General features: G+C 42.7%; 1 protein-coding gene across 1 annotated transcript; it reads left to right on the top strand.

Moving 5' to 3' along the window:
• Positions 1 to 44209: 44209 nt before the first annotated feature.
• Positions 44210 to 47030, top strand: NKX2-1 (NK2 homeobox 1). The gene is made up of 3 exons (XM_059680860.1): positions 44210 to 44301; positions 45003 to 45388; positions 46300 to 47030. The coding sequence occupies exons 1-3, from the start codon at positions 44225 to 44227 to the stop codon at positions 47028 to 47030; spliced, it is 1194 nt and encodes a 397-aa protein (XP_059536843.1). The 5' UTR covers positions 44210 to 44224.
• The last annotated feature ends 97149 nt before the right edge of the window (positions 47031 to 144179 follow it).

Below are 144179 nucleotides of genomic sequence, written 5' to 3'. Positions count from 1 at the left end.
CAGTTGCCTCCATAAAATTTAGGTAACCCACTATTTTTATATTAGCTTAAAAGGGAAATTTTGAGGCTTTTAACCTCTCTTAAATTGTGTCCCCTAAAGTGGAGTTCGCTGATATATTTGGTTCCTTTCTGATCTCATTGCTTCTATATTTGTCTTCCTCTTTAGCCATCAAAATCCCTAATTACCCAAATGACAGCCCTTGTATGTTCACTCTCCAGAGAATCAAGGGCTCCCTCCCCTTTCTCTGACCATTCTCATCTGTTCACGAATTCCATCTTTGCTTGGCTTCAGCCCTACAACTTCTTGAAGGAAAACTCCCAAAAAGCCTATGACAATGACAGCTAGCTGACCCCAGTAATTGTCAAAAGCCATACAACCAACTTGTAACTAGCATATACTGAGCACTTTCTAAATATAAACTTCTTAAAACAATGCTAGGTGTATGCTAGTTATTATTATATAGAGGTTTAAAAATATGTAGCTAAGCCCATCATTTCTATGACTTGAGTTTTCTAACTTATGTAGCCAGTTCTCTCCCCACCTCAAAGTTATCCAGATATCTTCTTAAATACCTGTAGGTCATTTCACTATATGCCTAGAAAATCAATGAGACTATTAAACATAAGAATTAATAAAAATAATTTGGTAAAGTGGCTAGACATAAATTTTTAAAGAAAATATAGTAATAACTAATTAAAATTAGATCCAAATTTTAAATTTTATTTAATAATTAAATTTTGATCACCGTGTGTGGCTGGTGGCTATTGTATTAGACAGCACAGATTTAATATATGCCATGGAGGAGTTAGATTCTGACAATGAAAGAGAGTTAGACGGTGAGCTAAAACATACCCAAACATAAATTGAACAAGAAGGAACCTATAGAGAAAAATCATAACATTTTATTGAAGGACATAAAAGAGACATTAATCAATGTGTATGTCATGATTGAGAGGATAACATGATTTAAAATTACTTTTTTTAGGAGAACCAAGATGGCAGCATAGGGAGTAGACCTGTGCGTGCTGCCTCCCACAACAACATCGAAACTACCAACTATAGGACAAACAGCTATCATATGGAACCATGGGAAAGCTGGCCCAGTGGAGGCTCTACAACTGGAAGGAAAGAAAGAAGAGCATTGAGACTGAGTAGGCTGTGCAGAGGTACCAAGTACAGAGCCCAACCCAGCAGGCTGCAGATTTCGGCTCCTCGCATCCAGGAGGGACGCGCTTGGGGGGCGGAGTCGGGTTCAGAGCAGGCCGGGGCCGGGCCTGGCTGGGCCGGCGATGTGGAACCGCTGTACCAGCAGGTGCACAAGCACGCCCACCGGTTCCAGTCTCGTGTGGGACGCTGGGGGACAGCAGACGGGCAGTCTGTGCACTTGGTGGAGGGCAAAGTCCGAGCAGGCGTGCTGGATGTTCAGCCACCAGGAACGCCTGGAGATTTTGTCTGGCGGGGAGCCGCCCAGCAGGGGACAGAGTGCCAAACTTCGTGTAGCCCCGGTGAGGCCAATACAGCCACGGTGAGGTCTGGACGGCCCTAGTGAGGTCGGGACAGCCCCAGGGAGGCTGGAATGGCCCCGGGGAGGTTGAGATGGCCCCAGTGAGGTTGGGACAGCATCCGGAGCCGGAATGGCCCCGGCAAGGTCGAGACGGCCCTGGTGAGGTCGAGACGGCCCCAGTGAGGTCGAGACGGCCCCGGTGAGGCCGAAACGGCCCCGGTGAGGTCAGGACGGCCCCAGTGAGGTTGAAACAGCCCCGGTGAGGTTGAGACGGCCCCAGTGAGGTCGAGACGGCCCCGGTGAGGTCAGGACGGCCCCAGTGAGGTTGAAACAGCCCCGGTGAGGCCAAGACGGCCCTGGTGAGGTTGGGACGGCACCGGTGAGGTTTAAACGGCCCTGGTGAGGCCAAAATGGCCCCGGTGAGATTGGGACGACCCCGGTGAGGTCGAGACAGCCCCGGGGAAGTTGAAACAGCCCCGGTGAGGCCGAGACGTCTCCGGTGAGGTTGAAATGGCCCTGGTGAGGCCAAAATGGCCCCGGTGAGGTCGGGACAGCCCTGGTGAGGTTGGGACAGCCCCGGTGAGGCTGAAACGGCCCTGGCGAGGTACAGCACCAGCAAGGTCGAGATGGCCCTGGTGAGGTCGGGACGGCCCCGATGAGGTTGAAACGGCCCCGGTGAGGTAGGGATAGCCCCGGTGAGGTAGGGATGGACCCAGTGACATCAAGACGGCCCTGGTAAGGACAAAACGCCCTGATGAGGTTGAGATGGCTCCAGTGAGGTTGGGACAGATAATGGGGACCAGTATAGACTGATGAACAGGGGTAGATGCAGAGGCAGAGCAGCATTGAACAGACTGTCAAACTACAGTGGGAAGCCTGGGGAGGGTTTGGGAGGGGGCTAAGAGATCAACCGAAGGACTTATATGCATGCATGTAAGAATAACCAATGGACACAAGACACTAGGGGGTAGGGGAGGCCGGGGGAATGTCAAGGGGGGGGGGATAAGGAGACATATGTAATACTCTTTGTAATACTTCAAGAAATAAAAATTATTTTAAAAAATAAAATAAAATTACTTTTTTCCAATTTAATATATACATTTAATTCAAGTCCAATCAAAATACCAATAGTATTTTCTCAGAAATAATACATATATTTTCTTGGAATTGAAATGTATATATGAAATATATAAATTTTTTTATTGATTTCAGAGAGGAAGGGAGAGAGAGAGAGATAGAAGCATCAATGATGGGTGAGAATTATCGATTGGCTGCCTCCTGCAGAACCCCCACTGGGGATCGAACCCACAACCCGAGTACGTGCCCTGACTGGGAATTGAAGCATGACCTCCTAGGTCAATTCTCAACCACTGAGCAACACTATTCATGTGAAATAATAAATACATCAGAATTGCTACAGAATATTTTTGAAAAAGGAAAAATGTGTCCCATATAAAACCTATGAAGATATTGTGGTCAAAATAATATGATAATGACACATAACTAGAATAGACCAAGAACCTATTAGAAAGTTCAACCATAGATCCAAGTTCATATGCTAAATGTGTTATTTCAATTCAGTAAGAAAATAATAGTTTACTAACAACTGTCCTGGCAAAAATCTCAGTAAATCATGCAGAATCCCTAAATTCAATGTTTCACTTTTTAATGTATAGAGCAGCTGTGGGCAAACTACGGCCCGCGGCGCTGTTCTATCCGGCCCGCGGAGCCAAAAGAGCGGAGGGTTCTCTTGCTCTCCTCTCCGCTCCTTCACCAGCAGCAGTGTTAACATGGCGAGGTCGGAAACACGGCCGCAACTCCTTCTTCTGAGTCCAGTTTAAAACTCACTGTGGCCCTCGAGTCAAAAAGTTTGCCCACCCCTGGTATAAGAGAGCCAAACTAAGAGAATCTTTTGTATAAGGTTGCTCATTGAAACTACTTTTTTGCTTAAAAAATATAAGATATATTTATTTATCTTATAAAAATATATAAAATGGACACTGATATTCTCACTTTTTGGATAAAATGTTAAATTATCTTGGATGCAGGATATAGGGGGCCGAAGGGGGAAAGAAGAGGACATTGTAATACTTTGAATAGCAAATATAAATTTTTAAAATTTTTATAAAATATTTTTCAACTTAAAAAATGTTATTTTATCTTATTTTAAAGAGCATGGATGATTGAAAATAAAAATATTAGAGTCTTAGATTCTAAAAATTCTGATGCACAGTTCTGTGGTACCTCCCTGTTTAAAATCTTCTTCCTGTTCTGGTCTCAGAGCTGCAAGTCCTGCACGCCAGGGAGGTCCCCAGTCCAAGGGAAATGGACAGGTGGGCCTCCTACAAAAGGCCAGACACATTAGAACAGTGACAGAAAAAAAAGGATGAAATTAATGAGCCATAACTTTGATGAGACTTCTAATATGAAGAATCATTATCAGCTTGAGGAATTTTACTTTTAATTATAGGCAGCACTATATGAAATACTGAGTATGGGTCCCTGCAGAGAAAATAGTAAAGTATATACATGAAATTACCATCATAACTGACAGGAATCTATAACAAATGAAGCTATCAAAGAAATAAATGATAAATATTTATAAATAACCAAGTTTAGCCAATTTGCTCATTACTTTTTCTATCTCTGAACACATTAGTTGCCAAATTGCTAAAAGCTGGCTAGCTGACTATTTAGATGAGTGAGATCAATCTAGGACAAATCTTCAACCTTGAATTTCAAAAAAAAATCATTTCATTTTCTTTCTCTATTGTTTTTATTTACATAATTTGTATCGTCTACATTCAGTTAGTATTCATGTAAGTAAAAATTACAATGACAAAGATTGATTCTTAAAAATCTGTAAAATTCATATACATTATCATAAACTTGAAACAGATTCCTTTTTCCTTGGAATCATCAGATCCAAGCTAGCTCTGTATTGAAGCTCAGATATGGTGGAGCAGGAAGAGTTCACACTTTGGAGTTAAACAGTTTTAAGGGTTGTGTGATTGGAGGCAAGTTACATAGCCTTTATAATTTTAGTTTCTTCCTTTATAAAATGAGTATAATACCAACCATCTCAGAAAACTGTGTGGAAGTCAATGGCCTTGTATATAAACTGCGGAGCAAGTAGAAGACCCTCGGGAACGAGTAACGGCACATGCCATGATTAACAGTAAAAATGGATGATACTAAGGTGCAGCTAGAAATACCACAAATCTGGCCGAAACCGGTTTGGCTCAGTGGATAGAGCGTCGGCTTGCGGACTGAAAGGTCCCAGGTTCGATTCCGGTCAAGGGCATGTACCTGGGTTGCGGGCACATCTCCAGTAGGAGATGTGCAGGAGGCAGCTGATCGATGTTTCTCTCTCATCGATGTTTCTGACTCTCTATCTCTCTCCCTTCCTCTCTGTAAAATATTAATAAAATATATTTAAAAAAAAAAAAGAAATACCACAAATCTGGCAAGTTTAAGGTCAAACTTGTCAATAGAAACAGACTCCTCAAAGATCAGACTGATGCTTGCCAGAGGGGAAAGGGTTGGGGGTCTGAGTGAAAAAAGGTGAGAGGATTAAGAAGTACAGTTTGGCAGTCACAAAACCATCACGGGGATGTAAAGTACAGCATAGGGAATATAGTGAGTAACATTGTAATCGCTATGCATGGTGCCAGGTGGGCACTGGAAATACCCGGGGGATCACTTCGTAAGAAATATATGATTATCTAACCACTATGCTGTATACCTCAAACTAATACAAATTAATGTTGAATATAAACTGTAATTGAAAATTTTTAAAAAATACATTGTGTAAAAAAAAAGGATCAAATTTTTCACTTACTAACCTGACTTTGAAATATACACTTAACAGTTTTGACTTTCAGTTTCCTCATCTGTAAAGTGGGAACTGTTTGTCCCTGTGTACCACAAAGGATTTTAGAGCTCATTTTGAAGCTCAAATGAGATAATATTCCTCAAAGTGTGTCGGAGTTTGAAGTACCAAACCTCAGTTGACAATTTTAAAGAAATATAAAAAAGACTCTGATTTACAACAGGGGTTTTATTCCTGATTTGTTTCAACAGTTTAAAGTTAACAATGACTTGAAATCATGAGAAGACCCTTCAGCTTAAAAAGTGATATTTTGGGTTGAAGCATCTTGTACAATGTTTTACTACTTGCACTTGTCTGGAGAAGAGTATAATGAGAAGAAAATATTTATTTCCATGAATGAATGACAACAGTAAATGAACAAAAGTGAATATAGTGCTTATTTCACATTGTTCTTCTGAAACTGGATGTATGTTGGACTCTCTTTTTATTTTTAATTTTTTTATTGATTTTAGAGAGAGAGAAAGGAAGGGGGGGAGAGAGAGAGAGAGAGAGAGAGAGAGAGAGAGAGAGAGAGAGAGAGAAACTTCGGTCAGTTGCTTCCTGTATGCACACTGACCAGGGAACAAACCTGCAACCTGGCAGGTGCCCAACCAGGAACCGAACCAATGACCTTTTCATGCTTGGGATGACACTCAGCCAATTGAGTCACACCGGTTAGAGCTTGGCCTCTCTTTGCTTTTAAATTTGTTTTTATTGATTTTAGAGAGAGAGGAAAGAAGAGAGGAATAGAAACAGAAACATCAATGAGAGAGAAACATCAACATCAGTAGGCTGCCTCTTGCACGCCCCTGCTGGGGATCAAGGCTGCAACCAGGCATGTACCCTGACCAGGAAACCAACTAGCGACCTCCTGGGGCATAGGTTGATGCTCAACCACTGAGCCATGCCAGCTGCGCTGGGATCTCTTTTTAAACAGAGCAAATAAGATAGAGCAGGGGTCAGCAAATTTTTCCTGTAAAAGGCCAGGAAGTAAATATTTTCAGCTTTGCAAGCCATATATGATCTCTCTCTCTCTCTAGGATTCAACTTTATTGTTGTAATGTAAAAGCAGACATAGACAACAAATAGACTAATGGGTGTAATTGTGTTTCAACAAAAGTATGTTTACAATGTTCTCGCTCTCCCTCTTCCTTTCTCTCTCTCTAAAATCAAAGCAGGTAGCAGAGGTTGGCCTATGGGCCATTGTTTTCAACCTAACATTAGAGACTCATTTGTTGGCCATTTGTACTCCACCCCCCCAGGACTATTGAGTCAGAATAATAGAGTAAGGCCACTAAGCAAGGTTGTTAAAGCAAGAGAGATCAGTAAAGAACTAAAATCTTAGTAGCAGAGCATCATTCCCTTTTATATCAATCTAGAGGCTTGGTGCACGAAATTCATGCACGGGGGTGGGGGGGTGTTCTCAGCCCAGCCTGCACCCTCTCCAATCCGGGACCCCTTAGGGGATGTCCAACTGCTGGTTTGGGCCTGATCCCAGAAATCAGGCTTAAACTGGCAGTCAGGCATCCCTCTCACAATCCGGGACCAGTGGCTCCTAACTGCTCACATGCCTATCTGCCTAATCGCCCCTAACTTCCCCCGCCCCTGCCAGCCTGATCACACCTAACCACCTCTGCCTGCCGGCCTGATGGCCCCTAACTTCCCCCCCTGCCGGCCTGGTCATCCCCAACTGCCCCCCCTGCTGTTCAGTCATTTGGTCAACCCTCACTAACCCCCTGCTGGCCTGGTCACCCCATGCAGCCTGCTGTTTGGTGGTTACTGTTACTGTGACAGCATCCCAAACAATTTGCATATTCTTCTATTATTAGTATAGATAAGGCCTTAAATATTTAGAAATATTGAAATGTGGCATGATATCTATATATTCCTCAATTTTCCTGAAAGTTTAATGACCTTAACTTAATATCATATTTTATATCATATCATATTTTCTCTGATCCAAAAATGGCTGTAGGGAGAGGAAAAATGTAGTTTTTTAGGATTTTATTTTTATTGAGAAATAATTTATGTATAAATTATATTAATTTCAAGTGAACAGCATGAATCAATATTTGTAATGTTATGAATGATCACCACAATAAATCTTTGTAACATCCATCACCAGACATAGTTACAAATTTTTTTTTGTGGTAAGAATTTTTAAGATCTGCTCTTTTAGCAACTCTCAAATATATAATACAGTATTTATTAGTTATAATCACTATGCTATACAATACAGCTCCATGACATTTATTTTATAACTGGAAGTTTGTATCTTTGGACCATTTTTACCCATTTAACCATTCCCGGCAACTGCCAATCTGTTCTCTATATTTCTGAGCTTAGTTTTTTTGTTTTTTGGGATTCCACATGTAAGTGAGACTATACAGGATTTACCTTTCTCTGACTTATTTCACTTAGCATAATGCCCTCAAGGTCCGTCCATGTTGTTGCAAATGGCAAGATATCCTTCTTTTTTTTTAGCTGAATATATATATATATTAGTACATATCATATTCTCTTTATCCATTCATCCATGATGAGTGGACACTTAGGTTGCTTCCATGTCTTGTCTATTATAAATAACTAGAGGCCCGGTGCACAAAAATTTGTGCACTCGGGGGGGGGGGGGACTGTCCCTCAGCCCCACTTGTGCCCTCTCACAGTCTGGGACCCCTCGGGAGATAACGACCTGCTGACTTAGGCCCACCCCCGGGTAGCAGAGGGCAGGCCCAATCCCTAGGTGCCTGCCCCACAGCTCCTGGTCGGGCTCAGAGCAGGGCCGATTGGGGAGTTGGGGCGCCACCCCCTGTCATGCACAGAGCAGGGCCAATCAGGGGGTTGGGGCACTCCCTCCTGTCACACTCAGTGCAGGGCCGATGGGGAGGTTGCAGCCCCACCCCGTCACACACAGAGCAGGGCCCATGGGGGTGTTGGGGTGCCGCACCCTGTCACACACAGAGCAGGGCCGATCAGGGGGTTGGGGCGCCTTCCCCTTTCACGGATAGGGAGGTTTTGGCCCCGCCCCCTGTCACACACAGAGCCACAGGGCAATCAGGGGGTTTGGATGCTGCCCCCTGTCACACTGCTCCAGGAGCCAGGAGGCCTCGTGGCTCCGCTGATCCCAGTGCTAGGAGGCCTCGCTGCTCTGCTGATCCCGGTGCTGGGAGGCCTCGCGGCTCCGCTTGACACAGGGGCAGTGAGGCCTCACTACTCCGCTGATCCCGGTGCCAGGAGGCCTCGCAGCTCCGCTGATCCTGGCGCTGAGAGGCATATTACCATTTTACTATATAGGATAGAGGCCTGGTTCACGGGTGGGGGCTGGCTGGTTTGCCCTAAAGGGTGTCCTGGATAAGGGAGGGGGTCCCACTTGGGTGCCTGGCCAGCTTGGGTGAGGGGCTGAGGGCCGTTTTCAGGCTGGCGGGTGACTGAAGCTCCCAGCCTCTCCTTTTTTCCTTTTTTTTAAATTCTGGGATTTATTTACTTCTATGGCTGTCACTGGAGCTGAGAGTCGGCTTTAGCTCAGACCTCGGCTGCTGAAAGCAGGTTTCTGGACTTTGTTTACCTTCTGTATTTGAAACTTTGTTGCGACTCCAGCTCTGAGATCCCAGCTGACTGAAAACAGGTTTCTGGGGTTTTGTTTAGCTTCTATATTTGTAACAATGTTTCTTAGAGAGCAGCTCAGAGCCCAGCAGCAGCAGGTGGGGAACGTTGGCTTCCTCCGTCACTGGAGCAAGCAAGCCTCCTGTTTGCATCAGTTGCCTGGCTGCCGGCCGCCATCTTGGTTGGCAGTTAATTTGCATATCTCCCTGATTAGCCAATGGGAAGGGTAGTGAAGTTATGGCTAATTACCATGTTTCTCTTTTATCAGATAGGATGCTGCAATGAACCTGGGGGTACATATCCTTAGAGTTAGTGTTTTCATTGGAATTGCTGAATTATACTACTTTATAATTTTTATTTATTTATTTTTAATATATTTTTATTGATTTCAGAGAGGAAGGGAGAGGGAAGAGAGATAGAAACACCAATGAGAGAGGATCATTGATCGGCTGCCTCCTGCATGCTCCCTATTGGGAATCAAGCCAGCAACCCAGGCATGTGCCTTAAGCAGAATTGAACCTGGGAGCCTTCAGGCCTCAGGCTGTTGCTCTATCCACTGAGCTAAACCAGCTATGGCTACTTTCCAATTTTTAAAGGAAACTTCATAGTAAATGCACCAATTTACATTCACACCAACAGTGCACTAGGGTTCCCTTTTCTCCACATCCTCACCAACACTTACTCCTTGTCTTTTTTTATAATCACCATTCTAATAGATCTGAGGTTTTTTTATTTACATTTCTCTGATGATTAGTGATGTTGAGCTCCTTTTTATGTACCTGTTGTCCATCAGTATGTTATCAGATCCTCTTCCGTTTTTCAATTGGTTGTTTTATTTTGTGGGGACTTTTTTTTTCTATTGAGTTGTATGGGTTCTTTATCTACATATTGGATATTAACCCCTTATCAGATATATGACTTGTAAATATTTTCTCTCATTTAGTAGGTTGCCTTTTCATTTTAATGATGATTTGCTTTGCTGTACAGAAGCTTTTTAGTTTGATGTAGTCCCACTTGTTTATTTGCTTTTGTTGCCTTTGCTTTGGTGTTAATTTTTTAAAAAATCATTGTTGCCCTAGACAATTTGGTTCAGTGGATAGAGCATTGGCCTGCGGACCAAAGGGTCCCAGGTTTAATTCTGGTCAAGGGCATATACCTTGGTTGCTGGATCCTCCCTGGCATGGGCCCTGGTTGGGGCTCGTGCAGGCGGCAACCAATCAATGTGTTTCTCTCACATTGATGTTTTGCTCTGTCTTTCCCTTTCTCTTCTATTCTCCCTAAAAAATCAATGGAAAAATATCCTCAGGTGAGGATTAACAACAACAACAAAAATCATTGTTAAGACCAATGTTAAGGGGAAAAATGCATTTTCTAACATGGCTGTTTTCATATTATTTATGCCATGCTAACTAAGATGAGGATTGGAACTCAAATTCTCAACACAAACTGAAGGGTGATTTCTTCATAGCCAAAAAAAATCAGGAATATTTTCATTGCAATATTCTAAGAGTTAAATGTGTAAATTCCTCTGTATCAGGGGAATACATCACAAGGCACCTTGAACTGTTAAGAAAAGAAAATTCAGAGTGCAGATTAAGAATTTCATCCTTAACTTTCTGAGGTGAACTGGAGTTTGCCAGTATGCTACCACAGAAGGAAGCAAAATGCAAGCACTCTAAAATACTATAACTCAACATTGGAATGCAACAAGTTGGACTCTGAATGGATTTTAAGGCTTTATTTGGGATTAACATGCCCTTGATAATAAACATTTTAAATATCCTATATAATAAAAGGCCAGCGACCATAAGGGTGTAACGACCAGAACCACCAATCAATCAGTCGCTATGAGGTGCATTGACCACCTCTCGGTCCCTCCCCACAGCCTGCAGGCTCTGATCACTGGATGGCCAATGGGGAACCACAGGGAACCGGGGTGGGTGTCCGCGGCAGGGCGGGACTGGCACTTGGGCGGAATGGCTGACCTCTTGGTTCCTCCCCCAAGCCGGCAGGCTCCAATAGATCACCAGATGGCGAATGGGGAACTGGGGTGTGTGGGAAACTGATATAGGGTTAAGCCTCGACTGACCTGCTGGCAAAGTCACAAACAAGTCCTAGCTTAGAGGACACAGTCCTCTTAGCATAATTAGGCTTGACCTTATAACACTCCCTAGATCTTATCTGGGAAGCTAATGGGCTGAGGAAGTGCAGGAAGTATAACCATGGTGTAAACAAGTGAAACTCACAAGAACTGTGTAACTTTGGTAACCACTACCTTGTTTACCGCTCACTATAAAAAGCTTGGTGAGGCCTGAGCACAGTGGAAGTCCTTCCTCTTGAGTTGGACTTGCCACCTGGTCCCCCAATATTCCCAAATTACCTTGTGTCTTTTCTTTTTCATTTGTTGTGCGGCTCCTCTTCCAGACCCGAACCCTGAACCACGCAGGACGTGGAGGGAAACACTTACGACAGGGTGGGTGTCGGCGGCAGGGCGGGACTGGGGACTGGTGAGCAGGCAGAAGATGGCCCTGATCGCAGGCTAGGTCTAGGGATCCTATCCATGCACAATTTTGTGCACTAGGCATCTAGTTATACCTATAAAGAGAACTTCTCAACTTTTATAGTTATTTGTGTACTGAATTAAGGATCATTCAAACTTGCAATACCATTTGGTTCTATTACTTGTACCACAAAAAATAAGTTGTTTTTATAACCAAGTAATATTAATAGTCCACTAACTGTGCTGCTATTTCATGATGTTTTCTGAATAAAAAGGACAAATGCATGTAGGAAAAATTTATGTGGGGCTAGAAAAACATGTACACATTCTGGACCTCTTGAAAAACATTTCAAAAACCCTTTGTTAATTTTTTTTCTTTATCTTTTAATTGCAGAAAAGTAAAATGAAATAAAATGTATTTTCAAAATCTCCCACAACTCCCACTCATGTGATGGTGGGTTTCCTGGCAATAATTACCTTCCCACATATTCATGTCCATACATCAGCTTATGTCCCACAAGTTTTCCTCCCATGCCCATCTTTTAGGCCCCCATGACCTCCAAGGTTGGCCCATAGTTGGCTATTTTGTCCCTTCTCAACCAAGACAGGGCTCCTACCTCTAGCACAATTTCTTGCCCCTTAAATGGGGTCCTGGCATGGTCAGCTACATAATTTGCAGAGCCCAGTGCAAAATGAAAATACCAGTAAAACAGTGCCACCAAACTTAATAAATACAAAATGTAATAGTCTTACCATGTGACCCAGCAATTGAACTCCTTGGTATTTACCCAAAGGAGATGAAAACTTATGCCACACAAAAATCTGCACATCATAATTGCCAAAACTTGGAGGCAACCAAGCTATCCTTCAGTAGGTTACTGCATAAACAAACCATGGTATATCCATAGAGTGAAATATTATTCAACAATAAAAATAAGTGAGCTATCAAGTCATGGAAAGACATGGAGAAAACTTATTAAGTGAAAGAAGCTAATCTGAAAAGGCTACATGGCATTCTAGAAAAAGGCAAAACAATGATGATAATAAAAAGATGAATGGTTTCCAGAGATTAGTGGGGTGGGAGGGCACAGAGAATTTTTTAAGAAATTTTTATGATTCTATAATGGTGAATACATGTCATTATTAATTTGTCCAAACCCATAGAATGTACAAGAGTGAACCCTAATATAAACTATGGACTCTAGGTGATACTATGTCAATGTAGGTTTATCAAACATAAAACTCTTGTGGGGGATATTGATAATAGGGAAGGCTATGCCTGTGTAGGGGCAGCAGATATATGGGAAATCTCTGTACCTTCCCCTCAATTTTACTGTGAACCTAAAACTGCTCCAAAAATTAAAGTCTATTTAAAAATGGAAGGTGTGGCCCTGACCGGTTTTGCTCAGTGGATAGAGCGTCGGCCTGCGGACTGAGGGGTCCCAGGATCAATTCCGGTCAAGGGCATGTACCTTGGTTGCGGGCACATCCCCAGCGGAGGGTGTGCAGGAGGCAGCTGATCGATGTTTCTCTCTCATCGATGTTTCTGACTCTCTATCCCTCTCCTTTCCTTTCTGTGGAAAATCAATAAAATATATTTTTTTTAAAAAAATGGAAGGTGTGGTTGTGCTTTTGATAAATTTTGCCCACTATTCTTCCTTGGATAGATTGTAACTACATCTTATATTAGTTATTTATTCATCACATTTTCCCAAGAGTCCATGGAAACTTTCAGCACTATGATTTCACTATCTAGCACCCACAAGAGGCCTTCATTACCCAAAGTTCTGCTATAATTGTCCAAGGAGAGATTCTCTGTCCTCCACCTTTTCCAATACCTATATCCAGAGTATTTTTTTTCTCAACTACTGTTAGTATCAAGCAACTCTAACCTTTAATAATCAGTTTTACTGTCTGATTGAAACTATTTCTTCTTTTTATTCAAGTCACTATGGCTTGATTGAAATACACTAGTGTGTTCAGATTTTTTGAGTTATTCTTTTATAAATAACTATAACTCATGTCTTACATTTCTCAGTAGAGACTTAATATCAGGCATTTTCACCTGAATATTAAAGTAAAATTATAAAACATTCTTTAAGAATCAATGAAAGGAATAAAGATACATGATCCAACATGGTCAAATATCAAAAACATTATGGTAAGAGAAATAAACCAGACACAAAAGACTACATATTATATTATTTGATTCTATGAAATGTGTAGAATAGAATATATAGAGACATAAGTAGATTACTTATTAATTAAGACTGCAGGTGATGGGGAGTGACTATTAATGGGCATGAGATTTCTTTTTGAGTTGATGAAAATATTCTAAAATTGCATTGCTGTGTTGGCTACACAACTCTGTAAATATACTAAAATCATTGAATTATACATTTACAACAGGAAATTTTTATGGTGTGAAAATTTTTTCTCAGTAAAGTGATTTAAAAAAAGAAAATCAATGGAAAGACATGTACCATATGATTTCACCATATGTGGAATCTAATGAACAAAATAAACCAACAAAATAGAAACAGACTCAGAGAGAACAGACTGAGAGCTATTAGAGGGAAGGAGGATTGCAGGGCTGGATGAAAAGGTGAAGGAATTAAGAAAAAAACAAATTCACGGACATAGAAAACACTATGGTGATTACCAGAGGGAAAAGGGATGGAAGGAGGTAGAAGAGAGTAGAGGGGGGATTAATGGTGATGGATGGAAACTTGACTTGTGATAGTGAATACACAATACAATATACAGTTGATGTATTATAGAATGGTACATCTGAACACTATATAATTTTATTTACCAATGTCATTTCAATAAACTCAATAAAAAATAAAATCAATGGATATGAGCCTCTGTTGGACATATCTAATTCTAGCTCCCTTTCTTCTTTGCCTCCCCTTTTCTCTTTCTTTTAGTAATTTTCTAGTTTTCTAGCTTTCTAAAACTCATTCTGTCATTTTAGAACTGAGAACATCCCAAATTTTCTTTAAAATGCAATAAATACATGAAAAGTGTGAACAGAGACACAATAACAAAGTATAAAATTATTATTTGTTTTATGAAATCTTTCCTAGTTCCTTTAAATTAGCAAATTTGCCTAACAAGTTTTGAACATACCCATATGTTTGAAAGGTTTATTTAAGCACTTGAGACATTTCACTTGTTTTATGAAAATCATCTGAGCAGAGTTGGAGAAGGGAGCTGGCCCAAACCAGGGCTGCGGCTATGAACTGAATGTTTTTGTCCTCCCCAAGCTCCGATGTTAAAGTCTATCCCTGATGCCACAGTGTTAAGATGTGGGGCCTTTGGAAGGCCATTGGGTCATGCAGGTGGGACTCTCATGAATGGGGTTAGTGGCCTTACAACAAGAGCCATGTAAAGCTTGCTTCTTCTCTCTATGTTCTCAACCAAGTGAGGACACAATACAAAGATGACCATCTGCAAACCAGGAAGCAGGCCTCACCAGAAACTGGTGCTGTCAGCACCTTCATCTTGGGCTTTTCAGCCTCCAGAATGGTTAGAAATAAATGTTTGTTGTTTACAACACCCAGGCTGTGATATATTTGTTATAGCAGCCCCAAATAACGATAGCTGCTGAGTGGGAGTACTAGGGTCAGCAAAGCCAGAGTCCCCCAGGCTTCACAACCACAAAGACAAAGTTGCTGCCAATATCAAAACTTGGGCTACATAAAACAGTCCCTAAACATATATTAGTTGTCTAGCTGTAGGAACTGAGGTGAAAAAACAAGCAGAAAAAAAGCTAAATATAAATTAATGACAACTGACACTATTGTCCACCACTATGGACAAGGCACTGTGCATATTCAGTTAATCCAAACAACAATTATATGGGGTATTATTATCTCTAAAATATAAATAGAGAAACTGAGGCCCAGAGAAGTTAAATAACCTGTGCAAAGCCTTACAGCTAGTAAACTAAACTCCATACGTGTAATATTAAGAAGATACCAGACCTCTCATTCAGTGATGAACCCCAAAAAATTTCTTGTCCGTCCTAAATCCCAGAGATTAGGTGGGACCTGCAGTTCCATTTTGAAACTCACTAGTTGCATCATATAGAATTAAAAATGATGTTATCATCAATGAGGTAGTTGTTGCCCTAACTGGTTTGGCTCAGTTGATAGAGCTTCGGCCTACAGACTGAAGGGTCCCAGGTTCAATTCTGGTCAAGGGCATGTACCTTGGTTGCGGGCACATCCCTGGTAGGGGGTGTGCAGGAGGCAGCTGATCGATGTTTCTAACTCTCTGTCCCTCTCCCTTCCTCTCTGTAAAAAATCAATAAAATATATTTTTTTAAAAAATGAGGTAGTTGTTTTCTTCATATTTGCCTCTTCTGTTCCAGATTGCCAAATATCTTCCCCAAGTGTATAAAAATGCCCTTTATGTCTTTAACTCATAACAAAGGGAATGATGGCATGTTACTTATTTTAAACTAACCCCTAGAGTGCTGTGACCTGTACATCTTTGATCAAATATTCTTCCCAAGCAGTCTGATTTTGTGAATTTTCCTGGACTGTGTTAAATGGCATCCCATTAGCATCAACATGAATGAGGAGCAAGGGGTGGGCTCAGCACAAAAGCATGACCTCTTATTAGTTGCTATTCTGATACTTTATTTGTCAGCACTGATTCAATGGCAGGGAGAGAAGACTCGTAGGAGATTATGTAGAAAGACGATGCTATATTTTACAGCTTCTCCCAAGCCATCAGGGTAAAGAATTGACTGCTACTTACATTCATAATTATATGTGGCATTTTGACTCTATAATTAAATTCAAAATAAATCTCATGCAGCAATTTGTTAAATTTAAATAATGTTACAAATATAAAAAGATCAGTGAATGAAATGAGCTTTTGGACTTAGGGATACGATTTGAGGAAAGACTGTCATTCATGCAAACTATCAGTGTCTGTGGTTGTAAAAATAAACTCAGTAACACTTAACTCTTATGAATATAGGATGTGATGAGGCCATCAGAATCTGTGCTACTGGACTGGATTATACAGGAAACAAGTGTAATAAACCCTCACGTACAGGAAATTCTAAACTGTAAGTTCAAAATAAGTAATGTTAATAGACTGGTTTAAATTTATTTTCCAAATGATATAAAGTCCCTTAAGAATTACACATAATATTTATTAAAATCTAATGGAACCTTCCCAGTCTTTCAGAAGAAGCCGAGGTACAAAGAAGAGATTTATCCAACTCAGTATCAGGACTAGAATAAATCAAAGTAACTATATATAACAGCAACAATACTTCATGCTTGCCCAATATTTTTTGGTTAAAAAGCAATCTCATATACATTTAATAGGTACAGGTATCCTGAGAGAATCTAGAAAAAGACTTTTGATTTGTGGTCACTTTAAACTGCTCATTGTGAGTTGGGGAGAACAGACAGAGCAGAACAGGGTGAATGGGGTAGCCCAGGGCTAGATTTGCCCAGTACGTGTGATGGGCAGAGGGACAGGGGATTTCCCCAGTGTTGTTATTTTCCCCAGTGGTGGCAGGAACAGGCACCAGGTGTCTGACCGGTAGGGTCAGACCAAACCTGTGTTCAGCAACCTCAGTACTTGGATCCTGGCTAGGAAAGCATTCAGAGTCAAGACCCAAACTGTAAAAGAACATTTATCTGGTAAATCACAGAGGTAGAAGAAGTAATTCCTAGAAAAAAAAATGGGCTTAGGAAACGAGTTATAGAGGTAAAGGAAGAGTCCTTGGAGTTTGTGAATAAGGAAGCTAAAGGTAACTGGTAACGTGCCTGGGGCAGGGAGAGGGAGGGGAAGGGAAAGGGAAAGGCACCGCTGTGCTCCTGGAAGGAAGAGCATGCTGGTTCCTCCTTCCTAAGGGTTTTAATGGTGGAGATTTTAGGGGAGGTCCCAGGGGAAGATCTCAATAGACTATTCAGTAGGTTTCCAGGTGTGTCCATTCAGAGGTTGTGGCCTCTCCTGAATGATTGGCCGGCAACAGGGCAGGGGGTTACTATTCATTGCAGCTGGTCCTGACATCATCCGTGTCTGGTTTTGTTGCTTATCTGGGCCTGGAGCTAAAATACAAATGAGGCCTAAATGTTATCTCTAGGGAGGAAAGGTCAGGGGGTCCAAACCACATGACCAGTGACATGCCTGGGAAGGAAAGTCACTCTGGGGGCGAGGTCCCACCCTACAGTTGATTGTCCATTGCTAGGCACCTGGAGCTTTTCGCCCTGATGACATTCTGCACCTGGCCCATTGTCCTTGCTCCGCTCATGTCTGTCCAACTGCCTACAACATTGTCATAGAAATGTGGACAAAAAGGGGCCACATGCTGACCTGACAAGCTCAGAGAAGGCCTGCGTGGCTGGCCTTGCAAACTCTGAGACTGAAGGTAACCACAAAGGATGGTCTGAAAATAAAACTTTTTAACTGAAAGCAATTTATGGCAGGTAGTCATGTCTTAGGTTAGAATCTTCCCTGACAAAAGTCAGTCTTTACCTTAACTACCCCTGCCTATTATCTCTTGCATTTAAGAAAACATACTTTTGGGATGTCAGAGCAAATTTCCTTTTTCTGGCCCCCCAGGCACAACCAATGCACCAGAGTAGAGACTACAAATCCTCTCATTGTTATTGTTACCATGTTAATAGTTGACTATTAACTATCCTGTACCCACATATATAAACGATATACATGTCTGTCATTTTACTTTTTATCCAATCCCAGAGGTTACCACCCCCCCACTTTACTTTCTCCCATCTCCCTAATCTATCACCAGTGACTTTCTTGTAACCCACTGTTTTCCCTTTTGATTGTAATGTATAAAATAAGGTGCGAAACTTCCCTTCTCTGGAGCATTTTCTCAGTTGGTTAAGATTTTGCTTCCCAGCAGTTGTGGACAGTTTGATTCAAATAAACTCACAAGAATTCTCTGCAGGTCTGAATGTTTCTTACATTGACAGAGAGAACGTCAAGGCCTAGAACCTGGGCAGTAGGCATGAATGATGTGGATGAGTTATCATTTGAGAACATAGTGTGCTGGTGTGGCTATAGATAGAAAGGTTTCTGCTTCTCCATTGGGTGGAATGCCAACCAAAATATTTTTCCCATTAGACATCCCTATAAGAAAAGGGATGTTAATCTTTTGAAGATTAACATAAGGAAAAAAATAAAAATTTAATAACATGTATACCTCCTGTAGAGACCCAGGCGAACTGAGTAATTCTCCAAAATGGCTGAAGCCACCACCTTAAATATCACTTCAGCTGAAGGAAGAAAAAAAAAGATGGGGGGTGTGGTACAGGGGAGTCAGTTATGGGAGGTTAAGAGTTTCTAGAGATAAAGTCATCTCCCTACCCCTTCCTGGTACAGAGAGGGAAAACTCTTACAAATGGAGATTTCCCTTACAATTGTAAGTCTTTTACAAAGGTTAACTCTACTTGTTTTTCAGAGCTTTTCTATGTCAGTTATTCCTAAAATTGACTAGCCTAGAGAGTGACATCAGAGGAATGGCAGCATGAGGGAATCTCTTGGCCTTTCCTCCTGAAATTTCAACAAGTCAACCAACTATACTAGTAATTCAACAAAGAATTCCCTACCCGATAGAGAGACATGCCTGAGAGACCTGTGCATTGAAACATCAAAAGGTGGACAACCAGAAATAAACGGGGAGATTAGAAGGGAGGAAAGCTCAGATGGTCGGCCACAGATGCAGCCCTGCAGCTGGGAGCTTGCAGCTCAGTCTGGAGAGGGGAGGAAGCCACCAGTAGCCGTTGCTTCCTTCCACCAGGAGGAACAAAGAGCTGGGGTGGGCAGTCCAGCAGGGCAAGCAGAGAAAACAGTGACTGAGCCAGCAGACACTTGACAGAGCACGGGGTTCTGCCTCACAGCTTTGGTGGTGTTTCAGACAGAGATGGAACCACAGAGCCCTGCTGCCCTTTGGACTCCCAAAACTTGCCTCCTGTTGCCCTTGGTGTTGCTCCTTAGGTCAAGGAGCACATTATTGGTAAAACAAGAGCTGTTGCAGTAGGACCGCTGTTCCCCTCTGTGACTGATCCCCAGTTGGGGTGCTTGGGGCAGGGCCCCATGGAGGTCCCATTAGAGTGAGGGCAAACACCCCCCCACCCCAAGCAGCACAGCGCACTGTCCTACGGAAGCTGTGGAGGCCAGTCTAGGGATCACAGAGGTAAAAAATAATCTTCTGATTCAGCACCATCAACTGGAAAGTAGTAGAAAGACCTCTCCAGAAAAAGCTGCTACAGGAAGGTCATTAATATAGACATATATACATGCCTAGACAAAGAAGGGCAGCAACTACCATGAATAACCATGGTAACAAGGATGATCAGAAAGAAAATGAAAGATCCCCAGAAAGCAAGCTGGAACACATGGAAATGTGTGATATAAGTGACATAGATTTCAAGACTGCAGTTCTGAAAATACTCAAGTTGTGTGAAAATACGGACTGGTAATTCAATACACTCAGAAAACAAATCAATGAACAAAACAAGTACTTTACCAAAGAAATTAAAACTTTAAAAAAGAACCAACCAGATATCCTAGAAATGGTCCAACAGGTGTGGCTAAGTGATTCAGTGTTGACCCATGAACCAGGAGGTCAAGGTTCAATTCCCAGGCAGGGCATATGCCCAGGTTACAGGCTTAATTCTCAGTGGGGGGAGTGAAGGAGGCTGCCCATATACCAGACAATATAGCTCTTCCCTGTATGTATCTGGATCCCTGACACTCAGAAGAAGCATTACTGTGTGAGTTTGTGTGTGGCCCTTTAAAAGGAACAGCTGGATCTCCAGCAGCCTCTGTGTCACTCAGCCACAATCCTGGCTGGTTTTTATAGCCCATAGTTGCCAGGACTTCTCTTCTCAGTTCTGGAACCCTGGTCTGGGGGCTGGTGTGGGGCTGATACCCCTTGCTCCTCATGGGCAGCCTCCACAGAGACAATCTCCTTCCCAATTAAAAAGTGGAACACATGGGTATTGGACCAGCTCATGCTATGCCTCTGCCCCTCCTAGCAGTCTCGTTGTGCTGTATTCTTTACTTCTCTAGTTGTAGAACTTCCATTCAGACAGATTTCAGGTGATTCTGAATGATGGCTGTTCTGTATTTTAGTTGTAATTTTGATGTGGTATGGTAGGTGGCAAGTACAGGTGTTTACCTACACCACCATTTTGCCCATCTTCTTATCATTGTTGTTTCTATCTCTCTCTCCCTCTTCCTTCCTCTTTCTGAAATCAATAAAAACATAGGGAAAAAAATGAAATCCTGGAAACAAAGCATGCAATTAAGGGGATTAGGAGTGAACTACTGAGTATAGAAAGCAGAGCCAACCAGATGAAGGAAAGAATTAGTGATATCAAAGATAGCAATCTAGAAATGGCACAGAAGGAAGAAGAGAAAGACCTGAGTATAAAGAAAAATGAAAGAGCTCTATAAGAACTATCTGATTCCATCAGAATAAAAAATTCAGGCACTCCAAAAGAAGAAGGGATTGGGGGGGGGGGGAAGGAAAATCTATTCAAACAAATAGTGGATGGAAACTTTCTAAATCCATGGAAAGAATTAGATCCTTGAATCCAAGAAGCAAACAGAGCACCCAGTTATCTCAATCCAAAGAGGCCTTCTCTGAAACACATTGTATTGACAGTCAAAAATTAATGCCAATGAAAAAATTCTCAAAGCAGCCTGGAAAACAAGGAAGTGACCTACAAAGGAAAACCCAGCAGAATATCATCTAACTTCTTGGCAGAAACTCTACAAGCCAGAAGAGAGTGGAACCAAATATCCAAATGTCTGAAAGAGCCCTAACCGGTTTGGCTCAGTGGATAGAGTGTTGGCCTGCGGTCTGAAAGGTCCCAGGTTTGACTCTGGTCAAGGGCATGTACCTTGGTTGAGGGCACATCCCCAGTAGGAAGTGTGCAGGAGGCAGCTGATCAATGTTTCTCTCTCATCTATGTTTCTAACTCTCTATCCCTTCTCCCTTCCTCTCTGTAAAAAGTCAATAAAATATATACTTTTTAAAATGTCTGAAAGATAGAAATTACCAGCCACGAACAATATATCCAGCAAAATTATCCTTTAAATATGAAGGAGAAATAAAGATGTTCCCAATCATACAAAAGCTGAGGAATTTTATCACCAGAAAAACTCTATTTCAGGAAATACTCAAGGGAGTTATTCTTTCTGAAGCAAAGAACATGAGGTCACAACCTCATGAGTAAGATCACCAAAAGACTTACAGCAAAAACAGGGGTAATTTGTGACAGCAAAACATAAAAGGAGGAAAAGGTAAAGATCTGAACTGGCAAAGGAGGATGAAGATCAGATGCATTCCAAAGGAAAAAATACTGTATATATGCAAGCTTATTTTTCATAAACCTAATTTTAACAGCACACAAAAATCCCCAAACCAGGACACATAGCTTGAAAAAGAGGAAGCATCCCTAACTCTGTTCCATGCTTCCATCTCTGGATCCACTTCGTTCATCATTTTATTTTGGAATCTCAGAGGGAAGGCATGAGAGGGTGGGTGGGTGGGAGGTAATCAACCAGAGACCTTGTATGCATATATGCATAACCCGTAGACACAGACAATAGGGTGCTGAAGGCCTGGGGCGGGAGGCAGCAGTAGGCTGAACGGGGTCAATGGGGGGAAAAAGTGGACATATGTAGTACTTTCAACAATAAAGATTTTTAAAAATTAAAAAATAATAAATAAATAACAAAAAGTAAAAAAGGAGGAAAGAGCCCTGGCCAGTTTGGCTTAATGGATAAAGCATCGGCTTGAGGACTGAAGGGTCCCAAGTTCGATTCCGGTCAAGGGCACATGCCCCGGTTGTGGGCTCGATCCCCAGTAGGGCGCACGCAGGAGGCAGCCGATCAATGATTCACTCTCATTCATTGATGTTTCTAACTCTCTCTCCCTCTCTCTTCCTCTCTGAAATCAATAAAAATATATAGAAAAAAAAAAGGAGGAAAGAAGTATGTAATACCACCAAACAAAAACAACAGACAGAAACACAAAGAAAAGAACCAATGGAGACATAGAACTTACCAGAAAACAAAAGATAAAATGGGTATAGAAATTTTTTATACATCATTAATTACCCTAAATGTAAATGGTCTGAATTCACCAATAAAGAAGCACAGAGTAGCAGGTGTATTAAAACAAAACAAAACAAAACAAAACAAAACAAAACAAAACAAAACAAAACCTAACCATATGCTGCCTACAAGAGACACATCTAAGCAGCAAAGACAAAGGTAGATTCAAAGTAAAAGAGTGGAAAATGATTCTCCAAGCAAATAACATCCATAGAAAAGCAAAAGCAGGTATAGCCAAACTTATATCTGACAAAATAGATTTCACTATAACAAAGATTACAAGGGGCAAAGATGGGCATTTTATAATGATAAATGGGACACTACATCAAGAAAACATAACACTTCTTAATATATATGCACCCAACCAGGGAGCACAAAAATATATAAAGCAACTACTCACAGAACTACAGGGAGAAACAGATCAAAACACAATCATGGTTGGGACCTTAATATTCCATTGACAGCTCTAGAACAGAAAATCAATAAAGAAATACAGGCCTTAAATGGCACACTAGACTGAATGGACATAATTGATATTTACAGAGCCTTTCATTCCAAAACATTATATTATACATTCTTCTCCAGTGCACATGGGACATTCTCAATGATAGACCATATGTTTGGTCACATAATTAGCATCAACAAATTCAAGATAGAAATTATACCAAGCATATTCTCTAACCACAATATCTTAAAATTAGAAATCAACTGCAATAAAGCAGTGAAGAAACACATAAATACGTGGAGATTGAACAAAATACTACTAAAAAGTGACTGTGTCAAAAAAGCAATAAAGGATGGAACCAAAAGTTATATAGACATATGAGAATTACAATACAACATATCAAAACTTCTGGGATGCAGTGAAAGCAGTAATAAGATGGAAGTTTATATCATTAAAAGTCTATCTCAAGAAGCAAGAGAAATCCCAAGTAAACAACCTAACATCACATCTTAAAGAATTAGAAAAAGAAAAAAAGCAACCCAAAGTCAGCACAAGAAAGAAAATAACAAAAATTAGAGTAGAATTGAATGAAATAGAGAACAAAAATACTATACAAAAATTTAATAAAATAAAGAGCTGGTTCTTTGAAAAGATTAATAAAATTGACAACCCCCTGGCTAGTCTCACTAAGGAAAAAAGGGAAAAGATCCATATGAACAAAATCAGAAAAGAGAGCGAAGTCACCACAGACATCACAGATATACAAAGGATCATGCTAGAATATTATGAAAGACTTTATGCCACCAAATTCAATAACCTAGAAGAAATGGATACATTCCTAGAAATACATAACATTCCTAGACTAAATCATGAAGAATTGGAAAATCTAAATAGACAAATAATAAGCAGTGAAGAAGTTGAAACAACCATAAATAACCTCATCCTCTCCACCGCCGCCCCCCTCCCCCACCACACCTAAAAAAAAGTCCAGGACCAGATGGCTAGAGAAGTGCTAATCTACAATCAAAACTACAATGAGATACCACCTCCCACCAGTGAATTCTACCAAATAGTAAAAGATGATTTAAAACCTATCCTTCTCAAACTCTTCCAAAAATTGAAGATGAGGCAATACTTGCTAACAAATTTTATGAGGCCAATATAACCCTGATACAAAAACCTGGAAAGGACAACACACACAAAAAAAGAAAACTACAGACTAATCTCTGATAAATACAGATACAAAACTCCTAATCAAAATACTAGCAAATTGAATACAACAATACTAGTACATGAAAAAACTAATACATTATGATCAAGTGGGGTTTATTCCAGGGGCATAAGGAGGGTTCAACATATGTAAATCAATCAATGTAATACACCACATTAACACAAGGAAGGATAAAAATAACAATCTTCTCAATAGATGCAGAAAAGTATTTTAAAAGATGCAATATCACCCTGACCGGTTTGGCTCGGTGGATAGAGCGTCGGCCTGTGGACTCGGGGGTCCCAGGTTCAATTCTGGTCAAGGGCGTGTGCCTTGGTTGCGGGCACATCCCCGGTGGGGAGTGTGCGGGAGGCGACTGGTCAATGTTTCTCTCTCATCGCTGTTTCTAGCTCTCTGGCCCTCTCCTTTCCTCTCTGTGAAAAATCAATAAAATATATTAAAAAAATAAAAAATAAAAAGATGCACTATCCATTTATGATCAAATCAATAAAATATAATTGGTAGGAAAGTACATCAACATAATAAAGGCCAAATATGATAAACCCTCAGCTAATACCATACTCAGTGGTGAAAAACTGAAAGCTTTTCCTCTAAGATCAAGAACAAGACAAAGATGTCCACATCCACCACTCTTATTCAACATAATGCTGGAAGTCCTAGCCAGAGCAATAAGACAAGAAAAAGAAAAAAAAAAAAAAGAAATAAATAGGGAAAGAAGAAGTAAAACTGTTACTTTTTGAGAATGTGTTTTTGAATACAGAAAACCCTAAAGACTCCACCAGAAAACTATTAGAAACAATAAATAAATATAGTCAAGTTGTAGGATACAAAATCAATGTGCAAAAATCCATTGCTTTCCTGTATGCTAACAACAAACTTCAGAATAAAATGAAAGAAAAAATTTTCTTTTGCAATTGCAACCAAAATTTAAATATCTGGGAATAAACTTAACAAAGAACATGAAAGACCTGTATACTAGAAATTACAAAGCATATCAAAAGAGATTGACACAACAAAAAGACACAACAAAATGGAAAAATATGTGCTTGTGGATTGGAAGAATCAACATAGTTAAAATGGCCATATTACCCAAAGCAATATACAGATTTAATGCAATCTCCAATGTCGTTTTTTGAAGAAATAGAACAAGAAATCATCAGATTTGTATGAAATCACAAAAGACCCCAAAGCAATCCTGAGAAAAAAGAATGAAACTGGAGGATCACACTACTTAACTTCAAATTACATCACAGAGCTATGATAATCAAAGCAGCATATTGGCAGAGAAACAAACACATATATCAGTTGAACAGAATAGAGAGCCCAGGTACAAAATCATATGTATATGGGCAGATAATTTTCTACAACAGAGCCAAAAACACAATGAGTAAAGATAGTCTCTTCAATATGTTGGGAAAACATTCGAAAAAATGAAACTGGATTACCATTTGTCCCAGTGTACAAAAATTAATTTAAAATGGATAGAAGACCTAACTGTAAGACCCAAAACAATAAGTTACATAGAAGAAAATATAGGTACCAAATTTATAGACCTTGGTCATAGAGAACATTCTATGAACTTGACCCCAAAGTCAATAGAAGTAAAGGAAAAATAAATGAATGGGACTATATCAAACTAAAAAAGCTCTGCACAGAAAGAGAAACTGACAACAAAACAAAGAGGCAGCCAACCAGATGGGAGTTGATGTTTGCAAACAGTAGCTCTGACAAAGGTTTGATTTCCAAAATACATAAAGAACTCAACACCAGACAACCCAATCAACAAGTGTGCAGAGGACCTGAACAGACATGTCTCCCAAGAAGATATGCAAACACTAGATATATGAAAAGATGTTCAACCTCACTAACAATGAGAGAAATGCTAATCTACAATCAAAACTTCAATGAGATACCACCTCACACCTGTTAGAGTGGCCATTATCAACAAGACAAATAATAACAAATGTTCGAGAGGTTGTAGAGAAAAATAAATCCTCATTCATTGCTGGTGGGAATGTAGACTGGTACAACCACTATGGAAAACAGTCTGGCAAAGCCTCAAAAAATTAATAATAGAGCTGCCATACAACCTGGCTATCCCTCTCCTGGGAAAACCCTGAAAAACTCGAAAACATGTGTTCGCAAAGATATATGCACCCCTATGTTCATTGCAGCATTATTCATGGTTGCCAAGACATGGAAGCAAACCAAGTGTCCTGCAATAGAGGACTTGATAAAGTAGATGTGGTACATACACACAATGGAAAACAACTCAGCCATAAGAAAGGACGTAGAGCAGGGGTTGGAATTTTTTTCCTGCCAAGGCCTTCTGGATATTTATAACATCATTCACAGGCCATACAAAATTATCAATTTAAAAATTATCCTGTTATATTTGGTCAAACATTTAATTATCTCACCCCTAATGCCTTGGCAGGGCCAGATCAAATGAGGAATTCTGCTTTCAGCTACAGTTTTGCAAAGTCAGCCCCTTACCAAAAGATGCCCAAGGAGATAAGGGAAATATGTGTAAAAATAATGATTGTTTATCAAAGATTTTCAGGAAGCTCATGACTGGACTCACATCAACTAGTCAGCAGACTAAGGACAAAGAAGTTTCACAGTGTTCCTTGGACCCCTGCTTGTGCCCAGATGCCTGTGGCTGCCAATTACCTCTTGCCCCTCTCATTCCTCCTTCCCTTGACATGAAACATTTAGCTTGAATTCTGTACTTTCTTAAGATGGATTTGAGGTACCACTAAGTCTCTCATCTTCTTAGTTAGCACTCCATCAATAAACCTTGCCTTACACCAGGCTCAGATGTTTTGAGTTTGGGACTTTTGAAACATCAGGCAGAAGACTTTGGACTGCTGACACATTATTGACCAAAATGTTGTTATGCGGCACATGACTGTAAAAGAAAAATTGGTAGTTGGAAGTGAGGTGCTGTTGAAACGAAACCATGTGGTATTGGGTAATGTTGACACAAGAATGTCCAAACCTGTAGAAATTTTTTATAAGTGTTTGTTTGAGCCAAAACTGATGACAATGCTGGGAAGCAAGATCTCAAATGTTCTGGAGAATGATAGTTTTGCAGTTTCTTTTATACATTTGGAGTTAAGGAGGAAACATAAGTGAGATTACATGAAAGTGGGAGAAAATTGGATTACAGCATCGATTTTCAACGTTTTTCATCTCATGGCACACAAAAATTAATTACTAAAACTCTGTGGCACACCAAAAAAATATAATTTTTGCCAAGCTGACAAACAAAATAGGTATAATTTTGATTCATTCACACTGGTGACTGTTGTTGGGTTGGCTGTTGTCATTTTTTTATTTGACAATCTTAGGGAAAAGAGGTCAGTGGCCCTGACTTAAATAGTCAGGTATTGCATGTTTTAAAAATTCTTGCAGCACACTGATTGAAAATCGCTGGATTACAGGATAGTGAACAAGATTTTGTGCTCTTTTGAGGGTAGTTATGCTTCCATGGGTTCTGAAAAGAGGCAGTTCAAAGGTGGGTTAACCTCAATGCACAAAAACAATAGACTGGGCTTGCTTAAGACAAAATAAACCTTTTACTAGTAGTAAGGAAGTTATATGCCTGAGGCATAACTACCCATCATGATCTGCCCAGTTAGGAATTTATGATCAGATCACTCTGTGAGGTTACTTTTGGTGAAATCTATTACTGGGCTCCTTTGTCACCTTCAGTAAAAAGTAACTATATGCACATTTTCCTGGGGAGAAGATCAATAACTTTATTAAAATCTTTACAGGTATCTAAGACCTACAAAAAAGATTAAGAACCTTTGATCTTAGGACTTGTATGCATGCATATAAGCATAACCAATGGACATAAGACACCGGGGGATAGGGGAGGCTAGGGGACTGTCTAGGGCGGGGGGAAAAAATGGACACATATGTAATACCCTTTGTAATACTTTAAGCAATAAAAAAAAGAACCTTTGATCTTGATATATCTCTATAAAAAACTTAATGTCAAGATGTGGAAGATTAAATATGATCATACTTTTTTTCCTCTAATTTAAAATTGTCATTAATACCTGGAAACTCATCCATGGAGAACCTCAAGTTAAAAATAGGGCTTGCAAAACAGGAATCCTTGCCTCAAATATTGATGTATTTTCATTAATTTCAGTTAATCCTTTCCATCTGCATAGTTTTTTATTTAGCTTATTATTTTTTCATTGTTATATCTTTATTGCTTCTGTTTCAAGTCCTCATGATTTATCTTTATAAGCACCAATTGTCTATTTATAGGCTCTGTCTTTTGTTACCACTCGCTTCTTGTCATTTTCATCTCTATCTTTTCCATTGTAATTTTGCAAACTTCTCATGTATTTTTTCCATATTACTAATTGTTTCCTTTAGTGTCAGTTTTGTTCTTTATTGACATACCACTTAAAGGCAATGTGTGTTACAGTGATGTATGCTAATTATATTTCAATAAAACTGGGGGAAAGGCAATGTGTGGATCTGATTTGAATTCTAAGAAGACAAGTCACAGACTTGAAGAAATAATTGTTGAAACAACTAAGAAAATATGAACATGGTCTGGGTATTAGTTGTACAAAGGAAGTTTTACTAGGTGTGATGATGGAATTGTGGTTATGTTGTGTGTGTTTTTTAAAAGAAAGACTATGTATTTGAGATAAATTACTTAAATATTTACAGGTGAAATTATATTAAGTTTGGGATTTGATTTAAAATATTTTAGTCAAAAAAAAGAGTTGGGGAAAGGCAGATTTTTAAAGTGATTCACAAAATATTGGTAACTATCTAAGATGAATGATAAATAAATGCTGATTATTATTTTAATCTTTCTACTCTTGTATATCTTTTAAACATCCCACAATATAAAGTATCAAAATTATGAAAAAAATATGAATTTTACTGCTTTTATTCCAGATTTAATATATGCTAGCTATTTCATTGTTTAATGTCTTTCCTTAAATCATCCCAGTTCCTTCAAATTTCTGCCTGCCTCTCAATCAACAGAAGTTATATAATCTTTTATGTCTGATTTCATAGAATTTGTTTTAAGTTTTTTTTAGAACACTTAGCAGATGTTCTGTTCATACAGAACATATATTTTAAAAGTATGTTCTTCTTGCCCTTATCTGGTGGTTCAGTTGGTTGGAGCATCATCCCATATACCAGAAATTTTAGGGTTTGATTCCTGATCAGGGCACATACTTAGGTTGGGAGTTCAATCCCTAGTTGTGCTGCATATGGGAGGCAATTGATCAATGTTGCTCTCTCACATGGATGTTTCTCTCTCTCTCTCTCTCTCTCTCTCTCTCTCTCTCTCTCTCTCTCTCAAATCAGTAAATATATCCTTGGGTGAAGATTTTTTTTAAAAAAAAAAAAAAAGTATGGCCCTGGCCAGTTTGGCTCAGTGGATAGAGTGTCGGCCCACGAACTGAAGGGTCCCAGTTTGTCCTTTCTCTCCTGCACTTTAAATCCTTCTTCCCTTTCCAACTACCTACCCTATAAACTCCAAGCTCCAATATCAGGTGTGAAATTAACAGCTCTACAGAGACTTCTAGACCAGCTCCCACAATTGAAGTCGAATTTCTATAACAAAGCACGTGCACTCTCTTGCTTCCTCTCCCTCTCTGAAATATATCTCAATGTGGCTATATGTGTATATCTTATCTATCTATCTGTCTACTATCTATCTATCATATATCTGTATCCTGGTGATTCTACTTCTTTAATTGAATCTTTTTAAAAATATATTTTAATTTATTTTAGAGAAAGAGAAAGGAAGAGGGAGAGAAACATCAGTGATGAGAGAAAAACTTCAATTGGCTACCTCCTGCACACCCTCTATTGGGGATCGAACCCCAAACCAGGGCATGTGCCCTAACCAGGAATCAATCAACCGGTGACCTCATGGTGCATGGGATGATTCTCAACCAACTGAGCCACACCAGCCAGGACTTTAATTGAATCTTGATTGGTAAAGCTCCCCATCTAATCCATGACCCATGTTACTTCCTGTTATTTCATTTCAAAGTTTGGAAATACTGGTTGGTTTCTCCCACCTCTCTTCAACTTGTGGTTATTTTGTTGTTTCTCATGAGGGACTTCTTTCAATCCAGTTGAATGTGCACTTTATTTAACAGAAATGCCTTTACTTTGCTGGCACATGATATTATCTTTACCTAGTAAATAAGAAGCAATGATCAAGCCATGAGGATTTTGTTGCTAGGACTTATGTAACATTTTCTTCAGCTGCCTCCTGAGAGGAAAAAGATTATTTGCCCAAATTGAATTCTATATATTCTATGTCCATACAAATGTCCAAAAAATTATTTGAAGACCAAAATTTTTCTAATTTGATGAAAACTATAACCCCACATATCCAATAAATTTAAGAAATTTCAGTCATAATAATCACAAAGAAAATCACACCAAGATGCATAATGAACAAATTGCCAGAACAGTAACAAGGAGAAAAATTAAAAGCAACCAGAAAACCAAAGATAAGAATGATAGGAGAATTCTCATTAAAATAATAGAAGGCAGAAGACAATGGAACAGCATCTCTAAAATGCTGGAAGGAAAGAAATTGTCTCATTAAATTGTGTATGCTAAATATGTACAGCTTTTTGTAATGTCAATTATAACTCAATAAAGTGCTTTGTAAAGAAAAAGATTGTCAACCTAGAATTTTATATCCAAAAATAAAATCTTCAAAAAGAGGCAAAATATTTTCTGACTAATAAAAATTGACAAATTTTATTGCCACTGCTTGCACTACAAAAAAGGTTAAAGGAAGTTCTTTAGACTGATGGAAAATGATACCAAATGGAAAATAGAACCTACATAAGAAAAGAGAGTACCAGACATGGTAAATATATGAGTATATATAGTAGACCATTGCTTTGTTTTTTAATTTTAAATAATAGAGTGTGTATGACATATATAGAAGTAAAATGTATGACAATAGCAAAAATAATGTGAAGAAAAAATTGAATTATATCATTGTAAGGTCTTTATATTATATATGAAATGTTATAATATTTTAAACTATGGTAATTTAAAGATGCATATTATAACCCCCAGAGAAACCACTTTTAAAAAGAGTTAAACCGAATTCTTAGGTTAGGTTAAAGTGAAATATTAAAAAATACTCAACTACCAAAAGAAGGCTGAAAACGAGGGGTGGGGGAGAGAACAAAGAGCAATGAGAACAAATACTAGGTAAATAACAGTAGGGAAGAATTAAACCAACCATATTAAAAATTACTTTAAACATATATGGTCTACGACCAAAGTTGTCGTTTCCACCAAAACTTCAGTGGTCGAGGTGGCTTTGGTGGCAGCCGTGGTGGCGGTGGATATGGTGGCAGTGGGAATGGCTATAATGGATTTGGTAATGATGGAAGCAGTTTTGGAGGCGGTGGAAGCTACAATGATTTTGGCAATTACAACAATCAATCTTCAGGTTTTGGGCCTATGAGAGGAGGAAACTTTTGAGGCAGAAGCTCTGGCCCTTATGGTGGTGGAGGTCAATACGTTGCCAAACCACGAAACCAAGGTGGCTATGGCGGTTCCAGCAGCAGCAGTAGCTAGGGCAGTGGCAGAAGGTTTTAATTACTGCCAGGAAACAAAGCTTAGCAGGAGAGGAGAGCCAGAGAAGTGACAGGGAAGCTACAGGTCACAGCAGATTTGTGAACTCAGCCAAGCACAGTGGTGGCAGGGCCTAGCTGCTACAAAGAAGACATGTGTTAGACAATACTCATGTGAATGGGCAAAAAACTCGAGGACTGTATTTATGACTAATTGTATAACAGGTTATTTTAGTTTCTGTTCTGTGGAAAGTGTAAAGCATTCCAACCAAGGATTTTAATGTAGCTTTTTTTTTTTTTTTGCACCCATGCTGTTGATTGCTAAATGTAATAGTCTGATCATGACGCTGGATAAATGTGTCTTTTTAAAAAATATATATGGTCTAAATACCCTAATTAAAAGGCAGAAACCATCAGTCTGGATAAAAAAAAAAAAAAAACGAAGACCCAACTATATGCTGTGTACAAGAAAAAAATTAATATAAAGTAAAAAATACATCAAAAGTAAAAAGATGGGCCCAACCAGCATGGCTCAGTGGTTGAGCATCGACCTATGAACCAATAGGTCACGGTTCGAGTCCCGGTCAGGACACATAACCAGGTCGCGAGCTTGATCCTTAGTGTGGGGCATGCAGGAGGCAGCCGATCAATGATTCTCTTTCATCATTGATGTTTCTATCTCTCTCACTCCCTCTCCCTTCTTCTCTGAAATCAATTTTTAAAAAGTAAAAAAATGGGGTTTGCTTCTTATAATGGCCAACTAGCTCCTATTTAACCAAATCTTTCACTGGTAACTATACATTCTAAACAAAATGTTAAAAAAAACAAAAACAAACTACTTGAAAACCTCAGAGAGTAACCCAAAGCAGGCAAAAACTAGAAGGGAGCAGCACTGAAGGAATTTCTGACTTTTATGGCTTTTTTTTTTTTTTTTTTTTTTTACTAAAGAGAGGGCACAGTTGAAATAAAAACTCAGAAACCCATAGAGCCTCTACAATGAATCATTCAAAATGGATGAAATCCAATATTACTAGAAGAAAAAAAAAGAAAATAAGGAACATACACAAAAGATAATCAATGGAGCCCTAGCCGGTTTTACTCAGTGGATAGAGTGTTGGCCTGTGGACTGAAGGGTCCCAGGTTCGATTCCAGCCAAGGGCATATGCCCAGGTTGCGGGCTGGATCCCTAGTAGGGGTCGTGCAGGAGGCAGCTGATCAATGACTCTCTCTTACCATTGATGTTTCTATCTCTCTCTCCCTCTTCCTTCCTCTCTGAAATCAATAAAGAAATTTTTAAAAAAGATAATCAATGGATATCAACCTGAGGATGACTGAATTATTGAAATGATCAGACGAGGATTTCTAAGCAATTATTATAACAATGCTCAAGGACATAGAGGAAAATATGCTTGTAATAAGAACAAATGGAAACTACAAATAAGAACCAAATGTCAAGACAGCACCTGAGCACATGGTAAGGTTGTAGAGCTCATGGCCGAACTGAGCTGGAAGAACCCAGGCCAAGGATTAAGTTTAGCTAGTGATGCTTGCAATCAGAATCAGCAATTTGAAATTGCAAGTTTACCTGAGACAGTAATGTCCTCTTTATTCAATTTCATAACGTCTCTCTCAGTTTAAGAACCTTTTAAAAGCATTAACCTTCCAAGACTTGATAATTAAACTCTGTGGGATAAATTGGACCGCTGTTACAGAATTGTCAAGTTAACATTGCTGGTGTGCCAAAGTCCAACAGGTGTCTTCTCCACTAAAACATGTGATGATGACCAGAACACCAAGATCCAGTACAACCCATACTGTGCTTCTGGGGCTTGGGTTTTAACTTTGCATATAGTCACATGGACTGTGACAAGAAAAGAACCCATGAACTTAGCTATAAAATGTTTGAGCGGTATTCTCTACCACTACATGGATCAGGAGGATATGATAAAGCCCAGCAGTTTAAGCAGGACCTAGCCTAATGCCTAGTGAAATTAGCAACTCCTGCTGGATCATTTGCAGCCTCAATAGCATGAATGTTGACTGAACAAGCATCAAATCAAGGAGTCTTTGAATAGAACTTCCCTTGGGTTCTCTAACCATGCATGCCAGATCCTGCAAAAAAAAAAAACAAAAACAAAAAACACTCAATGCTATTGTTGTACCTGGGAAGCATTTACTATACCAACCAACTTGACAGCTTTGATAATATATGACAGAAAATTCTTTCTCTTTGAACACATGTGGGAAAATACCAACAACCTAAAGGACAGATAGATCATTGTGAAGTTATTTATGGTTATACTCATTGTACTGGAAAGAAATCTTCAACTGGTCATCTTCACTGCAAAAAATAATAATAATAATTTAAACTCTTTAGGTACATCAATCACACTGCTTTAACGGTAAAAATAAAGTCCTACAAACACAATAACTATATTCTTCCCCACAGTGTGTTCCTTATTATGGGACTGGAATTTGTTTGTTGGAAATCAGATAAACATTGTAATAGAGTGGAAAGCATACAGTGTGGTAATGCCTAAGGCAAAAATTTAATAATATCAAAATTATTAAAGAAAATCCTATAAAATTGTGACAAAATGTTGTGTATATAATTTGATACATTATTTTTATGCATATTAAAATTGAGAACTCCTGGGCTGGACAAAAGGATTATATACTAAGAAATTCTCTAAGCAGGTGAGTGAATATTCAAACTATGTTGCTGCCAAAAGTAGCAACATAATTAGGAGGTGTAGAATGGAGGGTAGGTAGAGAATTCTTAAAAGTTCCCATTTGTAGGGCCAGGGGTGGGCAAACTTTTTGACTCGAGGGCCACAATGGGTTCTTAAACTGGACCGGAGGGCCGGAACAAAAGCATGGATGGAGTGTTTGTGTGAACTAATATAAATTCAAAGTAAACATCATTACATAAAAGGGTACGGTCTTTTTTTTCAATAGTTTTATTCATTTCAAACGGGCCGGATCCGGCCCGCGGGCCGTAGTTTGCCCACGGCTGGCCCTAGACTCTAGGCTATGACTTCTCTTGTGTTTTGGAATATAACACACTGACAATCAAAACTTAGCTCTATTACTACTAGCTATGTTATCTTCAGCAATTTACTTAACCATTCTGAGCCTTGGTTTCTTATCAATAAAAATTAGGAAAATACTACCCCTCTCTGACAATGCAAATGCCAAAATGCCTGGAACATTTCCTGGCCAAGTCAGAAGGAAAGGTCCTGGACTTTCCCTTTGTCTAAGCTTGTTTGCAAGCTTTGTTTTCAAAAAGCCCAGGCAAGTAAGTGCACTTCTTACAACTGGTTTGGAATTCAGTCTTATGTTCTGCTAATACTTTGTTTTTAAAGGGGGCAAGATTTCAGTGAACAGCTTCAACTTCAACACAAAGTAAGCTTTTGAAACTTATATTGTAGTTGCTCTTCACTTTCCCAAAAGAATGCACCTTGGTAGATAATTCATAAGAAGAGAATTGGGCAAGAGAAGGACAGCCATGATAATAGCAATTTCATCCTGGAAAGGCTTCAAGTAATGGTTATAGAATGTCTGATTCTACATAGCAACATACTGACTGTTGCAGTGACAATCCATAATTTCCACATAGGATGCGGTGTCAGGTGACAATCCTGTGTGCCTTTGGGGCAGATGGGACGCAAGGCCATGAAACTGTACTTACACAGGCAATAGAAATAAAACTTTCCATATCAGAGGCTGGAGGGAGTTTATAGAGATTGTTGGAAGAGGGCTAAAGCCCTCCCAATGCTTCTTTTGTGCTGCTCCTAGAAACAATGTAAGCCAGAAGACAGCGGAGCAACATCTTTAAAATTGCAAGGAAAAAATACTGTCCAACTATAATTCTCTGTCTAATGAAAATATCTTTGAAAAATGAAGATAAAGACATTTTTGGATATGCAAAAGCTGGAAGAATTCATCAGACTTTTACTACAATAAATATTTTAAAGAAATTCTTCAGACAGAAGGAAAATAATACCATATGGAAATATGGGTCTACTGAAGAGCACCAGAAATAGTAACCATGTATAAAATATAAAAGACTCTTTTCCCTGGTATTTACATCTCATTAAAAGATAACTGTGTAATGTAGAGTTTATAATATATTTAGAGGTAAAATATGCGACACCAGTAGCACAAAGGCCAGAATTGATATGACTTATGACGAGTTGGATGAGGTAGAAAAAAAGGTTGATATTCAGGTTTCTAGCTTGAGAGTTGCTTCAGACTAATTTTTTTAAGTGTGTTTTTATTGATTTTAAGAGAGAGAGGAACATCATCAATTGGCTGCCTCCTGCACATCCCCTACTGGGGATGGAGCCTGCAACCCACCCAGGCATGTGCCCTGATCAGGAACTGAACTGGTGACCACTTGGTTTTTGGTTCGATGCCCAACTGCTGAGCCACACAGGCCAGGCCAGATTAATTTTATCCGCCCCCACCCCAAAGTCATACGCTGAAGCCTCTAATCTTCAATGTGACTACAGCTGAAGATAAGGTATTTAGTTGGTAATTAATATTAAATGTGTTAAATGAGATCATAAGCTGATAGGACTGTGGCTGCATAGGATGGGGAAGAGAGAGAGAAATCTTTTTCCATCATATGAGAACACCATGAGAAGGCGCCTTATGCAGGCCAGGAAGAATCTTCACCGGAAAACTGAAACTTGTGGGACCTTGATCTTTGACTTCCCAAGCTTCCGGAGCTGTGAGAAAATCAAGTTCTATTGCTTAAGCTACCAGTCTGTGGTATGTAGTTGTGGCAGGCCAAGCAGACCAATACAGAGTTAATGGGGGTTGTGAGGTATTCGAGAAGGGGAGATGTTCATGCCATTCACCTCGCTCAAGAACAGAATAAGAGGCAAGTTGGGGCAGGGTAATGAGTTCAGATTAGGGTATGTTACATTTGGTGGACTTCACAGGAGGAGATAAACAACTGGAAAGATAAGTCTGAAGCGCTGGAGAGAGTTTGGCTAGAGGTACGTATTTGGGAACCATCAGCAATAGGTGGCAATTGAAGCTATGGAGATTGTGTATACAGTGGAGGAGGAAAGCCCTCCAGCAATGGAGAGGAAATGGCCAGAGACAGAGGAGAAGAACTATGACTGAGTGGTGATTTTGAAGCCCATGAGGGAATTTTGAAAAGAGGGGATTAACAATGTCAAATGCCACAGCATAGTAAGCACATTTCTGGGGACATGTCTAAGGATTCGACATCGTTCTTAAAATTAAAAATCAACAAAAATAGGAAACAATTAGGAAACAATTCAGTTAGGGTGAATTGCCTCATTAATGTAACAGAGAAGTGCAATAAGGATTCATCCATTTCTTTTGCATGTTGAGCTCCCACTATGTGTCAGACATTTAGTTGTTGGAAGTGGCAATTGAACTTTTAAAAAGGAAGAGTATGACTTAGTTATGGGATGGGGATAATGATATTCTGGCTAAGTGGAAAAGAACAAGCACAGAATAGTTTAGGCATAAGAGGTGGGAGGTGGAGAGAATTCAGTCTTGACAAAAGCACAAGGAGGGGGAATAATTGAGGAGGAAGCCTGGCTGGGTGAGTTGATGCCAGAGATCAGAGGACTGGAGGGCACCCTCCCTAGAGTAGCTAGTCCCAGAAGTAGTCTTGCCCCGACATGTTTTAGGCTTTGCACCTACTATTGCAACAGCAGAGCCCCCTTGTGTTGAGCAAGTAGAGCCATTGCTTTCTGGGGGCTTTACACATGAAGAAAGTGCAAGCTATTTCACTGGCCATGAAATGTGTGTTCAATTGCAGATCAGATATGGAGAGGAAATTCTCATAATGAGATTCCAAGGCAAAGCCTACTTAGCAGAGGGCTCTAAGTATCACAGCAGCTACCATGGCCCTGTCTACACACCAGATCTTTCCAATAGCAGGTGCAGGAGGCTGGGTGAGCCCAAGAGTCCATCATAACCTATATTGTAGTGCAGTGGTTCTCAACTTTCTGGCCCTTTAAATACAGTCCCTCATGTTGTGGCCCAACCATAAAATTATTTTCGTTGCTACTTCATAACTGTAATGTTGCTACTGTTATGAATCGTCATGTAAATATCTGATATGCAGGATGGTCTTAGGCGACCCCTGTGGAAGGGTCGTTCGACCGCCAAAGGGGTCGCAAGCCACATGTTGAGAACCGCTGTTGTAGTGGCTTTGGGTAGACTGATTGGCAGGTGGAAATATGGTCAGGTGGATAATATGGTGAATAGTTAGATAGGCAAGGTCATGGCAGATGAACCACTATCAGTCTCAACAGGAACAGTCTTTTTTTTTTTTAATCCTCACTGGAGAACGTGTGTTGTTGTTTTTATTTATTTATTTATTTACTTACTTACTTACTTACTTATTTTTATGAGGGAGGGAGGGAGGGAGAGAGAGAGAGAGAGAGGGAGAGAGAGAGAGAAACATTCGTCGTTTGCCTTCCATAGGCCCCTGACCAGGGATCAACCCGCAACCTTTACCTTTTGGTATATGGGACGACGCTCCGACCAATTGAGCCACCCGGCCAAGGTACCAACAGGGCCAGCCTTGCCCAGAGGACCTAGTAGCAAAGCTGCCCCAGGACCACCCTGAGGATGCAGTTTCCCCAGTGGCCGGAAGAGGGCGCTGTGGATCTCCTCGGTCTGCAACTGTCAGAGACAGAGTCCTGCGCCTTAGTCACTCCCAGAAAACCCACAGCCACCGAGATACCGCCGAGAGCTCCTGGGGTTGCTACTAAAGCTACCTAAAATCGCCCCCCTCCCCCCCAAAAAATGTTGGGGGCCGGGAGAAGGAAGGATGGGAGGTTGGAGAGTAGAAAGGATCAGAGGAAGAAACGCAGCGGTGCTAGCGACTTGGCGGGAAACGCGAACACTGAAGCCCAGGGACGCACTGCTGGGCTGCGGTTTGATGGGAGATGGAAATCAGAAAGAACTGCAGGCTTCCGACATCTAAAGTCTTTATGGCTGTACAGGTCCTGGGGCGAACCAGCCTCGCTGTCCTGAGGATCCTTGCAGCGCCGATCCTTTCTGTCTCAGCAGCTCCTGCAAAGCTTTCCTTCGAGCTCAAGCGCCCCAGGTTGCCTCCCTGGTGGCCCTGCTTCTAAGGATGGGGGCTCCCCTCTGTCCAGAGTACATGGTGGAATCACCACTATCCGCTCTCCCGCCCGCTGAGAGGCTCTCAATTTAAACAGTAAAGAAGAACCGGGAGGAAACAAGCCGACTGGGTTCGCTGTGGGGCTCGGACTCAGCCCGCGCATCTGTCCGTCCCCCGCGGTGCCTGGCGCTGGCCTTGCGGGGCCCTTGCCTCCTCCCCACTTCCCACCCCTGTCTTGGTTTCTCTACATGTCAAAGGGGTGCTGCTAGTGCTGGGTTCCCAATCTCTCCGCGCGTCACTCAGCCCCACATTCGCTCCGGCCCCAGGCCCCTCCCCGCCAGGGGATGCCCTTGGGGTTAGTGGAGAAGGTGAGGGCGGACTATGCCTTGGGACCAGCTGAACTGTGTGCCGTGACAATAGGCAGGTTTCAAGACCACAGGTTTCGACCTCTTGGAGGGCTTGGCCTGACAGAGGACAGGGTTCTTCGGTCCTGAAGGCCTGAAGGCGAGACTCGCCTCTTCTTCAAGAGGAATCTGGCCTTCAGGGCGGGGCCTCACCTATTCCAACCCCGGAGCAGCTAGTGCAGGGAGGGGGCGGCAGCGGCGCTGCGCTCTGACACCCTCCGGTCTTCTCACTCCCACCCCCAGGGCCTTCCCAGAGTTACGGCTGGGGGACGGCGTCGCCAAAAGACCCTAGGTGGCCGAGCCAAGACGCAGAACACTAGAGGGAGCGCGCTTTTGCGCGAACCTCTGGCTATCTCTTCCTCGCCCTCTCGGGAAAGCTGCCCTCCTGCACACCCACGGGCTGGGGCTGCGAGCGGACCCTTGGGAGCTTCTGGGTCCCGGTGCCTGGGGAAAGGGCCAGCAGGGAGCTGTAAAACCCTTAAGGGGAGGAAGAGTCCTCCAGAGGATCCTCCTTCCGTTCCTGGGACCTCGGGATTGGGGTGCCGGGCTGCGCTCCTGCTCTCAGCTCCCTGGGCGGGCTTGCCTCCAGTGAGCCTGCACTTGGCTGAGGAGACCTGGCCCTCCGTGGGCCTGGGCCTGGGAGTGGACGAAGGAGCCAGGAGCTTCTTGCAGAGAGTTAGAGGCCTGGAGTCACAGTTTCTAGAAACCTCAGTTACAGAACCAGAAGTAATAACCCCTTCCGTTTGCTAGCCATTTCTGTGATTTACAAACTCATGCACATGCTCTCATCCTTAAATGCCTGAGTCCTTAGCACAGCACAGAGCAGGTTATAACCATTTTCACAGCCTAGGAAACAGGTGCTAAGAGGCTTTATTTCCTTAATTCAACCTTTCTTGAGGCACTGAAGGCTTCAAGGAGAAATAAAATAGGGGCTTGCCCTTGAGGAGGGGGAGGATCCGGAAAACAATATCCTCGTTTATGCTGGCTGAGATCGGAGTGGCTCCAGGGTGTGTGGGCTCCATAAGAGCTATATACACCACAGCTGAGGGTGGCAACGCCCGGGGGAATCCCAGGACTTCTGACTTCTACCCCAGAGCTCTGCCCACCACCCCTGAGCACTTGAAGATCAGGAAATGGTGTAGAAACAAACCCACATGCAAACTTTCATTACAACTCTGTCTTTCTCAGTTGGATCCCGGAGTAACACGTGTCACCAAATAACTACATATCACCTGGGTGATTTATTGTTAATTTGTAAGCTCCGTGTGGGTAAGAGACACATCTTGTTTGTCTACGGCTGAATTTTCAGGCCTCGCACAGAGCCTGGCACAGCCACCAGCACTCAAAATTATTTGTGGAATGAATCACGGATTGCAATGAAACCCGGAGCAAAATAACAGCATCATGAAGCAACGTGGTCGATCACCGCCCAAGAGGAGGTGTGAAGTACCAAGAAGGGAATTAGAAAAATGTGAGGGGTGAGGTGGGAGGGCAGAGAACAGACATTCCCTTCTTATCCCCAAAGCGGGGCCTCACCTCCTGTTCCAACCAAGTCTGGGCCTCCGTAGAAGCCCCCAGTTCTAAGTTCTTAAGGAAGTGCCCCGGGAGGGATCAAAGGGCTGTCCCTTGGGACCACTCGGGTGGGTGTGGTGAGCAAAGCGGGGTGGCAATTCCAAGCATCCCTGACCTGGCCTGGGCCCAGGTGTCCTAGGTTCCGAGCGGATCCGGATCCCAGGCAGCAGAGCAGCGCGGCAGGGACTGAGATGGGCGTGTGCGGCCGCGCCCGCCCCGGAAAGCTACTTGAGAGACCAGAGCTGGGACCTGTCCTGCCACCGCCCTACCACATGCATCCACCCCGCCTCAGAACGGGTTAGGTGAGGGGTAAAGGAAGACGCCCCTGGGCCCTCTGGGGTGGACTCAGGGTCCCAAGTCCTCTCCTGCAGCCATGAAGAAATTGCTGGTTGAACCGGGCTGCCTATTGCAGATGACTCTGAGAGGCAGCTGAAAGGAAGCTTTGAACAGGCAGGGGTGTTGGGGCCAGGGGTGGGGCTCTCAAGGTCTTGGACAAGCTCAGAGACATAGATATCAGCTCCCCCCCCCCATAAGACACCTTATTTGGGGGCTTATTCTTGGCAGTGCAGCACGCCTGGGAGAGTGCAGAGCGATGTGTGTGTGTGTGTGTGTGTGTGTGTGTGTGTGTGTGTGTGTGAAGGGATAGGGGTAGGAGAGGCACTGCAAAGGCCCACGCCAGTCGAAATGAAGGCAGGTGCCAGTACACAATGCCTGGGGTGGGACAGAGATGGGACAGAGTGGGAAGTTGTCACACAATCCTGGTTTGGGGGGAAAGGGTGGAGCAGGAGTGGAAGCCCTCCCACCCCACTCCTTGCAGCTTTGGCTGCAGTTCAGTAGCTCAGACACAACTCCTGCTGCGTGGCTCTGGGGCCTGGTGCCCTCAGCCAGCCAGGGGTGAGTGTGTGGGTGGGGAGCTGCGGTCACCTGAGCTGGTGCCTGATGCAGAGCTGGAGATCAGCTGAGGGATGAAGGCCCAGAAGGCACGGCTCAGGGTCTGTGGAAGATACATCCAATTCTTCCCTTCACTCAGATTCAGGGTCTTAAGGGCAGAGGGAGGTATTAATGGTAACAATACAGAAATCTCCAGCGCTGACACTAAGCTTAAAGATTGCCAAAGCTTCCAAAGCACGGATATGTGCCCAATCTTACGTTAACATCACAAAAAAAACCTGTGAAGAATTGCCTCTATTACTAAATTGCATTGAGATTGGGAGAAATGTTCAACATTCTGCACTTGGTGTTCCTTACACTTACCAATAATGTGACACAATGGAGAGGGAGAAAGAAAATAAAAAACTGGATTACTGTGAAACCCACCCCGTCCTCACATTAAGACCTCCCTGGAGACGCAAGCCTGCGGCTGGGGTCCCGCCTGCAGATGAGATTGGTGTTCAGTTTTGCCCGCTCTGACCATTCACTTGAGCCCAGTGTCGTCTTCCCCCCTTGCTCCCTAGGCTTAGGCATGACATTGAGCAAGCACAGTTGATGTGGTCTGAATCCTTCCTGAGAGCGCTCCCTCCCCCACCCCCCACCCCCCAGGAAAGCCCTTTGGAAGGAAGGGCAAGGTACGGGCTTGGCATTTGTCTTCGCAGCACAATCGGAAGCACCTCTCTGCGTGCCAATACACAGGGCTGCTTGCTCCCAAGCCACGAAAGAGGCTGCACAGAAATGTGGGCCAACAGGGTGGCTGGGGGGGGGGGGCGGAGAGGGGGTGCCCTGAGCTTTCTCTTGTTTCTCTTGCCTAGTGAGGGACATAGGTGGCAAGAAAAGCAAATGTTAGTATAGAAGTTGGCTTTGTACTGAGGGAGTACAGAGCAGTCCTCAAGGAGAGGATTGAAATAAAAAGCCAATAAAAAAAACAACTTTCCTACTACAATTGCTATTAATGGAAAAGGCGCCTAAGCTGCCGAATTATATCGTTCAAAGCGCCTGTTCATCATCGGGAGTTCCTCCTCTACAAAGAGGGGAAATGAAATTGGAAAACAAAAACCAAATTCGAGAATCCTCCTTAACCGGCCCCCACAGGGTCTTGGAGGCCGCAGCCACCGGAGAGCTCTCCCCCCTCCCAGCCCCAAGGCCGGAGAGGAAGCTAAAGCAGCCAAAGAGAACACAAAACAAAACAACAAAGCGGTTAGAATCCATGGGCAAAATCAGAGTGGGTCTCAGGTATTGCACCGCGCAGGGCTACGCTGCTCTGTAGTCCGCTCGGCCAGGGGCCGGGGCCTGGCTGGAGCGGGAGGCAGATGCCTCGGGCCTGGCTGGGATCGCAGTCCGCAGCTCCTCCTCTCCAGGCGCCCAAGGACCCTCCAGGCGCCGGGCTCACACTTGAAGCCGGGAACGCGCAGACAGGAAACCCACTTCCTCCTAAGCAGTTCCTTGCTCGCTGGATGAGAGGCGTCCAATTGAAGCAGAATGATCCTCATCTACTAATATCCAGCGTGGCCACAAAGCGACTGGCCATTTACGCTGCCACTTTAAACAAAGATATTTGGTTATTCCCGAGGAAGCAAGTGCACTTTTGCATGGCTGAGCTCCGGGAGGAGGACAGCCTCAGCCCAGCCTCCCGCCCGCGGGGCTGCTCGCGCCTCGGGATTCGCCCCCTCCAGGCCAGCTGGGCCCGCGGGGGTTCAGGCTCAGTTCACCCAGGACGCTCCCTGCCCACACCCTCCCTGAAGCGTCAGAGGGGAGATCAGCGTGACCCTGGGCTCGGGTGCTGGGGCTGTGGTGATGTCCTTGGAAAGTCAGCTCCAGTCCCAGAACCCCGCGCCTCCAGGCGATGGGCGAGGGCTGGGGACACCAGGTTTGTTCGAGGTGGGGCAATTTAAGTGACGGCCCCCAGCGTTACCCCCTCTCCCCCCTGCCTCCCAGCTCCACCGACCAGTGACGTGCTTGCCTTGGCCAGGGGGTGGAGGTGGGGAAAGGGAACCGCGGGTGGAGGGTGGGCGTGCTGGGGGTGGGGGGGGAGCTGGTCTGCGGAGAAGACCCTGAGCTGGAGGGAGGGACGCGGGGATCTGGGCAACCTCCCGTAGGCAGCCGTTCCCCTGCTCAGCGCCCCCTCCGCCCGGAGGGAATCTCTCCTGGGTAGAGAGAAAGGGGGCGGGGAGCAGAGGTGTCCCTCTGACAGGGGCAGAAGAAGACAGACTGACAGACACGCAGCCCACAGTGCGGCTCCGGGGTTCGTCCCGACTCGCAAGCTCCTTGGCTGGCGATTGGGGTTCTGCGCCGCGACGCCCGATGTGGTCCGGAGGCTGTGGGAAGGCGCGGGGCTGGGAGGCCGCGGCGGGAGGGAGGAGCAGCCCCAGCAGGCTCAGGTGAAACCCCCAACCCAGCCCTTGGCCCCCTCCCTCTAAACACCTGCCTCCGCCCGCCCTGGGAACCCCGACCAGACTGGAGTGGTTCACTTTGTAACTCCGAAAGTTGGTTGCAAAGCAGCATTCACCTTCCAGCCTCACCACCATCCATCCCTCCTCCTCGGCTACTCCGTACCCCACCTCCTGCCCTCCCTCTCTCGGTCCCCTCCTCCTTCCCCTCCTCCGCCCCCTCCCCCGTACGCCGCCCGCACCCCACAAAATACGGGGGGAAGGGGGTGGGGGAGGGGGAAAGTAATGCTTCGGGTCGAGTGTCTGTCCCCCCCCTCCCCCTCTCTTTCTCCCTCTTTGAAACCTAAAAATCCTGACAAGTGAAACTTAAAGGTGTTTACCTTGTCATCAGCATGTAAGCTAATTATCTCGGGCAAGATGTAGGCTTCTATTGTCTTGTTGCTTTAGCGCTTACGCCCCGCCTCTGGTAGCTGCCTAAAACCTGGCGCCGGGCTAAAACAAACGCGAGGCAGCCCCCGAGCCTCCACTCAAGCCAATTAAGGCGGACTCGGTCCACTCGGTTACGTGTACATCCAACAAGATCGGCGTTAAGGTAACACCAGAATATTTGGCAGAGGGAGAAAAAAAAAAAAGCTGCGAGTCTTCGCCTTCCCCCTCTCCCTTTTTTTTCCTCCTCTTCCTTCCTCCTCCAGCCGCCGCCGAATCATGTCGATGAGTCCAAAGCACACGACTCCGTTCTCAGTGTCTGACATCTTGAGTCCCCTGGAGGAAAGCTACAAGAAAGTGGGCATGGAGGGCGGCGGCCTCGGCGCTCCGCTGGCGGCTTACAGGCAGGGCCAGGCGGCGCCTCCGGCCGCGGCCATGCAGCAGCACGCGGTGGGGCACCACGGCGCCGTCACCGCCGCCTACCACATGACGGCGGCGGGGGTGCCCCAGCTGTCGCACTCCGCCGTGGGGGGCTACTGCAACGGCAACCTGGGCAACATGAGCGAGCTGCCGCCGTACCAGGACACCATGCGCAACACCGCCTCGGGCCCCGGATGGTACGGCGCCAACCCAGACCCGCGCTTCCCCGCCAGTAAGTGAGGCCGCCCCGCCGCGGGGCCGCGTGCTAACCGCGGGAGGAGCGGGGAGAGCCGCCGGAAAGGCGCGGCGCCCGCGGGCCGTGCGCCGGGAATCGGGGTGGGCGGCCCGGCAGCGGCGCCAGGGAGTCGGGCGCGGGAGCTGGGGATTCTTCCCCTGGCTGGGCTGAGGGTCCAGGAGACTTAGTGGCGGGACTTTCGGGCAGGCGCCGGCATTCGGCGTCTCCCAGAGGAGGCCCCCTAGCAGCTCTGCTCTGCGCTGGAGACCTCGGCGCGCCCGCGGAGGAGCCCCGGAACTCAGGGAGTGGGGGCGAGCGGGGTGCCTACAGGTGCGGCCTGTCCGGGCGGGGAGCTGCGGTGCCGGGACGCGCTCCGGCGCCGGGCGGCCCCTCTCCAGTCTAATCAGGTGGGAGGGCGCGCGGCTCCAGAGCGGGATCTAAATGGTCCGAGCAAGTGCCAGCACTGGGGCTGACAGGAGAGCGCGGCCAAGACGCAGAGCGTCCGGGGGCTCTGGCTTTCTGAATACCTCGATCTCCTAAGTTCCCAAAGTTGGGGTCTTGCCGTCGAGCCCCACCTCCTGGCCTGGGCCCACTTCGTCGCCCCGCCGGGGGCCCGTTAACCCCGCGACTCGGGCCACGGTTGGGTGCGAAAGGAACGACTGTACTTTTTGGGTGGGGTATTGAGGCTGCGGGAGGTAACCGGGGTTGAGGCGGGAACTCTCCAGTCAACCCCTCGACAGCACGGCCAGGGCAGGCGCTGGAGATGCCCGCTGCTGCGCCTCTCGGGGCGGGCGAGGCGGCCTCGGTGAGGAGGGCGCCGTCGGGGCCGGGCCGGCCAAGGGCCCGGACGGGAGAGGTGGCCTGGCCAGGCCTGGCCCCGGCCGACGCTGTGCGTTTGTCGCTTACAGTCTCCCGCTTCATGGGCCCGGCGAGCGGCATGAACATGAGCGGCATGGGCGGCCTGGGCTCACTGGGGGACGTGAGCAAGAACATGGCCCCGCTGCCGAGCGCACCGCGCCGCAAGCGCCGGGTGCTCTTCTCCCAGGCGCAAGTGTACGAGCTGGAGCGACGCTTCAAGCAGCAGAAATACCTGTCGGCGCCGGAGCGCGAGCACCTGGCCAGCATGATCCACCTGACACCCACGCAGGTCAAGATCTGGTTCCAGAACCACCGCTACAAGATGAAGCGCCAGGCCAAGGACAAGGCGGCGCAGCAGCAGCTGCAGCAGGACAGCGGCGGCGGGGGCGCCGGGTGCCCACAGCAGCAGCAAGCGCAGCAGCAGTCGCCGCGCCGCGTGGCGGTGCCGGTCCTCGTGAAAGACGGCAAACCCTGCCAGGCAGGCGCCCCGGCGACGGGCGCGGCCAGCCTGCAAGGCCACGCACAGCAGCAGGCGCAGCAGCAGGCGCAGGCCGCCCAGGCGGCGGCGGCGGCGATCTCAGTGGGCAGCGGCGGCTCCGGCCTGGGTGCGCACCCGGGCCACCAGCCGGGCAGCGCGGGCCAGTCTCCGGACCTGGCGCACCACGCCACCAGCCCCGCGGCGCTGCAGGGCCAGGTCTCCAGCCTGTCCCACCTGAACTCCTCGGGCTCGGACTATGGCACCATGTCCTGCTCCACCTTGCTATATGGTCGGACCTGGTGAGAGGACTCTAGGCCGCGCCTAGCCCAGCACACAGCCTCATTGCTTCCCCTCCTGCCCGCCATACACACCAAGCATCTGGCTCTCCTAGCCTAGCGCTTCGGCTTTTCTAAAGAACCTGTCCGGTTTAGACCAAGGGAAAAAACACAAAGACCAAACTGCTGGATGTCTTCTCTCTCTCTCTCTCTCTCTCTCTCTCTCTCTCTCTCTCTCAAATTTGTGGGATTTTTTTTTAAAAAAGAAAATAAAAATAACCAAGGGAATCCAATCCTTTAAGGAACCTTTAAACAGAGAAGGACATAACAAGAACAACTTTCCAGGTGTCTTTTAGGTGGTTCAAATGGTTTCCCACGCACGGGCGGGGCATCCTCTATGCTGACATGGCTCCGGACTCTAAAGATCACAAACTTCACTCTGGGTTCACTGTGCCAGCCAGCATAGTGGACTCACCTGTAAATACCAAGATTTCTTTGAAGGGGAGATGGGGGCTGGGGAGAGGAAGGACACTTCCACAGAACCCACTTGTCACTGACACAAAGGAAATGCCCCCTCCCGAAACCTTCGGCTGCCGGGCTCAGCCCGCTGGCCCTGGTGAACTGTTTCATGTTTGATGTGAACCTGTAGCTGTAAAATGCTGTCAAAAGTTGGACTAAATGCCTAGTTTTTAGTACTATGTACATTTTATTGTAAAAAAACAAAACTAAACAAAACAGTCCGGGTCCCATCCCCAGCCCATCATTTTTTTTTTATGGGCACTGACAAATCTGTGTATATTATTTGGCAGTTTTGGTATTTGAAGCGTCAGTCTTTTTCTGTTGTAACTTATGTAGATACCTGACTTAAATATAGTTCCTAAGAAGCTTCTAATAAATTATACAAATTAAAAAGGTTCCTTTTCTGATTAAAAACCCACCTTTTGTTTGGTTTTGATTTGGCTTTAAATGGCATTTTTGGTTGGAGGGGGCGGTCATCATTGGCCTGAATGGATTTGAATTGTTTAGGGTCTCAAAGGATCCTGAACCAGCTAAGGAGTCCTGGCCTTCTGCCTCCTAATTGAGTAGAACCAAAACTTGAGCGGTCCTGAGACTTGGCAATAAAGAGGAGAAGAGCTAAACTACTTCCTTCAGGAGGGAAAATGAAGAAGGAAGAGAACTAGACCAAAGGACTAGTTTTCAGAACCAGGCTTCTGTTTTTTGAAAGTATCTACTATGGTCTTATACAGCTAAGTCAATTACCCTGAATGAGCAATTATTTTTACTGAACCGGTTGCCCCTGTAGATTTCTGCATCAATCTTTTATTTCTAACTCGCAGCCTGGTCTCCTTGGAATTAGAATTTGGTGGAAGGTTGTTCTTGAAAGTGGAAAAGTCTGTTACCAGTTCTGCTTCTACTCTGAAATGGCTATCCCCATCCAAGGTTGGCCGAGGATCCCTGCTTTTCCAGGCCTCGGGAGGTGTTCTGGCCCTGGGAGGTGTCCAACTGGGCTGCTGGCTTAGGCACACCCTCCTTCCCTTCCCACAGGACTTTGGGAGCTGGGTTTTCCTCTTTGTTCTACTGGTTTCTATCTCTGGGCTCCTAAATCTTATTTTTCACTTATTCCCAACTCTCTATCTCTCCCTGACCAACCTACCCCCAGCAAAAAAATAAAAAATTAAAAAATGAAATATTTAATGTTCCCTCCTTCCTCTTATTTCCTGGTTTCTTTGGTGCCCAGATGTGGCTATTGGGGAACTCTCAGGGTTACCTGGGGAGAAGAGAAGAAAGTAGTGGTTCTGTATAGAGAGAAATCATTATACCAGGATGGGCTGGTGTCCCTTCCTCTTCAAACCCTGATAAACCTGCAAGGAAACCTGGCGAGTGGGCTGCCTGCAGATGCCCCTCCTAGCACTTTTTCCTAGGCCTGGAAGTGTTTGATTGTGGGGAATTAATTTATAATTATCATGTACTCACTTCTTGTCTAGAATTTCAACTTTTCCCTTTTTGCTCTCCCTTCCCCATCATTTCTTCCTCTCTTCACTTCATTGACTCTTCACTTCTCTTCTTGACTTCCACCCTCACCCCTCAGGAACTTTTGAGTGAAGGCCTCAGGCCTCAGGCCTTTTCCCATTACTGCAGTCCTCTTGGTCGACTTCCTTGGGCTTCTGCTTCTCTCCGGTCGGGCCTTGGGACCGGGACCAGGATGGGCTTCCTCCCCTTGGATTCTGGCTGCTTGAGAACCGCTTCCATATCCCGAAAAGACTTGGGGACTTAGAAAGGATGATCGGTTGGGTCTAGGGAGTGTGCTAGTTGGAGGAAATTTCAGCAGGTCTCACCTTTTGGAAAACAAGCGAACATCCAGGACCGGATGTTTATACACGTGTGTTGGGAGGGGCAGCAGTGTTCCTGGACAGGGTGTGTAAGTGGTCAAGCCACCCAGCTCAGGGCCTGGAGATGTTTGGCACCTAAGGTCCCAATTCCGTGGGTGTGGGAGTTTCTGATCAGCATGGCCAGTGCTCAGCAACAAGCCTGGTGGGGGACAAGATGGGCAGTGCCCGGCCAATGGCCAGAGCTGCTGCCGTCCCCGCCCTATGCTAGCCGAGAGCAGGTTTCTGACAGTCACAATTTTAATGGGCTGTGGCGCTCTCAGCAGTGGATGGAGTTTCTATCGAATGCATTCTTCATCCGTTTGGCTGGAAAGCCAATTTAGTTTGAAGTCTGTTCATTTGTCCCCGGAAAGGGTAAATTCAATGGGTCTGTGGATGGGACGCAGACAATAGGGCCTTGGGTCCACCAGCTCCCGCTCCTGGCCAGGAGATTGTGGCTGCAGAAAGCAGGTTTGGAACGCAATTTGAAGCGTCTTGATAGGGAATAGGTGCAAGCTCAGTGAAGCCAAAAAACGCAACATGGAAACACCCCCTGCCCCCCCCCCCCCACATCAGCCCCTGCAAAGGCCTGGAGGGGACCTCTAGGACTCCAGTACCTCTGGCCTGGGTCAGTTCTGGCCTCCCCCGACGGACGCATCAGCCTTCTGAGGACGCTCCTGGCGCTGACATGCCTGGAAGAGCCCAAGGCTTCCCCAAGCGTGGTGCGGCGCAATTCGCCTCGAGATCCAGGCGACGCTGCTGAGCGCCCCCCTCCCCCCCCCAAGCACCCTAGGCCCTGACGCTTGGGAGAGTGGGGGGATTTTGCAGTCAGCATTCCCCCTTTCCTCCTTTCCCCCACCCCCACCCTGCCCTGTGAACAAGAGGACTTCCTCGAGAGCCCTGGAGAGAGGCTCTAGTGGCTCGGGGCCTGAAGCCCCAGGCTTGGCTTGTTTGATGTTGAGCATCCGGGAGCGGCTTCCCACCCCCGCTCCAGCCTGGGAACCCGGATCTGTTGGTCTGAGAGGCAGGACAGCAGCCCTCTCAGCTGGCAGGGCCCGGGGCTGGGGACCGAGCCGGGTTCTGGGGAAGCCAGAAGAGCGGGGCACAGACGCTCTGAGCGGGTAGAAGAGAGACTGGGCTGCGGCCGCCCGCAACAGGGGCCAGAGCAGGTACAACCGAGTCCTCGAGGCCAGGAAGCGGGTGAGGGGCCGGGAATGCCTCGGCGGCGCGCAGCGGCTCTGGGAGGGGGCTGGCCCGGTGGGAAGTAGCCGGCTTAAGATTCCCCCGAGTGCAGTCAGAGCCAGGCCACAGCCCACGCCGCGGGAAGCGCTCAGGACACGGACTCCTGGAGGCGGGGAGGCCCGCGCGCTCCAGTCCCAGAGCCGCAGGAGGCAGCGCTTCTTCCCACGGCTTAGGGATTGGTCTTTCAAAGAGGACGACCTGCTCGGGAGCCTTCGAAGGGATTGTAAATCCTCCCGGGGCTGGGCGAGGCCTAGGTCTGGCAGCGAGGTCTGCGATTTTGAACCCAGAGAGGAATTCTCAGACTTTAGAGGCCGCGACGCTCTCCCAGCGCGCCCCCCGGCCTGTGCGCGCCGGCGAGGGGCTGTCTCCTGGCTCGAGGGCACCAAAGGTAGCGCGAGTCTCTTCCCAGGCGACCCAAGCGAGATAAGAGGAAATGAGAGCGGGGTGTTCTGACTTCCAACTCATTAGGGATCAGGTAAGGTCAATGCTTTCTCTATTATGTCTTTATCTTAAAAGCGGGTCAATTTAAGATAAAGGAAAAAAAGCCCAGGATCTGTGTGAACTGTACTGATAAAAACTGACCCCTTTTCTGAACTAAAAGCAAGGCAGGCAGACCATTCATTTTCTATAAACAAGAGAGTTGTGAGAAGCTGCTGTGAATTCTGATCGAATGTCTTCTCTCTCCAGACATTGCCCCCCCCTCCCCCCAACTGTTAGCGGGGGAGCAGTGTGCGCAGCGATGTTATTTGTGGAGAACTAGAAAGCCTGCTGGGAAATGTGAATCTGAGATTAAATGGCTCCTAGGCATGGTTTGCTGATTTGTTTGTTTCAAATTCGGCTTTCTTTTAGAATGGAAGGAAAATGACCGACTTGAGTACTGAGAGGCATGAGGCTGAATGTTTTCCATGCTCAGCCAGGAGAGCCTGGCACCGCCTTCCTCTGGCTCTCCCTACCTTCTTGGTTGGTGTGTTTGAGCAATTGTATTTTTGCAGCTTCAGGCCACCCTCTGTGGGGCCATTTTGGGCTCCTGCCTCAACTTAGAGTTCAGAATTTTTTCTGGCGCCTCTTTGGCCAGTAGCTTCTAGAAGGAGTGTCCTTATCCGAGTCACCGTCTGCAGTGAGCTTGTCCACCCCAGGGGCTGGAGGAATTGGGTATGGATGGGAGTAAAGATTGTTTTATTGAAGGGGAGTTCCAGGGTCCGCATGCCTCCTCCCCGGTGTAAATGTGTCTCTGAACTTTTCCCGATGATTCTCAGAGGAACGGAGGAGGAGCAGGCTGTGCCGGAGCCCCCAAAGCCATGGCTGAAGTGGCTGGCTGCACTTCCCACTGACAGTGACCTAATGCCCTACTTGGAGGGTATCTAGGAATGGCCCCAGGCTCCTCATATGATAATGTTTCCCATTTGGCCTCTGCTTCTTAAACATGTCCTGTCTTTGTTATTTATGAATTGTAACAGTTTTGGGAAGCATAAGGTTCAAATCCATTTTCCCATTTTCTTTCTTTTTAGCTACTTGCAGGGCACTGCAATATAATCAATCACTATTTGTGCTCTGCTTGAAATGGGGATACATATTTTAAAAATTGCAGCAATAGGCCTTGCTAAAGACGACCCTTTCCTCCAACACAATGGTGACATCTGATTCTGCCCACTCTGTATGTAAGTATAAGTGCTTGCGTACAGACACCTGCCTGTGTATGTATCATAGGAGTACATGCACACATACATCTTATATGTCTATTTTATAATAGACTTAAAAAGAAAAATTTTAACATAGGATTCTCTTAGTAGGGGATCATAGAGAACTTGTTTCATGCAAGAAAGTTGAACACATTCATCAATTAAAGTGTCATGTGAAACTGAGTTTTCCCGAAAAAAAAAAAACACTAAGTAAACAAAAACTTTCTTTAGTTTTTCCAACTTTGAATTGGACCATTAATTTAGCCTCACGTGAAATGAGAACTAATTACATTATGAGAAAATATTAAAATTGATTATTAAAGAAAATGAACTTGTTGCCTGAGACACACAGCTATAGATGAGACTTCTTGAAGCAATCTATAACAAAAATTGCATTAGTCGCACCTAGATCATCCACTAATAAAAATCATTAATATAAGTTGTTTGTTACTATTGCCAGTTAACAAAAACAATGGAAATGTTTCTGACCCTTGTTAGTAGCAAACGCTCCCCTCTCTGACTCCCACCCTCCATTCATGGAGCAGTGGAAATAAGAGGGCAGGTCTGAGTGTAGTCCGACAAGGAAAAGTATTTCATGCATTTCTGGGAATCCTGTCTTTGACTGCTAGATAGAACTGTCAGTAACAGGTGCAGTGTTAAACATTGCATTTCTAGGGATTTGGGTGATTGTTGATAGTGTCTTTTCTACAAAATAAAAGATCTCAGGCCACATGAAAAGAGTCATTGGATAACCTTCCCCAGTCGAGAAGCCCTTGTAGTCTTTCTTGGGGAAATCAGAGAATGGCAAGGGCTTCTGCATTGCCTAGCACTCTCCCTCCCAATGCTGCTGCATGAAGGTGGCCACAGCTCTAGGAAAACAAGGGTTTATTTGGTCCAAGTGCCACCGATTTACTGATCTCTCCAGAACACACAGGGCTGAGTGCATGCGCTCAGATGTAAACCTGGGAATTACCGTAATGACACGAAGAGGACTGAGAGAGAGGTAGTGCCCCTAAGCTAGCTGCTGGCTCTGTTCTAATTTAGGAGACCAGGTCGGTGTTTTAACACATCTGGCTATGCCTGTGTAGGGAGCGAACCCAGCCAGTGAGGGTCCCTGCAGGCACCCCCCAAAGCACCAGGTTTCTAAACTGACTTGGAGGGGCAGGCTCTTTCAGAGGAGACGCTGAAGCCTTGGAGGATTAAACCTCTCGCCCCACCAGGCCACTCCACCAGGCCTGGAGGTGTGCAAGGGTGGGAACTAAGGGAGGAGGAGTGAGCTGGGCAGGAGGGCTTCATCCTTCCCTTCTGAGTGTGCTTCAGGAAGAATTGCAACCTTTGCAGCACAAGTGTGCACAGAGCACACCACCCCCTCTAGCCAAGGCCAGAAGTTGTAGCTAGTTCATTACTACTCGCCAACCTGTGATATTCACTGAAAAGTTGATTACTGCCCCCTGGCAGGACTGCTGAGGCTGAAGCCTAGGCTGGTGAGCTTTGGAAGTGCTGCAATCCATCCTACCCACAACTCACGCAGCAGATAAAGCTCCGGTATCTGTCTGCACATCCCAGGGCTTCATACAGAAATTAAACAGGAGACCCTCTGAAAATACTGAACAAAGTCAACCCACCCATAGCCATAACCTAGCACTAGATGGAGGCAAAGAGATGTATGATAACATACAAGGACTTCATTGCATCCCTAACAGTTGACATTCACCTCCCTGCATGAACTGTTTTCCAACAACTACAGCACCACACCCACACAAAATTAGTTGTTGAAAAATTTTGACATGGCTGAATACTTAGATTTTGTTGGTTGGGTGTCTATGAAAACTGGGAGTTTGTGTTTATGCTTCTGCCCATTGGTAAGACAAGAGAGGGGCCTGGAAAAGAGGCGAGGGGAGGAGAGAGGGACAACTGTGCCTGGGAAAGTGTGTGGGATTCTGCTGGTGCTTTTTAACATAGCTGTCTTGCTGGTTCTAGCTGGTCTTTGGGTTGAAGTATTGGGGTAGCAGCGGTAGAATGTGTGGTGTGCATGACGTTTCTGGAGTGACGCTAGTGGGGAGGGCAGGGGAGCCTGCTGGGAGGCAGTGTGTGTGCCACGTATTTGCCTCGGGCCAGTAATACAATGGCCACGTAATTATCCAGCTGAAACAGGCCCAAATAGCAAAAAGTTTCAAAATAGATCAACCTCCCTGAGAAGAGAGGGAGCTGGTTACTGAGGTCTGCAGCCATCATCCTTTTTTCAATACATTTTAAACAAGAGGATCTGGGGAGTGATTCCAATTCAATACACATAATCAGTTTGCAAGTCTTATTTCCATTTGAAAACAGGGCCATTTGCAATCATAAGAGCCGGACACGCTGAAAGATACCGAGTGCTTTCTGAGCAGATGATGGGTGACAGAATTTGCAGGCAAGCTCTAAATATTTCTTCCAGCCTCAGACCTGATGCATCAATCTTCAGTCCCGTTGTATTTTGAAGCGAATATTCCTGTTGAATATATAACTTAATTGCTTAGAAAATCTCCACTCGACGCTTGGAGGGGTGGGGGTGGGAGGGACCGACAAAAATGGTGAGAGAAACCACGTTTGTGCTTCTCGGCGCTGGTTAAGAGTCATTCAGAGAAGACTACACAGGTACAAGATTTGATGGAAAATTCAAACTTCTTTCTAAAGTAAGGGCGGCCAGAAGAAGTCCGAGGCTAAAATTCTCGCTGGGAGCAGCAAAGCCCGGCTTGGGTGTGGCGGGGCCGGGGCGCAGAGCTGCGACCGAAGCCCCGGGCGGCCCCGCGGCCTCCCAGTGGCACCGCCCAAGACCTGGGGGCTCCTGGCAGCCCCGCGGTTTCCATTGGCTGTCAGAGGTCTCAGCGGGAAGTGTGGGCACTGAAAACCAGCGGCTATTTTTCTGGTTTTTCTTCGTAGAAAGTTTTGGTTCCCAGGACCTGGAGAAGCAGCTGTCCGGGACCGAACCCTTCTTGACCGCGGACTCCGCGCTCCCCACCGCGCTCGCGCTCCCTCCAAACTCGGCCCAAGGCCCCCCTCCCGGGCCTTGCTTCCAACACTTAGCGCGGTCTCTCAATCTGCTCCCCGCAGCCTCCCCTGCACCTCTTGCCTGGCCAGCGGGCGGTTTCTTCATCCGGTTCCACATCCGGAACCTCTCGGCTCCCGGTCGCCTGCCCAGCGGGCCCCCAGCCCCTTCTGGAGACCAAGAAGCCTGGTGCGCAGATGAGCAGAAATTTCCTGTGAATTTCTACCCCAGAATATATAGATATTAGTTCACTGGGTTCCCAAGGGCACCCAAACCGTAACTTGAAGGAGTTTTTTAAACAATCTTAAAACACAATAGTTCTTTGAAAACAAACAAACAACATCAAATGAACACATGGCTGCTATTTCCCTGATGAGTTATCCTGAGGTAAAGGTTATTGTCTCTGCTCAGTTACCAACATCCAAGGAGAACTTTCTAGTTATCTGGAACTCAGACTAGTAATAGTGTGTGGTCAATACAATTCCATTTTTATTGTGAAAGGGGATAACTTATTAACTCCCAGTTGGCCCCTCTTGGGCAGGCGCTGTGTTTTAGACATTCTTACAAAGCATTTTTGCCCCTGGGAGGATCTCAGGAGACCCAACAGATGGAGGGGTCTGTGGGAGGGTGTGGGGTCTGCACAAGTCCTGCTGGTTTGCTCAATTATCTGCAAACTTTGTCATAAAAGGCCCGGTTCTTTTACACAGATGTCAAATTACGGAGACCACAAAGATCTAAAGACACCTCTCTCTCTCTCTCTCTCTCTCTCTCTCTAGCTGTAAACTCTCTAGATTTTCCCCCTTTTTAGAATCTATCTCTGGATAAACAAGAGTGGTCCTGAGGCCCTAATTCATTCTGAGCCAAGGATGAAAGGTCAGGCCTCCCACAACAGAGAGCCTCCAGGCCCCTATTTTCTGCACGGGGAGGACAGAACTACCAGCACTGACAGGAGTGACGATGAGGCTGGGATCAGTAGGACCCAACCTGCAAGGGTGAAGGGGAGCTAGCTAGCTCACCCACCTGAGGACAGGGCTTGGCTGGGCTGGGTAGACAGAGCAGCCGTGAGCCTGAGGAGGCTCTGAGGGCAGGAAGTTTCAGCCACCTGACCACCCCATACCAGTGCGATGACTACGCACATGACCATTTCTAGGAGTGGTGGTTGATTTGTGCTGACTCCTTCCCACCCTCCTGGACTTCCCTAGGAACCAAGGATGCATAAGGCTCAGGACTGTTGCCTCATCGGGGAGCAATCCCAGGCATGGAGAGGAAGCCCCAGCCTTCCTGCTCAGGGAGGCCCCTCCCTGCCTCCCGTGGTAGACACGGGAGGCCCTCATTAGGGTCTGAAAGGTCACCAGTAAGAGCATCATATGCTTGTATTTATAACCTGACTTGACTGTATTATCTACTTTTCATTCTTTTCCTCATTCTCATTTTCTATTTCCACATCTCGATGCCCACGTTTCACTTGTTTTCTTGTCCAATTCCAGCCTCAGGGCGCAGTCTTACTTCACAGGCAATTCCGTATCATTTTCCTAACGTCAGAACTAGGAAAAGCAGATAAAACCGATGAGCGGAAACCCTGAAGAATGAAAGCCAGTAAAGCCCATGCAGGAGGCCAGTTGCGGGACAAGAAGGCCAGAGCCCCCCTCCCCCCACCAAGGTCACCCTATCAGAGGACTAGCGAGAAAAATGACGGAAGCAAAGAGAAGCCACTGCACAGAGACATTCAATTAATGTCTGTCGATAGGGAGGAGTGAATGTAGCCCGGACCTGAGGCCTGTGCTGGCCTAGTCAGGCATAGACCAGGATGGGGAGGAAGCAGAGGCGTGAATTGTGGCTGGTCTCTGAGCTGAGAGACAAATCTAGCAACCCCCTCCGGCCCTACGGCCACAATTTAAGAATAGGGACTTTCTGCCAGAGCAGTGAAAGGGCCACGGAGCTGAGGGCCAGGGGCGCGGTTGGCCTGCGAGGCTCCAGCCTGCTCCTCCAGCCTGGCCAGCTCCGAGCTCTGCAGCCTGGGGAGCAACAAGTTAGGAGGAACCTGGAGTGCAGAGGGTGAAGCTACCGGGAGAAGAAATAATGGTTTCTGGAAACTTCCGTGGAAACACAAAAATCCTTTCTTTCGCACAAATGCCTTGCCCCCTCCTCTCTGCCCCTGAAGAGGAGCCTTTAGAAACAGGAGAGCCTCTGAGTCTTCCGAGACCCTGGTGGGTGTACAGCGCCCCCTTTCGTTCCTGCCGGCGCGGCCCGGAGGAGGTGCCACATGGAGGGAGCCCCAGCGCCTGGGGAAAAGGCGGCGGCTCTGCTGCGGCTCGGAGCCGAGCCCGCCCCGCCGCGCGCACCTTCGGTTCTGAGCCACTTCCCGGGAGGGAAGGCAGGTCCCGAAAGGGCGGCCGGGTTCCTGCCCTCGGCCGGGCGCGGCCTGGTAGCGGGCGGGTCTGGCTCCCCTCGCGGTCCCTTCCGCGAGCGGGGCGCGCTTCCCCGACCCCTCCTCCGGCCGCCCGACTCGCGGGGCGCTCGCAGCCTGAGCCCCGCTACCGCGGTTCCTGGGTCTCGGCCCGCGGAGAGGAGAAGGGAACATGCCCCCTCCCACGACCCCTCACCCCCTCCGACCCCAGCCGGGCCGGGGCTTCTCCGAGGGTCCCGGATCCCCAGGAGCTTCCCGCTCTAAGGGTCTCGCGCACACACGGTTGATATGTTTTATCTGCAACACGTTAACCCTTTGAATGCCCCGGCCCGACGCTGTGTTAGTGAGGACCTCGTCTGGTGGGGAACCACAGAAAGGCACATCCCAGAGGCCTCCCGAAGGCCCCGGGCCGGCGCGGGAGGTCAGGGAGAGGACCGCGGCCGAGCGCCGCCTGGTCGGGGCTGGAGGGCGGCGGCTCAGACCGCGGCCACGGTCCTCCCGGGAAGGACGAGGATCCAAGGCGCGCGGTCGGCCTCCAGGTTGCAGACGCCCGGCTTCTCCCTCCTCGCTTCGCCCCGGCCCTCCCTCCCTCCCTCCCTCTTTAACAGTCTTCGATAATTTCGGAGGCACAGATTTTCAACTTTTGAGGGAATTTGTTTCATCTCTCCTAAATTTAGAAAGGGAGTTCTTCCAAGTCTGAGCGTGCGTGTGTGTGTGTGTGTGTGTGTGTGTGTGTGTGTGTGCGCGCGTGTATTTTTTTCTAGCATTCAAATGAATGCGAAGCCACGCATCGAATCCTGTCACTCATTTGGGGTTAGTTTCTCCCGATATTTCACACGGAAAACAAAACTGGGCCTCTCTTATTTGTACTTGTCCTTAACCTTTGCAGCCACTGCTGTAGATGCGGCTCTGTCCATTCTCTAATAGATTTTGCCAGGGACTGGTGACAGAGAACCGATTTCTTTTCTATTAGGGTTTAGCACATCTTTGTGGAAGGCCAGGAGAATGACCAGGGATTAGATTTGCATCTCTTAGACGCCCTGTGTGGTCTTTGTGCGGAGCTTGTAACTGTTAAAAATGACTTGTTAGTAAGCGTGTGGGCTCTCATCGCTCTCCTTTTGACAGAGCGATTGTGAAATTCAGATCGGCCCTGTAGGATTTAGCCCGCAGATTCCACCTGAACCCTAAGCAATTAGACCCTAATCTCACTGCAATCATATTTGAGTTAGGATTTGTTGCACTTTGTTTACTTCAATTAAAAGCAGTGGAATTTTTTTTTCCAGCTTTTAAAGTAAAATCTCCAGAAGTAAAACCTCAGGACTTCTTACAAACGGTTTTGGTGGTGATGAGATTTTTTTTTTTTTCCTGTCGGTTTCCTCCCAGTCCTCCCGCCCGCCCCCCGGTGCACGCTACAGCCCGGAGCATCTTCCTCGGGGGAAGGATTCGGGTCGCCTGGGAAGAACTGGGCTGAGATGACTCTCAACTGCGAGGGGCGCCCAAGCTCTCGGCGCCCCCAAATCCCAGACAGGGCAGGCACTCAGGTGCCGGTCCGGCCGAGCTTCCCGGTCTTCGCAGCGGCTGGTCCCCGCGTGGCTCCGGGCCGGCGCTCAGGTCTGCGCCTCGCTTCCTGCGGCGGAGCAGGAGCTGCTCGGGTGCCGGGCGCCCCCGCGCCGCACGGTGACTGCGGAGGCGGCGCGGGGACCCGGGCTGCCCGGAGGGGCCGGGGCGGCCTCGACGTGGCGGAGCTTCGGCCCCGCGGCCTGCGGCGGCACCAAGAGTGGACTCACCGCCTCCGGTGCCACGGGGGTGCCCGCTGGGCGGGCGTCGGGCCCCGGGCGACCTCCAGCCTCTCTCCTGGGGCCTCGGGGGCCCGGAGCGCGCGTCAGGGGCGCCGCCGCCCGCCGGGCTGCGCAGGGCCGGCCTTCCCGGGCCACCGGATCTCAGCAGTTGTCGGGGCTTTTAACCCCACGCGGTCCCCAAGGGTCGCCGCGGTTACTGTCAAGCCAGTTCACCTTAGTTGTGTTTCTTGGTCCCTGTTGACGTTGCCGCCTTCTTATCTGGTGCGACTTTGTCAGTTTTATGTCCTCTGACATCTCATTTGGGAGACACAGGACAACGACTCTGGGTTATAGTTGTTGTTGTTGTTTTTTTCCATTTGATTCACGACCACTTATTTGCTCCCACTGAGTTTAATTCGATTCCCTTAATTACGGCTCCGTGAAGTGAGAGTCCACATAGGACGCACACAGGAGGAATTTTCTGGCAGGAGGATCTCGATGCCCTTTATTTGAGGGGGGAAGATGGGGACACCACTTTTTAAACTTTCCAATAAACTTTTGAATGGCAAGTACTCGCATTATCACTTGTCAGGGAGGAAAAAATAAGTTTTGTTTTTTTTAATTATTCCATAAGAATGAAGGAAAGCCAGCCCATAACCTACCTCTGTCTGCCTTTGCAACCAGAACATTTTAAATGAGAAAGTACTTTGCTGACACTGAATAATGTATAAATGGGAGCAATGCTAAGTAGTTTGAGTAAGTAGTGCTCTCCTATATTTTCTGAGGTGGGGTCTATTTTAAAGAGACTCATCTCTGGCTAATTCTTAAAGCTAATTATTCTTAACTTTATTAAGAATTCTTAAGACTTTGGGGGAGGGGAGGTGGTCTTGGGGTTAGGGAAGAGGGGGGAGCGAGACTGTGATAATCTCCGAGACCCGCCAGGAGGAAGTCCTGACCTCTTTGATGGAAGATCCCTGCTTGAAGTCAATCCTGTGTGCAGTTCAGTGCAGTTTTTCATCCGTGACTGGAACTGTATCAGAACCTTCGTGTGACCATGACAATTGGGTAATCACACACAAGGCATCTTTGCTAATGGAGAGATTCTGTAAATACGCTTCTAGTGAATACACAGATAGCAGCCACCGCGGAAGGGTCAGGTGCCACAGAGCACAGATGACTCTGCCAAGGGCTGCCAGCCATCTGAGGCTGGGAAGGACATTAACTGCCTTTGCATTTTCAGAATACTCTCCTCAGTTTGTGATTTCACTTACTTGACCCGACTCCTGTTATTAAAAAGCTGGCAGGCACAATCAGGGGCAAGCAGGTTGGCTACCTCCTCCTGGCAGCTCTCCAATATTCCCATTTAGCTGCCAGAAGACAAGGAGAGGAGCGAATTAATCAAAAGGTAGCATCAAAAGGCACCAGGAAAACTTTAGTGGCAACAGGCGAGTCCACCAATCAGCCTGTTCCTAAATTCTCCACTATGTATAAGGAAACAAGCAGTTTCCTTGGAAAGTAACTTGTAAGTGCGTTACTTGATAGTTCCAGTTTTGAAAACAGCCACAAACAGAAATAGGATTCTCATGACTAACAGGGAGCAAAAAATCAGGAAAGGTGTCCCTTATCAGATAGTAGCAAGGAAAAAAAATCAAGAGCTTTTAATGAAATCTGGAGGATTATTACTTCTTGTCACTGGAACAAAGTTCTGGCTCTTCACAATTGCTTTAGTAGAGAAATTATTGCTCACTTGCTAAGATTTGGGTGCTCAACTTTCAGAGAAATATGAAATTGTATTTAAAAAAGTTCCTTCCTACCTCAAATTGAAACATGCAGGTATCTGGCATACAGGGACACTGTAAAAGCACAATACATCTCTGTCTAATGTTAGTGTTCTTTCCTTGAGGATGTAAAAAACCTAGGAGTATAACATAAAATAATTGTAAGTGTGAACAAGACATCCTGGGTTCTCTTTGTTGGCAGGATAGGCCATTTTCTCATACTCTTACACTGGAAGTGGCTTTGGGACCTGGAATGGACTATCATTATTGATGATAAGGTCACACCTTTTACTAGTCGTTGCCATGAAATGTAGACTGACTTCAAATAAAGTCTTCTCCAGGGCATTTGCTCATGGGAAAGGCTTTGCAGCTCTTTCTGAACAGAAAAGTACAATTCACTGAAGTGTGAGTGTTCAGGAAGACTAACAAAGTGTATTTTCAGAAGAATATTATATTTTCTAATATGTCAGGAGGTTTCTAGATGTGAGATGTAAAAAAACTATTTTTTTCAAAATTATACCATCATTACATTAGCATAGTCTTAGAGAATGGAGATTATATTACTCATCTACATTACCAAAGGGGAAAAATATTTAAAAACCAGATGACAGATTTGTGCCTTGTAATTTAAACAATACTGAATGGTGAACAGTCTTCCAAGTTCATTTAAGTAGGAATGGGAGAGAATCTCTATAAAAGTGAAAAAAAAAAAGGGTTATTGTAGAGATATGCCTAATCTCCTATTTTATTAGCTTATAATGCAAATCATTAGTTGTTCTTGCTACTAAGAGCCATTTTAGTGTAATGGATTCATTTCAGTTGCTAAAGAAAAGGGAAGCTTATGTCTTTTTATAAGTTCATGAAGAACTTTCAAATTACCTCACCCAAGTTGGAGACATAGATATATTTTTCTTGCTTTTTAAGTTATAAAGTTTGAACATTTTCCATCTTGACTAACATTGCCTGCCAGAGAAGTTATTTTTTTTTTCTTTTTCAAGAGAACAGACATCAAGTAGACAGAAGGAAATTTTGAGCCAATGTGATTTGATAGTGGCCACATTTCACATTCTTAAATTAGACCTGTAGACAACCATATTCTTTTCCCCCCCTTTGTGTATCTGCTATTAGTCAGTACCAGTATGGTGTCTGGCACATAAACGTTGTTCAATAACTTTGCTGAATGAATGAATTTACGAAACACTTTCACTATTTCCCTTGTAATCTTTTCTGATATGCAACAATGTAAAGATATAGGAGTATGATTAATATTTTTTATTTTTAATGTGAACAAAAATTGTTAAATTCTAGGTGGGTTGACTCAAAATGACAGAAAAGAGACCCCATTCTATGTAATCAGCAAGAGAGGATCTCTCACATTCCCCTGCCTATTCAGATGAAAACTGAGGAAATGCTGTAATGTTTAAAACAAACAACCTTCCCAAAGCTTAGATACAACACAAAATGAGCCCTAAAAATTAATGACTTGAAAAATCCTTAATTTCTTTTTTCATTCCATACTTAAACTTTCTATGGCACACCCACTATTCAAGAACTTTAAAATTCTATAATTCTTCTGGAGTGGTGAGGGGACAAGAAGGTCACAAATCCTTCTTGGGGGTGAGAGTGGGACCTGGCCAGTGTGGTATTATATACATAAAAGAATTTAAAAACTAGTGTTGATTGTTAATGATAATGCCACATAGAGCTGCTCTATGAAAGGTAGTCCGATGGCAAGAGGAACTCATTCGTTATGTAGAAGTAATGGCTACTATTACAGTGTCCTCGACTTGTATCCCTTAGTGAACGCTCTTCACGCTTGAGTAGGAGCTGCAGCTTTGGAGCACAGTGGAACCAGTGGAGTGGAGCCAGGAAGGAATCAAAAGATTGCAAGTAGCTTCAGAAGTGAGATGCCTTGTGCCTTATACAAGGGGGAGCAAAAGTAGGTTTATAGTTGTGAGTGTGCAAATCAGTTTATTCTTGTATTATTATTTATTAATTAGCATATTATTTATTAATATTACAATGGTAAACCTACTTTTTCTCATCTCAAACAGCTATGGGAAGCTCTCTTTATTGATTTGGGAACTGGCTCAAGATTATGTACATGTTAAAGGGAGGTTATACTGGCAAATTCTTTTATATTTGGACGTGAAGCCTTTTATCAATATGAGGGTATTATTTCAAGTGGACAGTGTATGTTTATGTATCAAGGATATCCCTGGTTTCAGCCTGGGAGGCTCTCGAAAAGACATTTGCATCTAGGCAGCATTTTCTCAACGAGATGGGGAAGACCAGGAGTCAAACAGCAATAGAACGCCGGGAAACTGAATCTTAAATCTAAGTGTGTTCCCAATAAAAGAGAGCTCTAGAAGGTATGTTCTTCACCATTGTCCGAACAATGATGACTCACTATTTACCCCCAAATTCTCCTATTCATTCACAAGTAGATAGGAGTTAATATTTCATCACCAACTTCATGCTACAATCAAACCATTATAGTGAGAACGTGATTATAAAATTGTATTTAGAGAAAATAGTTGCTAGAAACCAAAAGCAGAAGTTGATACAAATATCCTGTTGTCAATATATATTCAGTTTAGACATTATGCAAAAGAACTAGGGGATATCGCCCTGAGATGTAAAGATTGTGATAGGAAAAGAATATGGTAGTCTATTTATTAACTTATTTCTTCAGTCAGTAAATACTCCCTGAGTGCTTACATCAGGTAAAATAACAGGCATAGAGAAAGATATGTCTTTGACCTCAAAGACAATGCATTTGAGGAGACAGGCCTGTACATAGACAATACAGTTCAATGCAACAAGTAAAGTAATGAGAGGTCTGTGCAAATGCAGTGGGATTCCAGGGAAGGAAGTGTCTATATTTGGCAGGAAGAGAAAGAGGTAATGCTTGAGCTTACCCTGGAAGGAGAAGCAGAGTGTTATCAGGCATTCCAGGAGGAGGAAACAGAATGTGCAAAGGCCCGCAGACAACGAAAAGCATGTCATATGCAGGGACTCATACCTACTTTATGCTGCTGGAACGGAAAGTGTGAGGAGAGTGTTGGAAGTAAAACTGAAGGAGTGGTATGGGTGAAATGTTTTGAATCAGACTGAGAAGTACAGAGTCATCTCATAGCAGATAGAAAGCCATTGAAGAAATTTAAACACAATTAGATGTGCATTTTAGAAATACCATTCAGTCAGCAGACTGAAGAATGGATTGCAAGTAGGGACAAATTAGTGACAGTGAGACTATAGAGTAGTTGTTTTTACCTGCTGGCGTGGAGGAAAATTGCTATTTCACTAAATAGAAAGAAATCCTCAAACCCTGGCAAGAATGAGTGCGTGAGGGTATTTTCCACAGCGGAATCTCTTTAAGGAAAATAATGTTCACATCGGGTAAAGATAAGTGATTAATTTTGTATGCCTGGTGCATATCTTCTAGGGTCAGGGATGCAATGCTCACTGTTTTACTTAATTGTATGATTGACATCTACCTGAGCTGACATTTCTGTTACTGCATTGAAAGACTGTAATGTTGTAGAAAGAGTGCTACTAGGAGTCAAGAGACTTGCCTCTAGTTCAGCTTTACATCTTAGTCTTCGTAGGGCCCTGGGGAAGTCACTGTACCGCTTTGGGCCTCAGTTTTCTCAGTTATAAAGTGAGGGCACAATGAAATTATTTGTAATGCCACAGATCATGCTGTGATCTGTGACTTTGTTTGCACTTATTAATCTCTCCTAATATTTATCTCTTACCTCATCTTTATGATCTTCCACAATTTTAAGAGGGACGGAAATATTTGAAAGATAATTCCAGGATGTGTTATTTAGGGCAAAAATTCCATTTTTTTTAAAATTCCATTTTTATTGTACTACACTAAATACACTTTGCCTTCCTCCTGGAGTAGTAGGATATTGGTAGCCATCTTGAAACTGTGGACATGAGTCACATTTATCTTCATATGAACAACAACAACAACAAAACTAATAACTTTCAATGTCTACAACCTAAATTAAGAATTTAGCTCTAATTTTTAGGTTATGGATTTTCTTTTCCCAAATAATTGCTTCTCAGGGCAGATAATTGTATATTTTCAAAAAGCTAGTATATGGATAAAATTGTGGTTCTTAAAATTACATGAAGTGTACAGCTTATAATAATGTGCTCCTTATTTTAAATTCTGCATTTCTTGGGAAACTTCCTGTTATTTAATGCTCCCTTTTCTTTTTTCCCCACTTAAGAGCCTGTTTACATTAGTAATATATCTTCTAGAGCTCTGGGAGTTCAAAGGGCTTGTACCTATAAAGCAGCACTGTAACTGTGCTTCAGAGACATGCAGGGGTCCCACGGCAAATCAAAATGTTTTTAAATGTATGACATGTGTGAAGTTGATGAAAATTCATGACTTCTCTCTGTCAGGGCTGCTTGAGTTTAAATCATCAGAGAAAGGTGAGTGCAAAGAATTTTATTTAATTCTGAAATCTTTCCTGTCCCTTGCTCATGGTCCCTTGTTTTAGCTCTGTTCTGGTTAATAGTCTGCTTACAAAAGAAAAAGAAAAAGAAAGAAAGAAAGAAAGAAAGAAAGAAAGAAAGAAAGAAAGAAAGAAAGAAAGAAAGAAAGAAAGAAAGAGAATTAGCTGCATGCTCTAAATTGCTTTTCAGAATTTTCTGCTTAAACCATTACTCAGATGTATAACTTTTAAAGAGGAACTTAAATGTGGTTTGAGACTGTAATCACGTACTATAGAACATGCAAAATACATGTGAAAGACGACACGAGTGCTGTTAATTTAACTGATTATACTTTATGCTTTAGAAATATTTTCAAATTTATCTTTTAAAATTGAAAAGAAAATATTGCAGGAAAAATTTAAGAGATAAGAAAGCCAAAATGCTGTGGATATTGAAATCAGCTGTTTTTAAGTAAAAATCCATTCAAAGCAAAATAAAAGGCATTGTGTAGTGTGTGCCCGCTAAAACTGAGAACACAAGAGCATCACAGCTAATTAGAACCAATCAACAGGATGCTTTGCAACATTTCTCACAGCAGCACACCATCTGATCTTCATAACACAAATTTCCCACAGTAGATGCAAAAGGAGTAGAAATAAATATATGAATCATTAAAATATATGACGCATTTCAGTTTTTTCCAAGAATTATTTTTAGTTCATTGTTATGAAAATAAGATTATGAAAATCCACAACTGTTATTCTATTTGTGTTTGGGGGGGATAATCTTCATTATATTTTTGTTTTAATTTTATGTATGTTTGAACATGAGGAAAAACATCAATTTTTTAAAAGAAAATTTAGTGCGTGTATTTGAATTATTATATGATTTATGTATAGTTATTGTACTTGTGTAAGATAAATGGGATTTTTTTGTACTGTTGAGCCATTCATTGTGAATGATTAATTAGTATTTTACAAAATAACAAAGTACTGCATTTTAGCTGTTTTCATATTAACAGAATATTGACCTAAGTTAACTGCATTAACATCTATATCACATCTCTTAAATTAATATGCAATACTTAACACTATTATAGTTCTAGAATTTATTCAATGCTTGGTTCTGCTCAAAAGTTCTACTTTAGTTTTATTTATTCTACATCAAGAATTGTTCTACTAGGGCAAAAATGTTGCTTTTGTCATATTCGCATGAAGTTCAGAGTCTGTTCGTTGTGAATAAGATTTGTTTTTCCTCCCCCACCTGTGTGTGTGTGTGTGTGTGTGTGTGTGTGTGTGTGTGTGTGTGTGTCAGATTCTTTGTTAGGTTGTCCTCTCATATTAAAGGTAGAGCTCCCTCTGGGCCACTGAGGTGCTTCAAAACAGATTTGTAAGATGGTTTGTTAAAATGTTTAACTTGAATTAGAAATATACACATCTTGATGGTAGTTTTATCTCCCTCATAAGAGCTAATTTGTGAATGTCTAGCAGGTGCCCCCTTTAGAGGCAAAAATAGCTGTGAAACTGGTGCTATTAATAAGAGAATTGTCTTCCAAATGAGTCGATGATCTGTTCTCCTATATTTATAAAATACACCTCACTGATGTGAGTAATTTACTCTTTAAACTCCAGTCATCTCTTGCCGAAGAAAACATGCTTTAGAAGAACACAAATAGAGTTCGCTTCTGACTGTTTTGTTTATTATTTGTTTGTTTTATTTGGGTCTGTATGTCCTATCCCTTCACATCACACAAGGTACTTTTTTCTCTCCCTGCTCTGGCAAACGTTTTTGCTAAATATTTTCCTTCTTGAGTGTTCATTATATATTTCCATAGGAAGGAAAAAAATAGTTTCAAAGAACTACTTCTCTCAAGCACTGAACTTTTTTCTTTGTATTCTTTTCTGCACTGATTTGCCCTACCTCATTGCAGGAGGGTGTCTCTTAGCTAGGTTCTGTAGGACATTTATTCTTTCTATTGCTTTTCACAAATAGCTTTGGTGACAAATACTTGAGAATGCTCACCTTACAATACAGAAAAAGGCTATGTTAGGATATAAGTATATTTTCTGACTAAAGAGCTATTAAGTACATAGGCATATTTGTGTTAAAAAATTTTAAATCTGATATATTTTCATGTCAGGTTTGGAATACTAGCTACAAATGTTCATTGCTCCAATAAAAAGCCGTTTCAATAAATAACAGCCCAAAATTAAATGCAGCTCTGTTGCATTTACTTTGATTTATAGGAATTAGAACAATAATGCTGTTAAAATGCACATTGAAATAACTCTGCTTATCTCTAACGTCATTATTTCTTAAAGCAAACAATTTAGATAGAGAAGTCATCTGATAAAAATAATTGGTTCGGGCGAAATGGGACGCACATTCTTCTGCCAGATAATGGTTCAGCAGCTACTCTAACTTCAGTGGAACTTCATTAGACACAATTCTCATTTATCTTATAATCTTACAAAAAAAGGCATGTTCTTTATTTGTAAAAATTACTTTATTTTTAAAGAAGTAAACAAATATAGGAGAATGGAATAAAATAACAGAATTTACTGCCAGTTATTCAATTCTTTAAAAAGAAATTTTAGGGGACAGTAATGTCATATGTTTAGTTTCAGGACAAAGGCACCTTTTAAAATGAAGAGCTTAAAGAAAATTTATGAAGAAGTTTGTTTAATAGAAAGTAAGCGAACTAAGCTGTTGGTTCTAAAAACTATCTACATTACAAAATTATAAAATGACCACTAATGAATGTTAGAATCAAAATTAGGCTAGTATTTAGTAAATGGCATCTTTAAAAAAAAAAAAGCAATTACAAGCAACTTCTGGAATTCACTTTGCATAATATGTCCAGGAGGCACATTGTATTACTGCTTTTCTATGGTTTTCTGTGGTAGAGCTGATTTAACTTGGGAGTTAAGAAAACGTATGTTTTGGAATGTTTCCAGGTAGTAGTTTTATGCACGACTACTGCTATGCAGTTAAAAACAAAAACATATACCTTAGCATCATACAATATTAATGAACTCATTTGGCAATTATTATTTGCTTGAAAAATGACCAAGCTATACAGATCAGGAATGAAAACAATAGGGGTTCTTATCAATCTTATAAAGTGTTCTTTTAATAGTTAGGCAATTAGTTAAAATCCCCATGTATGTGATTCATTAATATTCATTTATATATTTTGAGTCATATGTATTTAAACATTTCATATCATTAAATGCTATTAGCTGAGTATTGTGTTAAGGTTTTAAAAATTTATTGTAAACTGGTTGAGTTCATTTAAGAGAATATTTACATTTATGTTGCTTTTTAATGTCTTTATTTAAGAAACAAAGGCACTAAATTTAATGCCATTATTATTTTGCTAAAGTTGCAAACATTTTGTTAAAATGTTTTATGTGGTAATGAAAATAATTTCATAGATAATAAATCTTTGTTTTCTTGACTACTTTCTATTAATTTTAATTTCTTTAATAATATAAATACATTATTTATTTTTAAAAGAATGAGTTAGTATGTTTAGTTCAAAATCATCCTAATAAAAGAGTTTAAAATTTTCAACAGGATAGTGAACTATTTACTCGGCTTTAACTTGTCTGTCTTGTACATGATTTGACAGAACTAACTAGTGAAAACTAACCCAAACCAGAAATCAACAGGGAGAATAGTCAAGAAGGAAAAAGGAAGAGTTGCAGGAAATGATATTTTCCCATCAGTGGATAGGCATGCATACATTAAAGGCATAAAAGGCAGCAGGGGGAGAAACAAAAGCTGTATACTGAGGATTCTGCAAGTCTGAATTAACTAAATGGGGAAAAAATGAAATAATTCTGCTTAAACTTGTTCACTAATAAAAGGAGAATTGCTTTTGTTAAATATGCTTGCTGTGATTATCAAGCAAAATTTTTTTTTCTCCCAGACATCTATGAATAAAACATGTGTTTGAGCATTAGGTAAACAAACAATAAATGGATGAGTTCAGTTGCAACATAATAACATTTTATTTAGAAAACATATATAATCATATTTGTATTGGCAATCCAAATTTAATGACTTCTTTCAGTAAAATTAAAGTGCCTCACAAATAACATCTTATGCATAAGGATTGCTTATTCTTTGCCCATTTTTTTCTGTTTTTTCAAAGAAACAGTTTTTTAAGGTCTCTGCTGAATCATACACAAACCAGATGAAGCATGATTTCTCAGAGGAAAAAAATTCTCTTGAATCATTTTAATTTTAGGTTACAGATGTATAAAAATACATTTTAAAATACATTTCTGAGATGGAGGGAGAAAAATGTTAAGTCTGGTATAGCTTGGGCTGATTTGAACAAGGCTCTGTGTGTAGCTGAAATGCAGTCTTTGGCTTATTAGCCATTTCATTAACACATCTTCTGTAAACTATGAATGAGAAGAAACCATTTACAATAAGGAAAGCAAACAACAGAATGAATTTCCTCTGTTGGTGTTTTATAAGACTGTTAAACAGAAAATGGAGGGAAGAACTCTCTTTAGACGATATCACTTAATTAAGTAAAGCATCCTAATCAGAGTCCCCTCCAATTGTAATGACTGTAGGGAGTCAAGTACATTTCTGTCTGTATTAGAGTATCTAACTGCAATGATTTATTGATATTTATTTTAGAATACAACACAAAAGCAATAAAACAGGGAGAGAGGGAAGCTGCCATGGCTTACTGCAGGTACAACCTGAGCACTCCAACACACTTCCCGATTTCCTTGTGGGAGGTTTTCCTTTCTAAAATCAGAGCACACTGTTAGATGAGAATGTTCCTTTCCTGCATTCTCCAAATATTCGCTGTCATGTTTCTTCATCCATTGGGTCAATCACTGATTCACTTTCTTCACTGTAAGAATCAGCACAAATGAGCGGATGAGCACCTGCAGTGACATGACTGGATTGCATTCTACACTGATTTTAGTCTTAAAACACAGCTTCTCTGTATTGGAGAAGGATCTGAGGAAGGAGAGTAAATATACTGTATAGGCAGACAGACATTGGCTGCCCTCCAAGCTGCACACGGCATTAACCTGTTTATCTGCCACATTTCACAAATCTCAAAAACATGTGAATAATCAGGCAAGCAACTGGATAAGTGATTCACACTAGGGAATCCAACCAGTATTCTGATGAGAGGGTACTATGAGCCTAAGACATTGGAGCAAATAGACTTGAATTGTAGAAACTGCACATAATAAAGTTGATTAGTGGTTCAAAGGAGAAAATAGTCTATGGATTTGAAGAGGTATCCAAACCCTGTGGACTTTGGTTGGGTATTTATGTGTAAGTTGTCTGTAGAATTGAGCTCAAATATATGCTCTCATGCATATCACTCCAATAATGGGGGCCATGTGTATTTGGATTTCATGTTAGTTGTCAAGATAATTTATTTCTGGACACCTGGATTTAAATATTGGAGGCTGGTGCCTTGAAACCCCAAGTTGCACCAACATATATATTTGAAATTAAATTACCAAACTTGCTTAGAACATATTCACTTTGGGGAAGCAAAATTTCCTTAGAAAGTTACATTCATTTTTAAAACTGAAAATGAATTTCTTGGTAATAAGGGAATTAGTCAAGCAAAGGTATAATTATTGCTATATTACTGCTTTATTTTCCTCTAAATTTTCTTATTTCTTCCTCATTTGCTAACCTGTTAACCCCTCTTTTTCTTATTTCAATGGTTATTGTGCGTTTGCTTGCAAGTGGAAGTTCTTAAAGGTTTGGAGGCTAGCCTCAGAAGTATACTTTAGTTTTTAAGATCTCTTAAGGTTGTTTATTAATTTCAGGCTTGGATTACTTCCATAAACTATACCTGGTTATAATCACAACAGGATAAATTATCTATTTGCTTGGTACGTCTGTCTATAGCTTCTACCATCTTACTACCAAGGAAATGTAGGTTTCTTTACATTTGCAAACAAAAAATATGACTACAAAAACACAAGCAATCATGCAAGACATTTAAATTAATGTTGTACACCCCCTCAACTTTGTGTGTGTGTGCACCGCAGAAAGGCAGATTGCTAAAAACTTTTTGATACTTTAAAACTTTGTTAGATTAGTAACCAAAGACATCATCATCTTAGCAACTGGAAGTCTTTTTTTTTAAAAAAAAGTATGTTTTTATGGATTTTTAGACAGAGAGGAAGAGAGAGGGATAGAGAGCTAGAAACATCCATGAGAGAGGACATCATCAATATGTTGCCTCCTGCGTGCCCACAACCTGGGCATGTCCCCAACCAGGAATCAAACCTGCAACCTCTGGGTTCCTGGGTCGATGCAACCGCTGAGCCACACCTGCTGGGTTCAACTGGAAGACTTGAAAAGGTAGGTGACCTGGAAATTGATATTCCAAATGAAATTTTGCTATGTTCATGTTTCTTGATTAGAGCCCTGCTTCAAATAGGCCTACATTTGAGTTTATTTAAATTGTATCTACCAACTGTGCTTGTGGCATTTTCTCATCTTCTCGCTTCTTGTCTCAGGCTCTCTTTCTTCAGGATCAGGCACCGAGACTAATTGAATGGCCCCAATGATCAGGATCTGGAAACCCGGTCTCAGCATTGGCCGCTTCGTGTGAGTCTGTCCTGAGCGGTCTCTTCTTCATGGACAGGGCACTTGGCAGAATATGGGGGCATCTTTTCTTCTCTTACTCCTGGACTTGTAAAACATGACACAAACTTTTGCATGATTTCTAAGTCTATTGCATGGGAAATTTTGCCAGAAACACAAGATACAAACTAAAATGCATTCCTTAGAGCCGTGGTCAGCAAGGGGCTCTTTAGCCCCTTGAGTGTGGCTCTTCCTAAGCCTTAGGAGTACCCTAATTAAGTTAATAACAATGTACCTACCTATATAGTTTAAGTTTAAAAAATTTGGCTCTCAAAAGAAATCTCGATCGTTGTACTGTTGATATTTGGCTCCGTTGACTAATGAGTTTGCCGACGACTGCCTGAGAGGATATGTGCAGGTAAGTGTCAAGGGAAAGTTTGTGGGCAGTCAAAAGTGATATTAGAATTATTGACAACATCATCAACAGTTTGGAGGCTCAACACACTGATTTTTGTAATCACAGAAAGTGTCACTCAGGTTTCCAGAGGAGCTGGATTTTGAGTTTATGTCCTCAATTAACGTTGACCATAGCTCTTAGCCACAAAGAATTCTTTTGGATGATTTTTTAAGTGATGGCTATTCGGAGTCAAAAATGATCACTAAACCCTATACAAGCTATACACCATAGGGACCTAAGAAATAATAGACTGGCTGTAAGTGAATGCTTTAGTTATAAAAACAATACAAACAAAATTAAAATTTTAAAAAGTTTCTTTCTTTCCCCCTAGTTCCCTCAATCACATTCCCCAGTGGTAACCATTAATCATACTTTCTCATATATTTTAACAGACATTTTAAAAATTCATATGTAAGCGTATCTTCTTTTTTTTATGATCCTCTCCCAAAGATATGTTTTTATTGATTTTAGAGAGAAAGGCAGGGAGAGAGAAAGAGAGAAAAATGTCAGTGTGAGGAACATTGATTGACTGCTTGCCGTCTGTGTCCCGGCTGGGGATGGAACGCACAGCCTTTTGATGTACAGGGCGACCCTGCAACCGGTGAGCCACCTGGCTGGCCAAGCATATCTTCTCTTAAACCACAAATGAAATCATACACTATATTTACTACTCTGAACTTTACTCAGTTAGCAATGTATTTTGGCTACTGTTCCATACCCTACACGTTCTTACAGAAGCTGCACAGGATATTAAATGATATGCTATTATGAATATAACCACTCCATATTGATGGGTAGATGTTTAGGCTATTTTTTAGTCTTTTTGCTTTTTCAAATAATATTTTGGCAAATATATACATATACATATACATATACATATACATATACATATACATATACATATACATATACATATACATATTTTTGTGTACTTTTATAAGTGTATTTGTAGAATTAATTGCCTGAAATGAAATCAATATATAAGAACACATTGACAATTTTTGAATATTATTGCCACAACAAAAGAGGTTCACCAATATACCTTTCACTGATAGTTTTTGAGATCAGTTCTGTGTGTGACATACAGTATTTGCTTGCCATTCCATCTTTTTAAAATTGACTAAACATAGTCCAATGGCAGCTGAGATGACCTAATGGAGAGATAATTTGAATCCTGTATGGCTATGTGCTAGAATAGCAGCGTGGCTGGGGAGGGGGCAGCGTGGCTGGGGAGAGGGCAGCGTGGCTGAGGGGCCAGCGTGGGATGGCGAGGGAAAGAGCTGAGGAGTACCACGGCCATCGGTTTAGGACTCACTCTGAGTTTTCACAAGGCTCCTTGCTAGCAGCCTTCCTGATGAGAGTGGGGCCGCAGAGCAGAATCAGGAGCCATTCACACAGTCTCTCCCTCTGCTCTGGTTCTAATCCAGATGTGCATTTACTTTTAGTCTCTGTCTTGGGTGGGACTTCACTGAATAAAATATAAAAAGATTAGCTGCCTTGCTGCAGAAATGCAGCTCCATAAATTTCCCAGAACACCACATTAAGGTGGTTTGAGGAAAGATAGTGGGATAGAATTAGATCATGAGAATTCTCAGATTACTTCCATGAACTGAGATTATGAGGTTATAAAAGAGGTAGAAAACAAATAACTTGTGAGAAAAAAATGTTGATGATGATTTGCTGATTGTAAAAGACAGTGTCAGGAGATGGTTGCAGAGTGTTACGGTCATCACACCAACCACGGGGACTGAGAAGGCCCTGGTGGATGTGGGTGATTTTACTCCTCTACCCATTTCTGCTCTGCATCTCCTCACTACCACACTGTCCCTGCCTTTTCAGCTCATTTTAGCCAGTTCTGTACATAAGGTTATGCCAAATGATAAGCCCTTCTTAGCCAGGAAGCTATTGGCAAGGGAGTGGAGACGAGGTGGGTGAGTATGAAGGCAGGGAACACAGTACCTTCGCTTCACTAGTTTCCATAATTGCTCCCTCCTCCCTCATATCGTTTAGTGTCTCTCAGCTGGTCTCCAGTCAGTTTTGGGGAAAAGCATCTGAAAAACTCTGGTGATTTAGGAGCAAGACTTGCAGATGCGATAAAGTGACCATGCACCATATCTACCCCCCACCCAAGTATCAGTTTCCTTTTTGAAGTGCTATGAGTCATTATTTTTATGCGATTACCACACAAATGTGAACATGTTCAGCGAGCTATTGCCAGCAATCAGGGCCACTTGTTACATAACATCAGTGAGAGGGACTCAGGTGAGAAACAACTCTGATTATAGATATTTAGCCCAAATGTACATCAGTTGTTACTCCTTAAATGTATTTCTTTTAGTAGCTAATTGAAATACTTTATCAGTGAAAGTCTTGACACAACAGTTATACAAACACACATATGAGAACATGGGGAAATTAAATAAGACTTATAATATACACCTTAACAAAATGATGGCTTAATTTGTGCTCCCTTTGTAATTTTAACTAAATATTGTGGTGAGTAGTTCTTACTTTAAATCCTAAGTATATGGGCATTTATTACACACAATATGAAAATACTTCAGGAGGCTTGTGATTAACTCTGTGGTATTCAGGCACAGTTTATAGAGACTTTCAATCGAAGACAAAAGGCCCACGTGGATGATGAAACTCATGAAAAAGATGTACGTGTACCACCAAGGACTTCATTCAGACTTGCTCATCTCAGCTCAGTTCTAGCTCCTGGCTCGTCAGCAATGTCCCCAAAAAAGCATTCTCTGCCCCTGGCCCATGGCTGCCATGTGGGGTGGCCTCTGGGGTAGGGTCGCCAGGGTAAATATATGATGCCTTATTACATTTAACTCCAAATAAACAATGAATAATTTTGACTATAAATATATCCTAAATATTCCATGTGACAGACACATACCCTAGTCTTATGTGCTTACTCTCTGAGACAAGATGCCTCACAGGTTTGAAACTCCCAAATCCAAAATTTCAACCTAGACCCCACTGGATGCTGCCTCGCCTTCTACTGCTTAGGCCTGCTTCCTCCTAGTGGAGCATTTTGTGCAGATTGTATATTTTCAAATAATTTTTAAACATTAGTGGTTTATGGGACATTAGCTGCCTTGCCAACAATTGCAATACAGAGAAAATTCTAAAATCAACTTTTTTCTCTGCTAATTTTTCAGAGGCGTGTCCTTAAGATTTGGTGCTAAAATTTAAAAGGGTGGACAGATGTGGAATGAGATAGGAGGGTTCCTTCAGACTCAGTTTATGCCCCTGCATTGATCTCTTGGGTTGTGATAAATTTAGATACTCAAAGATTTATTTACATTTTTCTAAATCAAGCTAAATACCACCACTACTAAAATCCAGCAACTAAGGAAGTGAAACAGCAGTGTGGTACAATAAAGATTAAAAAATGTAGGGCCCGCAGATTTGAGATTAAGGCCTGAATGAGCTGTGAGATCCTAGGCAAGTCATTTACCCTCTATGAACCTCAGTTTCCTTCTCAATAAAATGGGGATGGTAGGGCATCTATGAAGAAAGGTACTGTATGTAGAAATTATTTGTAAACTTCATGTTCAATCTAGATGTTTTCAGTGGTGATGATAATGAAGATGATAGCCAAGTCATAAAGAAACATAAAAGTCAGTTATTAAAGAGATATTTTATAGAGATATTTTCATTCAGACAGAAATCTTTTATTACTCAGTTCACAAGAATTATATACATAAGAGTATTGTTCTTATGGGTTGAGAAAAGAAAAAAACACCAAAAACTATCCTAATTCATTATAGTTTTAGAAGAAAGCTCACTAAAAGCTTTTTTTTTGTCTAAAAATGGGATGTTTTGGAGCAGAATATTGTATTTCTTTAGGATCACATTGGAAAATAGATAACAGAGAGGCACACTGAGAAACATTTTCTTTAAGGCCTTTTACTTTTATTTTGGGTTAGCACTCATTATTTTGTAGCAGCCTCAGACACATTATTATTATTATTACTAGAGGCCCGGTGCACAAAAATTTGTGCACTCGGGGTTGGGAGAGGAGGTCCCTCAGCCTGGCCTGTGCCCTCTCACAGTCTGGGACCCATCAGGAGATAATGACCTGCTGGTTTAGGCCTGCTCCCGGGTGGCAGAGGGCAGGCCTAATCCTAGGTGTAACCCCTGGTCGGGCTCAGAGCAGGGCCCATTGGGGAGTTGGGGCCCCGCCTCCTGTCATGCACAGAGCAGGGCGGATTGGGAGGTTGCCATGCCACCCTCAGTCATGCTCAGGGTAGGGCTGATTGGGGGGTTGGGGCACCATCCCCTGTCACACTCAAGGCAGGGTCCATAGGGAGGTTGCAGCGCCACTCCTGTCATGCACAGAGCAGGGCCGATCAGAGGGTTGGGGCTCCGCACCCTGTCACACTGATCCCGGTGCTGGGAAGCCTCGCTGCTCCGCTGATCCCAGGGCCAGGACGCCTCTCGGCTCCCCTGATCCCTGGCCCGGAGGCCTCTCGGCTCCGCTGATCACCGGGGCGGGAGGCCTCTCTGCTCCGCTGATCACCGGGGCTGGGAGGCCTCTCGGCTGATCACCGGGCCAGGAGGCCTCTGGACTCCGCTGATCACCGGGGCTGGGAGGCCTATGGACTCCGCTGATCACCGGGGCTGGGAGGCCTCTCGGCTCCGCTGATCGCCGGGGCCGGGAGGCCTCTCGGCTCCGCTGATCGCTGGGGCGGGAGGCCTCTCGGCTCCGCTGATCACGGGGCCTCCGACTCCGCTGATCACCGGGGCTCGGAGGCCTCTCGGATCCGCTGATCACCGGGGCCGGGAGGCCTCTCGGATCCGCTGATCCCAGGCCCTGAGGCCTCTCTGCCCTGCTGCTTCAGGGCTGTTTGGCTTCGCTCTGCTTGGAGCCTGAGTATGTAAATTAACCGCCATCTTTTAGCTTCTATAATTGAAACATTGTATCTTTTGGAGTTGTTGCTTCAGGAGCTCAGAGCCCCGCAGCTGCGGGGATCCTTGACTTTCTCCATCGCTGGGGCAACCAAGCCTCCTATTCTCAGCTGCCTGGCTGCCAGCCGCCATCTTGGCTGACAGTTAATTTGCATATCTCGCTGATTAGCCAATGAAAAAGGTATCGGTTGTACGCCAATTACCATTTTTCTCTTTTATTAGTATAGGATTATTACTACTACTACTATTATTGTTATTTAGCATAACAGCTTGGCGTTCTTTTCATAACAGAGAAGGCTTTCATGAGGGTTGGTGTGCATCCATTTTCTCAGGGATAAAGCAGAGGGAACAAAAGAAGAAATGGGACCAGAGGCCCTCTCGTGCCCTCTGAGCACTTGTGTCCTATGATCAAGGAGCAAGTGAAGCCCGCAGAAGGACTGAGCTCTCATGGCACCAGATGACAATTCTGAATAAAGAGTATTTATCCTTGTTTAATTTTACTTCACTGTTTAACCACACAACCAATATATATGAGTTCTAGAAAACTAGAGAATATGGGTAAGAAAAAGGAGAAAGTAACAATCACCTCTACCTTCCAGAAGTTTGAAAAGCTCACAGGATATCAATTTGTGTTGCTCTGTGAGTGCCATGAGGGAGCAGAATTTGCCCCACCCTGTCTGAACCCCAAAGAGTTCCATTACGGCGTTCTGCATGGAGGTGTTCCTCTACCAATGTGTTTCAACCAAGGCTTGAATTGGAGAGTACAACTCACTAATTCCTGCAATGACAGGGCACCATAGCAATGTAGCCGCTAGATTTTAAAATTGCACCTCTCATAGTGTCTTTATTCCCCTTCACAGGCTCTCTAAAGTTCTGAACACAATATAAAACTTCTCCACAAGGGCGGGGGGGGGGGGGGGGAAGGACACATATGTAATACCCTTTGTAATACTTTAAGCAATAAAGAATAATAATAATAAAAATAAAACTTCTCCAGAGAAATTCAGAATATGTTAGTGCTAAAAGTCTGTCATCAAGGGTTCAACAAATCCTGAGCTCCATCTCTCATAGGGTCTCAAATTGCTTTTCTTTCACTTCTAATTTCCACACTTGGTGCTGAGTGTAAGTGAAATGGAGTCCCAGCTCTAGGCTAAAAGTGGCCCCACCTTTAGAATTCAGTCATCTGACTGGTCCTGAGCGGCTGAGGGGAGAGGAGTCAGGTGGGACTAGCCCGGCCCAGTTACAAACCTGAGGGGTTGGGGCAGAGCAGTTACTGCAAGTACCTCAGGATCAGTCACACTGGCCCAGGCCCAGATTCCCATGGATGCAGCACTGGGTCCTGGAAGAGAGAGAGGACTGTGAGTACAAACCAGAGACCCATCTTCCCCAAGCCTCTTCAGACTTCAGAGAACCAGCCATATTGCTTTGCTACCATCTCACGAGGAGAGTACATGGAAAGAGGTGTTCTCCTCCACTCTGCCACAGACCCCTGTGCACGCTGGCCTGTCTAGACTCCAGGGTTTGGGGGCCGCAGCCAGCATAGCCAACAGCAGCGGTGCCCAGGAGAGGGATGGATGACGTGGGGCCTGTGCAGAAGGCAGTGTTCCCAGGCAGGTGGAGCCCTGAGTGCACAGCAGGGGGACAGCCGTATTCTTGGTTACAGTAGATATGGTTGTGCCTACAGGATGCAGTAGTGACCAAAAGAGCAAACAAAAAACCATAAAAATGGCATCTCCCACAAGAATTATAACCCAGCACTTATGAGACACAACCCAATCCGTCCTCCCCACCCCCACGTGTGTGTGTGTGTGTGTGTGTGTGTGTGTGTAGGAGTAGGCTCCATTTCAGCCATCTTATCTCTCTTCCTCTTCCCTAAAACCAGCCCTAAATGTTGTTACTACAGTAATAAAATGATGGTCCTTTGCTAGCATTTGACTAAGCTGCTCCTGGACTCACAGCTCGCTCTGTACTAGTTGGATTGGGTACAGGCGTCTTCACCCTCCGCTCCAGAAATTCTGGGCTAATAGTACTATTTATCTTGTAGGATTGTTGGGTGAATTAAATGATGAAATACTTCAAAAGGGCTTAGGATAGCACTAGGCACATTGTAAGTCCTCCTCAGTATCAGCTCTAAGTGTGATTGCTGTCTAAATCCACCTCCCAAACAGGTCCTATTTTCTGCTTAGTGTGCCGTGAGGGAGATTTAGGCATAAATTATGACTCACCATTTACAAGCTTTATGTCCTTGGACAAATTAACTTCTTGGGAATATTCCACAAATATTCAGTACATTGTGTGCCCGACGTTGTGCCATGTGCTGCAGACCTATGAATGAAGAGCTTATTAATCAAACAATTCAGTAAAGTAGAGAATGGTAATAAAATGTTATCTATATGCTTTAAATGTTCTATTTCAACTTAAGCAGGGGCTTTTAGGGAAGGGAGGAGTGAGGAATGGTTACTGAAATAGTACAGGGTGTTCTTCTAGAGCAGTGGTCGGCAAACTCGTTAGTCAACAGAGCCAAACATCAACAGTACAATGATTGAAATTCCTTTTGAGAGCCAAATTTTTTAAACTTAAATGATATAGGTAAGTTCATTGTTATTAACTTAATTAGGGTACTCCTAAGCTGGCCTTTGCTAAAAACGTCCTCAGTCTGATTGAGGTACGTTCGCTGAGGTCGACCCCTTCCAATTCTCCCATCCACACTCGTCCTGTACTCTTGTTTCGTCCATCTCCTTTCGTTTATCCTCTCTATATGTCCAAGCCATCTCAACATACCTTTCTCAATCCTCAACACTACATCTTCTTTCACTCCACAACGTTCCCTAAAATTAACTTAATAAATTTTACTTTTGTTACCCGCACGTGATTTGCAGATGCGACTAGCACTAACCACTGCACATGAGACTGCTGACTGACTGGCTCACTCAACTCCTGCATGAATCCCGCGCGCCTCCCCCGCGCCGCTTCTCCTGTCGCCCGACTGACCGACACCCCCCACTTCTTCTAACGCCACTTTTTCAAAATAGACTCGCCCAGGCCAAAAACTGACTTCTGCGCATGGGCCACGAAGTTTCAATCGCACTGTACGTGCATGCCCGCACACGGCATTTTGTGGAAGAGCCAGCCACACTCAAGGGGCCAAAGAGCCGCATGTGGCTCGCGAGCCGCAGTCTGCCGACCACTGTTCCAGGGTGATGAGAAAGTTTTGAAACTAGAGAGAGGTGGTGGTGGCACAACATTGAAAATGCACTAAATGCCACTGAATTTGCACACTTTAAAATGGTTAATTGTATGTTATGTGAATTTCACCTCAAAAATCAAATGTATAATATTTTGCCAATCTTTTGAGGGAGGGCTAAGAAATTTTCTTTAGGTGGGTGGCCAATAATTGAAGGCCTGAGTCATTTTTCTGGCATAAGCCATACCCATAATATGTATCTTTTATTTCCAGCTTTAATTTTTTAAAAATTGGGACAAGAACTTAGATACCTGCAAATCTGTCTCAGAGTAGAATCTGTTTGGATTTATAATTTTTTTCTCTTTTACAGCCTTTCCATCCATACATAATGTGACAGCATTTATTTAGCAGCTCACATTTGTCTTTGTACATTATTTTTCTTTTATACATTTTTTTTCATAGAAACAACAACTTTCCTTCTGTACTCATTTTATGGATTTACATAATGTTTCATTGAATAACATAGTTACAATAACAAGTAAAACTGGTGTAAAGTAAGTTTGGAACAAACACGTCTGACTCCTGTTAGGCCTGCAAGGTAATTCAAGTAATAGGAGCAGAAGTAAGGTGGGTGTCGTTAAGCAGTTTCCCACCTTCCAGCTCTGGTGGGGCTGGCCACTGGAGTCTCTGTGCTTCACAAAGGAAATGATTTCTATCAAGTGAGTTGGTTAAGTGGAAGTCAGTTTTGAGAGCCTTTGCAATACAATGGATGCCCATGAGAAGGAGATGTAACTTGCACTTGGAGAGAAGTGATTACAAGCTGAGACCTACAGGTTTGGAAGGACCTATCAGTGGTTCTCAACCTTCCTAATGCCGCGACCCTTTAATACAGTTCCTCATGTTGTGGTGACCCCCAACCATAAAATTATTTTCGTTGCTCCTTCATAACTGTAATTTTGCTACTGTTATGAATCGTCATGTAAACTTCTGATATGCAGGGTGTATTTTCATTGTTACAAATTGAATATAATTAAAGCATAGTGATTAATCACAAAAACAATATGTAATCATATATGTGCTTTCCGATGGTCGCGACCCACAGGTTGAGAACCGCTGACAGAATAAAATCCAGGAGGTAGTATTTCAGGCACTGGAAACGGCCAGAGACAGGAGAGAGTAACAGCAAGAAGCATGGCTGGGCTGTAGTGTGCAGGGGGTTGTGTTGAAGATGAAGCGGGAAGAGAATTTGCAGGCCACATTCGGAAGTTCAGACTTTCTGTTAGGGACAGTAGAAATCCACGGAAAATTTTAAAGGAGGGCACCAACATAATCAGGCTTGCATTTTAGAAAAATCCCTTGCACTGAATCCCTGGGGATAAGTTAGAGATGGTGGTGGGCAGTGGATGGGGACACTGGGTAGCTGATGGTGGTGATCCAAACTGACTAGTGCTGTCAGGGTGAGGGAGAGAGCTGTGGGGGTGAGGGAGAGAGGAAAGACCTGGGCACAGCCCAGATGTTTCTGGTTTTGGTGGTGCCATTAACTGACTTAAGGAACATGGAACAGGACGGGCATGGGGGGAAGATGCAGCTTGTAACACTGAATTTGAGGCTTAAAGAAGCCGTGGGATGTCCATTAAGTAGCTTCCCATGTGACTCTACTGCTAAATCTCAGGGGTTATCTGAGGCCAAAAAGTCAGGTAAGGTAAGAAATAGAAAGTATGCAATCACTTGTAGCAATGAAGAGTCTCCTGGTGACATTGGGGAAAGCAGTTTTAGAAAGAAGGCAGGCACAGGTGCCGGATGGTAATGGGTTGAGGAGTGCACAGGGATGAAAAAATGACTATGTGTGGTTGGTCATTTAGAAAACTTGGCTTTGAAGGGGAGGACAGAGTAGAGCAGTGCAGTAGCTCAAGATGAGTACGGAATAAAAAAACATACATTTAAATGTTGCTGGGATAAATCAGCAGAAAGGTAAATGTTGCAAATGAAAGCAAGAGAGGAGATAGGAGGAGTCAAATGGAGAAGCCCACACTTGTTATGGAATGCAGTTGTGAGGGGGTCAATGCGTGAGCTCACATAAAGCAACAAGCATAAAATGTGCATGTGGCTGGGTAGCTTCTTCCATTCTCTAAGCACAGTCCAACCCCTGTTTCATCTTAGTTTGTTTTTATCTCCAACCTGATACGGCTACTTTGGCCTGTGCCTTCTGGGTTGCACACCTATAGTTTTAGAAAGCTCCCCAGGGAATCCTGGAGGAGGTAGGAGGTTTAGGAACTATCATAGACGGGCATAATGTCTTGCCTGTCCCTTTTCCCATATAACTCCGCAGTGCCTATAATTAATCCCCATTTGGCTAATGGCAGATGAAAGGTGGCTTGCTATAAATAAGAGGATGCCATTGGAGAAAGGACTTCCCAGAACTCAAAAATAAAAATAAAAAGCATGGAAACCCTCACCAAGAAATGTTAGAAAGGAATGACAAATCTGGAGGCCCAGGGGCTCCTCTAGACACGCTCTGACCTAGTACTATTTACCCACAGGAGCCCCTGGGACAGTGGACAGTGGGGTGCAAGCTAATTGACTGTCTCATAGATATGGGAGCTACACACACAGTGCTAAATGCAAAACTCACCAAGAAAAGTTTAGCTGTCGTGATGGTTACTGGAGGGGTCGGGCAATTACAAAAACAGGCGTTCCTTCAACCTCTAGAATGCCAGCTTGGGGATCAAAAATTACGCATAGTTTTCTCTACATGCCAGACTGCCCCATTCCATTGTTGGGCTGAGATTTACTTTGTAAATTGCATGTAAATTACAAATAACTTTCCCCCTGCAAAGCAGCAATTATGTTTAGGAGTCCCGCTGCAACATGCTCTCCAGCTCCAGATACTCCTGACTTGCCCGGAAGGACCTGGCAGTGAACTCCTCCCACCCGAGATCTCTGAGCCGGTTGATCAAGTTGTTTGGACTATGGAACCCAGGTAAGGTGGTTAGCATCCAACCCATAAAATTAACCTAAAGGAAGGGTCACGGATCCCACAGAAGAAATAATACCCTCTTGAAAAGGAAGCTTTAGAAGGAATTCAACCACTAGTGTATAAATTCTTAAAATGAGGATTAATTCGGCCATGCCAGCCTTTCTATAACACTTCCATTTTGCCAGTCAAAAAGCTTCAAAACCATTATTCATTTAAGGTATCTCCCAGAAGATAGGACAGACACTACGGATTCAATTGAACCATCTTAGAGACCCCAATCTACGGGGAAGAATATGAAAATGAACCACATAATAAAGAAGACCCTGGTGAAAATATGCCAATAAATGCGTTTGAAATGGGACCAGACATTGCCTATTGCCTTACTCTGGATTAGAGTAGTACCCCGAAGCAGACTTAAATTAAGCCCTTTTGAAATAGTTTATTGGAGATATTTCCAAGTTTCTGTTTTAGGAACACACCCTTTAGATTTAGAACATGAATAAAAAAATCAAACACCATGGCCCTGGCTGGCGTAGTTAAGGGGTTAGAGCATCGGTCTGCACACCAAAGGGTCAGGTGTTCGATTCCCAGTCGAGGGCCATACCTGGGTTGCAAGTTCATCCCTAGCCCCCCATTTAGGGCATGTGTGGGAAGCAAGCTGATGATGTATGTCTCTCACCTCTCTCTCTCTCTCTTCTCCTCCTCCCCCTCCATCTCTTCTTTCCACTCTCTCTAAAAAGCAATGGAAAAAATATCCTCTGGTGAAGATTAAAAAAATTTTAAAAATCAAACAATATGTACAACATTTAGGGTAAACACTAACAACTTTGCTCATTGCAGGTCTATCTACCTGTCTGACAAGCTCTTACATCCATTCCAGCCAGGAGACCGAGTCTTACTAAGGACTTGGAAGATTCAAGGTCCTGAACAGCAGTCAGCCAAGCAAGGGACCAGTCCCTATGATGTCCTATTGACAACACACTCTTCCCTAAAGCTCACTGGAATTAAGCCATGGGTCTGTCACACACGGATAAAGCAGGCGCCACCTCAGGAGAACTTGTATCTTTTTTTTTCTTTATTGATTAAGGTATTACATATGTGTCCTTATCGCCTCATTGCCCCCCCAACCCCCCACTCATACCCTCACCCCCCTGTTGTCTGTGGCCATTGGTTAGATCAACCAAAGGAGAACTTGCATCTTGCTGCTGCTGTTGATACTTATGGAAATTCTGGACCTGCACTTCTGAAAGATATTTAAAATTCTCTTTTGGAAAAGGACAGCGCCTCCCAAAGCTAAGTGACAATGCTACTTTTTATTTTATTATTATTTTTTACGCCCATGCTTGGACTGATAATGCCTCTGTCTGCATTTCCCAGACAATGGCTTCCTTGGCAGACTTATTCCATTGTTGAGTGTACCACCCAAAGCCCTACTCAGGATTAGATCATGGGGATCTGTTAGTCTCTCCAGTTTCTCATTTCACTACATTTCCCCCTGCACTACTAGGCATAGCCCTGACGAAACACTTGATTGTTTGTCTACACAATAGATCTCACTTTGGAAGCCCATCTGCAACACCATCTCTTGAAATATGGAGCAGTCTACCAGCTTCACTTGTCCAGCAGTGCCATCCTCTAGACAGCAGTATGCTGCCTTCTGAAAACAGCTATCCTTCTCCCTCATGTAAAGGCTTCCCTCCATTTCCTTTAATAGATAGTAAGACTCTCTGGACCTGGGATACATAAGAATATGTATGCCCTTTGATGGCAGGAAGAAATTATAGAAGATTAGAGGCCCAGTGCACGAATCTGTATACCAGTGGAGTCCCTCAGCCTGGCCTGCGGGATTGGGCCAAAACCGGCTCTCTGACATTCCCCGAGGGGTCCCAAATTATGAGAGGGTGCAGGCCAGGCGAGGAACCCCACCGGCACACAATCAGGGCTGGGAAGGGACACGGGAGAGCTCCAGGGCATGTCCAGCCCGTCTCACTCAGTCCCAATTGGCTGGATCCAAGCAGAAGCTAACCTATTGGTCAGAGAGTCTGCCCCTGGTGGTCAGTGCACATCATAAGTGAGCAGTTGAGCATATTACCCTTTGATTGGTTGAACAGATGACTGGATGACTGGACACTTAGCATATTAGGCTTTTATTCTATAGGATGAGACCTTTGCCCATTTACCTTTGTAAGGTTACAGGGTCCAGAGTTTTTGAGGGTGAATTGTGACTATAGACAGTCAGTAGAGCACCCAGAGTCTCCCTCATTGGCCAAGATGGCTTTGGGGGAGGTTCTTACACAGAGTATCCCAAAAGCTAGAAATATGAATAGATAAGGCCTGAACTCACCAAAAGCTAGAAAGATGAATGGACAGGACCCAAAAACACCCAATGCTAGCAAGATAATTGGATAGGAAAAACAAAAACAAAAAAACCCTTCCCCTCCCTATCCTTATAAGAACCACAGGTTTGAATAGAAAAAAGAGATGGTGTTTGAGATGGAGAGAGATGGTCTTGAGACAAAGAGAGATGGTCGTTGAGATAGGAGCCCACCATTCTCCCAGGTCACGTGGCACCTGAATAAAGCTTCTTTCCTTTTGCACCAACATCTGCCTCATGAGTGTGGCTTTTGTTGCAGCAGGCAGCCAAACATCCATTTTCTGTTCAGTTATAACTTCACTCAAAATACCTTAGCCTTCCTGTGTTTTTCCACTGAGTCAAGATGGGAGGCTACTGTTCATTGTGGAAAGAGACTATCTTCTCTCAGTGGCCTTGTTTCAATTCTTATCTTTCATTATTAAAATAATTATTAATAGAGTTAAATACTTAGCCCAATGTTTGCACACAGTAGGTGTTAAAAAATGTTAGTTTTCTTTTACTCAGTTCCTGTTTCCTCTTTGCTCACCTCTAAGCCATTTCTCTGCCAATACTATTCATCCACCCCACCTTTTTTTTTTAATAGCACTTTAGTATATTTCTTTCAAATGTTTCTATGCTTTGAAAAACAAGGTTTGTACTTTTTTCACTTGACGTTTTAATGTGAGCATTTTCCTGTTAATATTATTGAAGACTGCTATACATTCCATCTTACTAAGCTCTACTGGGTCATTTTTTCCATAGCAGGCGTCTAGGTGCTCATGTGTTTACAAATAAGCCTTTGTTCATATTGCTGACTATTTTCACCAGGCTTCTAGAAGTGGGATTACAATGGTAAAGATTTTAAGAGGAATAAGAAAGCCAATTTCACATTAAGGATTGGAAGTGATACTGCTGTTTTTTCACCAGCACAGTACTAACATTTCAAGTCCCACTGATATTATTATTATTACATTCATCTTTTATATTTTGTATTAGCATCATCTTCCTCTAACTCTTTATAGTGTTACACACTGTTTAAAGAGAACTATGTAGGTTTGATCTCTGCATTGTAAAAGTTTATAATCCAGCCCTGGCTTGTGAGACTCAGTTGTTTGGGCATTGTCCGTGCACTGAAAGGTCACTGGTTCAAACCCCAGTCAGGGCATATGCCCAGTTTGTGGGCTCGATCCCTGGTGGGGACATGCAGGAGGCAGCCAATTGATGTTTCTCTCTTACACCAGTGTTTCTCTCTCCCCTTCTCCATTCCTCTCTCTCTAAAAATCAATGAAAATATTTATTAAAATTTACAGTCCAAGAAAGATATATTGATGCAGGCAGTCTAGGGCAATCACAGTGAAAGGAGTAGGACCCAAGTACCTATGTTACATAGACTGAGGAGACCATCTCCGACACCCAGCTTTCACCTGGGCCAAATGTAAAGAATAACTGTGTGGTCTGTTCATTTCCTTTGTAACCTATGTTCTCCTCTCTTCAGTACATAATAACAAATGCCTGCTGTCAGAAAGCTACTATAACCACTACATGCTTGCTTCTTTAACTTCTTCCCCTCTTTCCATCTTGACCCACCTTTCCCATGTTATTCAGGTCCCCAACTAACCCTACCTGTATTGGGCGGGGGTGGTGGGTGGCACTGGTTTGAAGAGCTTACTGGGTCTCCTGTAGCTGGTAAGCCTAGAGCTGTGTTTGAAAACCATGGGACCTGTCCATGACTGTCAGACCTCCCAAACACCATCTGCTGCTCGTCTGTCATCATCATCTTCAGGTACTGTGCTTGTCTGGCTGGGCCTCCTCCTCCCACCCTCCACTGCAGCTGCCCCAGGAGCGCCCCCCTCCCTGACACCAAAAGAGAGCCCATCTAGATTCCAGGAACAAATCAATCCTTGTCTGTGTCATTCCCACCGATGATAAAAATAACATTAATAGCAACAACAAATATTGAGTGAGTGCCTACTATTATTCTTTTAATTGTTGGTCCTTCCATTCCTGACCATGATGAGACATGCCGTAATTTACTCCTGAAGAGATATGATGACACATGTGGACAAATATATTAGCACATTATCACTGGCATCAAAATGAATTTCCCCTGTTTACCCAGACAGGCCTAAGGGAGAGGGAAAAGCAGAAAATGTGCCTGTCAACGCTTTGTGCCAAGTCCAGGAATGGTGCTTGACCTGCTTCATCCTGCGAGCCAGCCACAAAGACGGAGGTCGTCAGAAGCCAAGGTGTTGTCAATAAGAATATTCACCAAAATAAAGAAAATAAAGACTTCATTGTTGGGCAGATTCTTTTCCTGTGTAGTATCTAATAACTTTACCTAGTTTTTTGTTCTTCATGAGTCTGACCTGTATTTGTTTTGCTGTGTTTCAGCTACACAGGTAGTAGAAGTAAATTAGAAAGAACTTTTTATAGATTTTTTTTTCTAATTTGGATTCATGTTAAAGTGAATGGTTTGGTGGGTATTATTATTATTATTATCATGTGGGTATGCAGTCATCCATTTTAGCTCTCTTACCACTGACTAACTGAGAGTCAATATCCATCCACCCAGGAGGAGTTACAAAATATGGCATGTGGTTGGTGAACAATGCTAATGCAATTTATTTTACTGTTTACTCTCTCATCTTGGAGTAATCAGCTAACAAAACAAAAAATTATAGAATGGTGCTTATAAATATTCTGTTTGTAAGGCCTCTGTCCCATCCATATCAGATTTAAATTTATTTTCAAATTTATTTTACTAATTATACTTTCTGTGTATAAATCACATAACCATGCCCTTTGCTCATTTATCCATTGGGGTATTGGTAGTATTCATAAATATGTTCAAATAAATTTTCATATGCTTGGAGATAACTGATTTTCATTTATGGTGAATATTCTTTTGTTTTTATTGTTAGTTATTTTTATTGCTTAGAAGTTAAAATATTTTTGTAACTATATTTGACCATTTTATTTCATTTCTTATTTCTCCTTTTGCTTCAATTATAAAAAAAAAAAAAAACTAGAGGCCCAGTGCATGCAGCTGGCAGCAGCTAGCTGGGCCTCCCTCCCTTTCCCCAGCCGGCCCTGCCCGCTGGTTGAACTCCTGGAAGAACTCCCTGTCCAGGGGACAGTTTGCATACTCTGCTTTTATTATATAGGATTACCATTTTAAAGTGTACTAAAACCCCTATTTTTCCCTCAGGGTTCCATTCCCCACCACCCTTGAGATCTACTGACATTCTCTGGGCCTCAGAGCCCGGGCCCCATAAATTTTTAATTCATTATTTTCACAAAGGTTGAATACTTGTATTATGACTTCATTTGAGCAGTAAACTGCAGAGTGCATTGTTCATCTGTTTGTCCTAAATTTAGACCTATTTCCCATGTTTTTTGATATCTAAGAGGTCTATGGCTTACTCCATTCATATTTAAGTTGCTACTCAGATTCACTCATTCACTCATTAATTCATTTGTTCATTCATTCACAGATTCATTAATATATTCATCTATTACATTGATACACAGACTAAATGGTATCCCCCAATGGACCCTGCTTCCTGGTGTTTATCCTTAAGTGTGGGTAGGACCTGTGGTGACTTGCTTTCAATCAATAGAATGTAATAAAAGTCATATGTTCCTCTTATGATTATGTTGCATAATAGAGGACTCTGTCTTACTAGAAGATTCATCCTAAAGACTATTCTTGCTGCTTGATGAAGTAAGCGGTCATAGTGAGGAACTGTGAGCAGCCTCCAGCCAACAGCCATGAGGAAGCTGGAATTCTTGGTCTTAAAAGCTTCAAGGAAATGAATTCAAGAATTTGAGGGAGCTTGGAAGGGGTTTCTTCCCCATTTGAGCCTCCAGATGAGAACACAGTCCAGTCTTGTGAAACTCTAAGTAGTGGGGCCATCTAACTAACCCATGCCCTGACCTGCAGAAATTGTGAGATAATAAATGGGTGTCATTTTTAGCTACTAAATATGTGGTAATTTGTTATGCAGCAATAGAAAATAAATACACTGTATTATGCTAACTACCATATATACATTCTCTTAGTGCTTGAAGTCCATGAGCCTTATATTAATCTTATTCCCATTTTACAGATGAAGAAACTGAGGCTCAGGAATTTAACTGCAGAATATTCCTCTCTCAACCACTGTACTGTCATGGCATGTTTCATTAAAAAAGTAGATGCTCTCATAAATTCAACATTATAAGAAACTTTGAAAAACTCCTTTGAGCTGTATTTTACCATGTCTCACAGAAATAATATTAGATTCATAAATAGGAAAGTTTCTCTTTTGTGTTAAAATAGTGGTAGACTTTGAACTATTTACAAGGGAGAACAATTATGGGTGGTACAAACCTCCAATTCCTGAAAATTGATCTGGAATTAGAACACTCAAGTGAACTAAATTAGAATGTGCTGGGTATTGGGTTCTGTCTTTAACTTTGCGGCAAGACTGAAGCATTCTATCGCATGTCCTAATTTCCCATTTCTTATTAGGTACAAGGGAAAATTAAGAAGTAGAGATATTTTAAAATGCTCTTCATTTTAACAGCTAAAGTCCTATTTGATTCAGTGTTCTGCGGAGCTGAGGTGGGATTGTGACCCCACTATTGTCTTCTAACGAGAGTTCTTTCTACTCTGAATTTATCAGATGTTAATTATTCATACTGCATGTTTGAGGATTTTGAAGTGAGAGACTTACCTGCAATATTTGGAATACCAGTGCAGGTTTACACTAAGACAGATTTTATACAGCAGCTGGTGCTAGTCAAAGCTAATGATGGAATTTCAGTTTAATGAAAAGACCCCCAACTGAGCACACCATCTTGAAAAAAGTATACTTATTGAATAGCTTTCAATCAGTTCAAGAGAGATGCCCTAATGGGGAAGAGGGAGCTTTGCAGAGCAGTTTGTCACCGTGCCAATTCCAGATCAATAACTGCACATCTGCTTTTTGGTAGACATAGCTTTTGCTCCTCCCCCCTTTATATTGAATTTATTGGGGACATTGGTTAACAAAATTATACAGGTTTCAGGTGCACAATTCTACAACACATCATCTGTACACTGACTGTATTGTGTGTTCACCACCCCAAGTCAAATCTCTGTCCAGCACCACTTATTCCTCCTATACCTTCCTCTTCCTCCCTTCCCTCTTCCCCAGCAATCACCACATCTACATCCTCTCCATTTGGAAAAGGAAGCTTTGTTTCATTTGACAATGTTAAATGGTATCTTCTTTTAATTTACCTTTGTTTACTCATAATAAACACAAGCAAAATTAGGACTTGTGATTATAAAGGTCAATACTATTTTTTTAATTTTAAATATTTTTTTTATTTTTGTAAGGGGAAAACAGTGCTTGTGAAATTTTTATATTTCCAAAATTTTTTTGTTAAAAGAAAGTTATATGAGTAAAATTAAATTATGGTGGTTCAACTATAAGAATATGCAGAGCAATGATGACATGGATTCATATAAAGTTATTTTGGAGGAGTCTATATAGAGTCATCTACTAACAAGAAACAAAAAAAGGGTTTACTTTTGGAAGGAAGGACTTGGAAAACTAAAGAATAATGTGACTCAGTCGCCAAGTCTTAGTTTCCTTATTTGTTAAAGGGAGATGTTCATTCAAACTGGTGGCTTTCAAACTATTTGTAGACAACTGTCTTCACTGATAAGAGAGCATTATGCATTAGGCAGGGAGGGTGGTGGACCAGGAGCCCAATGTTAAGTTCAAGGCAAAATGTGAGAGGGCCTTTCTCACTTCAACTAGGGCATAGTTTTCCTTTCCTTCTATCTCTTTTTCCTTTTCTTTTTCTCTCTCTTTCCTTCCTTCTCTCTTTCCTTCCTTCTTTCTTTACTTCCTTTCTTCCCTCCTTCCCTCCTTTCTTTCTTTCTTTCTTTCTTTCTTTCTTTCTTTCTTTCTTTCTTTCTTTCTTTCTTTCCTTCCTTCCTTCCTTCCTTCCTTCCTTCCTTCCTTCCTTCCTTCCTTCCTTCCTCCCTCCCTCCCTCCCTCCCTCCCTTCCTTCCTTCCTTCCTTCCTTCCTTCCTTCCTTCCTTCCTTCCTTCTTCTTTTCTTCCTCCGTCTCTCCCTCCATTCTCTCTCTTCATCTCCCTTCCTTCTTTCCTCCCTTCCTTGGAGAATCTATATCTATTTATATATATATAAATTAACATATAAAAGTACTGGGTTGCTGTATAAGATTTCTGTTTATAAAACAGGGCTCTACTGCTAAAATATAGTCTGAGAATCACTAGACTAGACAATTGCAAGTCCTCTTTCTTCTACGAAATCTCTCCTTCTAGTAATTCTTTAATTGCTGCTAGGATTTCAAGCTCCGGGAACAAAATAATAGAGGAAATTAAAAATGTTTTAGAATACACCACAAATATCTATCTTCATTAATTGTAGTTCTGCTAAGAGGCAAAGCCATGGATGAAATGGGCTTTCGCTTTGTTCAGAGTAACTATACAGGACAGAGCCATGCTCACTCAGGCACTTAATCCACTAGATGATGTTTGAACAGACTGACAGAATTTTGGCCTAATTTTTAAAACCAAAGCCTCTGGCATTTAGAGAATCACATACTATAAGAGTCAGTGGGATACTTTAAAATAATTTTCCTCATTTTATATATTTATTCATCCATGAAATCAATACATTGTTACTGAATTTGAGTGTGTCAGCTACTATGATAGGTGTTGGGGTTATAGTATATTGTCCCTAACCATATAGAGATTATGTTTTAGTGGAAGAGATAGCAATTAAATAATCATACACATAAGCATATAATTACAAATTTTATAAGTGCTATTAAGTAAACCAACAGGGTTCTCTGAAATCATATGTTAGAACACACATGATAACACTAGGCTACAGAGAGTGCAAATGACTTGCCTCAAGTCACTTAGCCATGCACTGCAGAGCTGGCACTACACTCACTCACATGTTCTCTCTGTCTGACCGGCTTGGCTGTGGCAGTTGAGGCCAACAGTACAGGCTGAGTGATGGAAATCAGAAATCTATGAGCTTCTTTCCTGGCTTCCCCACTACTTTGAAAATGTTGGGCAGCCTTGAGGGGCACCTAAAAATCAGCACTAAGAATGGAAGCTTCAAATTTTATTTTTAGCCGAAACCGGTTTGGCTCAGTGGATAGAGCGTCGGCTTGTGGACTGAAGGGTCCCAGGTTCGATTCCGGTCAAGGGCATGTACCTGGGTTGCAGGTACATCCCCAGTAGGAGATGTGCAGGAGGCAGCTGATCGATGTTTCTCTCTCATCGATGTTTCTAACTCTCTATCTCTCTCCCTTCCTCTCTGTAAAAAATCAATAAAATATATTTTTAAAAAAATTTTTATTTTTATCTTTTATTTTTTTAATTTATTTTTTATTTTAAATTCGTTATTGTTTAAAACATTATATATGTCTCCTGCCGAAACCGGTTTGGCTCAGTGGATAGAGCGTTGGCCTGTGGACTGAAAGGTCCCAGGTTCGATTCTGGTCAAGGGCATGTACCTGGGTTGCGGGCACATCTCCAGTGGGAGATGTGCAGGAGGCAGCTGATTGATGTTTCTCTCTCATCAATGTTTCTAACTCTCTATCCCTCTCCCTTCCTCTCTGTGAAAAATCAATAAAATATATTTTAAAAAAATAAAATATTATATATGTCTCCTTTTCCCCCCAATTGACCTCTCCCAGGCCACTCCCATCCCCAGCACATGCCCTCACCCCCCTACTGTCTGTGTCCATTGGTTATGCTTATATGCATGCATATAAGTCCTTTGGTTGATCTCTTACTCCACCCCCATCCTCCCCTGCCTAGTAGCTAAAGCAAGACTACTAACTATTAAAACTTCAGGTTTCAACCAGGTTCAACAGCTTCTTCAATCTACTTTGTTGTGAGGCAAGTGGTTTTCATTCTATAGAAGGTCCAGTCCAAAACACACATCAATTTCCATTATAAACCTTTGCCCAATAGGTTTGCCAGACCTATCAATTATGGGATGGGGAACGTCCGTATAAGGCCCTCTAATTCCTCTGGTCTGATCCTGCCAAGGATTAGGGATGAGTTAATTAAATGTTTGAGCAAATATAGCAGGCTAATTTTTAAGCTGATAATTTTGTATGGCCCTCGAATGATGTTAGAAATATCTAAATGGCCCTTGGCAGAAAAAAGTTTCCCCACCCCTGAATTAGAAGAAAACCCAAGTTAAACCATCATTATTTAATTTTTTTTTCTTAGTCCTCACCCAAGGATATTTTTTGAGAAAGTGGGAGGGATTGGGGAGGAGGGGAAGAGAGAGAGAGAGAGAGAGAGAGAGAGAGAGAGAGAGAGAGAGAGAGATTGTTTGCCTCCTAAATGTTCCCTGAGAGGAACTGGGGATCGAACCTGCAACCCAGGTATGTGCCCTTAACTGGGAATTGAACCCAAGGCTCTAACTGCCATCATTATTATAATTATCAACTAATAGCAACTATAATGAATCCTTTTTTCTGTTTGGAGATGAGACTGTTGGGATAGCTTTCAGCTCATTTGGATAGCAGAGTTTGAGATTACTTTTTCTGGAAAGAACCTAATGAGTAGGATTTGGGTGGGTATGGTTGATGTCAGATTCATATACTTTCGAGATCCAAAATACACACATTGAGAAGCTTGCCTGTCTACGTGGATGCCATCTACCTCTGGGAAGCACCTGCTGTCAGATGACAACAGTTTAAGTCCTTCCTAGTGTTTGGTGGGATGAGTGGTTCATAGGCCTCAATCTAAAGTCTAAAGCTTTGTCAAGCGCATTAATTTGGAATGTTTCATTTGTTTTTATATGATCAGATTTGCATTTTCATTATGTTTAGAAATTGAACATATATACTATATATAAATATTTGCATTAATGAGTAAATGGGATTATTATGTTGGAGTTATTAGTGCAGACTATTTTTTTCCTCTTGCAAACCTCCTCCCTCCACAGCTTCTTTCCCCACCACATCCCATGCTATCAAACTGGCTTGCATCTTTCCATATTTTTAATCCATGCTCATATAATTCTATCTATGATAATAAAAGCATATTATGCTAATTAGACTGGACGTCCTTCCGGACAACTGTCCAGATGTGCCAGGGCTGTGAGAGAAGCCTGGGTCCCAGGTGCCTGCCAGCGGCCTGAAGGAAGCCCAGGTCCTGGGTGCCAGAGGGAAGCCGGTGCCAGCAGCCGGGGGAAGGAAGGCCTACTCTTGCATGAATTTCATGCATCGGGCCCCTAGTGTAAATATAAATATGTACATGAAAGTATATATAATATATATATAATATAATAAAAGACAAAAAGGGTAATTGACTGCACCTTCGCTACGCTTCCCATTGGCTAATCAGGGTGATATGCAAATTAACTGCCAACAAAGATGGTGCTTAATTTGCATACATAGGCGCAATGATAGGAGGCTAAAGGGGAAGGACGGAAAAACAGTGATTGGAAACCCAGGCAGCAGGCAAGAGCCGGGTGGCAGGGCAAAGGTGGCCCTGGGGGCCGCCTTTGCCCTGCCCCTGGGCCCTGGATCAGAGAACCGGGGCCGCCTTTGCCCCCTCCCCCCAGCCGGTGATCGCCATCGGAAAGCCAGGCGGCAGGCCAGGCGGCACCCCCGGGCACCAGGGGTGCTGCCTGGCCTGTGGCCGGTGGTCACCATGGCGATAGGAGGGAGAGAGAGCCGCATAGCGATCAGATAGCCTGGGTGCAGGCGAGGCGGCACCCCTGCACCCCAGCACCTGACATGCAAAGTCGGGGATGAAATGGCTTTTCCCAACCACATCTGCAAATATCCTGGGGAAGGCATCACCGAAGAGTTCACAACAACTCTCTTACATGGCAAGGAAGAAAACAGTTGGCAACGGAAACAATCCCTTACATCAAAGTTAAGGTCCCTCTGAGTAAAAAAGAATATTTCCAACGTAAAGGAGGGAGCAGGCAAAAATAATAGGTTCTCATGACTTCCACTGAAGTTTGAGCATATGACAGAGTCAAAACGAACATACAAATTAAAACAGACAGTGAACATTCAAATGACCCGAATCAACTGTCACTGTTTGTCCCAATAGCAGCAATGCTTATGTGATAATATAGTTTAACAAACATACAAAACAAGTCACATGATAAGAGAGGTTCGGCTTCTAAAGTAAATTGAATATGTTCCTTAAAAATTCTCATGTCCTCCCCTCTGACTATAATTCTTAATTTTCCAATCAGAAAATTACCCAAGGTGATCAAGTAACATGTAGAGCTCCAGTAACCTTATTTAAAAAACAAACATCCAAACCATTTTTGAAATATTTAAATTGATATTTTAGGGTTAAAATTATAGAAGATATTTAGATCCAAATATATTTTCTGAATTGAAAATATTTCAGTTTTTGATTTAAAAAAATAAACATAAAAAATATATGTGACACATTTTCCCAAGGAACTCTAAATTAGTACCTTTCCCTCTAACTTTCTTCAAATTAAGAGAATCTATGGAGTTCCCTCTACTGCACAAGTTTTAATGAAAGAAAATAAGACTTTCTAAGAGCATCAAATACATGTTTTCTTATTTACAAACATATATAATATACTCTTCTCTCTCTCTCTCTCTCTCTCTCTTTCTCTCTCTCTCTCTCTCTCTCTCTCTCTCTCTCTCTTTAAAGTATATTTTTACTGATTCAGAGAGGAAGGGAAAGGGAGAGAGATACAAACATCAATGATGAGAGAGAATCATTGATCGGCTGCCTCCTACACGCCCTGTACTGGGGATCAAGCCCACAACCCGGGCATGTGGCCTGACCTGGAATCAAACTGTGACTTCCTGGTTCATAGGTCGATGCTAAACCACTGAGTCACACCGGCCGGGCTCAATTCTTATTTATAAATTCATTCCAAGGACATATACAGCTTGAAAAGCTTTGGAAGTAGTTTCAAAAAAACTAGCTTTTAAGTAACAAGAAAACAGTTATAGAAGAAAGTTTAAATTAAAAGAAAAAATTTTTTTAATTTATTCAAGAGTGGGAACATCCTCCATGAAAATGTGTACCTTGACTGTGGATGGCTGGGTGGCCTTATCACACCTTAGGAATTCAAATGCTTTTTACAATGAAAAGAAAGGGAGTTTCATCTCATTTCTCTCCCAGGGTAGATGTCTGTCAATAGAAGTTGGACATCAATAAAAGGAGGGGCTTGCACAATCGATCCAGAAAGTCAGCAATCTATGAATAATCCAGAACTGAGTATTTATCTCCTCTGCTACACACCCTCCCTCCCAGGCAGTGAGCAAGATAATTACTCTCAAGTCAAGCTAAGTGCCCCCTAGTCACAGTGGCCCAATGCTGACATACAAAGCATACAAATAATTCTCACTCTGGCATAAAAGTGACAACTTTCTTGGAAGAAAAGCAGATACTGTAAATTTCTCAAAGTCTTCCTGAAACATTTTTTAAAGTAATTTTTACTTCTTTAGAAAAAATGCATACATGGCAAACCATCTGTAATAAAAGGCCCATTCCATAAAATTTTACCTGGTCCTACTCATATCTGCAATCATAATCATATTTAAAGACAAATATATCTATACTAACAAAAGAGCAATATGCTAATTAGACTGGGAGACCTTCCAGGAGACCTTCCAGATGTTCTTCTGGACAAAGCCATGGTGGCGGGGCCGAGGTAGAGGCAGTTAGAGGCCAAGAGGGGAGGGCAGTTGTGGGTGATCAGGCTGGTGGGGGGCGGGGCCGTTGGGGGTAAGCAGAACAGCAGGGGGCCAGTTGGGGGCAAGCAAGCCATCAGTGAGGGTCAGTTGGAGGTGATCAGGACAGCGGGGGTGGGGGCAGTTTGGAGTGAGCAGGCCAGCAGGGGGACAGTTGGGGATGAGCAGGCCAGTGGGGAAGGAAAGTAGGGGCTAGCAGGTCAGCAGGGGGGGCAGTTTGGGGTGATCAGGCTGGCGGGGGGGCATTTGGGGGCAAGCAGGCCGGTAGGTAGAGTGGTTAGAGGCAATCAGGCAGGCAGGCAGGCAGGTGAGTGGTTAGGAGCCAGCAGTCCCGGATTGCGAGAGGGATGTCCGACTGCTGGTTTAGGCCCGATCCCTGTAAACTGGCAGTAGGACATCCTTCGAGGGGTCCCAAATTGGAGAGGGTGTAGGCCAGGCTGAGGAATACACCCTCCCCCGTGCACGAATTTTGTGCACCGGGCCACTAGTATAAATATATATATATATATATACCCACCCATGTATTGGTTTTTGGGGCCATATTTTAGAAAATAGGATCATATCATATACTACTTTCCTACATTTGTATTTTCTTTTTTTGATTGATTAAGTTATTACATATGTGTCCTTATCCCCACATTACCCCCCCCCATCCCCTCCACTCATGCCACTCACCCCCCTGTTGTCTGTGTCCATTGGTTAGGCCTATATGCATGCATATAAATCCTTTGGTTGATCTCTCCCCCTTACCCCCACCCTCCCTTACCTTCCCTCTGAGGTTTGACAGTCTGATTGATGCTTCTCTGTCTCTGTATTTTCACTGGAAATAACGCAAGAGAATGTCTCCACATCAACTGGTTTAGTCTACTTCATTTTCTACTACTTCCATGGTGTAGCTGCACCGTGACTTGCTCTATTTTCAGCTTTCTGTTTACTGAACAATGCTGTGATTAACTCCCATACATGTGTTCTTATGTACTGGGGCTTTTATTTTTATAGGGTAGCTTTCTAGAGGTGAGAATCCGGGTCAAAGGATGTGGTTATTTACTTTTAAATGTTGCCAGATTGATTTCCAAAATATATTGTAACAATTCTCATTTCCACCAGCAATAGTGAAAGTACCATTTCTCCCTGCAACCATGACAAAATGGAGCTTATGGCCCTTTTTTATTTTTTCTAGACTGATGGGTTTAAACCTCACTGTTGCTTTATTTTCCATCTCCCTAACTCCTGCTGAGTTTAATGTATTTTCATAAATTTATAGGCTATTTGATTTTGCTCCTCTGCAAGTTGACAATTTACTTTCTTTTATTTTGCTTTGTATGTTGGAAGAGCTAGTTGTATAATCTTGTATTTTCATCTACATTAAATTTTTTTTCTAAATTTCTCATTTACCTATTTTTGTTACTTAAATATTTTTAAGTAACTTATATATTTTTAAATAGCTAAAATTTACATTTTTTATTTAATAGCTTCTAAGTTTGTTGTCTTAGTTATGGAAATTTCCCCATACATGTACATTCTTGGATAATTTTTATACTTTCACTTTTATGTTTAAGGTTTTTAACCCATCTGAAATTATTTTTGTATATGAATAGTCCAACTTAATTTTTATATATTACTTAAAAATAATTCACCCTTTCCCACTGAATTGGCCTATTACCTTCATTATGCATTAAATTCTCATATATTTATATGTATGGAAAGAATACAATAACTAATAAGTAATATTACACTAATAAACTGTTTTTTGAGTGCTCACAACTGTAAGCCTACTTTTGCCCCACCCTATGTGTACATATATTTCTGGATTCTATGTCCCGTTCTACTGATTTGTCTATTTCTTGGCAAATACCTGATTTGTTCTTAGTGCCTTTATGAGATCTTCTAATGTTTGATAAAGCATATCACTCCTAACTATTCTCCTTTCTATTTAAAATACTATTGGGTTACACCTCCAAGGACTTGTCCCTGTAAGTGAACTTCTGATGTAAGCACAAGAGATATGCATCTCTCTTGGACAGAAGCTTCAGGAGCCAGAATATGATTTACCTCGTCCTCTCTGCCTATCTTGGTGATGGCAGAAGCACTTGTTGAGATGAAACTTCTTGCAGCCTGGGTTTCTAAGTGACAACAATGAGCAGAGCCACCCTCATGATGAATGTTGGACATGTAGCATGAGGGAGAAATAAACTTTGGTTATGTTAAATCACGGAGGTTGTGAGTTTATTTGTTACTGCAGTAGCACCTACCTTATTCTGATCAATGGAATTGTGAGGCTTGAGTCAAATAATACATATAAAACCACATTTCAAAACTAACAGATCAGTAAATATTAGCCAATACAATTAGGATTACTAGCAAATTGCAACTATAGAGAAACTATTCTTATGTCCAGAAGAAATGTCTGTCCCTCCTGCTCAGCATTGTAGTTAAAACTTTAATGCCTATGAAAATACAAACCATTTCAGATTTATAAGATGATAGACTATTAATGCAAGGAAAGAAACTTAGAACACATTTGAAGATAATGGTTTATATCAGGGATTGCAAACTGGTGGTCCATTGTTCCGAACCTGGGCCATAGATGTGTTTTACTTTGATCATAGTGCATTAAAATCAGGGAGACACACACACACACACACACACACACACACACACACAAACACAAACACACACACACAGCTTCTCTTGAAAAAATTAGAAGACCTTGTAACTGTGTGGTCATATTTCTGCATTACCCAAATCTTTGGTGCTGAGTAACTGCACTGTCCAATTCACCAGTGTCCCTGCCCACCCCCTATTTTCTTATACCCCATCGTCCACTTTGCCCATTTATAGTTTCTACTGGTCCAGGGTTGTGTCTGAATATGATCCATGGGTATTTACAGAAGAAGAACATTTAATTATTTCTTGAGTAACAGGTAGAGTGAACTCTAGGTAGGAAGAAGATAAAACACTACGATGGAAGGAAAAGAGAGGTACTGATGCCTAAGCCATTTTGATAGACTCTGGTAGTGGAGGAAGAGACATTTCTTTCCTGCAGAAAAATATCAAAATCGATCTTTGATACCTCAGCAGCAATGCTCATCATCAAGTCAGGTCTAGACTACATGGGATCAGTAATTCCCCCAGCCCCCTCATAGGGTGAGAATTACAGAAATACCATTAGTTAGAAAACAAACTTAGAAAAACATTTGCAAAATCTCTTGTCACCTTGGAAGAATCGTAATACAAGCTACTAAATTGTCATTAAAACTTGAAAACTGAACCTCCCCCATTTTTTCATTTAGTAAGGAGGATCCAGCAGGAAAGGGATTGGATAGGAAGGTCTAGAATCTAGGTCGTTCAGTGTATAATTTCTCTGCAATTGCTTGAGCATTATCTAAATCCCTTCACATTCATATCCCTCAAAGTCCCTCTTACTAGTATGTTAATCGCATTCATTTCAGCTGCATTTTAATGAAAAGAAAACCACCTTCATACCACTACCACCTTAGAATCTGCTAACTGACCCCGCTTTCAAAGGTAGACTCTAAATAAAAAACATGCCTCTTATTACATGTACAGCCATTAAAAACAAGCCAGCTTGTATATGTAATGCAGCATCACTGTGGTGTTCCATGGTACCTATTGCTATTTTATTAATGTCCTAACTTAATTCAAGGTATTAGGAACCATGTTGGGCATCAGATTGCTCCAAAGTAATGACTGTGTCTTCTGAATTCTCTGGAACTGACAGTAGGTTTGAGAGTAGGGCATTCTTGGATCTGTAATGAGCTACTTCTGTCAGTGTCCTGATTTTTTTAAGCCCATGATGAAGAGTTGGTTGAAGAAGGGAACATGGACTATCTGGTTTCAGATCACCTAAAACTCAAATTTATCTCATCAATAAGATGTCAGTTCAGTTCTGCCTATTTGTTGAATAGGAAAGAGGTGGAAATTAAACCTTATGGATCAAGGCAAGACTTCAAATCAGAGATGAGGACTTTCCACCTGAAGTTTTCAAACACAGACTTTTTAAAAAATTAAATTAACTTTTAATTTCAATACCTTAGAAATTGCATCATCACTGATACCTGGTTAAAATAACTCTTCTTCAAACATAAAAAAGACTATTTTCATAGAACTGTTATATAGCTTCAAATGGTGTAAATACAATAGGTAAATGAGCTGCTTTCTATTTTCATTCTAGTTATACTGAGGATTTTTTTAAAAAAAAAAAATTCTGGATGTTAGCAGCTTCCTTCAAAAAAATACTCTGAAAACCTTTGATAAATGAAAGGAATGCATATAGTATGTAAATCCAAAGTGTGCTGTCCTCATTTACCCAGTGGAATTCAAAATAAGCCCCAACTTGTGAACATATTAAAGCAGATTGAAATGGATATTAGCAGGATTTGTAAGGAGAAGTGCTCAAGGCAGTCAAACATGCTATACACGAGAACTTTGATAATGTTGTTTTACTGATAATTACCTGCAGGCGGTCACCTCAAAGTGGGCTTTCATGCAGGTTCCAGTATTTAAATATTATATTCAGAGCCAAGCCTGCAGAGACACTTATACCGAACTGGCCATGTCCATTTTATTTCACAATTATCTGTGTCTTTCCTCATGAAAAGCAATGCAGTTAACTCTCTTTTAATTGTGTTTGATCTGTGTGGGCGAGAGAACGTCAATACCACGCTCCCACTTTCCTGGTCCCAAGCAGGTCCTGCCTCCCCTCCCTCCCAGACCTCAGCAGACACCAGCATTACTAGAAAGCAGCACTTTCGACTAGCATGAATATTCATCTAACCTCAATTTAGTTGCTGGGGCAGAACAAACACCTCCACCCCCACTTCCATTAACTAAAGGTGGTTTAAATGGAAAGGACCAACTTATGTGGTCTCCTGGTTGGCTTGTGCCTGCCGGTCTTCTGCTCTGAGGTACCTTCCTTGTCCCTGCCATCACCTCCCCTCACACTTTCCCCTCAGACTGAACTCCTAATTAAATTTAAGTTACAAGAGTTTAAACTGTATACCGTTTAATTGTGTCCTACTTTATATTGGCTGATGCACAAGTCTGAAAATGGATATTACAGCTTTTTATGATATAATATCATCCTAATTGGTGCTTCATAGGCCGTGGCTGAATTCTTTTCAATTAAGCTCTAACATACAGTAACTGTTTCTCTCTGCAAACGCTGGAAAGCCATTCACAAGAGCGGACTGGTACTGCACAATTCCAAAGTACCTTAATGTGTCAAAAATGTTTTGTGAAGAAAGCTACACTGTAAATGCAATCACCTACATTGGTGTTCCCATTGTTAACTGGGAGTGAAAGTATTGCTAATTGTCCTGCGTTTTAGCTGGGTTTTTAAAGCATTATGTAGTAAGTACACCGGAGGGTCAATTTGTGAAGTGAAATACTTAGCATGCAAAGCGTAATACAAGATGCTGTGTAATACTTGACCTCTCAGCATAATAAATGTAGCACTGAAACGCTGTGCATTCAGTATTCACTGAATAGAGCCTTCGCAGTGGAACAAAACCAGAAAATGTTCTCTTCATTCCTTTTTTTTTTTCACCAAGCGAAAATTATTCTTTATAATGGCCATTGCAGCAATTAGCTGGCATTTGGTAGAATAAATGTGCAGAAATAGCAGTTTCTTATTTTAAATGAGATTTTGTATGGAGCCTGCAAATTACTTGAGGTATATGAATAATTGTGCCTTAGCTTTATGTTACAGAATAGGGTGTGGGTGGGTATAAAGATTTCCTATTTGCAGTTAAATGTTTAGACATTTTATTATTTTAATTTCACTCACTGTCTGCCTGGATTGACCCTACTTTCCCATTGATCATTTCATGTGCGCCTGGAAGCAAGTATGCAGATGGCGGGAGACTCCCAATTAGGGCACTATGTTTTTTATGAATGTGACATGTGAGTGCAATTAGGTCTCCTCTGGAGGCAATGGTGGTGTTTAGACTCTGGGACCCCAAATCAATACAATTTAATAATCTGCATGGAATGAACTCCTATCAATATTCTCTGTGGCCAAATGTGATTGGAAACTTCATTAAATTTTTATCCAAAGTTTTCACCTTATTGAAATGCATTCTTCCAGGCATTTGCTATTCATCTAATTAGCCTTAAGTAGGGGATTTTTTTTCTCTCTCTCAAAGTGATTCAGTTAATTATGCCCATATATTCATAATTATAAGATGGATGAGTTGGGTACAACTGAAATTATGAAATGTGCAGAGAGAGACTATGAGGTTCAGATTATAGACGAGAAAAAAAGGGATGAGAAGTCGGAGCGATGAAATGCTTTGTTTTAGTCCTCCTCAGCTCACCCCACCCCAACTGCTCTACAGGGTTTTCTCTATTTACTGATTCACTTATCATTTGCAATCCCACAACTTCCAAAAATTGATTTGAGACAAGCACACAATTAATAATAATAACAAGAAAGCAAACACTGCAAATACTAAGAACACTTGACTAATGTGTCGAAAGTTATTTTTAATTAAAAAATTAAATATATAGTCATTTAAAGGTTAACTATTTAAACAGTGAAAAATAGGTTCTTTCACCTGCTGACCATCAACCCAAGTTCTCCCACCAGATGTAATTACTTTAGCCAGTTTCTTACATGTTCATTTTCTACATTTTAAGTCCTTTCTTCTTATCCTAATCCTTCACACATTTTACTTGCATATTCCAATTATACACATTCTACATAATACCTTACACTTCAAGAATTTTATTTTCTCCTAAGCAACTTTTCTAGCTCAAGAACTTTTGTATTTAAAATTATGTTTTGGATTATTTTTAACTAAATAAAAAGGCAGTCAACCCTAATTTTTATTTTACCTAAATCCTAAGCACAGACAACTTTTTTAGTCAAACACATTTTCTTTCTACCACTGAGTCATGTCAAAAATTCCTCTGCCAAATGCTATAATGAAGGCAGCCCATTATCAGATGATCCAGCTCACATTAAATCCAACCAACCTGTGATATTGCAAAATTGGGAATAGTCCCAATTAGTTATTGTTCACCTAATCTGGAAAAATAATGTTCTCACATAGCCAGTAGACACCAACCCTTATTCCCTCTACAAACGAGACTTGTCAGCGATTCTTCACAACAAGCCCCAAGGAGGGTGCGGGACCACTTATCACTGCGTGTGCCTAACAGCTGTGCTCCAGATTCCACTGCACAGCCACTGGCCAGAGAGAATTGTACATGGTTTCTGGCCTATTTTAACTCCTCATGATTTTTTTTCCAAGGGGGCAAATAACAAGTCACAATCACAGATTTAATATTTAAAATAACATAATAAACATTATATTTTGTGGTTGACTACAGAATAAATTTAATTTTCTAAATTGTATAGGTCCTCCTCAAGTTATGACGGGATTACAATATGATAAACCCATGGTAAGTTGAAAATATCCTAAGATGAAAATGCATTTAATGCACCTAATCTATTGAACATCATAGCTTAGCCTAGTCTATCTTAAACGTGCTCAGAACACAATATCAAAAAAAACAAAAACAAAAAAACCAAACCAAAACCAAAACACCACGCTGGCAGCACAGTACAGTGCAGAGTATCGGCTATTTATGCTAGTGATTGTGTGGCTGGCTGAGAGCTGTGCTTGCGGCCGATGCCCAGCACCACAAGAAGAATCGTACCATGTATCGCTTACCTGGGAAGAGATCAATATTCAAAATTCAAAGTTCATTTCCTACTGAATGCGTTTTGCTTTCATATCATAATAAAATCAAAAAATTGTTAAGTCCAACCATCATAAGTTAGGGACTATAAATAGATAAAATGAAAGAATGCGAGTCACAACATTTTCTTAATTATTCATTTCTAAAATGTTCCTCCTGAAACTTTCCAAAGGAGAACATGGTGGACTAAGGGTAAAACTTCATCCACATCTTTGTGGACTACATACAAATGCCATATAAATAACTATGTAAGTAAAAATATTGGTGTGTTAAAGCAGAAAGAAATGGCAACTGTGTTTTCATGTTGCTATTATTAAAGAACTAGTGGTCGGGTGCACCAAATTCATGCACGGGGGGTAGGGGGAGGTTCCCCTCAGCCCAGCCTGCACCCTCTCCAATTGGACATCCCTCTTGCAATCTGGAACCACTGGCTCCTAACTACTCACGTGCCTACCTGCCTGCTTGCCCCTAACTGCCACTGTTTGCCTGCCTGATTTCCCCTAACCCCTCTGCCTGCCTGATCACCCCCAACTGCCCTCCCCTGCAGGCCTGATCTCACCCCCAACTGCCCTCCCCTCCCAGCCAATTTGGTTCTGATTGGTCGGTTTCTATGCCAGTCAGGGTCAAAAACTCCACCTCCTAAGCAGCCATTAGCTCCTCACAGTTCACCCAGATTTGGTTCTGATTGGTTGGCTTCTATGCCAGTCAGAATCAAAAGTTCTGCCTCCTAGGCAACCATTGGCTCCTCACAGTTCATCCAGATTTGGTTCTGATTGGTCAGTTTCTATGCCAGTCAGCATCTCTGGGCCTATCTCCTGGCCTGATTAGAGAGGTGGGCCTGATCAGCAGTAACCGGAGGCCCGGAGAGAAACAGAGGCGTGGCTGCTGGTGAAGCCCTGAGAAAAAGAGAGAGGCAACTGCTGATCAACAGCTGCCACAGAGGCTGTGGATCAGACTCTGCTCCTCTCTCCGGACATCTCTCCAGGCCTGATCGGCAGCCCCCTCAGCAGTCAGTGCTGGGTTGCTGCACCCACATGGGTGGGAGTCAGTGTTGGGTAGCCACAGCAACCCAACACTGACTGCAGGACTGACTTCCAGTGTTCAATTGAGCCTTCAGTTGGTCTTTATGGACCCTGGGTTTTTATATATTAGGATAATGCCTGGTCATGGCATCACCTGCATTATTCCTTTTATAAATTACTAGAGGCCCGGTGCACAAAATTTGTGCACTCGGGGTGGGAGGGAAGGGGTCCCTCAGCCCGGCCTGTGCCCTCTCGCAGTCTGGGACCCTTCGGGAGATAACGACCTGCTGGCTTAGGCCCACTCCTGGGTGGCAGAGGGCAGGCCCAATCCCTAGGTGCAGCCCCTGGTAGGGCTTAGAGCAGGGCCGATTGGGGAGTTGGGGTGCTGCCCCTGTCATGCACAGAGCAGGGTGGATCGGGAGGTTGCGATGCCACTCTCAGTCACGCTCAGGGTAGGGCCGATTGGGGGGTTGGGGCACCACCCCCTGTCACATTGAAGGCAGGGTCGATGGGGAGGTTGTGGCGCCACCAGCTGTCACGCACAGAGCAGGGTCCATCAGGGGGGTTGGGGTTCCGTACCTTGTCACGCACAGAGCAGGGTTGATCAGGGGGTTGGGGAGCTCCCCCCATCACGCACAGAGCAGGGCCGATCAGGGGGTTGAGGAGCCCCCCCCCCCCGTCACTCACAGAGTAGGGCCGATAGGGGAGTTGGGGCACTGCCCCCTGTCACACACAGAGCAGGGCGGATCAGGGGGTTTGGGCGCCACCCTCTATCACCCACAGAGCAGGGCTGAACAGGGGGTTGGGGCGCCGCCACTGTCACACTCAGGGCAGGGCCGATGGGGAGGTTATGGCTCTACTGCGTCTCACACAGAGCAGGGCCCATGGGGGGGTGGGGGTTGGGGCACCGCACCCTGTCACACACAGAGCAGGGCCGATCAGGAGGTTGGGGCACCGCACCCTGTCACACACAGAGCAGCAGGGCGATCAGAGGGTTGGGGAGCTCCCCCCTATCAGGCACAGAGCAGGGTTGATCAGGGGGTTGGGGCGCCTTCCCCTGTCATGAACAGAGCAGGGCGGATAGGGAGGTTGTGGCCCTGCCCCCTGTCACACACAGAGCCGCAAGGCGATCAGGGGGTTTGGGTGCTGCCCCCTGTCACACTGATACCGGTGCCAGGAGGCCTCGCGGCTCCGCTGATCCCAGTGCTGGGAGGCATATTATCCTTTTACTATAAAGGATAGAGGCCTGGTGCATGGCTGGGGGCCGGCTGGTTTGCCCTGAAGGGTGTCCTGGATCAGGGTGGGGGTCCCCACTGGGGTGCCTGGCCAGTCTGGGTGAGGGGCTGAGGGCTGTTTTCAGGCTGGCGAGTGACTGAAGCTCCCAACTGCTCCTTTTTTTCTTTTTTTTTTTTTTATTCTGGACCAGCTTTAGCTCTGGCTCCAGCTCTGAGGCCTTGGTTGCTGAAAGCAGGTATCTGGTTTGTTTGGGTTCTATAATCGAAACACTGTATCAACTCCAGCTCTGAGATCCCGGCTGGCTGAAGGCAGGTTTCTGGGGTTTTGTTTAGCTTCTATATTTGTAACAATGTTTCAAACTGCAAGCTCAGATGCCGGCAAGGCAGGCAGGGAACATTGGTTTCCTACATCACTGAAGCAACCAAGCTTCATTGTTAGCTTCAAGCTGCCTAGCTGCCGGCCGCCATCTTGGCTGGCAGTTAATTTGCATATCTCGCTGATTAGCCAATGGGAAGGGTAGTGGATGTACGACTAATTACCATGTTTCTCTTTTATTAGATAGGATTTTATGTTATTGTGATTATATAACAAATCTTCAGTACATCATAGAGTTAAACAGGGGGCTTTATAAGTAATAAAAAGGGGGTGGCTAAATAGTGAAAATCTGTTGTATATTGAGCTATTATTCTCAGCATCATTAGGTGTTTTATAGCATTGCCATAAAATCTAATGACAATATGTTCACCTGAAACATTTACCAAGGTATAACCTTTCTGTTTAAAATATTAAGTAGTACCTATGAAGTGGGTAGTACCTATGTAGGGGATGGTGTGATTGTTTTGTTTTTTTATTGATTTTGGTGAGAGGAAGGGAAAGAGAGAGAAACATCAATGTGAGAGAGAAACATCCATCAGTTGTCTCCTGCATACACCCTACTGGGGCTGAAACCCATAACCTAGGTATGTGCCATGGCTGGGAATTGAACCCACCACTTTTTTGTGTAGAGAATGATGCTTCAACCAACTGGGCGACACTGGCCAGGGTCATAGGGGATGTTTTGAGTGCCTACATCAAGACATAGCCTTCTTTTCCTGTTTCCATAAGTAATGTCCAAGAAAACACTTAGAGTTTCCTCAGAAAACTTCAGTGAAGAGAGCGGCTTCACACAGTTCACTCAAACCAGATGATTCTTCATTTTCCCAATCCATTTTTCTCTCTTACATCCTGCCTCCATTTGGGATGGGTCACTTAAGGATCTTCTTCTCATTCCCACTTCTGGTTACTCAACTCCTTCTCCTCTTTCAACTTCGAGGGCAAATGTTCTCTCCTTCATGAAGCTTTTTCTGCTGTTGTACTTAGAAGGAATCCCTCCCTCTTCTGAACCACAAGAGCAATTTACCTCTCTAACTCTTGGTTTTTCATGTACATTTCATCACCCTGTTTGACTGTAGGTTTCCTGGCAGGGGATCATGTGCAAACTAATTCCAGTGCCTTACACATTGCGAGCTTACAATAAATACTTCTTGAATAAATTTTACCAGCAAGATTCTGATTGGTTCTCTATCATTACATATGGCTAAGAATTAAGAACAACTCTGTGGGGTTATTTAAGTTGAAGTTTACTAATAATATTCTCCACAAAGTCTCATCTTTGGAAAGTTGAAGATGGCTGACAGTGTCTGAAGGGAACGCTAACATTCCAGGAAGGACCTAGTCTACACTCTAGAACACAGCATTGAGACTTTCTGATATTCTCATGTGTTTCCAGATTGCAGGCAATTTCTGGTGCTTAGATTTGTCTGGATCAAAGATAAACTAGTTTTTAACTCAGCTGGGATCTTTTGCTACCCCATGACAGCTGTGCAAAGCAATTCAGGATGTAAGTTAGCAATATTTCTCAAGCAGCCCTCAATCATGAATATCATATTTATGGATCTTTGTGAGCCTGGAAAAGCCATATAATCTTTCTAAACCTCAGTTTCCCCATCTGTAAGTTGGGGGCAGTAGTGTCTACCTCACATAGTTGTATTAAAGATCAAATATTAAGTATCTAATAGATAGAAAAATGGCACCATTGTGGCAAGGCTATCAAGAGTCATGTGATACCCTTTGACTTTATTAGAAAAAGATGCCCCTTTCTCATCTATCAGAAAATAATTCTAAAAAATATATGTCAATGATCTCTGTGAATTGACTGTACCCCCTTAGAATGTGGTGCCCTTTTGCACTATACAACTTTGCACAATGACCCAGTATCTTGGTGATAATAATTATAATGATGATGGCAGATCCTTGTTAGTTGATGCATAATATGAGGTGGCATCATGGGACTTCTTACATTGTCCCCATGTCTGGTTAAAGATAAATTCTAACTAACCATATCCCATTTTATGGATGTTTATTTGCCATTCTGCTTACCTGGAAGAAGAAAAAATCAGTTTATTAAAAAACAAAAAAGCTAACTAACTTTTTTTTTAAGTGCTGTGTGCCAGGAGCTACAGCAAACATTGTCTTGTTTGATCCTCACAACATCACACAGGGAGAAACTATTATTATTCCCAAATTATTGAGCAATTGGATGTTTTCTCAAGTTATGTTATGATTCTAGGAAAGAGCAGAATCAGCACCCAAGTCTGTTTAGATCCATAATCTGAGCTCTTAATCCTTATTCTTCCTTCTTCCCAGCTTCACCCACTCTCCCTGGTGAAATGCCCATGCAATAGTTGTAACTGAGGCGGTATTTGTACATCTTGATCGGAACCGTGTACCTAGAGCAAACCAAACTCCAGGGGCTGTGGGCAATGAGGTACCAGTTGTCCACCAAAAACCACCATTTTTTAACCAAAAATAATTTACCAAATATCCCATTTCTCCTAATTCTTTGTAGTGTAGGCTGTGTGGGGTGAGGCAGCTAAGGAATGGAAGGAGGCTGAGTGAAAGCACAAACATTTCTGTCACTTCTGAGGGAGGGCACTCTCACACGGCTAAGCAAAGCAATGGCCTTGCACCAGGGAGGTCAGAGGTGAAAGAGAGGGACCCTAACCCACCTTGGAGCTGTGGCTGTGGACCTGAGGCACAGGATACCCCAAACCCAGTGTGTGCAAGGTAGCCAGGACCTAGCTCAGAGTGAAGCCTGCTGCTTGGTGTTGGGAGAGAAAGAACAATGATGTCTCCCACCCTGACATAAACTTTCAACGTGAGGGAAAGAGCAAAACTAAACAATTTACTCAAAGAAACAGGTAAAACCCTATCTGATAAACCAGTAGTCAGCAAACTCATTAGTCAACAGAGACAAATATCAACAGTACAACGATGGAAATTTCTTTTGAGAGCCAAATTTTTTAAACTTAAACTATATAGGTAGATACATTGTTATTAACTTAATTAGGGTACTCCTAAGCTGGCCTTTGCTAAAAATGTCCTCAGTCTGATTGAGGTACATTCGCTGAGGCCGACCCCTTCCAACTCTCCCACCCACACTCGTCTTGTATACTTGTTTCGTTTACCTCCCTTCGTTCATCCTCTCTATGTGTCCAAACCATCTCAACACACCTTTCTCAATCCTCGACACTACATCTTCTTTCACTCCACAATGTTCCCTAAAATTAACTTAATAAACTTTACTTAAAGTTTTAAGTCAACTTTGCACTGTACGTGCGCGCCCACATGTGGTATTTTGTGGAAGAGCCACACTCAAGGGGCCAAAGAGCCACATGTGGCTCGTGAGCCATGGTTTGCCGACCACTGTGATAAACCCTACCATAATATTCTCTTTAGGTTTTATTTATTCAGTGTTTATACTGTCAGTTCTCAAATTGTGTGGTATAAAATCACCGGAGGGGGTTGTTGAAATGTGTATCCTGAGATCCTCTCTCCTAAAGTTCTCATTCGGTGGATTTGGGGTGAGTTCCTGGGCCCTGCATTGTAGTCCACACCCAGAGAGAGTCTCATGTCCCTCATTAGAGAAGTAAATTCTGAGAAAACCAGCCTGGAGTTGGCAAGTGCTGATGTTCTGTGGGGTTATTTAAGGTGAAGCTTACTGACAATATTCTCCACAAAGTCTCATCTTTGGAAAGCTGAAGATGGCTGGCAGTGTCTGAAGCTACTGCAAAAGTGTCCTGTACTCCTTCAATACCTGCTTCTAGAAAAACTTCAAACAGGACTGAGGGGCAGAGCAGCTTTCCCAGTGTGGGGGGAAGAGGGCACACCCCACACTCCCTACTGGTCTCGCTGGGCAGGCCTTCCAGGCACACCCTGCACAAGGCCGAGGCCGGCAGAAGGACCCCTCAGCTCCAAGGAGAACCCTCTTCTGAGAGAGCGCTCAGGGGGTCTGAAAAATTTCTCACAACAAGTCATTCATTCACTTGACAGTTGTAGAGGCCTCAGGCATCTGCTTTAGGCCTGGGCCTTGCACATGCCTTTCCCTCTTCCTGCAAGGCCACTATCCCCCAACTTTGCTTGGTTAATTTACCCTTCCATACCTGGCCCCCCGAGGAGTTCAGCTCTTCCAGATATGCCCTCATGGCATCATCAGCCTGTGAAATGGGGTTCCTGGATTCATGTCTGTCTCCCTCACTTAAGTTTTGTGTATAACTCTGAGCTCCTTATGGACATAATTTTCTGAAATTCAGTTAGTTGTCACATATAGTAATGTACAAGCCTAACAGAGTGGATTGTTTTTCTGTTCATAAATTATACATCAAATTTTATTGGATAGAGTGCTTTAACACATTCGATGATTTCCATGCAGGTTTAATTGATTGGTTTCAATTTTGTCTTTTTTTAAAAAATATATATTTTATTGATTTTTTACAGAGAGGAAGGTAGAGGGATAGAGAGTTAGAAACATCGATGAGAGAGAAACATCGATCAGCTGCCTCCTGCACATCTCCTACTGGGGATGTGCCCACAACCCAGGTACATGCCCTTGACCGGAATCGAACCTGGGACCCTTCAGTCCGCAGGCCGACGCTCTATCCACTGAGCAAAACCGGTTTCAGCTCAATTTTGTCTTTATAACAGCATTTTAAGGACTGTTCTATTGTTAACAACTGAGGATCATAGAATGGGTTAGCTTTTCAGAGTATATATTTAAGATTAAGGAAAGGGTATTTAATAACCAGTAACCAAAACTTTACTTAAGATTACTACCATAATTCTGACATTCATTCCCTTAAGTATGAAATTGCTAAAGAGAGGGATTTAGAGCAACTAAATCAGTATGAACTGCAGAGATTTTAGACACTAATTGCTAGTCATATAAAATCAAGGTTGATATGCCATTTGAGGCATCAGTGAAAGAATGGAAAGGAAAAATTCTAAATGACATTCAGAAAGATGGGGGGAAACTCTAAATCAATTGAAACAGTCTCATTCCATGTGTAATGCTAAAATTTAAAAATTTAATTGCTAGAAATAAAAATTGACTCCACCATGTCAATAAGAAATTATAAAATGAATATGAGTATGTTTATAATTTGAAAAAATAGAAAATTACAGAAATTAAAAGTAGTCACAGATGAAATGCTCAATTTTTAATTTTTTTCAAGCAAAGATAAGTTGAAATATTTTTACCTAGTTGTATGTACTAAATGATTTGAAATGAAAGGGCAAATATGCTCAATGGTACATGAAGGATCAGAAGAGATTGGCATAATTAAATGAATTATAAAACTTCAAATTTGATTATATGTTATCGGACAACTAAAATTTGCAAAAAAGTATTTAAAATTGGTTTAGAATTCTAAAGATGCTAAAGTAAGAAATAAACTAGGAAATAATTAAGCAACAACATCATATACCAAGGCTAATATTCATCTTAGAAAATTGGCAAAAACAATCTTGTAAGTACTAAATAGTTAACAAAACTGTAAATTACTTTTTAAAAATCTGCATAAGACTGGATATTTCTAAAGAAAATAACTAAAACTTTGGGCAAAATATTTCCATAAGAAGACTAACTACATTTAGCTTTGACAAATTAAAATTCCTCCAAATGCTGCTATAAAAAAAAAAACACAATTGAAAATTAATCAACTAAAACCATCCTATACAAATTGTTGCAAATTGTATAAATATTTAAAAGACACATGTTTTTGATAAGTAATTACATTTGGTAAATGTGACAAATTAGTTATTCAGTTGATAGATTTTTGCCCATTGGTTAATTTCTTTTTTGGGGGGTTTCTTTCATTTACCATTATATCTCCAAAACCTGTTGCAGTGATGGCATGCAGTAAGTACTTGATAAATAGTTGGTGAATAAATGACTGAATGAACTGTGCTAGGTGAGGAGAACAAGGAAAGCAAGGCTGTCAGGGTTCCTGGCTTCATGGAGCTTACATTCTAGGGTAAGTTGTAGCTCAACCATTTTCTGTTACATGTTGTGTAACTACAGTGTGACTTCATCTATGTGTTGAACCTGCACTTGGATTCTCAGGAGCAGGTTGAAGTCACTGCTTCACTATATTTGGGGGCCATTTAAATGGAAATACAATGTCATTCCATAGAGAGGTGAAAAAAACTTTACAAATAGGATAGACGCAGTGATGGCAAACCTTTTGGGCTCGGCGCGTCAGCATTTTGGAAAACCCTAACTTAACTCTGGTGCCGTGTCACATATAGAAATTTTTTGATATTTGCAACCACAGTAAAACAAAGACTTATATTTTTGATATTTATTTTATATATTTAAATGCCATTTAACAAAGAAAAATCAACCAAAAAAATGAGTTCGCGTGTCACCTCTGACACGCGTGTCATAGGTTCGCCATCACTGGACTAAAGCAATATTGCACAGAGTTAACAGTAAAATTTCTATTAACATGAGTAAAACTCTAACGGTAAGTTCTGGTATCTGTGACATTCACACAGCACTTCATTCAGAAATGACTATCAAACAGATGTGGGGGATAAAAGCAAGCAAAGAGCAAGAAGGAGCCAGGCCCCCGCTATCCCTGTGAGTCAGGGAGGAAGCGCACACACAAATATCATCCCAGAAACTCACCAGGGGCCTGAAGTCTCTTTTTGTTTAGTTTTCTTCTTTTTTCCTACTCCCTCAACTCAACTCCTTCTCCATGATGAGAATGAAAGGAAATGAGGTACAGGTGAGCCCTCATGGAGCTTCCCCCGAGCAGACAGCAGACAGGTGGGGTGTGTGAGGCAGCCGGCACCGCGAGCAGGGCCCACGCTACCATAGGCTGCGGAACTGGTACAGTAAGAGCAGGGGGCTTTTCCTGTGCACTGAGTTGGAATTAAACATGCTAATTTGAGGTCTCTTTCAAGTATTTTGTTTAACTCCATTGGCCTTTAATTCCTTTATATTGCATCATTTAATGTAATGTTATTTATATATGAAGCATGTTATGCTTATTAACCAATGTGCAAAAATCCAAAGTACAGATTTTCTGTAATGGGCTAATTACAGGACTTTAAAGCCACCTACTGAGTTTTGCTGAGCTTCACAACAGGTTCACTGAACTGGATAAATTTATTCAAACGTGTGGAAATGAACCCCATTCTATGTGCAACGGTACTGGGAAAACACACAAATTATACCTCAATACCAGTTTAATGGGTCAAACAGTGAACCTGAATACTGAACTTATCTACATCTTAAAATAGTGGGATCCTGGGGTAAGAAAGGGAAGTGCCCATTCAAGGGAGTTTCTCCCTGTTTGTAAACAGCGCAGTAAAACAATAAGCCTGGCGATTAGGAGCAAGTTCTCCACACTCAGAAAACAGAGGTGGGTTGCCTTCCAATGACCTTGGAAAATACACAACTTTCATAACCAAACCTAAGAGTGGGACGGAGTGACGAAAGCTCAGCAAACACACATCTCAAGCGCAGCCCTTTAATCTTTCCTGTCGAGAACAAGAGGCACATTTTCTCGTGTCGTGCGTGGTTTAGGAAGAATTCAGCACAGAGTGTTCAGAGTTAGAAATACAAATAAGGTATAAATATGTGGTGAAATTAAACACTCTTCAAACCAGCTCCCCCTCCCCCCACCCCAGAGCTTGGTCAAACAACAGGGATATCTTGATCATGTTAGTATTAATTCTTCATTAATCCATTCTCAAATATTCTTTTTCATTTGAAAGTTTCAGAGGATTTTGGACTCCAGCTCCATAGCACCATATTTAGAACTGCTGCCCCATTATAAAAATACAAAGATTGGGGGGGGGGCGGAGGAGGAATGGAGGCAGAGAGAGGTTTGAGAACCTTATCAGAGACAAAATTGAAAGAAAAGACCCTATTTCTTATGTTGCATCATTGCCAATGGAAGTACTATTTTCCAATAGATAAATACACACAAACACACATGCATGCACTCGCGCGCGCGCGCGCGCACACACACACACACACACACACACACACATATTAGTACTTGATCATTTATATGCCTTAGATAAAGATAGACGTTGCTTTTATTCTTTGATAGCTCCCTGCCGCACAGGTAGACCAATTAATTTTGTCACAAAATGGAATAGAGTGTCATTTCCAAGCCTGAAAGAGTTCCAGTCTCGTCCTCAGGCCACCTTGTTTGCCATGCACAATCCACCGGGTGGCTGACAGTTGGGTGTTGATAACCTGATTCACGCTCGTCTCTGCAGAGAGAGGCCAGTGTGCCCAGATCTCAAGGCACCGAAGCCTGGCAAGTGCCACAGTCCCAGTAAGAAGAGAGTTCTCCAGGAAACGAGGTGTGATACGGGCCAGCTTTGCCAATACTCTCGGACCCAAAAATAAGAATTTAAATATGAAATACTAAAATTTAACACATGACTGAAACAAAATAAATGGTATACCACTGAAAGCATTTGAGGTAATTAATCAATGCTGTGTTTGTACATATCATTAAATATATTATACTCAGTTTAGATTTGATTTCTATGCTCCTTTTATAAAGAGTTAAAAGGAAATACATTTGAATTCACGCTGATACCGAAAACATGCTCCTAGCTTCTAGTTTTTTTGGATTTCACATCATTTCCATTAACACAGCTATTTGCCCTCTAATAAAATATGTCATTATGCTTTATTCACATCGCACAAAAGAATCACTGAAAAATCGCCCCAATGATGGCCAATAATTACACATTTTGCTCCTGTGCTGGCGATGAAGAGATCTGTTCATTGGAGAAAGCAGGTGCTGGGGCATCTAGCTAATAGTCAATGTGTGCTGTGGTAATTAGCCACTGCGATTGCTAAAATTAACAATTAGCTAACATGCAATTCTCTTTTTTGCAGGCTGCAGTTTACTTTGTGTAATCCTTACATGTTCTTAGTAATTATTCTGACAGCTTATTATTTTTATTTTTTCTGGTTTGAACACAGCTTTAACATTTGCATCGGACGACCCAAATGTTCAACAGGCAGGGGTGAGACAACTGCTTGACTAGGCATTTTTTCTGAGGCGCACATTTGGTTGTTTTCTTAACTTTTCATTGCTGGGGAGGGGAGTAGTGGGCTGAGAGCTATGATTCTTTCTTGGCGGTTGTCTTCTCCCCTGGGGCCTTCCTGAAGCTCTGAGAAGGAAAACTGCCCAGTCAGCAGCAATTTAGACTCAGGGAACAACTCCAGGGATGAAGTGCCACAGTCGTCAAGCTGGTCAAAACATCATTTCTTTTTTCTTCTCTGGAGTGTGTCTTTGGTTAATGCATTCGCTGCCCCTCCATCCCCCGCCCCCCTTATTGAGGGAGAAAATGTAGCGTTCTGTATGGGTTGTTCTTGTCTGGGACTCTATGCTGAGATAATTTTTTGATATAGCCTTTTCAGTGGAATAAGCCTGAATAAGCCTCAGCCTACACGTGAAAGAAACAAAAAATTAAAAGGCAAGGGAGTGACTTGTTTCCAGAAACCCTCTGGGAGAAAAATGCAATGGAAGCTCTTAAAGCATTCAAGTAAGTTAAATTGTGGCAACAAATTCAGCAAACTGCTATTCCAAACTGTATTAGTTTCCTATGATGGCCAACAAGTTACCAAAAATATAGCGGTATAAACAATAGGAACTTCATTATCACAGAGTCCTAGAGGTCAGAAATCCAAAATGGGTCTCATTGGGTTAAACTCCAGGTGTCTCTGGGGCCTCGTTCCTTTCAGGAGGCTCTGTTTCCTTTCCTTTTCCTGCTTCTAGAGGCTGCCCACACTCCCTGGCTCAGGGCCCCTTCAAAGACAGCAAGTTGCATGTCCCCCACTGTTCTTCTGTAGTCACAGCCCCTTCTAATCACAGCTGAGGAAGGTTTTCAATTGAAGGCCCTATGTGATCCATTGGGCCCACCTGGGTAATCCAGAACGCTGTCCGCATCTTCAGGTCCTTAATTGAGCTACATCTTCCACATCTCCTTTGCCTGGTGAGGTGACATATCGACAGGCTTCTGGGATTAGGACATGGATATCTTTGGAGGACCATTATTTTGCTTATCATACAAACCAATGAAAAATACAGTTACAGTGGGGCCTTGATTTAGGAGTTCAATTTGTTCTGAGACCGAGCTCATTAAGGAGCTCGTTAACTCAAATTACTCTGTCAACTCAATGCAAAAAATCGGCCGAGAGACAGCTGGTATCTCAAAAAACTCGTTAGTCTGGACACTCGTAAGTCAAGGCCCCACTGTATTAGTGAGTCATTGCCCATTTAATGTCAGGGAATCAGATTATTTAGGAGTGGTGGAGGCTGGGACAAGGGGCAGTGGATTTCCATGGATCCATAGACAATGGCTTCTAGAGGCCCTCCTGCCTGGTTTCTTAACTCACACAGGATAGGGCATGCTGTGTCCTGTCGCTCGCTGGCTTCTGGGTTTGCAGGCCCTTCTCACCCTATTGATAAAAGTGCCGCCTTGTAGAGTGTGGGTTTGGCCTGGGGAAGGGCTATCTTAACTGTGCACCATGCTTTATCATAGCGTTGGGCTGCAGAACACTGGCTTACTCTGCGAATGAGTGACATGGATCGCTGTCCACAGAAACTCTGAGCTCCATGAAGAAACACAGCCCACTGCAGCCCTGACTTCTAAAATGCCCGGCTGGGGGAGGCAAAGCACTGGGTTCCTGAGAAGTGCTGAGACCTTGTCCATGCATCCATGTGAGCCAGATGTCAGGACTCAGAAGGCCTTCAGCAGACATCCAGATAAGCCAAGGGAACTCGCCTTAAGGCTGGCTGCAGGCTGCAGAGGCTGAGAGGGCCCGGCTTAGCAGGAGAGGTCAGGAAGGTGAGCGATGGATGGTAGGGGCTGGGGCCAGACTTGTGGTGGTAAAACACAGCAACAGATTCTGTTTGTTTAAGTGGGAGGGAGCTGGAATGAACAGAGTCTGCCCAGAAGAGCTAGGCAGGCAGGAACCACGGAGAGAGCGAATCACTCCTGAGTTTAGCTAAGGTGAGATCTCACAGAGTCAAATGCTCTTGCCCAGCAGCAGAAGACATGGGGATATCGAGGTGTGCCTTGTCTTAAGAAAATATACTCTTCAAAATGGCCATTAGATTCTTCACGTCACAAAAAAATTCACCAAATGAGTTGTTGATATAGTGGCTCCTCTTATGTTCCAGTTACAACAGAATTGTGTCCACACAAAAAAAATGTCCTGTCCACCCCCAGCAGCATATCTACTGTGTGAAGTGATGCGTGGGCTGAGGGAACTGTTGGGAAGCGTGGAGTCAGAGCTTAAAAATGCTTTGCTAAACATCTCAAGGTGTTTGCCTCCGCTCAAGAGGCCGAGTGGGATGTGGGAATAAAGTTTAGGAAAGTTTGAACTTCTCCAGGGGTGAGGCAAGGTCATCAGGATGATGGCAGTAAAGCGACCTGTTTAAGGAGAAGGGTTTCCAGCAAGAAGACATCTCCGCAGAGGATTTCCTTCTCTCAATGAGAACAACTGTGGTTACACAGACTGACCACACTGGCTTAGTGCCCGCACCAGCTTCCTCCCATATCCAGGACCCGGCACTGTTCCTTCACTGTATCCAGTATTCTGTATTCAGGTCAGCATGTGTTTTTTGTCGTGTTTTGTTTTTTTGTTTTTTTAATTTATAGATGCCAAGATGCATTGTGTTGGAAAATAGTTTGGGTTCCCAGAGGCAGGCCTGGTAGACTTGGGAATAGAAACTAAAATCCCTCCATTGTTCTCTGCAGTTGGTCTCTTGGGCTGGATGTTTACAATACGGGGTGGGGTGAAATGAGGAGTTGCTGGGGGTGCAGACATGGGAGGCGGTGGAGTGGGCAGTGGGGATGTGTCAGGGGAGAGGGAGAGGCAGGTATTTAGGAAACAGTGAGCCATAAATTTTCTTATGGGGTAAGGGGCCATGCAACCCCAGGTCACAGGCATAATAGAAGATTCTCAAAGACACGCTTCAATGAATAAAAAATGATTAAGCCGAATGCTACCTTGTGGTCAGGGAGAGGGAAACTGTCAAAAATCACTATAAAGGAAATGAAAGGATGGTGGCCACATAGCCGGGAAGGGACTACTGTTCCCATTCTAGATAGTTCTTTCAAATGGGTCCATAAAGTGTCAAGTTTATTCATGCTAAAACGACTTAACTAGCCTCCCTGTCAAGTGCAGCACAGAGCAGAAAGCATAATTCCTTAAGTTCTTCAGCAAAAGAAATGTTGTGCCCAGCCTAGAGGGTTTTGTTGGGGAATGCCCCGCGCCACAGGTGTACAATCAGAACCACAGTACACCCAGCTTTGCCCCTCCTCCAAGCTGCTCTGCCATCATCCTTATTATCTCACCTCTCTGCACCAGGAGACAGGCCACTGTTAGAATACAGAGTGGCATCGGCAGTTGGGTAAGTCACTTTAGGAAAGATGGAGTATAAATGTATTATAGGTCCATTCAGATCAATGGTATCCAGCCTAGGGCAAAATATCAAACAGAAAGAATAAGAACGCAGAGGATGATGAGTGAGTGACTGTGTGTGTTTTCTAGGGACCCACAGAAATGCATGCTCTTTTAATTCTTTTTTACGTGGTGTCAATCTCAGTTTTTATGGGAGCTTAGTTTCCTCTGCTTCCATTTAGAACATGATTTGGAAAATCTTGTTTAAATTGGATGACAGACAATGTCTTGTCTATTGATTTCACTTTTCCAACACAGTCTTTGCCACTTTCTTCTCTTCCTCCCAATCACTACTGTCAGAACAAGATGTCAGCACTGTGCCAAAGACTTAGGAAGGTTCTGCACATCTTGAGGTTTCTGGGTGTGGAATCAAGGTCAGTGAAGGTCACTCGGTTCCTGTCTGACTTTTTAGCATATTAATCTTCGAATTTTGTTTTTTTTTCCTCTCTAATATATAGATTATACAAACAGTGTTCAAGAATCCTGGGTTCGCCAAAACCGGTTTGGCTCAGTGGATGGAGCGTCGGCCTGCGGACTGGAAGGTCCCGGGTTCGATTCCGGTCAAGGGCATGTACCTGGGTTGCGGGCACATCCCCGGTGGGAGATGTGCGGGAGGCGGCTGATCGATGTTTCTCTCTCATCGATGTTTCTGACTATCTCTCTCCCTTTCTCTCTGTAAAAAATCAATAAAATATATTTAAAAAAAAAAAAAAAAGAATCCTGGGTTCAAATGAAGACACATTAGCTTCACAATAAAGCCATATTAGAAGGGGCATCATTGCAAAACTTGACCACCTTGGAACCAGGAAATACTACTTGCATTATATCAGGAAAGAAGTTTGTGTCAAAAAAGTAGGATTGTAGGCACTAACTCCTTACATCTTCATCAGATACCTTATGGGATATCTAACCTAAGTTTTGCAATAGCTCAGTGAGCAGAGTCATGTCACACAATAAAATGTCACCCTTTAAAATCTTTAGGCAGTCAGGGTTATTTTATTAAGACTCTTAAATGTAGAAATTTAATTTTAATTCTTGCCATTAAATCTCTCCTCACTAGTGTTTTGTATGATTTAATGAGTGGCACCATTTATAGGACACACGTTTATAATCTAAATTTATGAACTGGAAAGAAAGTACCAATACACTGAGTAATGAGCTTTTTAATGATGAGAAATAGATAAAGCTTAAGATGCAGAATGCTTATCAAGGACCTCAGACAATAGCCAAGTGGAGCAATTTAGAAGTACTCACCAGGGCTACTGCTGTGATGGTGAGAAGTGAACTATTTTGTTTCATTTTAAAGCAATGCTTTTCATACACGAGAGTAATTTCTATATTTTCAAACTAAAATGAAATGTCCTGTTACAAGCCTCTTTTCAATAGAGTTCAAAATATAAGTAACCTACTGACACCACTTGTGATAAAGCAAAATAAAATACCTCTACAGAGGGGAGAAATATCTGCACACCCATCTGAGAGGACGGGATCCTGGGTTGAGAGAAGGCCTGAGGTTGAGACCTGACTCGGGGAAGGTTTTTCTTGGAGTAGCTTTACACGCAGGCGCACTGTTTGGAGAGGGTGGTGGGGCCCTGGCTGGGCTGACACAACATTGCCATCTCAAGTGATTTATAGCAAGTCTGGGCTTTCAAAGAGTGTCTGAAGTTTCCTTGTGGTTACCTTTTTTATGCTCTGGGGCATAAAAAGAATGAATAAAATAACACTTACCTTGTTGTGAGGGCTCTTCATCTTGGGACCTCTAGAACGCGGCACCCCAGGCATGCAGTGCCCGCCTGGGAGAGATGAGCCGTCAGAGTACATAGATCCACAGGTGTTGCGGGATCTAAACCTGCCCCCCCCTCAGTTTTAAAACTCCAAGTCTAAATTCCTTGGGAATAAAGGAAAAGCTGGGATACACTGTCACGAAGGGCCTTTGCTTTGTTGTTGCTGCCAGTGCTGCTCTTGTTAATAAAGAATTGGATTGAGTTTGTCTTTTCCTTCCCAGGAAGTGAGCTTTCCAGCTGGTTAACTGGATTGCTCCCCCTTGGACCAGGGACTGGTCCCTGGGGAGTGTGGCCTTGTAGTTTCAGGCATTTAACACACATATGTGGGCCCCATGATTTAACCCTTTACAGGCAACAGGAGAGGTGGCGGAGGAAGGAGCAGGGAGTATTAATTATTCCTGAATTCCTTGGGTGTGTCCGCCCTGGAGGTAACTCCAGCTCTGCAGCTTCCCGCAAGTTGCTTAACCTCCCTGGGCCTTGGTTCCTTTATGTCTTGTGAGGTTTAAAGGGACCCTCCCCCCCCAAACAACATTGTCGTCACCCATTTAAAAATAATCTGAGCAGAGTGCTGGTCCAGAGAGAGTACTGAGTCACTGAGTAAGGTTCTGCCAGAAGCCAATTTGCCTGGACTCTCGTCCAGGATAACTCTCTGTGTTTGTCTCCAGCTCTCCTCCCTCCTGTGTTCTGGCTCATCCCATTTCTCCTCGTCTCTTAACTTCTCATCTCTCTTTTTTTAATTTTTTTTCTTTATTGATTAAGGTATTACATATGTGTCCTTATCGCCCCATTGCCCCCACTCATGCCCTCACCCCCCTGTTGTCTGGGCCCATTGATTAGGCTTATATGCATGCATACAAGTCCTTTGGTTGATCTCTCCCCCTTACCCCCACCCTCCCCTACCTTCCCTCTGAGGTTTGATGAAACTTCTCATCTCTTTACTCGCCTTTCAATCCTGAAAATCCTCTTTGATTTTAAAACATCACCAAACACTTGTTCAGTTCAAATTGTTTGACCAGTAAAACAAAAGTTCTCTCACATCAATTATAATCTCCACTTGGATTTACTTGCCTTCTTTATACAATACATTAGTGCAGGATTTCCAGATAAAATACAGAACCACCAGTTAAGCCTGAATTTCAGAAAAACAAGAACTATTTTTTTTTTAGTATAAATATGTTCAAGCGATATTTGTATTTTTATTTACTAAATCTGGCAATCCTAGTTAACTAAATGTGAGCAAAGTTTTTGTTGGTAATATCTTTGCTTTGTTACTTCTACATTTTACCAGCCCCCAGAAAAATTTTATTTATTGAATTGTATGTCTTATAATCAGACTCATATAATGCAAAGAGGCACAATGTATGGGCTTGTTTCAGTTTGCTTTTGCCAGGTTTCCTCTCTGCATGTATCCATGGTGTATGGCCTTGACTTATATAGACACAAGTTTTATATTTGGGGAAACACTGGGAAAAGCAAAAGTCTCCGAAGGCATGGAGGACACCTATGCTCCATGAGATTTAATAGAGTCATGTGTGTGCTGGGTTCAGACCCAGGGCACCATCAGTTGCTCATCTCTCCTGTCTCTTAGGGCTGTAGGGACAGGCACTAGGCATCTCCCTGATGGAGCATGGGAAGAGCTGTGACTGCAGCAGCCCAGGGTCCTGTGGGCTTATGGGTAGAATTTAGGGGGTCCATGAATTTGGATGGAAAAAAAATCATTATTTTTATAGCCCCTTTCAATTACAGGTGTGGGCAACAAAAACAATAATATTAGTACCTGTGACTGTGTCACCAAGAGAAATCACAGATTTTTTTTATAGAACGTTAAAGTTATTATAGATATTAAAATTGTAAATACTCATTATTACTTCAAAATTACAGGAGTTGCTAGACCTACCCATAGATCTTATTATTTAAACCAATACATTTATTAATAATAAAGAAATAGCTACATAGAAATTTGTTTTTAAAAATACTTTTATAACTTTATTTTAATATAGTTGATTTTCTTTGTCATCCTGGGTATTTTATTCTAGGCATTTAACAACTTCTGGGAAGAGGTCCATGGGATTCACCAGATTGCAAAGGGTTCCGTGGCACAGAAGAGCCGTTGAGGAACAGGCCTCACGGCAGACTGAGCGGTGTGTGCGTCATTCCCTTTCCCAAGTCAACCATCTCCAAGGCAGAATGGGCAGAAGGATCCTCGCGTTCTCCTCTAAATCTATTCTTCACATTGCACATAGCCCTGTCATGACTTCCAGGTTGCCTTTTGGGTCCCACTTACCCTGAATTTTACCTGCTTGGAGCTTTTTATCTCAGGGGAGTGTGATTTCCGGAGACGTACAGAGGCTTTAGGAAGACCCATGGAGGCAAAGTGGCAGAAGAGAAAGAATTAAGACCAGAAACCCAGTTTACCTGCCCTGCTTGGCTCCATTTTCAAACTTGTCAATCATGATCACTATAAATCCAATAGGCAAAAACTACATTAAATATACAATTAAATCTGTAAACATGTTGGGTAGTTTAGCAAAATTGCGTTCAATGGTGTTTTGATGCAGTCCATGGGCATTTACTACTTTGAATGCAACTCCTCTCTACAAGCGTGTTGGTGAGGTTCAGAACTCAGGAGAGATGGGCTCTGGCCCAGGAAGGAGGTGACTGATGCAGGGAAAAGGGAACCTTTTACTGCCCACACCCCTTTGTTTGTGAGCGCCCAATGGCTCTGGGAAGGTCGCGGGGAGACAAGGGGCCTAGAGGTGGGGGACTGCGTGCTGGAAATGGGTTGCTTGCTGGGTGGGAAGTGGGGGTGCCTGATCCTGGCTTGGAGTGGGAAGGGGGGCACTTGAATGAATGCCTGGGAGGTGGACTGGGAGAATAAAGCCAGGAAGGAACCAGTCTCATTAAGGAATCCATTTCCCATTTTCAGCAGTTTGCTACATTAACAAGCTGAGCTGTGAAAGGATTAGATCCGCTAAGTGAGTGCCTGTTCTGTGCACCATTGCAAAACACATTTCAGAAAGCAGTGGATTCGCCTTAAATGAGTATCTGCTGAAGGAGCAAAGCCCTAGGAAAACAAAGGGGCGCGCCAGGGTAAGCTAATAATTCCTGCTGTGCTTTGAGGGCAATGAAATGACTGCAACCCTGAGAACTTTTTCTCCCTCCCCTGCAGTTGGTATAAACATAAGAGCCATTTTGATGATCATATCGACACCTCAGCAACAAGTGCTTCCCAGGTGCCAACAAAATGTCACTTTCCAAAGGGTTAAATGAACCCAAATGCCTCAACCTCAAATATTCTTTTTCTGCTCCCATTTAGTATGCATACCTATTAAACAAAACAACGGGCAGAGATTCCTGTCCCCTCTACAAATAATCGAATGATACAAGAACAAATCTACCTCCAGCTGCTTCGTCCCATGCTCTGCTTTGACTGGGAGGGGAAAGCCAAGTTTCGAGCGGGGTCTGGCCTGACTCAGGCCATAACTTGTGAGTCCTGCTATTCTAACCCTTTCTCTTGATCTGCTTTTCAGCCTGTCTCGGAGCACACAGCTCAGAGCAGCAGGGAAATTGCTTAGCAAAGGGCCACCCACTTGCCTATTATTCCTCCCTTGCCTGTGACATGACACAAGAACAAAGTAGACATTAACCGCTCCATTAAACCCAGAAAGAAAGTAATCAGTGACCTGCTATTCCCTTAATAAAGGGAAACACATGCAGTGTGAAACCCAGAAGACTAATCAATAGCCGCAGACAATGCAATGTGCCAAACAAATTGCAAATCAATTAGAATCCTTGTTTTCTTTGAAATGGTTCACTATATCTAAAGCAATTACTCCTTCATTAGACCTAATTTAACAGCATGACTGCCCTGGCTACAACGGGCAGCGTCTGGCTATCAAATGGAAGAATGGCAGCTTATTTCTGTCTGTCTGTGAGTCTAGCACCAATCAAAAAAAATTTGAATTCCTTTATATGAGAGAAACTTTTAATGAATGGGTGGATCTTTATCTTAATCCAAATATCAATACCAGAATGAGGATACCTCAAAAAGAAATCAAAGGAGAAAAGAACTGTGAGAATTACTAAATAAAAATCTGTAATTTGAAACATGTATTTCTTTTCTTCTTTTATGCCGGCTTCAAATAGATAAAAATGGCATTTAAGTATATAAGTCCTTTTAGCTTTTCAATCTATAACTCTTGGTAGTAGTTTAGGACATTTGAAAAGAGAATCCTCCTGGTCCTTAAAGAAATTTGGAATATTCTTGTAAATGACCACCCAGAAAAGCACTAGTTCACTTTTTTTTAAAGCTCCTTAAAAAATAACTTTATTGAGATATGAATTTTGACAAATGTATAGAGTCGTGTAACCACCCCCGCCCCTAATATAGAACATCACCCAATTGTTCCCATGTCCCCCTTTGCAGTTGGTCCCCTTCTCCCATCCTTGACTGCAGGCAACATGGACCTACTTCCGGTGAGCCATTTCATTTTTAAGAACAGTTTCCCATCATGTAGAAGTATGGGACTGGAAAAATAATTTACATACGGTTCTTCTACCAGTTCGGGGAAAAATGGTTTTGTCCTTGTTTGAGGAGGCAAGCAACAATCTCTTAGAACTGAAAGTGATTGCAAAGTTTTTTGAAAGTAGATGTGATTAAAGAGACCAAAACCTTCCTGCTGCTGAAGTAAACATTCTAAATGAACTGAAAAAATGTTAATAGTTACAACTTGCTATTACATTGCTAACCCTGGTAGGCTGATATTTTTATTTTCTTCTCTTTGAGAATAGTCACAGCTCCAATAATTATTTTTTAAATTTAATATTCCTGAATTGTTTTCTGACTACAAAATCAATTCCATTTTGATTACAGGAAATTTCAACATTACAGAATTGCAAAAAGTAGGTAGGAAGGTCCTCATAATTCCATTCCTCCCAATAATTTTTAAAAATACAGAAAGCTGTATGTCTAAGGATGTTCTTTGCAGCATTGTGGTGATAAATTATTGGAAGCTCTGGAAGTTTGAGACTTAAGTCACACATGTTCCTACTTCCTTCTTCCTTCCTTTGCTTCCCTTATAGCAGCTTTTACTCCCCTCCCCCTCCCCCTAATCCTCCCTCTCCACCTCACATCAAATGCCTTTTCATTCTCTGCATCCTTTGCCTTTCTTCTTTTTTCTTTTCTTTAGAGCTCAGTGCAGGGAAATTCTTGCACTGAGGATATCCATATCTTTTGCAGGCCTACCAACCCATTCCCCATCTCCTACTCCTCAAAAGAAAATATTACGCCAAAGCTTTTACATCCTTAACATAAATTTGTACAGTGTACCTCATCTTGTTCCCTTTAACCTTCCACTACTTGCAGTCACTCAGTCAAATTATTTTTTATTTCTATTGGTTAGACTAACACTCATAATTTACTCTAGTCAATCAATCACTTAATCAACGAGCATTCATTGAAGGCCTGCTTCCCAGTAAAACCTGACTGGCTGACTCTGAGAGTTGATTTTGTAACTCTAATGTAAAAGCATTTATGAAGGTGGGGGATGGGATGAGGAAGTTTTGAGTTTTGATCACCTAAGGTGATTTATTTGGCACTTAGGCTAAGCAAAAGCTGAGGTGAACGTAAGCAAGAAAGAGTGCGTTCCTCCTTTTCAACTCTCTGCTAACCTTAGAGTGGAAAGGGCGTTATTATGGACATTACCTCTGCTCCACCCCCAGGGCTTGGTTAAAAATGAAGTGGCCTTGGGGAAGGAAGATGCTATAAATGTCTGAAGAGTATTTCTTATTTTTTAGATAAAAGCCTTCCTTAACTTAAGACTATTTATGCTCTCCAAATTTGTGTGTGCAGAGACCGTTTGTGTAGAGACGACTATTCAAGTGCACCTCCTCCCAGTGCTTTGCCATAGTTCTCACACGATTCTCGATTGTCGGCTGACAAGTGGGTGAACTGAGGGCTGGGCCCGTGGGAGTCATGTGGTGGTAGTTGAGGAAGAGATAAGCGTTGGTCTCCGACCAACAACATGGTGACCACCCCATAATTAAAGACTGGATAAATCAAAGTGAGCTCTTTAAGGAGAGGGACGGCCAACTGTATCCTTTGTGAGGCAAGGAGACAGGATCCTTGGGATTTTCAGGTAGTTTCCCAAGAAAGATAAAAATAAATTGTATTTTATTTTTTAAAATATATTTTATTGATTTTTTACAGAGAAGAAGGGAGCGGGATAGAGAGTTAGAAACATTGATGAGAGAGAAACATCGATCAGCTGCCTCCTGCACGCCTCCCTCTGGGGATGTGCCCACAACCAAGGTACATGCCCTTGACTGGAATCGAACCTGGGACCCTTCAGTCCACAGGCTGACGCTCTATCCACTGAGCCAAACCGGTTCAGCAATAAATTGTATTTTAAAACTTCTTGCTAGAGAGCTCTGACAGAAAAACCTTCACTCATAATTTAATATCCTGCCATAGTCACTGGTCAAGTCACTGTTGACAATTTTTAAATTGTCAGCAGTCATTTAAATGTGCGTTGTTTTCAAGACAATGTCCAACCAAAATGAAATATCTGGTGGCCCTGGTTCAGATGCTGTGCATCATTTCTGCACATGGCATGGAGACCTGGTTTTTGCTAGGGCACAGATAAAAGCCATAACGAAATGGTGACAGAACAAATGAAGCCTGTCACTCAAAGGAAACATGGCCCTTTTGTTTGTTCTGCTATAGAAAAAAATAAATGGACGGGTATTTTACAAATTTTCAGGGCACTAACTTTTTATCTTATATCCCCATTCCCATGGATAAACATCTTGGTTATTGAATTTTTTCTTTGAATCTCTTATTGACTGTTAATATCAGAATTTTACCTACCATGGATGAATGTTAACTAATGCAGTTCTTCATATAAATGCAAACTTCCTCTTTACCAGCCTCTGGTGACTCGGCGTCTTGCACCAGTGTGGCATCATTCAGCTTCAGTTGCTATAGCATTTTCAAGAACCTCTCTGTTCTCATTATGAATTATCTTTAAGTGAAAAAAGCTCAAAGGAGGTCTGAAGCAAACTGTATCAAATAATGAATTTCTAAGCGGTAGAAGAAAACACTTATCTTACTTATGCTCTTCTCCCATCGATTGTTCAGCGACCCTTCTTTGGGTTACAGATGAGCATAACCCTGAAAAATGTTTGTGTTGTCTTTCTTTAACTGGCAGTCTGCGGGCTGCATGATCTAATAAATATTGGCAGGGCCAAATGAAATAATATAGAAGAGCTTCTCTTCTTTAAAGTCCACGGACCAAGAGACTCTTGTCACTTGTTAATATCTCCATCAAACACTGAAGTGTTAACATATGTGATACGACCACGCAATCAAGTAAGGACCGATTTGTTGACTAATTAAACCAACACAACAAGCTCTTTAGCACCTACAAGTGACAAGTTTAGAGCAGGCAAGTGGAAACTCTCAATTGAGCCCCCTTTTATGAGACGATCATGCCAAATTCAATTCTGACTGAGTAGTATTTGAATGTACTTGACTTCCACCATGTGCTGACATGCTTACAATAATTCATCATGGGTGACAATAGCCCAATATTAGAGATCTATGATATATACAAAACAGTTACAAATGAACTGTAGGCCTAATGTGGGTCTGTTTTTCTTTCCCACTGCCTATTGATATTATAATTAATGGTCAATTACTTAGGGAAAGAAATAGAAAATAGTCATTACTGGTTTCAGTCATCATTGATTTTTTTTGGGGGGGAGGGGGAATTCTTGAGGTAAATGAAACCATTTCCACAGTGTTTGAGGGTTGATTCAAAATAACAAATAAACATAGAAGCCTGATACTTATGATTCATTTAAGCTATGAGAATGAACTAATAATAATATTTTAAAGGAAAGTGGCTGTAAATTAAGTTGCCTGAGAAGTGGAAAGGCATTCCATGGTGTATTTTTTGTGTGAGTAGATAATAGCATGTTATATCTGTGTGCATATATGCATCTTCCCCCACCTACCACATGGATGTTTTATATTCAGTTTCCATGTTCCAAACTGAAGCAGTTCCACTAATTTATTGCTAATGTCCTTCCAACCCCTAACATTTCAAGGCCTCTGATCTGACCTCTCCATATCCAGGTTAGTGAAAAGAGAGGCAGAACACTTTCTATTGTTTTTGGTGTGCAATTAATCTCCCTCCCTCCATCCTCTTCCTCTCTACACTCACTCTTTTATCTTTTTGTGCACATATCCAAATGTTCTGTACCCAGCTACAACCCTCTTCTGACTGACTTCATCCTTGCCAGGTAGATAATTTTACTTGCTGATAACCAAGAATTTAGTGCATTTATATAAACACTAGATGCCTAGTGCCCGTGCACTGGTGGGGTCCCTCAGCCTGGCCTGCGGGGATTGGGCCAAGGCTGGCAGTCCAACATCCCCTGAGGGGTCCTGGAGTACCAGAGGGCACTCTGCAAAGTTGCTGTCGCTCGGCAGTTCCTGCATTGAGTGTCTGCCCCCTGGTGGTCGGTGCACATCATAGCTACCTGCCGGTTGGCAGTCGCTTAGGCTTTTATATAGAGAGATAACACATATAGATACATGAGTTACATTTCCAGTCCCTTCCTGCTTAAAACACATCAGCACATAAAGCACATTAGAAGTCATAGGTCCTCCAGGGGCTGTGGAATTAGCCAGGGTAGCTGCAGGTTATGGCTACTTAATCTGGAACTGGTCTATACCCTGGGCCCAGCTATAGACAAGCCCCAGGTCTACACATCCCAGGACTGCAGGTAAGCAGCCTGTATCCTAAGTACAAAATGCCTTGTGTCCCACTAGTGAAGGAGTAGCTCTGGGCCCAAATACCTGATTGGGAATGAGGGTCAGAATAGGTAAGATACAAAATAAGTTCTCATCTAACTTTGAGGTTGACCTCCAGACTCTAGATGGCCACACCCTGTCCATCAAAAAAGCTGCTTGATAATCCCCCCACCTCGTGTTGAAAATGACTGATGCTGTGCCACCTACAAGTCCTTCTGCCTCCCGTCTCCCATTCCTCTCAAAGAGACAATCTTCTTGGTGGCTCTAGGTTTACAGCAAAATAAGTGAAAAGTACGGTATTCCCATATATCCCCATAGCCTTTTTAAAAAATATATATGTTTTTATTGATTTCAAATAGAGGAAGGGAGAGGGAGGGAATTGATTGGCTGCCTCTTGCACACCCCCTACTGGGGATTGAGCCCACAACCCAGGCATGTACCCTGACTGGGAATCGAACCAGCAACCTCTTGGTTCATAGGAAAATGCTCAACCAACTGAGCCACACCAGGGGAGGGCTACATTTTTTACTTAAATATGTCATAAACATTTTTGTAAGCCCTGTAACTTGATTTCTTAAATATTACATAATATTCCATCACATTTATGTATAACACTTTAATCAATCGCCTATAGTTTAAATTGCTTCTCATGTTCCTTATGTTCCTTATGATAAACAATACTACAATTATCATCCTCACAAATTAATCTTTGTCCAAATCTCTGATTATTTTCTAGAATAGAGTCTTAGAAGTCAAATTGCTAGGTCAAAAGATATATGCATTTTTTAAGGCTTTTGACACATATCATTAGGTTAGTTTAGATCTATTTTAAAAGAAATACAAGGTAGTTACGAGATCTGTAAAAGCAGGCTACTGAGATTTTCAACCTTAGGCCTTCGGCACCCAAAGTCCCTGAACAAAAGTGACTCACTTACCCAGATGAGTGGGAATCCCTGTCCTGCGCAGTGAGAAACCACAGGGGAGAGGGCTGAGGTGGTATGCAGAGCCCATTCTGGGCACGCTGGGAAATAGGTCTTTTCTTTGTGCCAAGAACTCCGTGAGCCTTTGGCCTAGAAGACTGTGGGCTGAATCACAGAAATATTGTGGCAGTGGAAGGTGGAAAACAAGCCTTATCCGTAGTCACCACCTGAAAATAAGAAAACTCATATGACACTTAGAAGAAAAAGCAATGAGATTGTATTAGTCATGGTTCTTTAGACAAACAGAACCAATAGGATATCTATCTATCATCTATCTATCTATCTATCTATCTATCTATCTATCTATCTACCTATCTAGGAATTGGCTCCACAGTTATGGAGAATATTGAGATATCCTAGAATCTGCCTTCTGCAGGTTGGAGAACCAGGAAAGCTGGTGTTACAATTCAGTCTGAGGTCCGAGACCCGAGAGCCAGAGGGCCACTGGTATAAGTCCCAGGGTTAGAAAGCCCAAGAACCAAGAGCTCCAAGGTCCAGTGTCTGAGAACAGGAGGAGATGGTTGGCCCAGCTTAAGAAAAGAGAGAGAAAATTCACCTGTGCTCCGCTTTTTTGTTCTGTTGGGTCCTCAAGGGTTGGATGATGCCTCACCAATGCAGGTGGGTCTTCTTTTCTCAGCCCACTGACTCAAATGCTAATGCCTTCTAAGAACACCATCACAGACACACCCAGAAGTAATGTTTTACCAGCTATTGGGCCTCCCTTTGCCCAGTCAAATTTACACATAAAGTTAAACATCACAGAGAAAGAGTATTGATGCCAGTAGTCCCAAACTGGGTTACATTTACCACTGTCTTTAATGTTGTATGCGTAAATATATTTATTTAATGATTATAACTTTATTTTATATCAGAAAAATTAATGATCAATATATTAAACCCATGATATTATGAATATTATTTCTTCAGATAAGTCTTAAGATAAAAATATTAACAAAAGGGACTTGGTTGAAAGTTTTTTTAAAGAAAACCAAAAAGTAAATGATGAACAACTGATTTGCAGATATGGCAAAAATATGTGGTTTACAAAAGACTGAGATTTGGGAAATCTTGCTCCCTATAATAGATGTATTTCTAGAAAGTACAAAATATTTTCAAATTAAATTGCTTTAAAACTTTCAGAGGTCGCTAATTTAAATGACCATACAATGAATCATTTTATAACTTGAATTGTCACCATAATATAATTACTTTTTATTGTAAATGTCTTGAAATGTCATGGTTTAGCTTCAAGTTTCTTCAAGAGAAGGACATACGGAAGGAATTCTTGCCATTTGCAACAGCATGGATGGAACTGGAGAGCATTATGCTAAGTGAAATAAGCCAGTCAGAGAAAGATAAGTACCACACGATCTCACTCATTTATGGAATATAATGAACAACATAAACTGATGAAGAAAAACAGATCCAGAGACAGAGAAGCAGAGATCAGACTGTCAAACCTCAGAGGGAAAGTAGGGGAGGGTGGGGGTAAGGGGGAGAGATCAACCAAAGGACTTGTATGCATGCATATAAGCCCAACCAATGGACACAGGCAACAGGGGGTGAGAGCATGAGGGGGAGGGATGGGGGTTAATGGGGGGATGAGAACACATATGTAATACCTTAATCAATAAAGAAAAAAATAAAAAATAGAAAGATTGAACACACCAAAAAAAAAAAAAAGGACATAGGTATTCTAGTTTAGAACTTTAACATAGGATAGGAGGGACTTTTAATTTCTGTACATCATAAGCATGCGATAATTCTTTATTTAAAACTATGCACATTTTTAAAAAGGGTATGCATTTTGGAGAAGTCTGGGTTTATGGGCTGATGAGATACTTCTCATCAAAAAAGAAAATCTTAGCATGTTTGAAATATGGCAATTCTCTTTAGTAAATAAAGAAATCAAAAAGTTCAGCACAATAGTGAAGCATTGAGATTTTTTAAAAAATATATTTTATTGATTTTTTACAGAGAGGAAGAGAGAGAGATAGTTAGAAACATCGATGAGAGAGAAACATCGATCAGCTGCCTCCCGCATATCTCCCACTAGGGATGTGCCCGCAACCAAGGTACATGCCCTTGACCGGAATCGAACCTGGGACCTTTCAGTCCGCAGGCCGACACTCTATCCACTGAGCCAAACCGGTTTCGGGGAGCTACTGGAGCCTTGAGATTTTTTAATATGTGTAGACATGCACACTTTCACTTTTGTTTTTAAATGCAAATTACTAGGAGAAGGGATATTTTCATGTTCAAAAAAACTGAGAGCTTAGATTTTTAAAAATCCATTAATTTTAGTTTCTTTCAAGGTCCAGAGGATTTTTTTTGCAGGCTGCTGCTGAGATCAGATGGTCTCTAAAGAAATCAGTCTAATTTCAATAGAAGAGCTACGCTGTGTTGGGATTTTTAATATCATCCAATTGCTAAATGATATCAGGGCTACTTTGATTTAAAAAGAGAAACACAGGCAACTCAATGTTCTCAAGCCTCTACAATCTCACATGATCAGCTGACTAAAAACCCTTCCCTGCAGAGAAAGAATGCATTTTCCATGATCACAGAAAATCAACATTAATGAAATAATACCTGTACCAATATGAAATGTTATTTATTAGGCAATACTAAACATAGTGCTAATGCTCTAAGTGAAAACCACGAGAGTAAGGACATGAAACTTATTTCGGTGCTGTTCCTGCAACTCCTGAGATCTACAGGTGCTTCTTTAGCCTCTTGACTCAGGAGAACCCATAACTCTACTCCCCAGATACTGGAGATAACAGGAGAACAAAGTCATGAATATAAAGGGCTATGAGTAAATCCAAATCTAAGAATGTGCTTCTATTGCAAAAGAGAGAGAAAGATGAATTCTCATTATTATAAATCCACCTCAAGAAAAGTTTTAGAGTGCAATCTAGCAGATGCAACCAAATCTCTTATTGACATGATGTTATGCTGGTTTATAAGCTATAAGAACAAAAAAGAAAAGGCTTTCTATTTTCCAAATTGTTCAAATATAATTTCCATGAACAATTCTTCACCTTCTTCACCTCTGTCAGTCCTTTCCTCACCACTCCACTGTATTTAATCAGTCATTGTAAAAAGTACTATCTAGAAAGCTCTTAATGATGCCTGTGATTTGTAATTTTGAAAATGTCTAGATCAGGTTTCACAAATTGAATTTCTTAAAACCCCATTTCTTGATGATGTTAATTGGTGTTCTTTGAAAAAAAAAGTTCAATATGTCCCTGAAATTAATATAACATTGTCAACTATAATTGTAAAATTTACATTAAAAACTGTTTAATGTCAGTCTGAGACCCAGGATGGCCTAAAGGCATCCCTCAAACCCCCAACAGACACAGTAGTTGAAGGAACCACTTAGAATGGTCTCAGGGTATCTTTTGCTAAGACCCATCTTGCCTAATGTCTGGTATAAAAAGTAACTTTGTTATATTTGTGTCTCTATTAATTCTTGTGTTGAGCAGTAAAAATTATACAAACAACATATGCTAATTATACAGTTATAAAATATAGATACATTTTTAGAATAAAGTTCCTATATTTCACCACCTATAAATAATTACCTTACATTTTTATGTGTTTTTTGTTTTTTCCTAAGCATATATGTACATTAACTCTCATGCACACACTTCTAAAAAATGTTATCATCATGTCTATGCTTTTACAATTTAAATTTGTTCACTCAATAAACATTTTACAATATCACTTTTAATGGCTGTGTGGCATTCCATTTATAGATATCTGATAGTATATAAGCTAATCTCTGATTGTTGGATATATATGACCTTTGAAAGTTTCTTTAGCTTGGAAACACTTTCCATCAGGTTAATGACTCTAAGAAATAGGTTACAGAAAAGTTCAAAATTAAAGTAGGAAAAGTGTTTTCTCTCCCTTTCCTTCCCTATGATACCAAAACTATATAACTACTAAAAGTCAGAAATATGGGACATTATTATTTATAGCTTATGCCCCATTTTGGTCCAAAAAGAACTACAATAAAAGGCTTGATTTTCCATTGTTACTTTTAAAAGCAATCGACATACATCCTGCCTGTGAATATCATGGTTTGAAAGCTCCTATGTACTAAACAAATAGCTTTTAGTAAATGTTGGCAAAACTCCACTTCAGTATTGAGTCCAGTTTTCATCAATAACCAATTGTTTTAGGGTTGCACAGTAATATTATAAAATCAATACTCTATGATGTGAAAAAGCAATGAAGTTAAGAAAGTATACTGAAGCACTGTTTGCCACTAGGTATCCCATAATAGTGGTTGCCACACTATCACAGGTCCTTGTGAAACACTCTCTCTGCAGTGACTGCCTGGCCTGTAGGTTTAATATCAAAGCCAAGTGTTCCGATCACATCCCCCTAATGTCTATGATGCCAATGACAGTCAAGCCAAGTTTCTTATCACTGTGATATAACCAAGGTTTTCCTATGGGAAGGGTGATATGTAACCCTAACCAAAAGGAAAGAAGTGCAATGTTTTAGTTAAACTTTCTGAAATAGTGAATATGGCTCATAGACTGAAACTAGTCCCCACTTCTTGTCTTCCTTTACTTCCTTTGTGGATGATAAGAAATTCTGGGTCCCAAATGAAGGAAGCCCAGTACTATACCAACCCATGGCTTAGCATTGTAGGTCTTCCACAAATTGGTTCCCAATTATACCTTCTGAGCTTATTTCTTATTCTTTCTCCTTCTGAGCTTGACCCCTTTAATTGATTCAAAACACAACATTTAGAGTGGTCCTTACAAGAATGCAAGTCAAATTATGACACTTTTGCTCAAAACCCCGCAGTGGTCCCTCCTTTGACTCAAAGGAAAAGACAGAGACCGTAAGCCCTCTACAAGGCCCAGCTCCCCATCACCACTTTGAGCTCCTGTGCTCCTCCTCTCCACCTGCTCATGTTATTTTAGCCACACTGGCCTCGTCTTCCTGCTCCCTAAATGCCCTTCCTGCACCTCAGGGCTACACTTACTGTTTGGAATCTTCTTCCCCCTTGTCCCTCAACCCCTCAGGTATTTACACAAATATCTTCTCAATAAGGCTTTCTCTGGCCATCCTACCTATGGCAGATTGAAAAATATGGACTTACTGTTTTGCAGTTTCTTTTAAGAGATGGAATCTTTTCCCCCTGTCCTTGAATCTGAGCTGGCTTTGGCATTAGCCTGGACCAAAGAAAGTGGTAGAACTGATGTAGGTGGGTTTCAGAGCCGAGGCCTCAAGAAACTTGCAGCTTCTGCTTTGGTTCTCACGGAGTGTTCACACTTCATCCAGGCCCGGACACACGAGTAACACCATCTCACACTCCCCAGCCCCAGTCAAGCTGCCAGATGGCTGCTGTCACGTGCAGGACACCAGGCAAGGTGAGCAGAAGAACCTCCCAGCTGAGCTTAACTTAATGATTGACCCACATAACTGTGGAAAGAAAAAATGCTGGTTGTTTTAAACCACTAAATGTAAAGAGGTTTTTTGTATCATTATAAATAAGTAAAAGAACTACTTAAAGTTTCAACACCTTCCCTGATATGTCTTTAATAACTCTATGAGGGCAGGGACATTTTTCTATTTTGTTCATTTCTGTACCTCCAGTGCCTAGCACAGTGCCAGTCAATAGGCTCTCAATAAAGATTTGTTAAATACCTGAATAAGTCATTGAATAGATAAATGAATTAAGTGTAGATTTGGAAAGGGCCTTACACATCCTCCAATACAGCACTTCCTTTTTCAAATGAGAAAACTGAAACTTAGTGAGCCTAAGTGACACTTTCAGGATCCAGAAACCTGGGTCTTCTCACAGCTAGCACAGAAAAGCTCTATATTTCCCACCACATTTTAGTGTTTTAAACTCCTTTTCATATTAAACAGAACTACTAAAGCAAGTTATAGAAACCCAGCTTAATAAAATAAATGGGGGGGGGGCAGAGGGGGATTCATGAACCACGAACCTGGCAAGCCCAGAGGCACATCTTCCTTCAGACATGGCTGGACCCAGGGCCTTAATGACATCTTCAAAACTCTGCCACCCTCTCTCCATTTCTTGGACAGACTCTACCACCAGATTAATAACTCCAGAGAACAGGATAGTCTTCCCTGACGATTCCAGACAACTCCTGGAGTTGTGTCTGGTGCCCATTCTAGAACTCACCACTGGACCAGCAGTCTGGCTATTCTTTTATTGGCCACCTTTTGGACGGAGGTGGGGAACAGGGTCAACCCCATCTTCATCATATAAAAGGGCTCCCCTGGAAAAGTAGGGTTCCGTTACCAGGAGAGTAGAGGTAAGTTGTTCCAGATATGCTTAAACTCCACATGTTCGCTTACATTCTGCTAGTAGCACTAAGTAATGAACTGTAGGTATAAAGCCTCCCAGGTAATAGAAAGACAGAGATACCATTGATCTTCCCTTATGGAAAAAGGACCAGTAACAAAGCTGGAGACATTTCATGTTGGATGGGAAAGCAGACGGAAGTGACCACCACCCTTGCTTTCATTCTCTTGCCTGGCCCCAACCAGTGTTCTAAATGGCAGGTTTAGAATTTAAAGGGAGTGGGGAGGAATCCACATCAAATAAGCCTCCACAGCAATATCCACCACCTGAAACAACAATGAAGTGTTTCAGAAAACTCTGCCTTGAGGAGAGAGATGCGGCAGGGGATGGGAGGGGGGTGGGGGGCCGCGGGAGGCGGGGGAGAGTGGCACTAAATTTTATAAGAAAAATCACCATGTTTAACAAAAATTTTGAAAACAAGCTAAAATGAGAATATACAACATCCATTATTGGGCTGAACGGAGATGAGAAAAGGGAATCGGTATGCCTCCGCAATACTTAGATGTTTTTCATCTGGAAAATGATCTTGGGACCACTTTTGTTACTCTGAAATCCAGCCCAAGCACTTGTGAGAAGATGACCTTTTATATATTGCATTTTGCAGAGAACTATATAGAGTTGGATACAATGTCTTGACCTAAAGGGGGAAAATGAAATAGAGAGAGAAATGGTGTTTCCGGTTTTCGACCAAAAAGCAGTACAGGGCAGAAGACAGGGCGGAGGCTGCGCTTGGCTCCGCGGAGCACGCTGGCTGCCATGGCGCTATCTGAAGGATTCCAGACATCTGCAGTATTTTGCATGAGTGTCCATCAGCAAGTGACTTAGGGTAGAGGATGGAAAGCATTATTGCTTCATGTCTTAAAACCAGCTTGTCCCAGTTCTTGGCTTTGAATGTCTTTTGGGGTGAGGAGAGGTGCTGCTGAGGGGAAAAGGTCACTGATTTCTGAAAGGTAGAGATTCCTCTTTTTTTCCTTTTAAAGAATAACATTTCAGCTTGATATTATTTTAGTATTTACCACTCCGCATTGTCTTAGACCTCGTCTTGGCAAAGGGCTCCTCAACAACTGCCACTGTTAGCATTGCTGCCAAAAGGCGCCCTTTCACAATACAGCATGCTGTGCTTTGGCAGGAAATCAATAAAGTGAAAATCTGTTCTCATCATCCATACATTTACCATCACAATCAACAATCAAAGGCAAGACCTGGGTTCTTTATCCACAGGCTCCAGCCTCCCAATTTTCTGCTATGAAAGGCAGCATAAATTAGAACCCTTGGTTCCTGTTAGCTGGGCTTAATGGGTATGATTTATGAACCATTAAATGAGGTTATGTAAATTGATCCTTAGCAGAATGCTAGCGCCCAGGTGACAGGTGCAGTGTGCTCGTCCACAAGGGTTCTGCACAAATCAGATTTCAGTGACATTCGGTTTGAGGAAAGAGAAATATGTTGTCAACAAGGAAGTGATTTAAATAGTGCTCTGGGTTTGTCAGCAATTATGCCTTTCTTCTTAATTGCTGCAAACTATATAAATTCTAATAGGAAATAAATTAGTGATTTACCAGTTAATGACAAGAGGAATAAAGGAGAAGGGCTTATATTTTAAAAGCCATATTACCAGTGAGGCCATACACTTGGGTGATTTCACTTACACTGTTAAAGTTGAAGAGATGCTTTAAAGCAGGAGGATAAACTTTGACACACAACTAAAATTACATTTATTGCCACAGAAAAGAAAGCTGGGCTCACAGAGAAAATGCCCTTGTGTTCCATAGACATGGACATGTCGCCAGACTTTCTACTTTTCAGCGTCGTAAGCTTAAAACAAATGGTCCTTTTGAACCAGGTGGAAAAAACTTGCTTTATGTTTACATTTGGAAACCATGGGATTGCAAATATATTATGAGAATGAGGGTGAGCGGCAGGCTCATGTAGCCGGCTTCCCCCGCCTTGTTTAGACAATAGATGGCAACAACACTTTCTCCGTCCTCTGCAGTAAAAGGAACAGGCGTCAGTGAAAGGAACAGGCTTTGTGTATAATAATGGTCCTTCACTTTGAGTCTCCAAACTAAAGGCCCCGTTTTTTGTTGTTGTTGTTGTTTTTTTTTTTAGAAAAAGAGCCCTGGGGAGCATATATACATTAATGTCACTAGCTTTGAAATGAAAAAAAAAATTTTTTTCAAATCCATTCCTCCCCTCGGGCTTGCTGCCCCTGATCAAGAATGTGGCGGCCTTTTGAGGAAGGTTTCTCCTCAGAAAGTGAGTTCAATATCATCCCCAGCTTTTGTCTGAAGCTATTATTGTGCCCGTTTCCATGAGGCTGACCCTGTAAGAGGACACATATGGATGTGACAGTAATGTTCCCTGGGCCCTGGCCGAGCCTATTAGAGCTCCCAGCGGGGGGTCTGTACCACTCCTCTTAATAGTCATTTCTGCTCCGCAAGTGCAGTTGTTTATGGACAGGGGAGATGATTTGAGCCACCGTGGAGATCTACGAAAGAGTGACGATGGGGCTAAAGTCAGATGTTTAAAGAGGGCTGTACCGCGCCCACAGGGAGAGGCTCTCCCCAGCAAAGGAAAATATTAAGATGTCATTTGTAAACTTAGAAGAGGCCTGAGAGGCCACAAATGAAGAATTATACAGCCATCGACATCTAGAGATGACTTTAGCGCTGGTGGGTAAAATAATTTGAAGGTAGTTATGAAAAGTACTTTTATAGCTAGTAGAGGAAAAAACAGTAGGGCATCCATGCAGCTGTAAAAGACCCACCAGCTGTTCACATACCAGCACTATTTAGTGAGCATGTGGCTGTGAGCAAGTTATTTTACCTTTAAGGTTCTGGAAAACAGCCCTATCTCATAGGATTCTGTTGTGAAGATTAAATAAGATAACGCATGAATTACCAACATACACCAAGTGCTCAATGCATGACAGTTTGGGATACAAAAGTATCTATCTATCCATCCATCTATCAGATATCTAACATCTACCATCTATCTATCTGTCCATCCAGAGAGCGCTCAGGTTTCTCTGCTCTAGAACTATGAGCTACCTGCTTTCTAATGCCTCTGACCCTTTAATACCAGATCATCTCACCCAAACCAACCAAGTTCCCCCACACTCCCCACATTATTCCACCATTGCCTCCTATTCCACACCTTTGCAGAAGTAGTATGCCAATTAAAAGCATGGTTCTGAATCATGTCACCAGGATTTATATCCCACCTCCCCTACTTGTTAGCTTTGTGACCTTGATTTGCCAATCTGTGCCTCAATTCCTTCCCTGTAAAGTGGGGATAAAAAATAATACCTACTGTATGGGGTTGTTTCAAAGATTAAATGAGTTAACATACTGATGTGCCAAGTACAGAGCATGGCATATAGAAAGTGCTATGTACAATGATCATTACCATTATTATGACAGTATCTTCTGCCTCTCTTGTCTCTATGTTCAGACATTCGATTGCCTGCCTGGAAGAGGGCATTAACATATACGGAGTCCAGACCATATGGCAGCACTTACCATACCTTGCTTAGATTTAAAATGTGCATTTTATTCCCACTTGATAAGTGAAGTGGAGGCTCAGTGAGATTAAGTAATTTGCCAAGAATATAGTGCAAATAAGTGCAGAGCCAGCATTCAGACCCAGGTTTGTCTGATCCCAAACCCATGATCTTTTCACTGTACCTCACAGGCCCAAGACAGAACCGCCACACACATGGGAGAGAAGTAAACAGAAATACCTCTAGTGGGACTTCACCTAAGTATGGTGCAAAGAGTGTGACTCAACCTTCCACACTCTTTAAATTGTCCTTTCCTCCTTATAAAAGCAGAGATGCTAGACTGGAAGTTTCCAAACCATGCTCCACAAGCCCTTGGGTTTCTTCAAGATTGCTCAGGGGCCGCTGCAGAGGGAAGGCCCAGCAAAAACCTGGGCCTCCCGTGAGGTGAGCATTGCATGGAAATAGAGTAAGCACTGGGACTACGCCTAAGACGTTTGACAAGATCAAGATCAAAGGGTCAGCTCTAATATACTGAGCATCTTATTCAAGTGATAGAGAGTGAAAATATGACCCCAATCTATAGTGAAATAATGCTCAACTCAATAAACATCTCTCTGCTTCTATTACATACAAGACCCCATGTTGGATGTTAAATAAGCAGCCCCCCTCCCCCCAAAATGGTCTCATAAGAACTCCCTGCGCCACACCGAGTGCACTCTCAAGATGTGTTTCTTTCAGGGATGGTGTTTTCAATTCACTTAAAAGCCAGAACGTGAAATGTTCCCCTGAAGCTCTTAACCTTTGTACTTTAGATCCCCATTTCCCTGAAGAATATTTTCCTCCCTTTCCTTTCTCCATGTTTTATCAGTGTACTTTATCTTATGAACACAGCTCTATGTCCTAAGGAGCCTAACACTTTGCTAATTTAAAAAAAAAAATAATGCTCACGTGAACAGCCACTGCCCTTGTGGTGACAGACTCCAAGAACTGCCAGTATTTTCTCTGTTTGCAGTCTGGGCTCCAGTCCTTCACATCCCCCATCCTTACTAGTGCAAGTTTGTTCTAAGAGAAGGCATCCCTTGCTGATTGAATTAGCCTCCCTTTTTGTGTTTTGATTCAATGGAGGCTACTTCAGGAATTCAGCAGCTCCTTTGTGACTTTGTTCCTGGGAGGCTAATTTCCCCCCCAGGTTCCAGAAACTATTCCTGTCCCCCTTCTTATTTTTTGGAAGAGGGATCAATGAGGGATGAGCACTGCTGGGAGGAGGACAGAATGCGAATGACAGCGGGCTTTAAAATGAGAACTGCAAGGCAAAGAGCCTCCAGTTATGCCACTGGGCGGTGAGTGCGGGCTCATCTTCACTTAGGAAAACTGCATTCAACGTTTTGGGGAAAGGTACTATATTGGAACAGCAATAAGAAAACCCTGGAGATTGATCTTCTTATGCATTGACGAATTTAGAGATTCTGAGAGCCTGATAATCCCAGCATATCTGTGAATACTTCTGTCTGTAAGAAAAAATGGGCAAGCTTGACTGGCGACCCCAGAAATGTTCGTGTATGCACCTGTTTTGCATGAGACCATTTCAGCTTCACCTTCTCAGCCAGTAACTCACAACTCCAAAGTGTATGGGGAAGCTTAAGAAAAAGGTGACATACATAGAGATAAATTTAGGCTCCATCCTTTGAGATTCAGATTCTGGTGAGAGCCCTGCATCCCCGTCTTTGTAAAGCTCCCCGGGAGATTAGGTTGCCAACCAGGCTGAGAATCACAAGTCTACGCACAAACAGGCACTGGAGGCCTCATCATAGTATCTTTGGTTCCACTTAGGGTTTTGTGGTCTGCTGATCGTCAGCCAGCTGCACGCCACACTGCAGTGACCAGGTGTAAGACAGGATAATTGCATATATGGAATATAGACATTGATTTCTCGGGTCTGTTAAATTCA

Source organism: Myotis daubentonii, chromosome 1, assembly GCF_963259705.1.
Source record: "Myotis daubentonii chromosome 1, mMyoDau2.1, whole genome shotgun sequence".
NCBI classification, from domain to species: domain Eukaryota; kingdom Metazoa; phylum Chordata; class Mammalia; order Chiroptera; family Vespertilionidae; genus Myotis; species Myotis daubentonii.
The sequence above is the reverse complement of the archived record's forward strand: the minus strand, read 5'-3'. Positions and strand labels throughout refer to the sequence as shown.

Bases quoted from the DNA above. Each gene is read 5' to 3' on its own strand.
- NKX2-1 (XM_059680860.1), top strand. From the start codon at position 44,225: ATGTGGTCCGGAGGCTGTGGGAAGGCGCGGGGCTGGGAGGCCGCGGCG. The intron at 44,302-45,002 runs GTGAAACCCCCA...TTCCTCCTCCAG, and splicing joins AGCAGCCCCAGCAGGCTCAG to CCGCCGCCGAATCATGTCGA. The intron at 45,389-46,299 runs GTAAGTGAGGCC...TGTCGCTTACAG, and splicing joins AGACCCGCGCTTCCCCGCCA to TCTCCCGCTTCATGGGCCCG.